Source organism: Telopea speciosissima, chromosome 1, assembly GCF_018873765.1.
Source record: "Telopea speciosissima isolate NSW1024214 ecotype Mountain lineage chromosome 1, Tspe_v1, whole genome shotgun sequence".
NCBI lineage: Eukaryota > Viridiplantae > Streptophyta > Magnoliopsida > Proteales > Proteaceae > Telopea > Telopea speciosissima.
Genome location: NC_057916.1, coordinates 16,000,615 through 16,144,151, shown reverse-complemented (window position 1 = coordinate 16,144,151; position 143,537 = coordinate 16,000,615). Strand labels below are relative to the sequence as shown.

Sequence of the window (143,537 nt, the reverse complement as noted above, 5' to 3'; positions counted from 1 at the left end):
TAGAAGAGCACAAGGTGCGACTATAATTAAACTATTTGTCAAGTAGAAGAGCATAAGGTGCGACTATAATTATATTTCCTTTCCTCTCTCTCATAAGGAACATGTAAAGTATCTAGGAGTAAATATATAAAAAAAGGGCATACCCAGTGCACGAGACTCCTGCCACTGGGGGGTCTGAGGAGGGTCATAATGTACGCAGTCTTACCCCTGCTTTCGCAAAGAGACTGTTTCCAGACTCGAACCCGTGACCACTTGATCACAATAGAACAACCTTACCATTGCACCAAGGCCCGCCCTCGTCTAGGAGTATGTATAATACTGTTATATTTCCACCTCAGCTTAGTCTCTTCAATAGGCCTTAAGAGAACATGAATCACCTGCCCTGAATAGTCTGGAAAACGCTCCCTTAATTGCTCAATCCCTTGACACCCTGATTTTTATAGGGAACAGCCATCAACATTGAATTTAATGCTCTTCCCAAGAGTAACCGAAGGAAGTCGGATGATCTTCTAGTTGGAGGGGGGATAATTGTACTCATTGCCAACTCTTCGTGTAATAGAACCAACAAGTATCTCCTGAATTCATCGTTAATGATTTCTCAACATGGACTCCAAACTTTGGTAGCATCAGTAGTTTCCTAAATGATGTCTGTCTTGAGAAACTCTGTTGCTTTGTTCTGCCTAGATGCACAAGATTTCATCAACCAACATATATCTCCAAGGGAATTTTCCGTCTCACGAGTAAGGGGCTAACTACCAACTTCAAAGTAACTCTTAGAGTAGGACACATCCAACTCATGATGAAGTGTACAAGGAAGTAGCACCAGACTACCATTGCAGATAAGCAATAATTGGACACTTGATAATAGGTTTCCATATACCATGCACATTGGAACAATCATGAGGGAGAAGATTCAAACATTCCGTCCCTATATAGAATATAGAACTTGTTCATCTTTTTGTGATTGATCACCCAGGCAAGAGCATTGCATTTTGAGCTCCAGGTTTTCAAAAAACCTTATGAGAGAAAGTTCCTAATTTCCTAACAGAAGGTTTGATCGAGAAGAAAATAATATAACTATGGATAAAGCTGATTACTGGGTAAGATTTTAGAGCCACTTTGCCCGGTTCATTTTGGTAGTATATTTAGGCTCCAAACCCAATTATCCAGTTCTTGACTTCATGTTAGAGATGGATATCTTGTAGGAAATCTAACAGAGAGAGAGAGAGAGAGAGAGAGGAATCTGGCACTGTTGCACATGTCCTCCCAAATTTAATCCTGCCCCACCGTTGCAGGTCAGTCTTGGTGCCAAGGGAAGCCTAAAGATCCAGAACCTGTCACTCAACTACATGTGATGCCAAGTGGGTTTGGTCATGGCATATTGGCCCAAAACATCGTAGCTCAATGTGCCTGATCAATATTGATGTCAGATGAGAGGTTGTGAGCATTAGATGTGCATATGAGTTTGATATGTTTATGTTTTGTGAATATTGTGAAATAAAATAATATGAATAACAAAGCAGACTGTAGATGTGAGTAGCAAAGAGGAGAACAAGATGTAGAAGGATATGGCAGTGATGATGAAGTGAAAATATGAATGATGACATAGGAAAGGTGCACAATAGTTGATGCTTTAACTAGAGAAGTGATGGGTGGAGACTTCTTGTATGTGGGGCCTCGTAGTATGGAATGAGTTGAGAAGTTGGGAAACCGTCTGCTTCAATGATCTGTGTTCTATTATGTAGATTTCACATTCTTTGCGAAAGCAGGGGTAAGGCTGCGTACATTATGACCCTCCCCAGACCCCATAGTGGCGGTAGCCTCGTGCACTGGGTACACCCTTTTTTTTGGTATAGCTCTTACACGTTGAGCGATTTTTTGTTCATGGTATAATATGTGAGTATGATCTTTTTAAGAAATGAATATAGCTTTAGTTGTTTTTTCTTTTTCCTTTTGTGGGTGAAAACAACAACAACAAAAAAAAAAAAAAAAGAGGGCCACACACTAAGAATTGCTTTTAGAGATGATGGGAACTCCAACCACCAAATTTTGTTCAATTTATATTCTTAAGTTGAGTTATATACCTTCCTTTTATAACCTTAGAGAATCATACTTGAAATTTAAGTCAAGCATCTTATGACAAGGTGCACCCAACATAACCTACTAGAGCTGACCCAAGTTGACCTTAAACAGACCCGAACGGTCTTGACTAAACCGAAACCTTGACATGCACAAAAACAGAAAATCAAAGAATTGCAACAAATGTAGATAAGCTTATATTAATCATGACCTACTAGACCTGACCCAAGTTAACTTGAACTTGACTCAAATACTCTGAATTGAACTAAACCAAAAACTATACACAGAGAAAGACAGAAAATTAAAGAATTGCAATTAGTCTAAGTAAAACTAAACTAATTAAAATCATGCAAGTATGGCTTCCACACCTCATAATTAGGTAGGCCTAGATGAGACAGATAATGTTATGGGGCTGATAAACTTCATCTGTGCTTCCTGAAGGTATCAAATTTCTTCCCCATGGTAGTTCTAGCACCTTACTGCGAGAGCAGCTATGCTGCACATATGTGCACCCTGTACGTACGCTCAGCACTTGACACATGTCCCACCTGTAGAAAACTATGCAGAAAACGAATGGAAATTGCAAACAACAATCGCACAGTCGCACACGAAGGTTCTGCATTATTCGAATTCATATCTTTAATCATTTAATCTACTACATTGGAAAAGATAAAACTCGGTCACAACAATCTTTTATTTGGACTCAACTGGCTCCTTCTCTAGGAATCTGGAGATTGATGCTTGATGGGAAGTGACACTAATAGTATGCTTTCCATAATATGAACCTATCACTCCAATAATTCCTAGTACTATGAATTCCTTGGAGGATGAGTTAGTTAACCATCGAGTGGTTAGGATTATTATGTACCATAAAGGACAACATTTTGGAGCATGGCACATGGAGGAATTTATTGTATTTATGCCTCACCAACTCCCCAGAACATTTGGTATTTATTTCCCAGTGGCCACAGTTGTCCTACATCTCATTTTTAATCTAAAAATATGTACCCTCTACGTCACACATAAATGAAAAGTAACCTTTATTGCCTCTTTTTATTACCTGTATCTTTGTTCATATGTATTTTAAATATATAATATTATAAAATATTTGACACAGACATTGGGAGTGATGACCTTGAACTATATCAAGTGCTGATGTTACCAATCAATACCCTTAGATAAGTTGTGCTCCGATTTTGTTTTATGTTAAACTTCATGAGCTATCCTAGTGGTATGGTGCACTAACTCTAGGATCGTTATTGTATTTTCTGTTGTAAAATTGTTTGTTTTTTTAACCACTGAATGCTTTATTTTTCCACGTGCCAGTATCTGTTTGGTCTGAAACATAATACATGAATAGAGGACAGTGAGGCCCAGTTGTATACTTAATTTGGCTATAATGTAAGCTTACTTATAGCAGCTATGTCTATTTTTCCGTCCAGCCTTGGGCCTCGGCGAAACTGGCAGTTGTTCCAACTCTGGTCCTTATAAATTTCATAAAATTTGTTTTATTATTGTAATAAATATGAAAGAATAGACATTTCAAATGATCAGCTAATCTTCTTTAGTTAATCTGTTTGGTGAGATTCACATTAGCAGTGGATCTAATCAATTTATCCTGAATTCCTGAGACATTGGCAAGAGGGTTCCTGTTTAATACAAGGCCCGACAACTACCATGCTTCCCTTCATAACCGTGCTTTTCAGATCCATTGCAGCCCCTCCTCCCCCCCCTACCTTGTACTTTAGTTCTTTCATCAATTAATGCATCATCCTTCGCACACAAAACTGAAACAGGATAAAAGTGGGTAATCTCTGTTTTATAGGCCTCCCTTGATCAATATTTTATAAGCAAATGTTGTTTTTAAAGTATTTTGAGAAACTAAGTTGGTTCCATGATATTTGTAACCAATATTTCTTGTTTGTTCGATCCACTCTCCCCGTTTCAACTGTATCAAAGAATCCTCTCTTAAGTATCTATTAGTTTTGTTAGCAGGTGACTATCTCCCAGATCTTCTGAAAATAAGTTAGGTTCATCCGCCACATTTTGTGCACAAGTTCAAATAGATAGTTATTTTTACAGCTGGTAAATTGTATTAATATGAAAGTGCAAGACATGGATCGGGGACATAATTATTTTAATGAAGTAATGAAATATGAATAGTGACTTAGGGCATAAAACTGCCATTTGTGGTAGTTTCATTGCTTGAATTGTGTAATCAAATTTTATTTTCATGCATGCAAGTCCTTATACATTGTTATTGTTGGAATATGTAATCCAGAATACCGTGGGGGTATTTTGATCCTTTTGGAGTTAGTTTATTTATTATGTTATTAGTTTATGTCGGCTATGTGGGTTTTAGTCCCACATCACCTGGTTTAGTCTATTTGTAATTTTCCCTCTATTATAAATAGAGGGCTTACCTATCAATTAATAAATTCAAGTATTTACAATTTCCATCTTCTCTTCTATCCTCTCTTCTCTAGAGTTACTGGTTACAGGTCCTAGGTTTTCTACATGGTATCAAAGCTAGGTAACCAGTGATTGATTCTCTCCAAGATTGCCGGTTTGAAAGTCGTTTCAAGGTTCTCCGATTTATGGAGAAACCCTAGTTCATAAAATAAAATAAAAAAGAGAACTAGGGTTTCATTTCGGTTTCATATTGGTTTCTTCTTCTGGTTGTTTTAGCACCGTAGGCTATCATTCTTGGTCTACATCTGTTGCTACTGCTATCGACATGCTATTAGGGAATATTGTCGATTGAACCAGGTTATTGAACTAGTTTTTTTTGGAGCTTCGAATCTGCTATCGATTTCTGCTGCTGCTGCTATGTTCGGATTCTCCATGGGTAATGCAAACTGCTGCTCGAGTTTATTTCTGAATCGAAGATTGGAGTTATCTCTTCGATTTGCTGATTGCTACCTCAAGTGGATGCTTTTGCCGCTGTCGATTCTTCGAATCCACCTCCTTTCCGCCTCTGACTGCCGCTGCTATGGTTTTGGTATTAACTGGATCGAAGGATTGGTCGATGGCTGCATCGATTCTGCCCAGATTTTTGAATCAGTTCTGTCCAGCAACTGGGAGATTGTAGAATGGAGTTTCTACTGGTTCTTCCTTTTTGAAGATCGATCAAGTCTCTTCTTCTTCTGGAAATCACAGCTTGGTTCTTTTGAATGGCCATGAATTTGCTGCTGAAATTCCAGGTTACTTGGTATTTCCTTTGATTTTACTGATAGGGCTCTGGTTCACGCTGGAGAGTTCTGGAATTGATTCTGCTTCTCTGAAGTGTTTATTCTGATTTCTGGAACCTGGTATCGTGTTTGATTCTGCTTCTGTTTGCTATTGATACATTCTTTGGTGATTGGTGTTTCGATTAATGGATTGAAGAAGATGGAGAAAATTTATATACTGCTGTTTTTCGTTCCATGCTTTCTGCCTCTGGTCCATGATTCAATTTCCACAAGATTATAGTTCTTTTTTGGTTGAAGGTTGAAAAACTCTGAAGGTTTTGATTTCTGGTTTTACGGAAGGAAAGAGATGAATTTCTTTCGTAAGTTCCTCTTTTTCCTTTCTTAGTTTCATTCTTTTGTCAGGTTTCACGTGGGTTGAGAGTTACTTTGTTTTATTCTTTGAGTTTTCCCATATTGCCCCCACTCCCTTTCCTTTATTATGCTATGTCCCACCTTTTATTTATCTTCCAACTTTTACAATCGTACCTTAATTTTTTTTTATTTCCTTTCATGTCCCATTACTTCTTTATTTACCATTTATCCCTTACAAAATTCTGGTTATTTACGGAACTGCCATTACCTTTTTAATACATTCTCCTATTTGACTGCCCAATTGACCCTTAAAAATTCTGGTTTATTCCTAATTTGCCCTTTGGCTTGGATTGTATTTAAAAGTGGATTTCCACCAAATTACAGTCATGCCATCCTTTTTTCCAACAACGTTCCCTTTCAATAATTCTTATTCCCTTCATATCCCATACCTTTGGCATATACTCATTACCACTTTGGACGATAATGGTATTCTCTAATTTGTCATTTCTTCATTTTTCATTACCCTTAGTACCTCTTGGAAAATTCTGGAATATTATGTTTTTTGCCCTATCTCTTACATCATCTCTGTTATGTCCACGTGTACTACACGTGAGGGGGGATTATGTACAATACACCTGCAGACATTGCAGAACGCAGAACATGCAGGAACATTGGTGCAAAACATAGAAGATCAGTTTTCTCCACCATTGCTATTGGGTATCCTTTGTTATTGGGTTGAGTTTGCCGTAAGGGGGAGATTGAAGTATTGAAGAGTATTGAAGATATTTGGTTGTTGCCTAATTGAGGATTTTCAGTTGGGTTGATACAGTATTTTTTCCGCTACCTGATTCAGTTTGTTTTCGCTGCTTGCTGCTCTAGTTATTTAACTTCAAGATTTTATGTCATTATGACAATCTGAGATTCATCACTGGATAGCTATTGAAGATCGCTGAAAACTGCCTTTTTTGGAAGACATTCCAGTCCCGGTTTGCTGATCATGTCTGTCCAAGTTTTGAAGATCTATTTTTTCAAGTTCTTGAAGGTTTATTTGGGAGCTGCATTCATATGTCAAGCTGGATTCTGCTGCAACTTGGTTTTTTCCCATTTTGTTCAAGTTGGGCATTAATACCTTGTATGCGCCAACTTGAGGGGGAGTATTAGCGTTATTAGGAGTTCTTTTTTCTTTAGTTCAAGCTGGATCTTCTTTCTTCTCTTATTTGTACAATCCAGCTTGAGGGGGAGTGTTGGAATATGTAATCCAGAATACCGTGGGGGTATTTTGATCCTTTTGGAGTTAGTTTATTTATTATGTTATTAGTTTATGTCGGCTATGTGGGTTTTAGTCCCACATCACCTGGTTTAGTCTATTTGTAATTTTCCCTCTATTATAAATAGAGGGCTTACCTATCAATTAATAAATTCAAGTATTTACAATTTCCATCTTCTCTTCTATCCTCTCTTCTCTAGAGTTACTGGTTACAGGTCCTAGGTTTTCTACAGTTATATTACTGGTTAAATGCTGGTGTAGATATAGTATTTTTGGAGTGGCAGAAAGGAAATATTCTTTTACTTAAAAGTCCAATATTTTATTGATGATGTCCAAATAACTGAAATCCAAAGTTTACATGCTCGTGGGTTTCGTTTTACAACTCTAGTTAGCTCCACCGATGCTGTGTTTTTTTTCTCCCTGTTAAAGGCCATAATATTGATCCTTATTTCAACTATTCTTATTTAACCTTTAATATCATTCGTGCCATTAGCAATACTGTATTTCCTGTACAGGTTCGTCGTGTGCAGAGTTTCGTGGAGATGCTCGATATTCTAAAGGCACGAAATTCCAACCCTTTCAGCAGTAGCAGCAATGCTATGTCTGTGACAACCAAATGGGAGACATTTGATTCTGGTGTGGGAAGCTTGAGTGCTCCATCCCCAATGCCGCCCTCTACAAAAATAACTAATGATTGGGAACAGTTTGACTAATCGAATCGCTCTGGTTATCCTGGTTTGTACAATTCCTATTCTATGGCACATGGTACACATTTTAGATTGTTTTGAGGCTCCCTTGATTGTCCAATCCTTCTTTAGTAGGGAGAGAGGAGAGGTCTTGATAATGTAGAGAAAATACACTTTCTTCTGGAGAGAGATTGATATTTGTAGATATGTTTTTCAGATATATTCCCTTAGACATGCTTGTTGACTTCTTGTATCCTTATTTTCTTTGGTTTTTTCCTATCTCAAGTTTTATTGCTTTGAAGAATGTAGTTCGTTCTAGACATCCTAAGGTTGAACCCACAATTTCGGTGTTAGAACCACATGGGGTGGTATTCTTCCACAAGATTTTGGCAATCAGTCCAGATGTCTATGATTTTGCGGCTTACAGTCTTCAGAAATGCCCCCTTGCTTCTGCCTCACCCTACGCTACCAAAGTTTATGGAGGTAGATACAATGGTGATATGCTTCTTTCCTAAGCATGGTTATTTCCTTATTTCTACCATGTTTAGTAAGTTAATATTAGTCCCGATATTACTTACTACCCTTCTATATTTTTTGGTTTTCTAAAAAGGGAAGTTCTGTGTTTTACAACATAGTTTTCATGCATTATTTCATACATATGGTTATTATTTTGAGTTATAGTTCTTAGGCGTTTGTTTTATTTCTCCTTTAATCCATATAGTTTATTTTAAGTTTTATTTTGATTACCTTAAATTGTTTCTTTATAGTATGTTTTGTGTTTTTCATCTTTCTATTTCTTTATTGGGAAGCAGTTTTCTGTCCGGGAGTGTGGCCTACGCCAGCACTCCCATGTGTCTATCTTTCTCTTCCTTAAAACAAGGGGACACAGATGTCTTCACACATGAGGAGGAGAGAGATAGACTCATGGGAGTGCTGGCATACTCCCGGACACAGATCTTTTTCCCTTCTTTATTTTATGTTTCATGTATATTTAACCTTTAATGTTGAATCTCCTAACTTTAGTCTATGTTTACCAAAAAAATGTCCTTTTTAATCTTTTTTCTTTTTCATAAAGGTTTATTGTTTGTTTTTACTTGATGGTATCTATTATTTATAAAAACATCAATTAAACGAGAAGACTGATTTTCAACCAGACGAGCTGAGATGCCAAACACCTTTTCTTATGATTTAAAATTATATTTGGAGTTATATTGATGGATCCTAGACCTTATCTAGGTGGCAACTTTCCAGTCATACCACCCATTGTTGTCGATTGGTGAAGCGAGTAAACGCGTTGTTCTCACAAATGCATAGAGATTTGGAGGAACACCAAAGCAGTTACTGTAAATATTAGTCATCTTGCTCAAGGGAAAGGCTACATCTAGTATCAGATTAATAAGTCAAACAACACACCTTAAATTTTTATTTTTTTTTTCTTCAAGTGCATAAATCCTTGGACCAGAAATAATAGGATTGATTTTCATAATAATAACAAAATGGCTAATTACACCCTATTTTCAGTCAACAAGTGGGGTAATAAAAGATTGGACCCAAAAGACAACTAGACTAGAAGAACCGGTCTAAAAAATGACCGGTTCACTTTTGACGTGGTCAGGATAGTTATATGTGAGTGCATGGATTAAGGCCAAGACAGTTATGATTGGCCTGTCATATTCTAGCATCAACGGTTATAATCGGTCACTTGGGCAGTTACAAGTACCACAAAGAGAACATGGAGAATTGGCTGTTTATGTAAACTACTTGGAGTGGGATACCAAATATAAATAGAAGAATGGAGAAGAAGAAGAGACCTTGAATTACTTATCTTTTATTTTTATTTTCTAGTAATTAGGATTAGAAGTAAGATTAATTTACCTTTAGGATCACTGTGTAGTAGTACTATTCACCAGAGATCACTCGAATGTTCTTAATTGTTTGAGTAGATACTCTATTAGCATTAATTCCAGCTTCTGTCATTTGTGTGTTAATCTTCCTCAAGTATTCTCGGCATTACAGTTCATGTTTGTCAAAAACCCTTGGAGCAATCGAGGCAGGAGTGTGACCTGTATTCTCTTGGTAGAAGTCAGACCAACATTTCTATCAATCACATCTCTTGAGTCTTTGCTGGCTCTGGCACATCTGCGCATTAAATTACACGTGTGACCGAAATTTTTCCAAACACTATTTGGCACGACTTTTCCATCAATTACAAGTCTTTGCTTTATCGGGCACGCTCATGCATCCAATCGCACGTGTGTAACTGAATTTGTCGCCAACGATGACATATATCAAAAAAAATTACGGAAATTAACTAATAAAAAATAAATTAAATTAAATTAAATTAAATATCAGACAACAAGGTAATCAGTTAATTCAATAAAAACACTGCAATGATGGTAAATTATGCCACATGTAACATTGGATAAGGCTGTGTGTGTGTGTGCATCCAATCGCACGTGTGTAACTGAATTTGTCGCCAACGATGACATATATCAAAAAAAATTACGGAAATTAACTAATAAAAAATAAATTAAATTAAATTAAATTAAATATTAAACAACAAGGTAATCAGTTAATTCAATAAAAACACTGCAATGGTGGTAAATTATGCCACATGTAACATTGGATAAGGCTTTGTGTGTGTGTGTGTGTGTGTGTGGGCTCATGCATCCAATCGCACGTGTGTAACTGAATTTGTCGCCAACGATGACTTATATCAAAAAAAATTACGGAAATTAACTAATAAAAAATAAAATAAAATAAAATAAATTAAATATCAGACAACAAGGTAATCAGTTAATTCAATAAAAACACTGCAATGATGGTAAATTATGCCACATGTATGTGTGTGTGTGTGTGTGTGTGTGTGTGTGTGGATAGAAATAGAAGATCCGGATCCTTATTTTGCATGCCCAGCGTTTCCTTTTCCATAAAAAAACTGTTTAAGTGATCCTCATCAGCAGAAAAACTTTTCATTCAAATAGTAATTTAGTGGTCCACGTATACCACGAAGAACCCCAAGCGATGACAACGATCTCACTCTCTCGTGATTCGTGATTACCGCACTAATAAACAAAAGTAAAGATAAAAGGGCAAATTTAACGGACACCCCCTAAAAGTATCTAATATCTCAGAAACTTATCATACTTGGTCAGAATTTCACATACACCCCCTATTCTTATGAATTTGTATCAATTTAGTCTACTCCGTTAGTCTCTGCAGTTAAGTGTCTGTTAATTCTTTTTAAATGGCGAAATTACCCTTACCACAATGAAATCCCTATAATACCCTTAATGATGAATTAATGATGTTAATAGTTAGTTTTTAGGAAAAGACAATTTTACCCTTGTTTTTATTCAATACTTTTTTTTTATTCCTTTTTTCTCCCCTTCTTCTTCTCCTTCTTCTTCTCCTTTTGTTGTTTCTTCCGCCGCCGCCACCACCACCCCCTCCACCAGGTTTTTTATGTGTTGTGGCTTCCAGTTCCAGTGCATAAAAAATAACGGAATGGATACATTCGCAATTTTTATTTTTTTTCCCCGGTGCATAAAAAATATCCTACCCATCTTCCCCAAACCTCTGCAATTTTTCTTTTTTTTTCAAACCCTAAACAATTTTTAGAGGAAGAACAGAAAAATCCTCCATTATCCCAAATCTGTGGTCATGATCATCATCATCCAGTCCAAGGAAATCAAAAGGACTAATCCCATCAAGCTCTCGTACCAAACCGCCTTCACAATGAGGGCAAACTGCATCTCGCCGTCGACGTTGCACAGGCTGCCTGCTCGACAATTTCCCCTCTCACTGAGACAGGCCGCCGTCGAAGTTGCACATCTGTGACACCAATGTGTGTTCCCACTGCTCGACATTTTCCCCTCTCACTCCAGTTGGATCTCTCAAACAAAACCCCTAATCAGATGCTCCAGTTCCTTACTTTTCTTGCAAATCCTCTCAAAAGCTACCAATACAACAAAAAAACAACAATAATTAAACTAAATCATTTTATATAAAAACCATCCTCTCTTGGGTTTGGCTCCACAGGCTTGGGTTGCTGCCGGGGTGGTTGTGGCCATTTGTTGTCGCTGCTGCTGCTGTGGTTGCACAGAGAAAGACCCAGACGGGTTAGGGTTAGGGTTTTTTTATAAAAGCCATTGCCGCCTTTTTCAAATTTCCATTCTGATTTTTAGTTTTCTCGAGTGCATCAATTGCTTGAGTCAAAGATGAGTCTGTTTGCCTCCAATTTTATAGATAAAATGAGATAAATGGACAATTCACCTTGCGAATTAAGAGAAATTTAATTTTGTTGTCATGCCTCTGGTTTCCGTGGAAGTTAATGATATATACACACTGTATATACACGATAATCCTCAAATTCTTCTAGCAATTTGGAGCTGTAACCAAAACAAGTTATTAAGCTACAAGTGCAATTCAAGTAACCCACAGATCAAGAGAAATTTCAGTATTTGCAATTAATTAGGCTGAAATCTCTATTATGTTTTATCATTTCCCCCTACAAAATGACTTGCAGAAGTCTCTTGAATCAGATTCAAACTTCGATTTACTAATCTTTTTGAGAGCTGTATAGTTTCAAACTGTCAATAATTGCCCTTAATTTGACATTCCTGCTGCTCCTTGATTCTCTGTTGTCCCCTGTGGAAACAAGTAGTTATGCCACCCAGAGAAATATTATTAGCTTCAACAGAATTTCTAACCAGAAGGTGGGCAGGAAACCCCATCGACGACTGTTGGAGATGTGACCCAAACTGGGCAGCCAACCGACCACGCTTAGCCGATTGTGGGATCGGATTTGGAGCTGGGGCACGGAGTGGAAAGGGCGGTCAGATCTATGTAGTCACAGATTCGTCGGAGGAAGAGGCGAAACCAGGGATGGTTGCCACTTCCCTTCATCTCGGCCGGAGCAGGTGATGGTGCCCGGAGCCGCAGCCATAGTGGGAAGAAGATGAAATGACAGTTTTGTCCTTTTATTTAAATAACTAAGGGGTAAAATGGATATTTAGAGAAGAAGATGAAATAACAGTTTTGTCCTTTTATTTAAATAACTAAGGGGTAAAATGGATATTTCACCTTTGGGTATTAAATGCGCTTAACGTTTGGGGTGTCTGTGACATTTTGACCAAGTATGGTAAATTTTTGAGATATTGGATACTTTTAGGAGGTGTCCGTGAAATTTTCCCAAGATAAAATCTCGTTACTGATTGGAAACATCAAGTTAATGCTGTGACATTTCTAAGAAACCCCCAACAGTGGGCCCCACAATATTTAAAACCGCACCCACTCGTCTGTCCTAGGAAGTGCACTCCACGGCATAAAGATTCAAACTCAACGGCCAAGATGGCATCATGTCTTTATTTTGGAATTCTGTGACTGAAAGTCTGAAACGGACAATTACGACTTACGAGTTGAGTCGAGTCGAGTCTCACAAACGTGAGAAGACCCAACCTCATACGTCTCTCCCAAATAGCCTCTTCTGAAGAAAAAAGCATTTTCCAAAAAACTCAAAGCGAAGCAGAGAGAGAGAGAGACTTTCTCGGCACGGAGCACCCATGGCTTCCTGCCTGACCGACGCGACACGAGAGCTGTCGTGCCGAGACAGTCGAGCAGCAACGCAGCTAAAGCTCATCTCCATGGTTGTAATCTTCTTCACCAGCATCATCGGAATCTCTTCACCGGTCTTGCTCGCTCGTCTCTTCCAAGGCAAACCCATCTACGAGAAAGCACTTCTAGTCATCAAATGCTTCGCTGCAGGCGTAATTCTATCTACCTCCCTCGTCCACGTTCTCCCTGACGCCTTCGCTGCCCTTTCCGATTGCCAAGTGGCAACCCATCATCCCTGGAAGGATTTTCCCTTCTCCGGCCTCGTTACTTTGATCGGAGCTCTGCTAGCTCTGCTCGTCGACGTCACTGCGACATCTCATGTCCATGGAAACAAACCGAGTAATTACACGCCGATTGGAACACAGGAAGAGACTTCGATTGATTCTTCTTTGGAGAAGAAAACGAAGGTTAAAGTAGAACCACAAATCGAACTTGGAGTGATGCCGGTGAGTTGCCATGATGGTGGTAATAAGGAGCAGGAGGAATTGGCGAAGTTGAAGCAGAAATTGGTTTCGCAGGTGCTGGAAATTGGGATTATATTTCACTCTGTGATTATTGGGGTCACCATGGGGATGTCTCAGAATCAGTGCACCATCAGACCTCTTGTTGCTGCGCTGGCGTTCCACCAGATCTTCGAAGGGATGGGTCTCGGCGGTTGCATAGCTCAGGTATCGGATAAACGTTACAATTTCTCTGATTTGGTACTTCAGTAGTGTAGTCTTCTTTCCCTGCTCTGGTAGTTTAGCTTAGTTAGGGTTAAGCTAAACCTAACCCCGTAAGTCTTAACCCCTAACTATTGACCGACAATACCTATGAAAATCATCGAAACTCTGTTGGGCTGTCTTTTGTTTTTTGTGTGGCTTGGATTAATCAAAAGGACAGGAACGTGGCCCACCATTTTTGACCTAATTGGAGAACACCATGGCTTAGCATTTGCCTTATGTCCAATTTCGGGTACATCCATCATAAATCACCATTTATTAGAATGGGGAGCATTCTCTGTGGGAGAGTGTGGTCCTTGCGTATGCATGTGGGTCAAAGATAATAGGAGCGGAAGTATCATTGGAGCAGAATTTTCGCCTTGCATAGGGGGTGGGGCAATCATTTCACACCCATTGTATTTTATCGTAGCCCATACATTCCACAGAATTTTTCCCGTCTATATCATTCCCTAAACATCCAATTGTTTGAATTTCCCCAGCCTTTCATGCGGTTCAAGTAGATGTGCTAAGTGCCAACCAAGTAGAAATCATGGTTGGCCCAATTAGGAATTTTTGCCTAAATATAATATTGAACATTCAAAAACAATTTTTAAAAAAAATGCCACAATATTGGATAAATAATTTCAAAATATAATTTAACAAAATTGAATTATAAAAAAAACCTAGATTTTCTAAAATGTTTTGACTTTTCCATCATCTATTAATTCACGAATAAAATTTTCCTCCACCCATAGAGGATGGTTCACCCACCATCTTAGGGTTTTGATATGTTCCAAAATACCCTCCTGATACCCATTCTTGCCCCTCGGTGAATGGAGGGATTCCATTCACCATGGGTGGAGGGAAACTTGGTCCTAAAATCACTGTAGATAAAAACCTACAACTACCAAGGGGGGAAGGAGGAGAGGGCCGGAAGGGTGCTTTTTTTTTGCCCAATATGCAAACAGGAGAATAGATCCCTTGACCTCTTGGGGGGCATGCATTCCAATTGAGAAGCCACCAACCAATCACCCAAGCAGTTGTTAGTTGTTTGTACTTCTGTGTTAGGTAAGTGACATAGCGAAATCATCCCTTTCTCACATTTAATTTATCTTATATTAGTCAGATACTATAGTAATAGATGCAATTGTTTGCTTAAATAAGTCTCACTTTCTAGTTTCTTTTTAACATAGCAATGCTAACAAAGAAAAAACAATGGCCATGTCAAAAATTGCAGGCAGGTTTTGGTTTGGGCACAACGTCTTATATGTGCTTCCTGTTTTCAGTGACAACTCCAATGGGGATAGTTATGGGAATGGTAGTATTATCTGTGACCGGTTACAATGACAATAGCCCCAGTGCCCTAATACTTGAAGGGTTATTGGGTTCCCTCTCTTCAGGTGTTTTGATATACATGGCTCTTGTTGATCTTATAGCAGCTGATTTCTTCCATAACAAGATGATGAGTTCAGAACCATGGATAACAAAAGTGAGTTACATTGCCTTAGTGCTAGGATCTGCTTCCATGTCTGTCCTTGCTATTTGGGCTTGAAATCCCTTAATTTAATTTGTATGATTCTACTTTTACATATATGAAGCAAAGCTTATACATCTCTTGTCCATTGTTTTTTTGCTCTTTGGTCATCATGGACCGATAAGATTGCTTTACTAAAAGTTCTGGAATTTCCATAAACTCGATCTCCAGTAGGAGGTTACTCTTCTTGGAATTTTATGAATCATACGGTTGGTGATATGGCCAATGGCCTCATCCACATCTCCAAAGAATTGGTCAAAAGTAGGCCTGTAAACAGATTGGATGTGATCAGATTCGGAAATTTTCTGGCCGAATACAGATACATCTAAACAGTTTCGGATGGATTCGAAAGTCGATGGAATTCGGATTTACGACCATCCGTTTACATCTCTACCTTGTGTAACCCGGACCTTCCTCCCCCTAGCATATACAATTCAATCTCAATCCATATCTCTTAGTTCAGTGATTCTATTTTACCCTCAAGTTCATTATTTGCTTGATAGTCGTCGTTCTTTCCAACAACGGCTCCTTGGACTCCTACGTTGGGAGTTAAAAATACTAATAGAAAAAAACTTAAATGGAACCCAAAAGCAGATTGACTCTTTCCCATCTCTCTCCCTCTTTCACAAGATAGATCTCTTGGGTGATACTTTGTAAAGTCTCTCTGCCGCTGTAGTTAGATTGAGTGAATAAGAAATGCTTGAGTTGGAAGTTGGCTGCACACTCTATCTTAGAGATCGAAGCCAACCTCAGAATGAAATCGAAGCTCCATCTCACCATCCCTGTCTGTACAACAAAGCATCACCTTGCACACTCCATCACTGCCCTCAAAGACGCGAGAGAGAGAGAGAGAGAGAGAGAGAGAGAGAGAGAGAGAGCAACTGAAAAACAAAACAAGAATACCGTCTCCCTTCTGCTACTCAGCTAGCTCCTCCAATCGCAATCCCACAACAGTTGTAGTATTATTAGGAATGCATGGTGACAAATTCTAAGACTGTAATGCATATGGCCCAAACTAACCCAACTCTTGCAGCGCTTGGAAAACAAGTGGACTCACTGGCACATCAGCATCGGCTCTGCCCTAACACCATCCATAATGTGTTTAAGGGAAAACGTAAACAAAAGCCCAAGAATCAGAACAATATACCTACTGGAACATGCTATGGGTGTGAAAAATTCGATTATCTTAAGGCTGACTGCCCTAATGCACAGAAAAAGAATATCAATGGAAACCCAACACCACCGGCAAACCACTAGTTTAGCTTAGAGAATTCATTAGCACCGTAGAGTACAATCTTAGTAATGAACAATTTGAGGGATGGTAGATCGATTCTGGCACACCACGTCACATCGTAAGAACCATAGTGGGATAGCAAGAGTTGAAGTCTCTTCCACCTAGTGACCATGGGTAACTACTAGTACAGTGAAGTGTGAGGTATTGCAGATTATGTCCTTGACCTTAATTGGGAGGGACAGTTGTCATCTAAAGGATGTTCTCTTGCTCTCAACATGCATTTTAATCTAATATTTATTGCAACCCTTGTCAAGAAGGGCCAGCTCCCAAATCTGCTCTAATATGGTAATTCCTCACTTTATCCCTCCTAGTATTTTCGTACATCCATCTCAAGATCCTTATCTCTGCTACACTTAATTTATCTATATGATGCTTCTTAATTGCCCAACACTCTGTCTCATATATCATAGTTATTCGTACGACTCTCATATAAATTTTTTTTCAAAGCTTTAGAGAAATATGTAGATTACACAATACTCTGAACGCAACTCTCCACTTCGATCATCCATTCCTCTTTAATTCCTTTTAAATTTCTATGGCAATCAAACAAAAGGATTTTTTTCTTTTCTTTTCTTTTTTATTATTTTATTTTATTTTCTACTATGAGGAAGAGATAGATGTCGAATCACATGGCCGACGTTCAACTCATAGGGACTAGATAGGGAACTCGTCACCTTAGGTGCGTCTAGCGGCTCCACAAGCCTAAACTCGTGTGGATGTCTCCCCAACGTTGGATGAGGCTCTCCTCTCCACATGTGATCCACGAGACCATCCCATCTCATCCTATTAGCACACATTCCATCAATTCCAAGATTTAAGACAAGAAGTAGAATCAAGATCTTGATCTTGAATCATATTACTCGCGAGTCTTTCTTGTTTGTACCGATTCTTTAAGGATCTTGGGATAAAGATTAACACTTGACTCATTGTACTAATTGTTGTTGGTGAAGCTTGATTTGGTCTAGAAAGTACGGTTGAAATCTTCGGAGGGCCGTTTTGATCTTAAAACGATCTTGGAATGCCGAAAAATGGCAGGGCTCCATTGTTGGGCTCGTTGAGATCTTCGAAATGAGTATTTTTTAGCCATGTGTTATGTTTTGGGTTGACTCTGGTTTTTTGGCATTTTTTTGGACTAGGGGCATTTGTGTATTTTCTTGAGTTAGGGCTTCCCTATATAATGTTTTTATCTCTTTGAGATAGGGTTATGAGGGTTTGTAACATTTTCAGAGAAAATAGTGAAACCTGTTCTATTGTTCAGCCGTGGACGTAGCTTCCATCTTGGAGGTGAACCATGTAAATCTCTGCGTTGTGTATTGTGTGTGTTCTCTCTATTTTCGTTTTTCTTTTGCAAATACCATTCTGGGCATTATTTTCTTAACACTCATGACTCGGCTTATTATTTGATCAGCATGGAGATCAATGGAAGCACACACAAAGGCTTCAACATGAATGAAACTTATAAGAGTGATAATTTCTTGTGCTCCGGTGCTTTGGTGCAAGCAAGAGCCTGGGGACCGAGTAACGTTCTTTTTTTCTACTTTATTTTCTATTTAAATTTTATTTTTATTTTTTCTATCCATTCTTAATCAACAAACACGACTTAAATCTCAACGAGGAGAAGTGGCCTCAGCTACCAAACAGGAGGTGGGTGAGTTGCAGATTGAATGAAAGGACGTACAAGACTCTCAGTCCACCCAACGCGGCACGCGAGTCGTCTCTGGTTATATTATTTATTGTGATTAGATATCTACTTAAAATCCGGAGTTTGAAACTCAGGAACCCATTATTTATTAAAATGTTGAGTTGTATATATCAATGCTATGGGTGTTACCATAATAATGATGATAATAGTAAAGGAAGTGCAAATCAAGTAGCACTGTCTCTCTCTCTCTCTCTCACCCTGACTGACTGACGGCACTGGACTACAGAGAGAGAGAGAGAGAGAGATGGATGATACTGAAACCCCAAGATCGATGGATCGATTCGGTCGTTGCAGCAGCCGTGTCTTTGCTGAACTTCAAAAGGGAGTAGATAAACGCTTTACTACAGAGAGACTATAGTGGCACCCTGGCACGGATGGGCACCTACACACAGAAGACAGAACGGGAAACCAGAGATTGCGCCCAAAAGTCTCCAAGACCTGAGGAGCTCTTCACCCACTTCTTATTCTTCTTCTCGTTTTTATTAGCTATGCTTCACCAGTAATAGGAGCCACGTACACGGTTAATAGCTAAACACCTGTTGGGTTGGACTTAATTGGGAAATAAATTAAATAAACGTAGAAGAAGAACAGGGGCAAAACAGGAAGACGAAGATGATTTTTCTTTCAGTTAAAACCTTGGATAGTGAGTGAGTGGCCTATCCCCCTAGAGCCAGAAGTGAAAATAAAAAAGACAGTTTCTAGATTTGACTTATACGCTAAACCTACGTGGGAGAAATGATTAGTTTTAAAGAGAGGACATCCATACCATGGTGCCATCGAGTTTTTTAACTGTCGGATTGGAATATGTTTGTTTGAGATCCTATTCAACCGTATAGAACCCACAAACATTGGATTAATTGAAATGTGAGGTGGGGTTGGGTGGAAGTGTAGTGGAGTGGGATGGAAGTGGAAGGGAATTCACAACTTTGGATGAAAGAAAGACTGAATGAGAAGGGAAGGTGGGAATTGAATGGCGTCCACAAGTGCTACTACTACTAGCTACAGTACAGTATATATATGTATGTAATGTAGAAGTTATTTTGCTAGTGATTTGAAGGTGTGGACAGGTGAAGCAGCAGCAGGTATTCTTTAATTATTCTTTATTTCTTTTTTCAGTGGAGAAGCAAGCAATATATATATATATATATATATAAATAGAATGATATCAGATCAGAGTATCAAATGCTTCACCAAACCTTCTTTCCCTTCCCCTTAAAACGCGTAAACCGGGAGTCATCGATCAGAGCAGAGTAGCAGACATACATATGCACTTGCCCCCCCCCACCTCCACCTCTCTCTCTTTTGGTCTTGACTAGTAACATATGGCCGGGTTGGCCCACTCAAGGTTGTCAATAGGGAATCCAAATTTTGCTGGTTGAACCTAATTAACCAATACGGAGTTGTTATTCACACCGTTGGATTAGAATATTAGTTGGGTATCATTATACTTAGGGAAGAATTAAGGTGATGAATCTTATACATACATACATGATACATACAAGCATGGAAATCAATTCATTCTAACATTCTCTTTCTTCCCAAGGGAACAGAGCCCACGAGTCCGACCCCAAACTCTGAGAAGCAAACAGCTGATGACGAGACGTTTTGAGCAAACATTTTCTTCACTTTTCAGTCTTTCTCCACAAAACAACACACACACACACAAACACAGTGAAAAACCTAAAACCTAAAACCTAAAACCTAGGGAAATTGTCTCCATCTCATCTTGTGTACGATAAAGCCGGCAAAGATTTAGACCAGTACTGCATTTTGAAATAAATCCACTCCCATATTTAGAGTACACCCACCTACTTCAAATCTCTTCCCCCTTCCTCCAATTAATATCGGGAAAAAAAAATCCACGAGAAGAAGGGGGGATTCTTACTGTTTTTGAATAAGCAATCGATCGAAGGAACCAACCTCTATCCAGAAATCAGAATTGAGTTTGTAGTCATCTCCATCATTTCCGATCCATTTTCTTCCTTTTTCTTCTGAAGCTTCAATTTAATTGGGTCTTAGTTTGGAATTTGGATTAGGGTTTCTTCAATCTCTTAAACTTCAGCAGAGTTGAAACCTCTCCCTTCTTAGGCTGCCTTGGAGCCGCTACGACTCTCATCATCTTCTCCTGTACATCTGTGTATTCCTTGGAATCTTTGATTTTTAGGGTAATGGTTTCTTCTATTTTCTATTTTAGGCGTTTTAGGCTTTTAACCTTATAGGTATGGGTGTTGCTTATGGTATTGTGAAGAGTGGTGTTGGTGTTGCATCCATGGGTGTGATGCGACCTGGAGCTCGTCATGAAATCGATCGTTGCAGTTATGGTTGGACTTTGTTCTCATTCATATAAACAAATTGATATAATATTATCCAAATTTTTTTTTATTTATGGTCATTTTTGGAAATTTTTTAATTTTTATTTAAAAATTTTTAATATTAGTTTGAGTGATATTGACCGATACTAAAAACGATCCAGTGAAAGCCTAAGTGTTGGTCATTTTTTACCGATTCATGACAATTTCGATCGACCTAGATCAATATCGACTAACCTGGATCATTATCGGGTTAGGGTTAGAATCGGTCCTGACCAATCTCGAGATTATGAACCATGAACTGCACAAAATAGAGAATGGATCATCTGCACAAAATACATATGTAGAACTTCTTCATTCTCAAGTTTCGCCAATAAATTTTTTTTTATGAAAGTATAATCACACAAACCACACACTAATCCCAAACGCCAATAAATTCTTGTTTCCCTAATTTTGTTTTCAAGCATCAGCTACTTAGTGTGCGTGAAGTTTGGATTGCCACCAAATTTCATAAGTTGAACTCCGAAGCCATATGGAAGATAGAGAATCCAAAAGGGTGAACTGGTTTTCTGGTTAGGGATCGATCAGGCTCTTTGTGTAATATTTGATATTGTGAGTTTTAATTCCATTATGCTTGGTGAAGCGATGGTAATGTGACGTGATATGTTGGAAGCAATCTCATAGAGTTTTGAGTGGATTATGGTGGAGACGGACTTTAAAGATCAATGTATAATGAGGTAGCACGCTCAATATAGGAGGTACAAGGTATCCTTAATGGATAATGGGTTTTCTAGTTAATCGAGTCTAATGTGTGGATATCTTAACAACTGAATCAATTATGAAAGTGATATCAATTATTCTATTTGACAGGATTGATCCCTATTCCCAGTCTATATAATGCTAATAATACCTAATAATTGTTAACCCTAATAATTATATAGATAAGAGAGCAAACAAGATCAACAAGGGAGAGCGACAATGATTTTGGAGAATCTTTCGTCAAATGATATGGATCCGAGTATGTTTAAAATTGAATCTTATATTATTATTCATGTCATGTTCAATGATTCGGCATATTGATCTTGTGAAATGTGTTTCTAACACTTGTCACAAGAATGTACACCAATAACCCTTTATTCATGCACCTAGCCTCTTGTTGACAATTCCCTAATTAGGAAGTTATTGTCGGTGACAAATATAAAATTTAGGGCCAAATTCCATCCAATGGTTGACAGAACATTGTAATCCAACATCTATGGTTGACAGTCATTGTCTATGAACACTGATGAACTAGGTTGATTGACGAGTCGTGATTCAGGGGAACTCGCTACTGACTCGGTAATAAGGGTTGGACCGTTGCAGCACTAGGCTACGGGTAGGGATGTAAATGGATAACCGAAATCCGAATCCGAATTCGCATCCGTATTCGTTTAGGGGCATCCGTATTCGTTTAGAGATATTCAAAAAATAATCCGAATACTCCGATTAAAATCCGTCCGAAAAAAAATCAGAATACTTAATAATAAAAAATTAAGTAAATAATGATTTTTAGGGTTTTTGAAGATTAAACAAGTTCTAGAATATGATGAAAAGAGAATCATGATCTAAGAGATATGGATTGAGAGAGAATTGTATCCGCTAGGGGGAGGAAGGTCCGGGTTACACAAGGCAGATATATAAACGGATGGTCGAAAATCCGAATCCGATCCGCATCCGAATCCGTTTAGAGGTATCCGTATTCGGCCAGGGAATATCCGGTTCCGATCACATCCGATCCGTATCCGATCCGAATCCGATCCGTTTACATCCCTAGCTACGGGGTGGGGGCTGTCTGTTGGTAATGGGACCCATGCATACAAAAATGATTCAAACAGGACAAATATTCAAGTAGGCTCACTGGATATAGATAGATAGATAGGTGGAGTACAGAGCAAGACCAGTCAGATGTGTGTGTGTGTGGAAGAGAGAGAAAGAAAGACCTTTTCGTTCCCGCTAATAATCCCTCCATCTCCTTCCTTCCTTCCTTCTTCAATTTCCGCTCCTACCCCTATACCTATATCATATAGGCTTGCGTACACAGGACGTGAGACACTCGAAATCCTGCTACACGGATTCGGATTCACCTGAATTTGCTTCTTTCTTTCTACTTCCTTCTCTCTCTCTCTCTCTCGATCCTGAAAAGTTCTATTTATAACATGACTGGAAACCCTAATACTTCACTTGTCTCTTCTTCTTCTTCTTCTTCTTCTTCTAAACTTGTAGGAGATCTAAGAACGGAGGGAAAGCTTAATTATTTGGCACTCAATGTCTATGTCGGGGTTTCCTAGCGAGACCAACTCGGCATGTGACGTTTTTCTTTCTACATCTGTAATGGCGGCCAACACTAATAATAGCAAGGGAAAGAAGGAGGTTGGGAACGAGAAGAGGAGGAGGAAGAACAGGGCGGTGAAGCTGTCGACAGATCCACAGAGCGTTGCGGCTAGGGAGAGGAGACATCGTATCAGTGATCGTTTCAAGATCTTGCAGAGTTTGGTTCCTGGTGGAACAAAGATGGACACTGTTTCCATGTTGGAAGAGGCCATCCACTACGTGAAGTTCCTTAAGACCCAGATTTGGCTTCACCAAGCCATGATGAGTACCACCACCATGGCTGAAGATATTCTCTCTCCTCCATCTCCTCCTCCTCCTCCTCCTCCTCCTTGTCCCTACTTCCTCGCTTCTTCTCTTCCTTCTCATCACTCCGTATGCTCGTCGGCACCCATAACGGCGGAGCCAGAGCAACCGGCCGTAACCCTGTCTCCATCTCTGCCACTCTATTTCTTTGAAGCTGATGAAAATCATGAAACCATGTTCACTTATTAGAACCTTGGACCCTTCCTCCCTTGTATTTATCTCTACCTCTTTCTTTCTTTGTTACTGTGATGATCTCTCTCTGTTTTTTTTTGGTACAAACCCCTCTCTGTTAGTGTAGTGTTTTTATTTTTGTCTGTAAATCATTGTGAAATCTCATGTTAGCAGTAATGTGCATTCATATCTGAATTCTAGAATGATTACTTTATTACTTACTATATATTTCATAGGTCCCGTAGCTCAGTTGGTTAGAGCGTTGGTCTTATGAGCCGAAGGTCGCGGGTTCGAGCCCCGCCGGGACCACCTTTTTATTAATTTGTAGTTTTTATATCTAAATGTTCGTTCCTGAACGACCTGGCCCGGCTAAGGGATGGATGTGGTAATTATAGGTCTATGTATGGTCAGGCTTAACATGATTTGCTTGGCCTTGGAAAGTTAAGCCATTGATGAACATAATATCCAAAGTCTAAAACCCCAATTGTTTTAGTCCTAATTGGATTAATTGGTTTTAATTGGTTTTGTTCGGTCTGTTTGGTTTCAAACCGAAATACACATCATCTCTTATGCCCAGACTAATCAATCCTCACAATATCAGTTGGGTTTCGATCTAGATTGTAATTGAATTTGAGTATGAAATCCAATCTAAATCATCTAATTGAATATCCAATGGTCAAAATTGTCACACCACTTTATCATGTGGGTACAACAAGATATGCTCATCCATATATATTATTATTATTATTTTTTTTTTTGGGTGAAGTCTGCCTTCATTATTTGATACTTTGATTTTTGGAAAAAAATGAAAATGTCATGGTTAAATTACATTTTCAAATTTGATGGTTTACCTCAAATATGGGTTATCATATATTTTGAGCATTTGCACGTAAAAAAGAAGTTTTTTAAATGGGAAAAGGCTGAGCACACCATTAGGGTGCTGAGTATGTGTTTTCCTCTCTCCTTCCTTTTTGGAAATGATTCCATTGCCCTCTTGTGTTCTCCTTCCTTTTTGGAAATGATTCCATTGTCCTCTTGTGTTCAGCCCTGTGATTTTTTATGCTGTTAGCTTATTGAAAAGCTAACAGCATGCCTAACCCTCTCCCTTTCTAAATAATTTTTAAACAAGTGTTGAAATATAAAAAAGTCAATTTAGTATATAGATAATGTTAATTCATATGAGAGAATATTTTCAACCAACGAATTGAAACATATAAAGGAAATCGCTATTGGTAGTTATATATTTCTAAATAATGTTTTAAATATTATTTAAAGAAATTAAAAATTCTTGAAACAATGGGTTGGGAACCTTATCCTTGTTGATCCTAGATGGCCACTGAGAGGGGATGAATCAGTAGTGTCTGAAAACTCGAATCCAACTCGCTCATTTTCACAACTCATTCGTTGGTGTGAGTAGAACTCAAGCACATACACATACTGTCACACATTCACATACACATACTGTCACACATTCACATACACATATATGGCTATCATCAGCTAGGGCTATATTGCCAACCACACATCACAAATCCCATCCTCCACAAACCATCCTGCAGCAAATAATATGGCAATGCAAATACCAAAACACACGTTACAAGATGGAGACACGTGGTTCAGCAGTGTGTCTACATCCTTGATGCAAATGATCGCTTGTTCTGCAACCCAAATCCAGCTTTGGTACAGTGCACAATACAATTATTTGACCGCACCCACTCTCAAAAGAACCAACCCCTAGTTTATGTGGCACCCACCGGCCACCACAAAGGAGCTACAACCCTTGTTTATGCAGCAACAACTGCAAGCAAACAACGACCCCTTGCTTTGTTCATATTTAAACCATATAAATATGGATTTGAGAGACACAATTCCAACAAGTAAAACTATATACTGATAGCAGAATAAGGAGATCAGAAGTCTACCCACGCAGATCACTCTCCCCTCCCTATTTTTTCTCTCTGAGAAAGCTCCCTATGCAAAAGCTTTCTCCTATTGTATAATTGTGATTAGGGTTTTGAATTCTAGCCTGGTCAGTCCCTCCTACACAAGAGTTGATTGCGTGTAACTACTTCACCCCTGTGACTTCATCAACGTTGATTTTCTCAGGAGGATATTGCACTTGATGTTGATTAACACTAATGGTATGTTTGATTGCAAAGAAAAGAAAAGAAAAAACATAATGAGACAAAAATCATGATAATGCAAAGGTTGATTTATGTGTCTATTCCCTCTCCTCAAGTTCTTTTTTTGTTTTTTTTAATTTTTTGTTTTGTTTTCTTGGCATCCAAACATAGCCTAAGCCTCTCCTATGGATGTTTAATGGAATATTTTGCTACATGAGGTATGATCAATGAATAAAAATTTTAAAAGTAATATATTTCTCAATGAGTGTTAAGGAGAAGGTACTCTGGTTATGCCTCATTTCTATTAACTTTTAATGTCCATTTCAAGTTTGCAATACCATGTTTGTTCATCAAACCACTAGAGGCCATTCATTCAATCTGCGCACTCTACACCTCACATAGAACAGAGTGCAGTTCCCCTGTCTCAGGCTTAAGAAAATAGATTTCTTTTGCATAGTTTCCCATATTTAAAAAAATAATAAATAAAGGACACCTCTGTGTAGTAAAATTCTGTGCTATTTTATAACCAATAGGCGAACTGGCAGTAGACCAGCCTAAATCAATGCATTGTTGCTCCATGACTCATTGGGGTCAGGGTTCACAAACTAACAAGGATAAGCAATTCAAGTTTTTCACTGAAATCCAACTCCCTTTTCTAGTTTAAAGTCTTAACAGATAAATTCATTGGTCATACAGCTTATAAATTATGAAGCCAACTGTACTTTCTAATAAAAAGTTATAACGATGGTATGATATTGAAGTAGTGAAAACTATGACTTACAACAGGCAAGCAAATACATTCACATCAAGTCCAAACTACATTACATTCACAACCATTAGATGTTTCTAATGGATTCATGCCTTCCATCCAACTTGATGAAAAATGCTCAGAACCATGTTAAAACTAACTGAAGTTGGACATTCTTAGGGTTCTCATGTTTTAAGCCATCCCTACTGCGAAGAGTATGTGACCCTAAAACGCTCTTGCAGGTAGTCCCCACTGCGTATGGGAGGAAACCTGCAACACAGCAGAAACTAACTCAGTTCTAAATAGAAATGCTATGCTTACAAAGAGAAGAATTAAACATCTTTTTCTTGGATCAGAAGAGGCACTATCTATCCAGAAAACATGATAATTGAGGAATGTATGTCAGGGTGACCAACATCATTTGTGCTGAATATGGATTTGGTATCTAGATTATGAATGGTTTCCATTTTATTGCAATGCACACTGGAGGATCTCCAACACTAAATCTACTAACCAAATAGGCAGATTCTAAGGATCCAAAAGATCTTATGAAGTATATATAATAAAAAATCATAGTGATGCTATATATTAATTCAGTTTATAAAAACATAGTGATGCTATACATCAATTCAGATAATCTAACTGGCTCAAAGCTTCTAAGTACAAGAAACTACTATGTGATATAATCAAATGGTGAACCTCAGCAGTATGTGCACCATAGTTGTCACGGCGTCACGGCGATCCAAGTCAGTGGAGGGGTGTCACGTCGTTATATCGACATGGCGAGCATGTCGACCATGTTTCATTTTTTATTTTCTCTATTTTTAATGTTTTAATAGATGTATACTCAAGTCATGTTTTATTTTTTCTCTATTGTTTCTCAAGTTTTAAGAAGAAAAATCAGAAATCGAAGAAGAAATCGAAGGGGGAAAGAAGAAATCGAAGAAGAAATCGAAGAAGAAATCGAAGACAGAAAGAAGAAATCGAAGAGGGATGCCATGGCGTAGGTCGCCATGCAACCTTCTCCAGCGCCAGGACGCCATGGCGACCCCATGACAACTATGGTGTGCACCACATATACAGCACGGCTAGGTCATGTATAGACATACCTAGGTGGGAATTTCTCACTGCAACAACTTTCCAAGCATTCTATCATGCAATCACTGTTTGGATCTAAGAAGAAGGCAACCTGCAATATTGCACTCCAAAAGGTCAAGGGGTCAAAACTCTTTCTTTGATGAAAGAAAACTATCATACAAATTGTAAAGATAATGAGAAATCATTCATTCAATTGCATGTCACTTCAAAGAAAAATTGTAACGATGTTGACAGCCGAACCTACTATCATTAACAGAGAATTGATATTATAGAGAGGCATTTGATGATGTGACTTGACTACGACTTACTGATCCAGACTGGATCATTAATTTTGTGTCAATTCACCAAACTGTAAGATAGCTTTGATTACCTGAAGCCCTCACTTTAGCCAAAGTACTTGTATCAGACATGACATAGCATGGGTGTGGATATTTGGTGTGTCCTCTCTCGGGAAATTTCGGGAAGGAGTACGCACCCATTACATTTAATTTAACACGTCATAGATTTTATGAAAGTATCTTACAGTTTGGGAAATTTCGGGAAGGAGTACGCACCCATTACATTTAATCAAGTTCATGACATTTAATTTAACACGTCATAGATTTTAGTACGCAATTACATTTAGAGCATTTAATGTCTTGTTGCAAGTTCATTGAATTTATATTTTGTTGCTAAATGATTTTATTTTTTTTTGTTGTAAGTAATTAATAAATCTAGACAATTAACTTCCTTTTGTCCTTAAAATTTTGATAAAATAGTTACACTTCACGTTTCCATACTTCCAAGGATTAAACAACCAGACAGATCTGACTCCAAATCACATGCATGCATCTGAAATAGCACCCAAATGAATGGAAGATAGTAAAACACTGTCGAAGACCATGCACATTCAACTCATAAGGGAGTGGAACCAACATTCTCTATAAGTTGTCCTACATGAAAAGCCAATCTGGTAAGGTTTGTTCTAACCATCCAATTAACAGAGCCTGAACCTGGAACATGGAACAGTTAACATAATTTTTCTGCCCACAAAAACTAATCACATTCAATAACCACCTGACATCGTTAAGGAATGGATTTTAGTACTGGAAATCTCACAGATCAAGTTCACGAAACCTTGGACCAGAACTTTGAAGCAATGATAAATTTTGAAATAAAAAAACAAAGAAAAAGGGTAAAACAGGGATGCAGTGATTACAGAATAGCGTTCTTGTCCAGCTGGTATGACTCTGTGCAACGTCGAACTGCAAATGAGAGGAGCAGGGGAAAGAAATATCAAAACAATATCTTCAATGAGGACTTTCAATTTATTGGTGACAAAGTTGTCAGGCAAACAATAAACCTCACCCTACAAAGAACATGAGCTAAAACACCGAATACGAGAAAGCAAATGCCTTTGTGTAACAGAATTGAGTGATTACCGGAACAAACAGTTAGTCCACCTCTCCATCATATCGCCGATGTTAACAATGAAAGCCCTGCGAGTTTAAATTTTGTGAATGAAACTTCCACTTCAACAGATGCAACACAACTAGGTTGTAAAAGTGAACAGTCTTTATAAATTATGGTAGTTCTGATGTGACCACAGGTTCTAAAATCCTAATTCCAGGTCACTATAGGCCCGCTCGAATGCTAAACGGTTCAATATGTAATAGTAATGGAAATTCATAAATAATCTAAAGTGTACAGGGGGGGAGTGGCAGAACCATAAATAACCAAAATCTTAAGGTAACTTGGTACTTAAATGGAGGAAAGGATAAAAAGGGAATTAGAATTAAAGGAAGAGGACAGACTTGGAACTAAAATAATTAAAGGATATGAATTGAATTAACACAAATGGAAGGGGTAATAATGGGAAGAGGGGGTATATGGTGACACTTAAAATATTGTCACCATCTTGAACCTTTCACCTACAATAGGAGCACCAGAAAATCAGCAGTAACCCTCCTTGTGTGTGATCGATGGAACTCATACAATAAGGGCTCAATCCGATTGAAAATTTGGGATGAAACTCCAAACTCCCAATCCTATTGAATGCAAGTTATGGATATCCAAATCAGTAAGTGATTAAGCAGTATTCAAGATCTGAAACTGGACTTGGTGTTAGGGACTGGTTCTGATTGATCGATGGTTTGATTCTCTCAACTCCAGCAGTCTTTTGGCTTAGGGCTTGGTAGATGGAATCGCCCAGAGGTAAGCATCAACCTCTTACAGTCATAGAGAGATAGGGCAAGGGGTGAGGGAGATTGATATCCAAATAAGAGCCAGAGAAGGAACAGCTGAACGAGGAAGACAGGAGAGAAGAGAGGAGGCCATTCGACCACCAGCTACACCATAGTAACAGTAAACTCCAATTCCAAATCTCATTCAACTCCGCATAGCAGTGAGGTTACAACCATATATATAAAAGAGATACTCCCATAAAATAGAAACAACTCTTAACTAGGAAACTTAAAACAAAATAAGAAATGCCAAATATCTCCTACATATAATGAACTCTTACCAAAGTAAAATGCAATTACAAAGATATCCCCAAATCACTAAATTAACCCCTACCAACCCTTGGTGGTCCAAAAATCAAGGTTTGGCTGGTTCTGTCTCCACTTGGGTTTCCAGATCCGGTTGTGCCGGTCTAGCCACCGTAATGCAACTGCATCAAGTTCTAAATTCTTCAAGAACTGAGGCAGTATGGTAGATATTCTCATAAATGATGCCAAAAGAAAATTATGGCTTTTAGATTAGTGAAAATGGGTACAAAGACCAAAGGGTGAATAAAAAGAGTTAAAGTCATTGATTTATCATAGAACTGTGTGACTTGGAACAATGTGGCCATTTTGCAACAGAAAGTGCACTGCATGCCATACTATTGAAAAAGGTATCCATGTAGAATCCACATAGCATGTAAATGCATCTACGAACAAAATGATCCAATCGAGAAAAATGTTCAGAAAGTTTGTACTGTCTATATAGTTGCATTTCCAAATGCTTCTTTTCTTGGAGCTTCAAATTGTACATAGAGTGGTGTTTATGGTAAATTTGGAGAAGAGAATGTACTTTGTTCGAAGCTTTCTAGAGCAGGGACCTTGGTTTTATTATTATTTTTTTTGGCGTAGTATGTTGAGGCATTTCACTTCAGGCAAATCTCCTATTCTATCAATAAATTCTTCTATTAATCAAAGAAAATTTTGAGCCTCAAAAGTGAGCCTACAATTTAAAGACCAGGATCGGAGACTGAATCGAAGACCGCCAATCCTGATCAGGATTGTCCAATCCAGCCTGATCCCAGAACAATTTCCACAAGTACTGGCTGGTATCAGCCCGTATTGGCAATCCAGATTGGCTGATCAAGCTGATCTGATCCAATTGTGAACCTTGAAACATGCAACATGATGATTGTTACAATCTATGGAACATATTATATGTTTAAATTTAATCGATTAAAAGTTGCAACCCCTAGAAGTTTACTCTGTTTCCAATTTCTGGATTGTTTTAGGTTGCATGATCACTCACAAGAAAAAGAAAGTTCATTAGCTGCAGCATTTAATCTAAAAGAAGTTAAAATTTTCTACTTTTTGAGATTCATAGAGCAGCAAGAAGCTTTTAGAAACTAGTCATTTCAGAGCTCACCCATTGACATGCTGCACATCCTCCCAGACTTGAGGCTGCCTATATTTCTCTCTACATATCTGTTAGAGAAGAATGGAAGATTTTTAGATAAAATCAAGTAGCAAACATTTAAAAAATTGCTATATAATAAAATAAAATATAAAAAAAGATAACCGCTTCCGCTCTTAAGGTCACAAAGTATCCTCATCAAACCTGCCTGAAGTCCACGGACCCCATCAGTTGCAAGAAGAGTAATCATTCCATAATCTGAATGAGCGGAAGCACCATATGTTTCCTCATTGGAAACAGCTAGTTCGCCTGAAATCAAGATAAAAAGATGCAAAACAATCATTCACAAATAAACAGTTTCCTGGAACACCTAACATTTCTTAACCACATTTTTACTTTTTCACACAGAAAAAAAAAACAATACAAAAAAATAAAACTATCAAGGAGAAACAAACAAAAGAACAAGAAGGTTCAAAAAAACAATGTCCTTACGTCAAAGCTGAAGCAGAACCAATAGTCAGAAGAGAGCCCAAACCCCCAGCCCCACATTCTATTTTGAAAAATCCAGTAGAGAAAATGTAAACAATAAAGAGGTCACGAGTTCAACTCTCCTTACTCCTTAGGCCTACTTATCAAAACAAAACAAAACAAAACAAAACAAAAATAAATTCTAATCCTGTCATTCTTCTGATGCAGCAACGCTTGTGTGGGTTGGCTCGAACCCGATTGGAGGCCCAGACAGAGAACCAGGTCCAAGTTGGGTTTTGGGTCTAGTAGAATATCTAGGCTTTAATTTGAGAATAATATTGTGATCTTTTTATTTTGGGGAGATAGCCAGGTAGTTGTTTCACTTTCCTATTTTCTTTTAGTTTCTGTTATGTGCATAGCTTGCATGGGCTTGGGGAGGGGGCGTATGTGGCAATAAGGGTATAATATCTATTGTATTATTGTGAGTTGTATTATGTAAAACGTCTTATGTGGGTTAGGGTTAGTTACATGTGGTTATTAGTAGTGGGGTGAGTTAAAGGGGAGAAGTTGTAGGAATGATTAGTGGGTAGTTATGGATAACTACTTGTACGTGTATTTAATGCGAACGAAAAGTTGGAGAAGATATAACTTGAAGACAAAAATGATTCCTATCAATTCTCGTATGAGAAGGAGGTCCCGGCTTCCTCAATTAAGCCAAAGACGTCATAGCTTCGTCTGTAAAGCTTTTTATCTCTTTTTCCCCTATTTTATCTCCTTTCTTTTCTACCCTATTTTCTCTCCTTCTAATCCTATATTCCTATCTTCTATCCCTACTGTGCATGTATCAATTTCCTAGATTGAGCTAGTTTTCCATTTTCTGTTGGAGTCTTTCTCATTTATATGGATGCAACCATCACATTTAGTAGTTGATTGAATATGGAATATTGAGTATAATAGAGTATGCCTCTGTAGCCTGTGTTTGTGTGCCGTCCCATCTCTCTCTTCCCTGCAATTCAAAACCTCCTATCGCAGGAGTGTTCTTCTTCCCATCTTCCTTCCCTATTTCTTCCATTATTCGATTCAATCAAGTTCGTCGCCGGAAAGTTCGTATCTTCTTTCCTATCCTCTGGTTTCTCCTCCTTATATCTTTTCTTTTGTCACTTGTTTTTACTTGGAACACCTCTGTTTTTTCTTGCATTTCTGCTGCATACAACATCGTTGAGTTGGGACACATTTGTTAGAAATCACTGGACATTAACCCATTTGCCCTAGGATTCTGGGCATCGGTTCATTCCTATAGAGCAATTCATTCCATGGAATCTCGTCCCTTACAGTATCAGAGAAGGAGATTTCACAGAAAAATGTAGGTTTCAGAAAAAAACTTGATCGTTGTGTTTAAATCATGGTTTTTAATCCTAGTTTTTGCTATAAATCAATAGATTTAGGTAAAACTAAGTTAGTTGATACATCAAACCTGAACATTTACAAGGATTTGTACTCAAATCGATGAAAGCCTCTTATCTTGTTATATGTTGTTCTCCATTTCAGCGTTTATGCATGATACATGCTATATATTGCTTATTTATATTGATTTTTGCTCTAAAAATGTATTTCCATGTGTATCTTGACCATTTCCACGCGTATCTATAGCGTACGACACGTATCTCCGATATGATACGTCTCTTAAAATTTCCTTCCCCTTTGTTTGCCAATTATGCCCTTGCCTTTGTAAAATTATTTCTATCATATCTCTTGGTCCCTTTTCTTTCAAGATTAATTACCTATTAGCCCCACCTCCTATTTGCCTTACCAGATAGGGTCCTCATTGTGCTGTGAAATTACGAAATTGCCCTTATCCTTGATCAATTGAGCTCCATTGCTGGGGGTGGGCCCATGGTGATCTCAAAGTAGGGTTTTGAATCCCAGGATTGCATCATATCCATGAGGGAAAACATTCACCAAGAATCACTACATTGTGCATGCTAGGCGTAACATTTCATTTTCTTGTATAATTTGAAGCCTGCTGAAGATACTAATGCATCCATTTGGGCTATGACCATTAAGACTTGATCATTTAAAAGCCCTCTTTGCAAAGGAAACCTATCATACATAGTCAAAACACGGAGCTCAAACAAACAGCCATTTGCAAACAATAAAAAACAAACCAAGGAATCAAAAACCATAATCAAACCTGGATAGTGTAACAGACGAACAAATGGCATTGGTGCATCCAATGCCCCTAGTTTCTCAAAGAAGTTCTCTTCCAAGTTCAAAGCCAAAGCAATCAAAGAGACCAGGCTTTTCCCAGCATTCCTGACAAAAAAAAAAACAGCATTGATATGATGTGTGCTTAAATAAAGAGGCCGGTTTTGCCATTATAAATTATGACAACATTTGGCATGCCAAGAAAAAGATTATTCCCTTGCCAAGCAGCAAGTTTGGCCTTGCAGCCCCAGGCCAAATGGTTACAAGAGAAATTTTCAACCCTACTGGTTAGCTAAGAAAAAACAAGCATACTGAAAATATTACTAGAATAGAAATGCAATACAAGGAGGCTGATGGAGCTGGTGTTGAAGGAAATTGACCTCTGGCTAATCCAGACAGAACCCCACAATTTGGATGGTCTGGATGTGCTACATCACTACATCAGTCCTCACTAGGATTCAAGTATCAGGACTGCAACGGGCAGATAGGCCCGATGAAGATTGGGATCAGCCTGCACCGATACAGCCAATCCCACCAATATAAAAAGTCTCTTAAACATACGAGAGCAGAGGTCAAAAATATTATAAAGATGCTGCAGTGATTATTATGAAGATGATGAAGTTAAAAAAGGGTATCAACAAGAAATATAGAATAATTGTGACAATATAGGCATACTAGAACCGAAAATCTGTAGGGCACTAGAGAGATTTCTGGCAATTCATTCTCACTCATAAAACATACAGTATTCAACTGAATGAAAAAGCGAGCCATCAGAACTTACAGGACTGTCTGATAATAAGATTCCATTGTGAGTTTCCACGATGGCAGAGCTTCTACAATTTCCTAGGCAATAACAGCATTGAGAATTCTGCTCAAGAAAACTTCTGTTTACAAAAAGATGTTCTCACAGGCACAGAAGGAAATGTAGTAATAGAGAATTTATTAGGTAAAGGATGTCAGATGAGATGGAGAAATCAGTGGACATCTATTCTTGTTAATCCACTACTAGCAATCAAAGTAAACAATTTAAAATCTCAATAATCGTCAAAATAATTAAGACGGAAACATAAAATACCTTCTGAAGGCCATTGATTCAGATTAGTTAGAGTTGTAGTGCCTTCTATAGGACCAATATGGAAAGACTCTTTTAGATCACCTGTTTTCAGCCATTAAGGATGATTAGGTCTGGTGTCACTTTCACAAGCCATTCAGCTGAATTAGTAAATAAAGCAAGGGAACTACTGGTTGCCTGGGTGGGCCAATTGGATGGGAGAGAGAGAAAGCACAGTTTATAAACCATGTCATTTTTCTTTTGAGGAAAAACTGAAGGCAATTTTAATGGGAAAGAGTGCCACATTAACTATTCTATTCTGCAGCATGATAAATATCCAAGAAAAGCAACCAAAAGTAGGCATAGATGCAGTGGAAATGGTAGTATGGAAGGGCTCTGTTGCCCAGCTACCATAGTTCGAGTAAGGCCGGTCAAATTTATAGATCAAACAGGTTAACCTAATATTGTACAATCAATACACCATATACTACAAAATCTTACATCAAAATTACAGCTTAAACTAGATGCATAGTAATGTAAGCCTAGATAGGAACTATTCAACCCTAGCTATGATCACAGGCACAACTCAAGTACAGGTACTGGTTCAGACTTGTAACAGTGTATAAACTAAATCCAAATAGTAAATAAACAAGGTCATAACAGTCCTTTAAAATCTCCCATAACATCCAAAATACATATAGATTAAACCTCACAAAAGATACATGTGAGCAGCCAAACAACCTTATCGCAGGCTCAAAACTGTGGGCAAAACTTAGAAATAAACTTGATATAAAATATCACATCTCCAGCCAAGAGTTTAGGAAGACATTACCATCGATTGGAAGGAACAATAGGGTGAATCAGCCTTCCAAAGATCAGCTTCAATGGATGGCTATAGACTGAGATATGACAGGATAACAGAAAATAGAAAGTAAGTTCAAAATAAACTTAGTGTACATCTTCAGATTCAGCCGATATAACTGCTCCAAACTTGGGTTGATTGTAGACCACAATAAGGGGATGCTGTGCTCCAAATATCTCCCAATTCCGTGGCTGGTTATAGAGATATGGTGGTTTGCAGTTGCAGAAGAAAATAGAAACAAAGCCCAGCCGCAGGTGTGATTTGACTCTCAGATCCGCAACTTTGATAGCAGCACTTGGGGACTTCTAGATGATCTTAGAAGCACTTATGGGAATTGGGTGACCTCAGTTATGCACAGGAAATAAACTCAGAGTAGGGAACAGAAATCGATGGAGAAAATAGAAGAAGGGGGATGGGGATAGAATGGCTATCTCAGCCAGGGCCTCTCACCCTTTCCCAGCCTCTCTCAGGACAATGGGTTTGCAAAAGCAAGCCTCTATTCATCATTCAAATCGTGCGGGACTCCCTTGGAGTCTATTACATTATATAGGACTTGGTTTCCAAAAATAAAACTTCAAAAACTTGCTGCCTAAGTAACTCTAACTTAGCTGTTTATTAGACAACTATTACAAAGACACAAATAGAAAAAAAACAAAAATAGAAAACAAATCTCCCTATTGCTATTACATGAAATAGAAAGACCGAAATTAGAAACTACTTAAGATTCTATTGGAATGAAATAAAATCTACTTTCTAAAACTAAAAATAGAAACTAAACTATGGCAGCATCTAATATTGCACTCCAGCTGTCCCTATTGGCCCACAGCACTGTTCATGTGAACAGTAACTCGTGGTACTGTTCATTTGAACAGTAACTTTTCTTAACTTTTATTTTTGACATTTTCTTCTTCATGCTTTGATCTACATCACATATCCATAATGATTGCACAAGCAACGGTTGGAGCAACATAAATGGTGAACTATTGAGCAAGACCAACATGCTTTCAATTTGAGAATTCTATTAAGTAATAAGAAGAGGTCGAGCCTTGGCGCAACAGTTAAGTTGCACTATTGCAACCTGTTAGTTGCTGGTTCAAAACTTGGAAATAGCCTCTCCTGCGAAGAAAGGGATAACGCTGCGTACATTTGCCCCTCCTAGACCCTGTATAGCGGGAGCCTCGTGCCCTAGGTTGCTCTTTATTAAGTAATACGAAGACAAGAAAATCTTGTCATGTGGTTTTCAACCAATTCAGTGTCGCAATGTGCTAGAACATCATAATTTTGATCAGAAAAAGGTTTGCACAATGCAGACATAGTTGAAAGTTATAAACAAAGGAAAGGGTTTTCTACATGGGCCATGGAGATAGATTCTCTCTTTTATGCAACATGGCAGTTCAGTTGGGACCCAAATTTTGTGCATGCATTGTCCACATCACCATCTACCCCTGTCAAGTCTTCAGCCCAACAGAACACGTCATTTGATACATATGGGTTTGAAAGTAGTCAAAAAAAACTTCTTGAAAATTTTGGACCAGTAACCATGGGGAAGAGTCCAAAACATGGTGCAATGTACGGTTAAGATGGACCACAAAACTTGACCAATGGCTGATTTATCCAACAATTAGAACAGACAAATCAGCCTCCATATGGCAGAAACCTCGACCCTGGTGAGCGGTTGTCTCCACAACCCAAGAAGAAAATTTCTCCCCATAAAGAGAGAACAAAAATGGTGGGTGCAGTTTCATTGCAGGACTGTCAACCCAAAAGAAACAAAGAGAAACAAACCCTTTTTTTTATGGTTTCTCAGTTTTCTATTTTGATCCAACTAGTTATCAGGGACCTTAGTTGGTTTCTTCGTTGATTGGAAGCTAATCTGCCTAAGAGAAGCATAGAGCTTCTAGGTGAATTCTAGTTTTGTAGTCCTAGTGAAAGTGGACAGATACCAGCACAATACCAATATACTAGCATATTTTCACATAAGTACAATCCGTGCTCTCTCTCCTGAGTAAAATTATGCATATGTTGTCAGTCATGGTCGTTTTAGACTCCTTGCTTCATGCTCCCCCAAAATCGTGAGACTCCACTTCCCAATCCATCTCTTCCGCTCTCTTCTCCTTTTTTCTTTTTTTTTGGGTGGGTGGGGGGGGGGGGGGGGGTTCCCATTTTTTCTGTTTGATTATCTTTCTATACTCAAGAGCCTAATTCACACAATTCATCCCACATGCTTACCACAAATTTTGACCTTGGAGACTAGTTAAGAACCACTCAAACTAGCACTGTATTCAATTGACACCTTTGCCACCAAAGTTTATGTCTTTCATTTTATCATTCTCACTAAATCCACTGCATGACTCAATAATGGGTCCAATTCACACCATTGAGCTGATGGATATCACTTCCTCATCTGATGTTTTATCTCCAGCACATTGACCATTGATCCTATCACCTATATAGTTCTGATACTGTGCAGACCATGAAGAGACTAGGAGAACCATATCAAATTAGCATACATTAAAAAGCCCAGGAATGGTGTACAGGTAACCAAGAGTGTGAATATTGTTATAAGAGAACAAACCTCTGGAATTCAACGAAGTATCCAGTTTCTCAGCATAAAAGGGGGAGTAACCTCTGTTTTCCTTTCGCGCCAGTTTCATCTTCTGTTCCAGGGGAAGTGAGAATAACATTTTACTCTCTTCAAACACTCTCTTAAGAAACTCTTCTTCAACCCCATGATTCGCAAGGTAAAAGAAACCAAAGTCTACGCATGCCTGAAAATACCCATTTCAATTTCGGTATCAACTTAGAAAGAAAATTCAGAATATATAAAACAACGATATTAATAGAGCCTTAAAAACTGCTAGAGACCAAAAAAGTAATCAAAATATAAACAAAGATCTCCATCTAGAGCAGAGCAAGATAATCACTCCTATCACAACTACTTTATTAAAAAAAACTCTCTGCTAAACAAATAGAACGTCGAAAATAGGGGGGGAAACGAGAATAAAAAGTGTAGGGCGCGAAGATCGAACTCTGCGGATAGTTGTAGCAGTCGATAAGCGATCCGTTGATGATAAGTCGATGATCGGAAGCTTGAGAGTTTCCCCCATTTCCTTTAGTGTCTACTGTGGCTCTCGTCTCAGCAGCGAGCAAAGCAAGACTCTCCTTGGGTTAAATTAATCGGTTTCACATTTTTAATTAGAAAAATTTCACAAACTTTCTTTTTCTTCTTTTTCTTTTGTGAATCAAAGACTTCCCTATATAGTTTACCAAAACAAAAAAGACTTCCCTATATTTGTCCCAAGTCCCATCTCTCTTGTTTAAAGTTTCCTTTTTATTCCAAATCACAACATTTTATCTCTCTTTCCCTCGTGTTAATTTTAATATTTTAAAGGGTAAAGTACACGTATCCCCTATGGTAAAGTACACGTATCCCTTATAAAGCACCCAATATTAGTCGTACCCCCTAAGCTTCTGATTAGTCCACGACTCCACATACCATCCCTCAATATTCCACATACCACCCCTGTTTTACCCTTTAATGCCATTTAAGTTCACACCAGGTATTAAATGCTAAAAGATGACCAAATTACCCTTTTTTCTATTTTTTCAAAATTTGAAAAGACCTAATTGCCTTGATCTATTTGCTAAAATTTGAAAAGACCAAAATGCCCTCATCTTCCCCAAATCATCATCTTCTTTTACATACCCACCACCACCACCACCACCACCCACCATTAACACCATCACCATCCCACCGTGAAGCCCTACTTCGCAGATCGTTCGCATCGACAATTTTATTCGAAAGCTGAAAATCGGCAGAAAGGTTTATCTTCGTCGTCTGGTTACGATCGATCAATAGAAGATGATCGTGAGGTTTCCAGATCGTTGAGAAAGCGTTTTGATCATGATTCTGATGGTTTTGAAAGGAGGAAGAGCTTCGACCGTTATCGGGATTGCGGTGATAGGGATATTTCACTTTCTTCACCTCGGACTTCTTATAGTGGTGAGAGGATACATCGGTCGGAGAGCTTTTGTGGCTCTAGGCGGGAGTTCCCCAAGGGTTTTGCAAGCCACAACCTTGTTGTCATGAGATTTCACCAGCAACCCAGCTGGGCACATTGCGTTAAGGTCACTAATACAACCCGCACGGCTACATTTCCCTTTTCCCTCTAAATGGGATGATGGAGACGGCAAGGTTGTAGCCATCAACAAGGCTTACATCATAGAAATCCTCTTCTCCAAGTGTTATCTCTGCAAGGGTTGCAGGGGGTACTCCTCCTAGGCCATTGCAGTAGAGAGAACCACCACAGTCACCGGTGGCACAGCTACCTCTGGCGGAGGCGTCGAAGGAACATTCATGGCGACCCCAAATGCGGCCCGACCAACCTGCAGGGACTCGGAGGGAGTAGGCTTGCTTGGGATTTAGCTTAAATCCACCTCTTGCAAGAATGGGTTTCCCTGCACCGGGTTGGATTCCTGGTCATACTGGGTGTGTACATTTGTTGTAGAGAGCTATTGTGGTTGCTGAGACCTCCACTGCATATTAAAACAGAGCAAACAAACACTTCCATTAGCAACATTTGCAGATAAAATGTATGTGTTTGTGTTAATGTGTTTAGAGAGGTTAGAGAAGCGTACCTGAAATGTAGGCAAAGAAGGCAGTAACACAGAACAGAGCAAGGAGAGGGCTCGGGTTCTCCCCCATTGTAATTATGTGCTGAGACTTGCAGAGTTAGAGATAGGGAGAGTTTTGTCCTGCTTTGATATCTGACTCTTCTCAAGTGTACCAAATGGGTGTGGAGGAGTTTGTTTATAAAGAGGAAAAGAGGGAAGGTGGGTCTATAATGGAGTTCTTGGGAGTGAGAAAAGATTAAAAACTTGAGTAAAAGAAGATAAACCTTTCCGCCCATTTTCCGTTTTCGAATAAAATTGCCGATGCGAATGATTTGCGAAGTGGGGCTTCACCGTGGGATGGTGATGGTGTTAATGGTGGGTGGTGGCGGTAGCGGTGGTGGTGGTGGGTATGTAAAAAAAGACAGTGATTTGGAGAAGATGACGGCATTTTGGTGTTTTCAAATTTTAGAAAATAGGTCAAGGCAATTAAGTTTTTTCAAATTTTAGAAAAGATAGAAGAAAGGGTAGTTTGGTCATTTTTTAACATTTAATACCTGGTGTGGACTTAAATGGCATTAGGGGGATAAAGCAGGGGCTGGTTCGTGGAATATTGAGGGGTGGTACGTGGACTTATCAGAAGCTTGGGGGGTACGAGGAATATTGGGTGCATTATAGGGGGTACGTGTACTTTACCCTATTTTAAATTATCAACCTTCGCTGCTACATAATTTCTTGGGACCACTCGCCTGAGGCTCACTAGGGCCTAGAAGCTTCCGGTTCGTGGGTGGTGCGGGGTCATGTACGAGCCCAGGGGAGATTTAGTCGGCCTAAAGTCGGATACCCCTCTTGTCTCCAAAAAAAAAAAATTATATATATATATATATATATATATATATATATTTAAATTATTCCAAGTGTTGCCGGTGTTGGGATGTGTATCTAAGTTCTCCCAACTGTTGGATAATGATTGAGATAAGTTTAACGCCTTAGTAGTTGGAGAAGATCTGTATCCCTCTCTACCCTCCTCCTCTCTCACAGCTCCCTTCGATATAAGTGGCTATGGAAGTGAATAAAAAGGACCATGTGGTCAACTCAAGCAACCATGAACCAAGAGATCGATTGAGAGAAATAGAAAAATAATGAGCGGCTTGCGTCGAAGTTTTCGATTGATCTATATAAATTTGAGCCATCGAACAAAGTCCCTCTCATTAAATTCGTTGTCATTCAAGTCTTTAGTAATTAGTGTCTCAAAGCTCTCTCTCTCTCTCTCTCTCTCTCTCTCTCTCTCTCTCTCTCTCTCTTTTGTATTATTTTTCTTCTCCTAGTTGATCTCCTCCTGTTGGATCTATAAAATTCAAAATGAATGTCAAATATCGACTCCACTTTTCATCAAAATTCAAATTTTCGTTTCCCTTGTTTTGGAGTTGCACTTATTTTGTTGTAAAAGAACCTAAGGATGTTTGATCGCACATTAGTTAGTTACAAGAATGTGAGTTTATATATAAATAATTCATGTGTCTTTAAGGGACATAGGGTTCCTTAGAGAGAAATATCTCTCCTCTCATATGTGGGGGTTGGCCTAGGTCGTGGCTGGGGTCTTTGTTAATTTGAATTTCATGTACAACACCAAAGCACCTATAGGAATTCAAATACGTACTTGTACATATATAGGGATGCCTGTATACAAATACATTTCTATATAGATTGAAGAATCAATTGGATTTTTTTGCAACCCAACAGAATGTTCTACTGTATCCCCCATTAGAAGACCGCAAAAGGACTACAAAATAAAGCACGAACAATAGTACCCTCTGCAGAATTGCACAAAGAACAAACTGGAGTGGAAGGCAACTTTCTAACAAATAGAACCTGCTTGACAACCAAAGAATTATACACCTTCATAAAATAATTTGATCTTAAGAATTAAACTAAACTCTAGAGCTTTGTAGAATTCAGAGTGGCATAATATGTTAATCTTACTGAAAACTTACCATTCTTAGAAGGTCCCATAGCTAATTATCCATCTTCACAGAAGTGCAGTGAGGGAGTTGAAAAATGGCATGTGATTCTGAATTCCAAAAGAGATCTTTGATGAGAGACGCATTCCATTGATTAAAAGTAAAGATTAAGATCAGAAACACTTTGAATGCAAGGATTAGTTTGAGGGTTGAGAGTTTCCCCTTTGAAAGGTTGGAAGACAATAGTCATTATAAATTGTTGGGAGAGGGTTGGACACACTGTTGGCTTTGCGCCCAACGGAGGGGGTGAGAAGGGGAAGGCAAGGGGTTTTTTTCCATAGGGGTGGGAGACTCAGGCTGGGCATAATGTCCGCATGCCCAACCTTTACCCTTCTTTTTTTTTTGGGTAAAGAACCTTTACCCTAATTAAATTGATATAGGAGTATCATCACCAAGTCTTCACCTAAATCCTTTTAATAAAATGTAGGGTTGTAAACAGATCGGATTCGGCTCAGATAGTGCTATATCTACATCTGCATCCGATTAGCTATTAGACGGATTCAGATAGTGCTAAACGGATACGGATCGGATATTTTATCCGTTTACATGTAAATATAGCTTTTCGGATAGCTATAGCCTATCTGTGTCCGCATCCATTTAACTTTCGAATAGTGCTAAATGGATACAGACATGGATGCAGAAACGAATTTTGGCTATTCATCTAGACCCCTATTAAAATGATACTCCCTTTCAATAAACTCTTCCAAGCCTAGGACCCAATTTGTTTTTGAGGGACATCAATAAAAGAGTATTGGGGAAATATTTCCATTCCACAAAAAAGTCCCTAAATCTCATAACCCCCAACTTTTTTGCTTTGACAGAGCTGATCCCATTTTACCTAAAATATTCCCTTCCAATATTACCCTTCCACCAAAATTGTCTCAAAAACTTATTTAACTCTAAACAAACACTAATAGAGAGCATAATAATGGATGTAGCATATGGAAGGATTTGTTTTAGATCCTTTCTACAATGTGTAAAAATAATGACATAGTCATTGCACTAAATTCGTGAGGTTAAAAAAATTTGGTGTGATTAGCATCTCCAATGTTTATAAAACCATTAATCTTTCCTTAAAATCCCTCTAGTGCTGCAATTGTAAAGCTTTTAGGCTAATGTCTCACGTGCATCGGTTCAAATCATGTTCCCATTTTCTATATTAGGAGAAAGTTTTCCTTCATTGAGTGGTGAACGAAAAACAACCCATCCTACGATTCACAAACCTATAGGGTTTTTGTGTAAATCTCAAAAATACCCTTGTGATATCCTTTCGCACCCATTCTTCAGCCCGTGGCGAATGAAATCTCATTTATTGTTGCTGAAGGAAAACTCGGTCTTTTTCTATATGTAATGAATATTTAACATAAGCTTTGGAATGGCCTCCGTGGGATGGGTAGGCCGGGCTGAGTCCAAACGAGCCTAGGCAAGGGTTAGAATAGTTATACAAGGGGTGTCAATGGGCTGGGTTTTTTTTTTATTACCCTAGCCCAACCCTAAGCTCTATTAACTTAGCCTAGGCCCAGCCCAACCCTAGACCGGACTAGGATATCTCACCCCAAGCCCAACCCTGTCGGGCTTAACCCAACCCAACCCAACCCGGACTTATTAACCTTGTTTGGGCTGGGGTAGGCTGAGCCAGGCCAGGTTGGCCCTGGTTGACTCTTTAAGATGGCTTCAATTCTTTAAAAAAGGAAAATGACATTAGTTTTGTATTGAGTGACAAAGAATGTGTTGAGTGACGTATATCGATGATTAAAAAACAAAGTATGTGAGGACGAGTGAGTAATGTAGATAATATATATTTATAATTTACTTATATACATATTACATAGGGTTGGGTTGGGCTGGGCCGGGCCAGGCTCAACCCGAGATTAAGCCCAAGCTCTGCCCGAGACTAAGCCCAGGCTCGGCCTGACCCTACCTCAGGCCTGAAAATCTCAGCCCAAGCCAATTATATGGGCTGAGAAGCTCAGCACTGGCCCTGTCCGGGCCCAGGGTGGGCTCAGGTTGGCTGGGCCAAATTGACACCCCTAACTTTTACCAATCTTAGGCATAGGGCAAGCTTGGGCTGAGCTTAGGTTAAGGGTGTCAAACAGGACGGTTCTATGTAATTGGGACAGTTCCTTATCAGTCCGATCCCAAGTAGGTGAATCCCACACTGTCTCGTTTACTAAATGGTCTCAAAACTAGGATCCAATCTTGTCGAATAATGGAACAGTTCGGTTCGGATTCCTTAATTGTTTAAGTTCTAAAAAATCTCAAAGAGTCAAATATGTACAAAATTCCTAAGTATGCAAACAAATTTTCCAAACATATAAATAATTGAATATATTTCTAAACATAAAATAATCAAACATCTTTTTTTTATTATCATAAAATAGTCAAACATCAATTCTTAAGAATACACACTCAACTAAGTCCAAAATAATTTGATAATGCTTAGATTTTCTTTGTAATTACAATATAACTCTTATATAAGTTATAAATATTAAGTATTAACTAATCCTTAATATGTAGTCTAGGCATGTTAAACAAGTCCTAGCGGTTCTAGTTCTACCTGGTTCCTTTTGGGTTTTCGGTTCTAAACCTGTTAAGAAACCTGTCCCAGAGCCATCCTGTCCCATTTAATAATCGGTCTCAAAACCATCCCATTTAATAATGAAACGGGTCAGTTCCAAGTTTTAGCGGGATGATTCTAGTACGGTTCTTGGTTCCATACCCAAATTGACACCCTTAGGTTAGGTGACCTTGTGCCCAACCCCATCAGAGTTGTACCCTAATCACCTAATCATGGTTTTAGATATCGTTTTTAGTTTGGTATCGAAACGAATATCGTGACCAATATCATTCTATATCGGCGTATCAGATGATTTTGCCTTCAAAGATGTCAATCCATACCCTTTGGACTATAGGTATTTCTAAGATATTCATACACATGTCAATGATCTGTATTGAATCAGTATCGGTTAGTATCAATGTCGGCCGATACGGATTATCAGATGATTTTGCCTTCAAAGATGTCAATCCATACCGTTTGGACTATAGGTGTTTCTAAGATATTCATACACATGTCAATGATCTGTATTGAATCAGTATCGGTTAGTATCAATGTCAGCCGATACTAATCCGTATCGGCCGGATACAAACCAATAACATGAACCCAATACCTCCAAGACCAGCCTTTTTTTTTTGGGGTGAAAAAGAATCTTATTGCACATAAGAAACTAGACAATTCCCACTAATTCCCAGACCAGCTTGAACATCATCAGAAATTGGGATCTTTATTGCCCCCAGTACTGGGGGCGTCTTGTGCGCATCATGCGGCGCAGCACGATCCATGTGTGCACGGTGGAGCCCACTGTGCACACATGGATTGTGCTACGCCAAACGATGCGCACTGGACCGCCCCCAGTACTGGGGGCGATAATTTTCCCAGAAATTGGCTTTACACATTAAAGAAACTTAACAATTCCCACATTAACATAACAGTCCCAGTATTTACTATTTGACACCAACTTATAAGTAGGTGGTGATTGATTTTATCAAAAATGAAAAAGTGGGTGGTGAATGGACGATCATGATAAAAGATTGCGCCGTTCACTGTAGACTAGGAGACAAAGACACCCCTGGGCTGGGCAGTGGGCCCGCATACATTCGGATATGACGAAATTAATTGTACAACAATCGTTGACACTTTGATAATTCTCATTCACGACCCCACCAATTTAGATATTTCTAAACAAACCCTCACCCCAAGACCCGAGGCCTGAGCTTCAATGAACACCATCCAAATCTCAAGAGAAGGATATGTGCTAGATTTTCCTCAAAATCTCTAGCAGCGGCAAACAAACCTCAAGAGAAGGATATGTGTGAATTGGTTTGGTTCATAATTGGACTCAATTGTAACGAATCGAAATCGAAATCGAAACAAGTATTAAAAATGATGTTGTTTTTAATATTTATTTTCGGGTGATGTAGAGACTATTCTTCGATCGGTTGACTTTTCGAAGGAATTTTATAAATTGATTAAGAGGAATACTAATTTCTGTATCTACTATCGATTGTAACCTTCTTGTTTTTAGTACTTTGATTGATACAGGACTTGCATCGTTTTAGTTAGGGGCTTCCCATTTCTTTCTTTAAACATAGTTTAAAAAGGTTCTAGGTGATTTCCTATTTTTTTGTATATTTATTTATTTATTTTAATATAATTTACTTATCCATAAAAAAAAATGATATTATTTTAATTAATCTACCGATTCTATATCGAGTCCAAACTATTACAAACTTTCCTACAAAACCCAAATAGAAACCAAACCAACACATAATATTGTGATTAATTTGGATTTTATTTGTCAATTTTGGTTTGGGTTAGCATTTGACTCCCTCGAGTAAAAGCATCTCAATTAACATTGAGCAAGAAACTCCTCTTCATATGGTGGTAAATATCAATTGTAATAGAACACTGATTTAAGTCCAAGGGAGAGGTTACTTGTTCAACTCTTTCCCACCCCACCTACTCACCCACCCAAATCGGATGCTTGCCATCTTGTTATTTCCCTCCCCTTGCCCCCATCGCAACTGCACCCGCACCCACATCCCTGTCGGCAAGTGACCCATCCAAATGGTGACAACCTTAGTTAGTAAGTTCGGGAACGGCAATTGAACGGGAACGGATACGTACGGCAATTAAACGGACTAGACGGTAATAATACTTTTTAAAAATTCGGCTTCATAAAACGCATACGGTAATAATACGATACGCGTTTAATACGTGTATAATACGGCATAGACGGCAATAATACTTTTAAAAAAACGGGCATATATTCATTATATAACATGCATTCACCACCTAATAAACAAAATTAATTAATCCTTGTAGATAAGAGTGTGCGTCCTGCACCTAGACAAATGAGAATAGGGAAAAAAATAGGGAAACTTACTGTTTACCAAATTAATTAATCCTTGTAGATAAGAGTGAAACAGAGGATAGGTGAAAGTGGATTGTGGTGAGAAACTGAAAATAAAAAAGGTTTCCCGTTTCTATTTTCCATGGAGATGCAGTTGGAACTTGTGATTTTTCGTTTGATTAGCAAACAATACGAAATAGAGAAAGGGATACTAACCACAGTGGAAGAAGTTCTTCCGAAGAACAACAGTGGAAGAAGAAATAAACAAGGAGAAACGTCGCCGCTGCCGTCGCTGCTGCCGCCGCCGCCTCTGCCGCTGCCGCCGCCGCCGCTGCCGCTCGCTGCCGCCGCCGCTGCCATCGGGCCGCTGCCGCTGCCGCCGCCGCCGCCGCCCGCCGCTGTCGCTTGTTGCCGTCAAGCTTTGACAATAGCAAAAGTTGAACGGAGATGGAGGGGCTGCCGCTCTTGAGTCTTGCCTTCTAGGGTTGGACTTTGGAGTGAAAACGCAAATCACAAAAGAAGGGAAAGTGAAATCGTGAAAAAATTCTAATCTTTGGGGGGTTTTTTTTTTTTTTTTTTTTTTTTTTTTAAAACATTAGAGTAAAACTTAAAAAGTATAAAACGTATAATACCCGAATTATACGAGTATAATACGCGATCGGTTAAAAAATGCGTTTTTTTATAAAAATACGGGAAAGTGCGGGGACGGGAGTATTATTCGTTCAAAAATTCGGGTACGCGTATAATACGTGTATTATACGCGTACTTACTAACTAAGGTGACAACCAAAAACAAAAAAGGAAAATCAAAATCATTAATCAAATCCTGACCATCCAGTCAATAGAGGACACTTGATTAGCCAATCAGGTAATAGAAAATAACACCAACCCTTCCATGTTGGTTACTTTATCATTTGTAGTAGCCTATTATTATTGGTGCTCGCCATATAATAAACAAAGCTTGTGGGACTCTTGAAACCGCAAAGAGCGAGTGAGTGAGAGAGAACGAGAGAGAGGGTACTGGGTATGCGTACTTATCTGAATCACAGCGCCTTAGGAGCATATCTGGCACGGGCGGCCATGACTAATTGACCATGGCAACAATGCGCCTCTCAACCACAAGCACCTCTTCTACCACCACCGCCCCATGACCATGCGCCCCACTGCCATTCTTACTACCTTTGGTTTCTATGGCCGCTCAAGCTCAGCCCTTCCACTGGCACTACCCCGAGCTCGACGACAAGAACTTCCAAGTCCACGGCCGAACCCTCCTCTTCACAGTCATCATCTTTTCTCTTTTCCTCCTCTTCACCCTCCTCTGCATCTACGCCCGATGGATCTGCCGCTATCACCAACGCTCCGCCACCACCAACGCCGCTGCCTTTTCCCCCTCCACCCCTCATCCGGCGGCGCCACCGGTTCGATCCGTGGGCCTCGACCCGGCCACTATCAATAGCTTGCCTATTTTCTTGCACCGCTCCTCTACTTCTCCGGCGGACGAAACCCAGTGCTCTATATGTATCACTACATTCGAAGATCAAGAGAAAGTTAAGGTGTTGCCTCAATGTCGCCATGCTTTTCATCCCGAGTGCGTCGACAAGTGGCTCAGTACTCAGTCGAGTTGTCCACTCTGTCGAGCGTCTCTCCGAGCCGACTTCATCCCTGACTCAGTTATCCCATGAATTATCAGTGTACCCATCAAGAAAAGCAAAGCAACAAACGAAGATGGAGATCGTCTCACTTGAGGGGCTCCTGCCCGCCTGAGACGCTAACAAGACCTTTTCTTTGTTCGTCTGTGAAGTTGTTTGTACGTCCTAATCATTTTCAATTTGTATATATCTCTCTCTCCTTTTTATGTCTGTGTCTGTGAATTTGTTTATACATCTCCATCATTTTCTATTGCCCAATTGATCGCAAAGTATATCAGTAAATGTTTCTCCCTCTTTCTTTCTTGTCCTGTTTAATTCCTCTATCAAGTTGTTCATACCTCTTAATCATTTTCAATTGGTATCAAAATATATGTTCTGTGTCTCAGTTTTGCGTCTTCCTCTCTCTAAGTTGTAAGGCCGTAAAGCGTAATGAATCAGTGGAGACAGTAATGTTTATTGTTGTAAGGCCATCGCTACGCCCTAGAGGATGAAGCATCTGACGTGGGTCTGTAGAGTTGTGGTGAGGTTTGATATTCATACTAATCTGTTTCTCCTTTGACCATCCAAAATACCCTTTTTATGTCATCCTAGCTACTTCTCTATCATGGCTTCTGGGTAAAACGTGAAACTATGTTTATCTTGTGAATGTGTTTCTGATTCTCGACTTTGATTAATTCCCACTTGTGTTGAGGTAGTCTCTGTTGTTCAATGGCTGAAGATTTCAAATTAAAGAACTTTGTTGCTTAAATTTTGATCTTTAATTTAGTGGTGCAGAGTATTGTTACGCTCTTGTTTGATGGAATCACTGAAAGAAAAATTTATATGGCTAAGCCAAGAAAATCCATTTCATGAATGATAAAAACAAGCTTCGTATTCTTTGACGAATAAATCACAGAAAACCAAGCACGTAGAAATATAATGACAAAATTTATGCTTCAGTAACGATGTCTAATGGGTGCTCTTTTCTCTGTTTATATACAGAATATTCAAGGCTTGGGAAATTTGTGAACTTGACAATTTCAACCTAAGAAGAAGAGGTGGTAGAATAAATGATTGGAGACGAACTATGGCAAGAGCAATTGGGATTATGTACAATCTTCTTCCTGCTACTGTCTAATTTGGAACAGAAGACACAAAATTTCCCCCATCTTTCTTCATCTTTGTTTCCTTCCTCTTCATCATCGGATTCTCCACTTATCTCTGGAAGCTCTTCTTCCATATTTTCCTCCGTCTCATCCCCTCCATCATCACAGGTGGTATAGAGCAAACTTGCAGAGGGGATTATCATGAAAACAAATCTTTCCACTTGTTCGTCATACCATTTCCTTCCCTTCTTCCAAAACATCAGTGGTGCAACAACCATTGCAGCTCCTCCACCAAAACCCACTCCACTAAATATGAACTTCCAATCAAATTCATCAGATTGTGAACCCATGTTTCCAGATCTGGATGTTGGCGGTGAAACATTGCCTGTGCATTTCTTGACAAAGGGGCTCCACATAAGCCTTCATTCCCTTCAAAGGATGTTTCTGTAAATGTCTGAAATTGAGATCCCTTTGGTATCATCCCCGAAAAGTTGTTCCACGAGAGGTTCAGGACCGAAAGGAATGTTAGATTTGTCAGCTGCTGAGGGATCTCTCCTATTAACTTGTTGCTTGAGAGGTCTAATGACTCGAGCTGTTTCAGGTTCCCCAGGGATGATGGTATTCGACCAGTTAGAGCATTGTGTGACAAATTAAGAAAATAGAGAGCAGTGAGGTTTCCTATCACATTTGGAATCTCCCCTTGGAATCCATTGTTTGACAAGTCAATGGAGGTATAGACGGTTAGGATCTTTGTCAACTCCATTTCTTGTCCTTTGATTGTAACTGTCACTGTATCCTGGTAGTACACTTGACTGTATTTTAAGAACCTGACTCTCAATGTCTCATGCTTAATTTCCGACTGTTTTACATCCTCGTCAACCATCATTGCTTTCCATGTCATAAAGGATTCAGTGGGAAAATTACCAGTGAAGTTATTGGAAGAGAGGTCAACAATTTGCAGCTTTGGGAAAGTATAATTTGTGCCTCCACCTTCAATGGGTCCGCTGAATCTATTGGAGCGCAGAACAAGGACCCGTAAGTCAGTACAGCTTCCCAAGCAGAATGGAAATGGGCCATTTATTTGGTTGTTCCCAAGATTGAGAACCTCTAACTTTATGCATTCAGTCAGGGCTGAAGGCAATGGTCCTTCTAATCTGTTCCCACTAAGATCCAGTGTCCTTAGAGTGCACCCAACTGGAAATTCCTGAGGAATATGACCAACAAAGTTGTTATGCCGTAGGTTCAGTACCGTCAGTGTAGCGCTCATGTCAGCCAAACATGAGGGGATTGTGCCGTTCAAGCTGTTATTAGATAGATCAAGAACTCGAAGATAACCAGCATTACATATTGATTGAGGGATTTCCCCGGTGAGATTATTGCTTGAGAGAGAAAAGAAGATGGTGAAGACAAGGGAAGGAGTGATAGTAGATGGGATGATGGATTGAAAGCTGTTGTTTGAGAAATCCAAATATGTGAGGGTTGATGACAGAACTGGGATTGGTCCTTGGAGCAAGTTGGAGTGAAGGTCAAGAACAGACAATGCACTATTACTCAGATCCGGCAAAGGTCGTTCCAGACTGTCGAGGAAGTTAAAAGAAAGGTTCAAATAAGTAAGAGACCCATCACCAATTTTCCAAACCCAAGTGGGTATTTTCCCTTGAATTTGATTATTGGACAGGTCTAGATTACTCATTATTGATTGGTTTCGACTTAAGAAATCAGGGAAGCCTCGCAGCTTGCAGGATGCCAATATCAGTTTGCGGATCTGGGGGAATGATGAGTCAGAATTACGAACAGCAATGTTGACCAGCAAGTTATTGTAGGAAAGATCAAGACTAGTAAGGTTCTGTAGTTTCTGAAACATCTCAAGCTCTATAGTGCCATTGAAATTGTTGGAAGAAAGCGCAAGGACACTTAGATTCTGGAGTTCAAATATTGATAATGGTATTGGTCCCTCCAGATTATTGCTACTCAAATCAAGGGTATCCAACGGTGCTGAAGACATATTGTGTATCTCCATGATTTGGCCAGCAAATTGGTTTTGGTTTAGTTGTAACTTTTTGAGTGTTGGCAGGGTGAATAGAGACCATGGTATCGTTCCGTTGAGTGAATTGTTCCTTAAGTCAAGATTCACAAGGTTTGCAAACCTCTCCCAAGGAGAGTCCGTAATTGGACCTGTTAAATAATTATGGGCAAGGTTTACCAGGGTTAGAGTTTCAGGCAATGGAGGTATGAGACCAGTGAAGCTGTTAAGCGACAAATCCAAAGAATCAAGCTGCTTGAGTTCTATAATTGATGATGGAATTGATCCATTGAAACTGCAACTCTTAAGCTCTAATTTGGACAGAAGACTAAGATGGCTTATAGATTCTGGTAACGAACCTGAGAAGCTAGTGGTAGAGAGTACCAGGGTCTGAAGAGATCCTCCCTTGGGAGGAAATTCCGGTAGAAAACCATGCAGACGCGGGTTCAGCGATACATCGAGGGTTCGAAGGGTCCTTAGCTGAAGAATTCTGTCCGGGAATGTCCCGTGTAACCCACAAGAACTGAGATGCAAGGAAGTTAAGTTTCTGAAATCCCCCAAGAATATTGGTACTTCAGATATATTGTTCTGGCTGAGACGAATCTGTGAGAGGAAACTTAGTTTTGCAAGTGAAGAATCCAGCGGCCCTAAAAGATAACAGTTGGACAAGCTCAACACTTGCAGATTAGGAAGTGCAGAGGATAAGGCCTGACACCATTGACTGCCATACGCTGATATATTCACTCCATCAAGACGGAGAGTCCTCAATCCTGATAGGTTCCGAACAAGAGTTCTGAGATCCGGCTTTTCGAGTCTCAACAAAGTGAGTCCAAACGAAGTAGCGGAGAGATCAAGAGAAACTAACCTCGTCAGACGTGAGATCTCAATGGGAACTTGGCCTGCAAAACCCGCGTTGGACAGGTTGAGGTTGGTCAAATTGACGAATTTGCCAAACCCAAATGGAATCGTAGAATTGAAGTAGTTGTTAGCCAAATTCAAGCTCTGGAGATGTCGAAGTTTAAAGAGACTGCTGCTTGAATTGTTAATTCCTCCGGATATATATTCGCTGCTGAGGTCGAGAACGTTAACATGACCAGAATCTTTGTCGCAGCTGACGCCCCTCCATCTACAGCAATCAGTGCTTGTATTCCAAGTCGCAAGCTTTGAAGCAACGGAACGGAGCCGCGGATAGAAAGAGAGACTTTGATTCAGCTTGAGCAACAGAGATCTCTGATCCTCAAGACATTGGCCACAAACCAGAACTTCATCAATGGAGAAAAGAACAGAAACAGAGTAGAGGAGGAGGAGGAGCCATGAAAACAGTGGAAATCTCATCGGATGTGATCGGGAGACACACACCCATGAGAATGAGAAAGTGGGAGCTGGAAGGTCTTAATTAAGTGGCTTCACGAGGGTGAAGAAAGAAAGACTGTTAACTTGACTTTTGCCACTCCCTAAGGAGCCGGCTCGGCGTGGAACGCTTACGGTTAACACAGACGACTGAACAACGACAGAGACTGAGAGAGAGAGAGTGATTGGTTTTGGATGGTTTTAATTGGGGGACGCGTTTTAGTGTCGGCCATTGTTAAATCCAAATCAAAGAAAAGACTATTCTTGAGTTTTGAATCTTCAAACAACGACTTTGTCCTTTTGAAGCTCAAGGTTTCTGGTTTTCTCTTGATTTTGTTTGGCAGCAAAGATGGATTCACAGATTGACGACGCCAATATAGGGAATACATGTAAAAACAAACCATGGAAAGATTTGAAGAAAAGTCTAAAACTGAGAAGGGAAGCAAATGCGCGACTTGGTGAGTCTCTATCTGGGAGTAAAGTCAAGAAGCCGTATTAAAAACTCTCAAAAAATGTGGATATTACTCCACCTCAAATAAAGCACTGTCACATGAAACAAATTGATTCATGGTAGATTAGGTTATTTTGTGACAATTAGTGAACCTCTCTTTTTGTTTTTTAGTTAAGACATTAGTAAAGTTCTGACATAAAGCTTCTAGTGATGTTTTTCACTTTTTCATCGCGTGCAGCTGTGTCTACGTCGTGTTACGCAATCAATTAATTTTTCTTTTTTTTTTTTATTTTTTTATTTTGTTTTTATAGTCAAAACATGGGGTCTTAAGTCTTCTAATAATTAAAGGAAAAGAAAATAAGCATGAGGCCGGTAGATTAAAAATATCTAAATTCAAAGTAAAAGAATACCAAAAAAACAAAAAGACAAAAGTCAATAATTTATGGGGTCCCACTCAATTGTGACACTTGTGAGTAAGGTTCAAAATTCAAGTATCGGTCTCGGAATCGGTCATGGTCAAAATCTTTTTGGATCGAGATTGGATCGATCTAAATCGATAAAAAAACCCTCCAAAATCAGTTTTTCATGGATCGGATCAAGTATCGGACAGAGTTGGTGGATGTTGTGATTTTGGGATCGGATCGGATTAGTCAAAATCGATTGGTATCGATCAATATAATATAAAAAACTAAAAAAATAATTTTAAAATTTTAAAAAAATAAGTAAAATATTCAATTGGATCGGTAAAGGATCAGATCGACTGATCCAATCAAACCTTATTATATCGGTCAAATCTTGGCATTGGCTTTGATCGATATTGATTGGATTCAATCCGATCAATATCGGCCGATCCGATCCGATATCTCAAACCATGGTTGTGAGTGAAGATGACCTACAGATGATCTATACGGCTCTCTGCCAAAACGGGTCTCCCACTCCTTTTCTAGCTGATAAAAACAAACCCATAGGCTACTAGAAGAATGGGGGTGGTAAGCGGATTTGGGTTCCCTTCTAGCGTGACACAGCGTGTAGCGCATCATTCAACGGTCTACAACGCATGTGCACACAGTTCAACACATATGCTGTAGACCGTCAAATGTGCGTTACACGCTATATCACGCTACAGAAGAGCGTAATTAAGCGGGTTCCAATCATTTCATTTCATTTAATTGAACTGTACATAAGACATTGTGAGGGTCTGAGTCCAACACGTCGCTCAGAAATTAATGATCCAACTCAGTGACGTTGAAGGGACTTACAATTGACTTGTATAATACCAACTGCTCTCCATGGAAATCTTAAAAGAATTGGCAGAACTAGCTAGAGATTCTCCTATCAATTCCATCAAATAAAAAATTTGAGATTTTTATGTCATTTTGGATTGAAATTTATGTAAATCTGAATAAAAAATTTGAGATTTTTATGTCATTTTGGATTGAAATTTACGTAAATCTGATTGTATTCATTGCAGGTCATGCAGATGCACGTTCGTACATGAAAACTTTTACCTATTATTTTCTTCAATCACATACTTGTCTTTTCCCTCTTGCTTCTGAATAAATGACAGAATATGCTAAATTTATCCTTTTCACCATTGTTCAGCTATTGTAGAAAATGTATTATTTATCCTTTTCTCCATTGCTCAGGTACTATAGAAAATGTGTTGTTAGGTGTGAACACGTTTTTTGGCTTCTATTGCAAAAAAATTTATTATTATTAGATATTATTGTAATCTATCCTCTTGGGAAGAGTTTCTAGGTCAGTGGCCGCCGGCTAGATATTTGGATCTGCATAAATCTAGGAAGGTCAGATTATGACTAACAACATTAAAAATATGAAATGAAATAATAAAATTGTCCTTCTAAAAAAAACAAAATGCAACTCATCTTCCCCAAAGTTGCAGGTATCCTTTTAAGGAGCACCATGGAAATCTACGAACTTGAGATGAAATGGAAGCCTGAAATCGCACACAAACCATTTTTGGGATTCAAATATAATCAAGGCAGCAGAAAAGAAAGAACTACAGAAAAAGATGCACAAAATAAAATTCGATTACTCAATGATAACCATAACAACAATTCCAAATAGAAGCAACAAACGCCTCACAGATCTAACAGACAAACTCATCTTGGGAATATATAAATCTAGGTTCCACTTTCTTTATCGGAATTTTTCAAGCGGCTCTTGGGATCTTCAGGTTCACAAAAAACAGAACCCTCATCTTTGCCAATTTCCCCAAAACTTGAAACCCTAAATCCATTTCCCATTATTGGATATGGCAAACCTCTGATTAGAATCATGAACCTTCTTCAACAACATATGCACTAGCACGAGCTGCCAAAACAGCAAGGAAGGTCTGTCCATCAGGCCGTTCAAGAATGCAATAAGTGGGTGGTGGTGGAGGTTGCGGCAATGGTGGGTGGTGGTGGTGTAAAAGACGAAGAAGAAGAGGAGGAGGAAGAAGAAGAGTGGCGTCGCTGAGGTTCATTATTACTGTTTTTTCATTTCATCTCAAGTTTGTAGATTTCCATGGTGTTCCCTACAAGGATACTGCAACTCATCTTCCCCAATCGATCCGGGGAAAATGAGTTGCAGGTTTTTATTTTTTTGCATGGGTAATCTTGTCAGTTCACGTCACATTTTTAAACATTGTTAGTCATAAACTAACGAAATGGGTGTATGTGTTAATGTTTATGAACCTACCTTAGGGGGGTTAGGGGGGTTACATAGAATTATCCAAAATTGAGGGATATAATTATACTTTCGTTAAACCTCTCCTTAATTTTTTTAGGACAAAAGGGCCCTTCACGCATAATCTCTTTTAAACAAGACCTGAATTTGCCATATGATTGATTCAATATGGTCCAAATTTTACAAATAGATAGATCACTAGGTTTTTTGTTCATATGTCAAGTTTCAATCTAATTGAAAATACTTCAAATTAAAAGATTCAGAAAAGGGAGAGTGCGCATTTCTACTTGGAGTATAATAGACATACATGAATATGCATGACAATACACATGGATTATATGGTTGCATTTGAGTTGAAAATTTAACATATGACCTACCGAGAGTATCCTTGTCTATCTAGAAATTTAAAATTGCCGAATCGTCCTACCACATAGTATCCTATGGAGAGATGCCTCTCTACACTAGACCATATAAAGGCAAAATTACTTATTTGTTATGTTAGCTATTGGACGATTAGGAAAAATATTTAGTGAAATATATAAAAGGGAAATTGGATGATAATGATTTCCCTACACTTTAGGGAGATATAAGATAAGTAATGGAAAAGGGAAGCTTTGACATGTGTGATGTAAAAGCTAGTTCCATTTAGATTCTAGAACTATCATATTACCAAATATATTTAGGGTAAATTACACGTCATCCCTTGATTTTTGAAAAAACTCAAATCACCCGTTTTACAGTTATAGTGTTAGTCTGTTGATAATTATTGGTGTGAAAAGACTATTTTAACCTTGTATTAAAACATTAGAATTTTTAAATTTATAATACTACCCTTCCTTCATCTTCAACATTGGTCAAGGGTAGTTTAGGGATTTAAAATTATTTAACTAGTTGACATCATCACTTAACAACATAAAACTAATAGTAGGGACTAATTTGTCATATTGGGGTCTAAATCAGGGGTGATTTAAGTTTTTTCAAAAACCAAGGGATGATTTGAGTTTTTTCAAAAACCAAGGGGTGATCTAAGTTTCGTTTGAAAATCAAGGGGTCATGTGTAATTTACCCATATATTTATAAAACCATTATCTATTCTCAAAATTACAATTGTCACATGGTATTTTTTACAGTCGCACAATATATTCGTAGAAAAATGCTATGGAGGATTCTACATGTGAATATCATTATATTTTGGGTAAATTACAGTGTCCCCTTGAGGTTTGTATAAATTACAGCATGACCTCCTGTGTTTCCAAATTATACAGCTACACCCCCTCAGCTGACGGTAAGGGGATGGTGTTAACTTATATATTTGATATACCAACTTTGCCCTCGTCTAATATGTTGTTTAAACTTAGTGGAAATTTCATCTTTGCCCTAATGTAAGATTATAACCCAAACCCTTTTACTGTTTTCTTCCCCAAATGTGAAGTTGCCTCCATTGGCCTGCAAATCCATCGTTGACCTGCAAATCCAAATGTGAAGTTGCCTCCATCCCCATTGGTGAACTACAATTCCATCGTACAGGTATACATCTATTTCTCTCTCTCATCTATTCTCCCTCTATACTTGCTCTCTCCGATTTTTTTTCGTTTCTCTCAGTCATTTGCTATTAACCCTAAAAAATTTTGTTCCAAAACAAGCAGGTCAGAACTCAGAACTAGAGAAATAAACTTCTCCTCTCGATCATCTCTAGCTATCTAGTTAGTTAATAATTTTCTTCTAGCTAGCTCTAATAAATTAAGGGGTTTAATTGATTTGAGGTTGCAGGGCTGCAAGGTGTGGAAAGAGTTGCAGACTGAGATGGATTAACTACCTAAGACCAGAGCTGAAAAGGGGTTCATTTTCTGAACACGAAGAAAGAACCATCACTGATGTTCATAGAATTCTAGGCAACAGGTTTGTTTGTGTGATCAAATTCTTTAAAATCCCAACCCATCATATTTCTCAGCATTTCCGATTTCTCATCAGATAAAGTTCCTTAATTTATTTATTTTTCACAGATGGGCCCAGATAGCTAAGCATCTACCAGGAAGAATAGATAATGAGGTGAAGAATTTCTGGAACTCATGCATTAAGAAAAAGCTGATTGCACAAGGATTGGATCCAAAAACTCACAATCTCGTCCCTTCTCACCAGTTTACCAGCAATAAAAATAACAATGCATGCAATAATCTTCATATCTACCAAGAACCCACTTCAATTTTCTTAGTAAATTCACAAATGAGAGATATCACATTGCCACCACCACCACCTCCTCCTCCTCATCCATCTTTTGCATATACTGCTTCTACTCAAATTCATACTCCATTTCATGAAACCATGAAAATTATTAATCCCTCCTATGAATACCAAAATCCCAATCTTGCTTGGAATGTTAAAGGCCAAAACTTGCAGGTTTCTTTTGATTTTGCTAGTCGATCTTCTATTGATCAGAGCATACCCATCTCCTCATCTCCAATAATTCCATCTGGGTTTGGGTTTTTAGATGAGAATCTCATGTGGGGTGCTTGTGGTGTTGAACCCTTTGAGCCTCCAAGGCAGGAAGAGATGCAACCATTACAGCAAGAAAAGAGAGCCCAGGAGACATATGAAGCTGAGTTCGATGAAACCAATGAAGTGAAGGGTGGTGGTGGTGGTCATCAGGATATGCAGATTGGTATATGAAGCTGAGTTCGATGAAACCAATTATTAATCCCTTAAAACTCCAGATCTGACCATCAGAACTTGATCAGAGTGTGTGGAGTTACTCCTACCTACTAGAGTGACCTTCGTCGCAGGTTGTCGTCGTAGGTTGCAAATCTCAATGATGGCTTTCCAACGTCGCAGTTCTCAGAGATGGATTCACGTCGCTACGGTGGTCGCACACTTCTCAAATCGTGTAGCAGGGATGGGATGGCGATGAACCCTCCCTGTATACATTGCCCTCTTCTGAAGTTGCAGAGAACCAAAACGGGGAGGGAAGCTCCTTAGTTCTAGTAACAGGGCAGGGAAGGGTGTGGGAAGCTCAAATGACTATTAGGGGTAAATTAATCATTTTAGGTCATGAATTACCATCTCCGTACAACATAACGGGAATGATATAACGGAATGGGGCCGACTATAACAAATCATCAAAACTAAGGGGGTGTAGTTGTATAATTTGGAAACACAAGGGGTTATGTTATGATTTATGCAAACCTCAGGGGATGACACTGTAATTTTCCCTTATAGTTTATGTCGCATGAAGTAAGAGGAACAAAAGCCATTTTATATGGTGTTATTTTTTTGGGTTGAGGGGGCGGGTTTAAAAGCCATTTACCTAGGAACATTGTTCTTATAAAACTAGAGGGAACACTTGACTTTCAAGTTACCAAAAATTCTTAAAAGGTCAATATGTACATTTCACATTTGAAATAAAACACACATAAATTAACATACACATATGAAAGCAAAAATAAATTAACATATAGGGAAAAAGAACGCTGCTCCACAGCACCCTTCCTACAACCTCTCACATGAGACGGTGAAATAACCACCCGCCCCTCCTTTTGGATGCCCAAATGTGTGCTCCCATTGGCCCCTATGCTGATGCGAGGGCCACAAAACCTAGTAGCAATCTACTTCCCAAACATATAAATATAAGGGAAAATGTTTTTTTGTTTGGGAGCATTGCCTAAGCTAGCTTTGCATTGTGTCTATCTCTCTCCTCCCCTCCCCATAAATGACCTCTCTACCCTATAATTATGGGAAAATCTTACTTCAACACTCCCAGACAAGAAACATGCTCTCATTTTTCTTTTTTGCCCTTTTAATATAACACACAACTTTTTTTTTTATGATGGTAAATCATGTCATTTCAAATGGACAATGACAACTATTGAAAATGATATAATGATAATTCACTTTCAGCTTATTTTGAAAACAGCATTTTACTCTAGATTTAAAAGACTTTTGAAAATAAGACAAGAGATAATCAAAAGAAGGTTACAATTTCTAACTTCACCCTGTTGGTGACTATAAGATGCATCCTATAATTATAATCAATTTCAATTACAATTTACAACTTTTTTAGGTCCCTTTTTCTTGGCACATATCATGTTGTTACAAATATACATGGAAACGAAGACTTAGTAAATAATATTATAACCAATTTATAGCCAATTTCACTTAAATTTACAATAGGCAAAGCTAGTCCTTACATGTCATATACATTGTTATTATAAAGATGGGAGACGGGAGAATGGGCAGGCCGGGGATCACCACACTGCCAGTGTGAATGGAATCTCTCATGCCAACTCAATGGGTGCACTTAGTTCGAATACTGTAACCATGTCAAAGAGAAGAGAAGTGTCATAGAGGAGAGAATGTGAGAGGGATGGTATGATCATTGTTTTTCTTCTTACATGTCAAGTTTGAAAAGGATATTGTCAAGTGACAAAATAAAATTTGAAAATATAGAAACTATTAAGATGAATAGACATACAAGGGGCGAGAATCCCGAGATATGACTAGGTTAATCCAAACTTAGACATATCTATTCAATGGTTAAAATCATCGTATCATCCTACCACGTGACTTAAAATAATGTCCCATAACGATTAGCTTATCATTGTTAGACCATGTATGTGAAATTATCCCATTATATATATCTATACCTAATGGGATCTTTATCACCTCCAGTTGGCTGCCCGGCCCAGTTCCCCAGTTCCTCTAACAAAGAGGGGCTGAAATGACCTCTCTACCCATGCCCAAACACTCTGCCCGGGTGGGGTCCACCATCCCCCTATTAGAGGAACTGGGGAACTGGGCTGGTCAGCAAACTGGAGGTGATAATTTTCCATATCTAATGTGTTTTTTTTTTTTTTTTTTGGTCATGTAAATGGGTGATCTAGAAATTCTGACTATGAGATATTTTTAAGATATAATGTGGATTGGATACATGTCAAATTTGAGACTGATATTCAAGAGTTCGGCACGTGTTTATGTACCATAACATTCTCGTACACCTTGAGCCGGCCTCGATATTCAATGTATCTTCTTCCCATATGTGGAGTTTGGATCAGGTCCCAAAATGGGGACGTGTGGGGTTAAATCTGGACCTTCCATGGAGTGTGGCCCTACACACCAGAGGTGGGTCCCACATCCCATGGAAGACCCACTGGGTTTATATTTCTGCTATACTTTGCAACTTTGGTTGTATTATATTTCCTCTGTCAGTGAAATTATCTCCACTGTTTCAACTCCTCATTTGTCTTCGGAGGGAGTGGGGGTTGGGATACTCTGATAAGTATGATCCTTTGAGAGATTTAAGTGTAGGACAAGCGATGGGTTGATGTCTTGTATTCTTTGGACTGCGATGTGAGCTGCCTCTAAAGGGTCATTAAAAGCCCGTAAAGCTTGATATACATGGGGCAATTCGGAAAATTTGTATTTCTTTGTTTCTCTATAAATTGTTGCAATGGGATTAAATTAGGGTTAATGATAATTCTTTGTAAACATAAAAAGACATGAGAATGAGAGAGAGAGGACATTACTTTAGAGGCGGCACTGAGTGGCCAAACAGGGGATGCTACAGAAGATCCGGATGCTTCCGGGTTTCCTCAGTGTTCACACAAGCGGTTTGGATTCGATTCTGAGAATGTAAAAATGTTGAAACAGGTCTAGATCGAAGACCAGAACATTACTAAAATTAAGTAAGATATGGAAAGCATGGTAAGGATCCTACTTTTCATTAGCGGGTCAACATCCATTTCCTTCCTCGATCTGAAAAGAAGAAAAACGCCAGAGACATTCCCGCTCCCCCTCCAAATCCCACAAACAATCCGCTCAGTACGAATTGCCAATCATACCCAAACAACAATTGGCCTTTTATTTTTGATGTTGCTCCTGGTAATATTGCTGGTAATATTGGTGGTAGTCTTGCTGGTGCTAATGCTGCTTCATTGCCTGCGCAGTTTCTTGGCAAAGGGGATCCACATAAGCCTTCATTCCCTTCAAAGGATGTTTCTGTAAATGTCGGAAATTGAGATCCCTTTGGTATCATCCCCGAAAAGTTGTTCCACTAGAGGTTCAGGACCGAAAGGAATGTTAGATTTGTCAGCTGCTGAGGGATCTCTCCTATTAACTTGTTGCTTGAGAGGTCTAATGACTCGAGCTGTTTCAGGTTCCCCAGGGATGATGGTATTCGACCAGTTAGAGCATTGTGTGACAAATTAAGAAAATAGAGAGCAGTGAGGTTTCCTATCACATTTGGAATCTCCCCTTGGAATCCATTGTTTGACAAGTCAATGGAGGTATAGACGGTTAGGATCTTTGTCAACTCCATTTCTTGTCCATTGATTGTAACTGTCACTGTATCCTGGTAGTACACTTGACTGTATTTTAAGAACCTGACTCTCAATGTCTCATGCTTAATTTCCGACTGTTTTACATCCTCGTCAACCATCATTGCTTTCCATGTCACAAAGGATTCAGTGGGAAGATTACCAGTGAAGTTATTGGAAGAGAGGTCAACAATTTGCAGTTTTGGGAAAGTATAATTTGTGCCTCCACCTTCAATGGGTCCGCTGAATCTATTGGAGCGCAGAACAAGGACCCGTAAGTCAGTACAGCTTCCCAAGCAGAATGGAAATGGGCCATTTATTTGGTTGTTCCCAAGATTGAGAACCTCTAACTTTATGCATTCAGTCAGGGCTGAAGGCAATGGTCCTTCTAATCTGTTCCCACTAAGATCCAGTGTCCTTAGAGTGCACCCAACTGGAAATTCCTGAGGAATATGACCAACAAAGTTGTTATGCCGTAGGTTCAGTACCGTCAGTGTAGCGCTCATGTCAGCCAAACATGAGGGGATTGTGCCGTTCAAGCTGTTATTAGATAGATCAAGAACTTGAAGATAACCAGCATTACATATTGATTGAGGGATTGTGCCACTGAAATTGTTTGAAGAAAGCGTAAGGACACTAAGATCCTGGAGTTCAAATATTGATAATGGTATTGGTCCCTCCAGATTATTGCTACTCAAATCAAGGGTATCCAACGGTGCTGAAGACATATTGTGTATCTCCATGATTTGGCCAGCAAATTGGTTTTGGTTTAGTTGTAACTTTTTGACTGTTGGCAGGGTGAATAGAGACGATGGTATCGTTCCATTGAGTGAATTGTTCCTTAAGTCAAGATTCACAAGGTTTGCAAACCTCTCCCAATGAGAGTCCGTAATTGGACCTGTTAAATAATTATGGGCAAGGTTTACCTGGGTTAGAGTTTCAGGCAATGGAGGTATGAGACCAGTGAAGCTGTTAAGCGACAAATCCAAAGAATCAAGCTGCTTGAGTTCTATAATTGATGATGGAATTGATCCATTGAAGCTGCAACTCTTAAGCTTTAATTTGGACAGAAGGCTAAGATGGCTTATAGATTCTGGTAACGAATCTGAGAAGCTAGTGGTAGAGAGTACCAAGGTCTGAAGAGATCCTCCCTTGGGAGGAAATTCCGGTAGAAAACCATGCAGACGCGGGTTCAGCGATACATCGAGGGTTCGAAGGGTCCTTAGCTGAAGAATTCTTTCCGGGAATGTCCCGTGTAACCCACAAGAACTGAGATGCAAGGAAGTCAAGTTTCTGAAATCCCCCAAGAATATTGGTACTTCAGATATATTGTTCTGGCTGAGACGAATCTGTGAGAGGAAACTTAGTTTTGCAAGTGAAGAATCCAGCGGCCCTAAAAGATAACAGTTGGACAAGCTCAACACTTGCAGATTAGGAAGTACAGAGGATAAGGCCTGACACCATTGACTGCCATTCGCTGATATATTCACTCCATCAAGACGGAGAGTCCTCAATCCTGATAGGTTCCGAACAAGAGTTCTGAGATCCGGCTTTTCGAGTCTCAACAAACTGAGTCCAAACGAAGTAGCGGAGAGATCAAGAGAAACTAACCTCGTCAGACGTGAGATCTCAATGGGAACTTGGCCTGTAAAACCCGCGTTGGACAGGTTGAGGTTGGTCAAATTGACGAATTTGCCAAGCCCAGATGGAATCGTAGAATAGAAGTAGTTGTCAGCCAAATTCAAGCTCTGGAGATATCGAAGATTAAAGAGACTGCTGCTTGAATTTTCAATTCCACCGGATATATATTCGCTACTGAGGTCGAGACCGTTAACATGACCAGAATCTTCGTCGCAGGCTACGCCCTTCCAATTACAGCAATCAGTGCTTGTGTTCCAAGACGCAAGCTTTGACGCAACGGAACGGGGTCTCGGATAGAAAGAGAGACTTCGATTCAGTTGGAGCAACAGAGATCTCTGATCCTCGAGACATTGGCCACAAACCAGATCAACTTCATCAATGGAGAATAGAACAGAAACAGAGTAGAGGAGGAGGAGTAGGAGCCATGAAATTTGTGGAGATCTCATTGAAGAAGACGATTGTGGAAGACAGATGAGAATAGTGGAAGAGACGATCTCCTGTCTTATAGGCAAGAGATTGTGAGGCCATTGTCTTCATCATAAAAAATCTATCAGTACTGCCAAAGACTTCCAAGTCTTTCCAGTCTAGAATGTCGACACAAGATGGCGAACCCCAAGAAAATGATAGAAGCAGAAAGGTCATCAGATGAAACGACCTCTGGTTAGTCTTTAGTTCACATTTTTTTTGTATCTCGCTTTGTGCGCTTTCTTCTTTGTATCTTCAGTTGCTCGATCATTTCACCCAAAATAATTGAATTGAGCATTGTTTGAGAAGTCCATGGTAGTGAAGATTGTTAGGATAGAAGGCTTGATCTATGGTAAATTCTAGCTACGGACCATCACACACACACACACACACATAGCTCCGTATCTCTAACCTCAAGTCCCCAAATAGATGATTTCCAAGAATATCAGAAGCATCTTCGATTGTAGATTTCCAGGTAGAGTCATTTCAATCCATTCTCATTGTGTCGCATAGTTCCCGGACTTGGCTCTTGTGCAGCTGTGGCGGGAGCTGCACTGTGCAGCTCGAAAACCCACCCCAAATACAGGGGGAGGTGGTCATTTTACATGTGGGGCCCAGATAGGACCCACCTGTGAAATGACTACCTTATCCCTGTATTTGTTGTCGTTTAGCGGTGCTGCACAGGTGCAGCTCCCGCCATGGTTGGATAAGATCTCTTTCCATAGTTCCCCGAATTTTTATCTCCTACAATTCTAACACCCTCCAATTCCCCTTCAATCCCTCGCATGGGAGCTGAAATGACCACTTACCCACTGCCTGGACACACTTCCCAAGTCAGTGGGTAAGTGGTCATTTCACTCCCATGTGAGGGATTGTAGGGAATTGGAGGGTGTCAGAATTGTAGGTGATAATGATCCTAATTCCCCCCCCCTCTTTGTCTAATCTGAATGACTTTTGATAAGTAGTCATGGAAGACCCGCTACTATGACACATTAATGTATGTCCACGGCCAGTAAATAGACTAATTGACACCCTCCAATCCCTCACATGGGAGCTGAAATGACCACTTACCCACTGCCTGGACAAGTGTCAGAATTGAAGGAGATAAAAATTGCTAATTAACTCATTCAATGCTTTTGCACGATTCCGCTTAACCACAAAAAAGAATCGCAGAGTCGACTGTGGTGGGTTCCTACTCTGGCATGAAGTGACAATGAGAATTGTGAAACCCATTAAGAGGGTGGAGATGGTAGAGCCTGAAATAAAAGTCTCTGTGGTCGAGTATGACCTAACCCGATGGATCGACCCAACTTGAAAGAGTATAAGTGTATTTATATGCTTTATTGTTTGTAAGCAAGTGAAACAAATGAGATTGAGAAACTTTGAGTTACGGATTTCTGGGTGAGAGTTCTTGAGAGATCTCCACTATACTTTTCTCCCATTATATAATGAATCATCTTCAGCTTCGCCCATGTATGTACTACATCACATTGGTGTGTGAACCACGTTAAATCTCTGGGGTCATCTTTGCTCTATTCTGTTTCTTCATGTTTTGTGGTGTTTGTGTTAACATGTCAGTATTCAAGCAACTCGATCATTCAGCATCCTCCTTGTCTTCAATTTGCAAATTCGTTACTACAATTAATGGAGAAAATATAGCAGTACCTCCAGGCTCCATTGAAGTGATAACCTGCTCCATTGAATGAAAATTTTTTAAGGTCTCATAGGTAATGAAAGCTTCTTACAACTAACATATGAGAAATTGAAAATTTTTAAAAAGAACTTGGAAGTGAATTAATCTAAGGCAATCATCTAAAGCAATAAAAGAAACTAGAAATGTCAACAATTTTGGATTACTTTTTACCTTTCACTTTCAAATTAGGAAAATGTTACCATTTGAACAGCAGTTTAAATGCTCTTGGATGAACAAAATAAGGCCATTACAAATCAATGGTAGCTGTGAATCCAGTGAATTGCATTCATTCCCTGTGTCTTACATCTTCCAGTCAATAAATGTAAGATTAAATGAATAGAGAATTGCTATGGTATTGCCTCTTTTAGGCTTCGTGGTCATCGGGTAGTTATGTTACAAAAGGAGACAACTTGGAATAAACTCAGTCCATAAGTTTGTATCTTTTCTCTTGGACACCAGTAACTCCCATTTTAATCTCGATTATGGTGTGAAGCGGCACCTGAAAATTGGAAGCTGCTTTTGTCAGAATGTCAAACAGAATATGTTCATGTCTCCAAGGATACACATTAAATCCAAAGCACACCATTGAGATTGTCAGCTGTTCTCTCTAATAATAATATAAAGAAAGTCGTACCCACCATAAAACATAAAAATAAAAAGACGTACCCAGTGCACAAGGCTCCCGCCACTGCGGGGTCTGGAGAGGGTCATAACGTACGCAGCCTTGCCCCTGCTTTCGCAGTGCCCATATTTTTAATCTTGCAACCCTCCCAGAGTCGTATACAAGAACCGATCAAACCTTCCCTCTTCCCCAACAGGCTCCCGCCATTGCGGGGTCTGGGGAGGGTCATAACGTATGCAGCCTTGCCCCTGCTTTCGCAGTGCCCATATTTCTTTGCAACCCTCCCAGAGTCGTATACAGGAAATGATCAAACCTTCCCCCTTCCCCAACAAAAAAACAAAGCAGGTTTTGGAGGCCACCATTTGAAAGGTCCATGAGTGATACCCTCCAGGACAAATATCAGGCACGTCAGATAGCAGAAATGTTCCTTGCCCCCCCCCCCCCCCCCACTTTTTTTGGATGATGACCCAGGAGATCTGTCTAACCAACCCAAAGGGTATCTATGCTTGCTGCGGAGCACAAGCTAAGAAAACCACAGTTCAATGAATTCTTCTTTCTTAAGTTACAATTTGCCAGCCTAATAAAAGAACGAAAGCAAATCATCTGTAACTTCTTTAGATATCATGGATTACCTCAATGTGCGGAATTTCTTTCAACGGCCGGTCAGCAAAGTATGCATATAATGCTCTCAAAACAGCCTACAATAGATGAGAAGAATGGTTATACAATGCTCTCATATCACAAAAAAAATATATATTTTTTCTTGGGGGTGAGGTGAGGGGGGGGGGGGGAGGGGAGGGGAGGACTTCAATGCTACAAAAATATAACCTGGTGAGAAATCACTACAACAGGTGCACGTTGTCGTTCAAGCTCAATAATTACAGGCTCTAACCTGCATAAGTATTGTATGACAAAACATAATGACAAAGTGAAAGGGAAAAGTAGAACTAGAAGACAAGAGACTTCTTACTTGTCACAATTACATACCTTTGGATAACATCAAGGTAAGATTCCCCACGAGGATACCGATACCTCAGCTTGTCCTTCTTACGTGACCTGCAAGTAGTCCAAGAGCATCGTTATCCCAAATGGAGGAAAAATGAAAAAAAAAAAATATTCTAACTATATTTCTAGCTAAAAAGTGCAATGACATTCTAAATAAAAAGATAGAATTACTCCATGGAACTTTCTCATGATAAATAGCAACATACTCGTACTCCTCTGGCATATTTTTCTTTATCTCTTCATATGTCATTCCATCACATACTCCAGCATTAATCTCCTCAAGTGCACGCCATTGGATCTACCCAAAAGAAATTGCAGAAAATGAAATTAGCAATTTATAGATAGACAACCAACCACAACTTTCACAAAATGTATTGATGAAGAGATTGAACCGAAGTATGATTTTTTTGTAATTAAGAATTGACCTTGGGGAATCCAACAATTGGACTTGCAGTCAAGATTGTTCTTTGCAGTGTGCTAGTCCATATCTAAACCATAAGAAGAATGAAATGATTATAAGCAGGTTAACATGAAGACATAATAGTAGCAAAACTAAAAGGACAAAAATGTATCATCTTCATCCACAAACTCTAAATAGAACTGGATACCAGAAAATAATTAAATATAATAGTGGAGAAACTCACAGAAGCAGCCCTTTCAGATTTGAGTCGCTTTTCCACAAAGTTGGCCAGTTTTTTTGCATAAATTTCTCCGGCTTCACTGTTCAATCACATTGCTTTATTATACATTGATATAATTCAGTGGAGGAAACAAAGCCTTAGCATGATAAATAAAGTGAATTCGGAAATGAAAAAGGATGGAAGTGAATGATTTAACTTGTGCATGAGAACTAGGAGCACAGTAAAGAGACAGAGAAGATGTGACAAAAGGATGTGAACTAAGCAGCCATTGGAACCCAGATAACTAAGAAGAATCTTCTACCATCTGATATTAGTGGTGTTTGAATGAATGTAGCCTTCCATCATGCAAGTGAATAAAGAAAAATAGACATTTCAATCATCACATTAAGCTGATTTTGGTGCAAGCAATCTCTAAGATGGAGCACAATCAATGGTAGCTCCACATCCACATTAGTTGTAACCAAGGTTTAAAGTATCAATATTGGTCGGTGATTTTAAGAGACGTATCGTATCGTGTTGCATTGGAGATACGAATCGAACACTACAGATACGCATGGAAATGGTCAAGATACACATGAAAAAACAATATAAATAAGCAATATATAACAAGTATCATGCATAAACACTAAAAGGGAGAATAATATATGTAAAGAACCTTGAAACTGAACGCTTGAGTGATCAATATGGATCACCAAGCTCTTTATTTATATTCAAAGAGTTACAATCAATCAAACTGAAATTAGGAAACCTACCTTTGCCGATTCTAATTAGGAACACCTAATAAGAATCGGCTAAGGGAAGGAAATATAAAAAGAGGACAAAAATACCCCTATCGTGTATGACAGTATTTTAACACGCCCCCTCAAGTTGGAGCATAAATATCAAACATGCCCAACTTGACTAGAATAGGATGAAAAACCTTTCCACTTAATCCCTTAGTGAACACATCAGCTAACTAGTCAGCAGACATCACAAAAGGAACACAGACCAGCCCTTCTTCCAACTTCTCTTTGATAAAGTGCCTATCAACCTCCACATGCTTGGTACGATCATGTTGAACAGGATTGTGAGCAATACTAATGGCAGCCTTCTTGTTGCAATACAACATCATGGGAAGATGGACAAGAGCACCAAGATCTTGCAATAAACCTTTGAGCCATAACAATTCACAAATACCCTGTGTCATAGCACGAAATTCTGCTTCGGCACTGGACCTTGCCATTATGTTCTGCTTTTTATTACGCCATGTAACAAGGTTTCCACCAACAAATGAACAATAGCCAGAGATGGACTTCCTATCAGAGGATCCAACCCAATCAGCATCAGTATAAGCTTCAACACGAAGATGGCCATTCAGAGACAAAAGGATTCCTTTTCCCGGGGCTGACTTCAAATACCGGAGAATTCGAAGAACAACATCCATGTGAGAAAAATGAGGATCATGCATGAACTGACTTACCATACTCACAGCGACTGCCATATCTAGTCATGTATGAGATAGATAAATAAGCTTGCCGATCAATCTCTGATAACGACCTTTGTCAACAGGTTCACCCTCCTTTTCTTTAAGCCGTGTAGTAGCTTCCATAGGTGTATCAGAAGGATGACAACCTAGCATTCCGGTCTCTGTCAACAAATCTAGGATGTACTTCCTTTTGAGAAATAAAAATGCCCTTAGAAGATTGAGCAACTTCTATCCCTAGAAAGTACTTTAGGTTTCCTAAATCTTTTATTTCAAATTCTTGGCCAAGGAAAGTCTTCAACTTGTTGATTTCATTATTATCATTCCCGGTAACCACAATGTCATCCACATAGACTATGAGAATAGTTATTTTTTCATCATTCCTTTTTGTAAACAGGGTATGATCAGCATTACTCTGCTTATAACCCACAGAAACCATAGCCTTGTGAAACTGTCCAAACCATGTACGGGGTGACTGCTTCAGCCCGTATAAAACACGCTTCAATTTACATACTTTGCCGCTGGTTTTATCAAATGAGAAATCCAGTGGAATATCCATATACACTTCCTCTTCAAGCTCTCCGTGGAGGAAGGCATTTTTCACATCTAACTGCTGCAATTCCCATCCCAGATTTACTGCACAAGATAGTAATACTCTGATAGTGTTCAGCTTTGCAACCAGTGGAAAGGTCTCCTGGTAGTCGATCCCATAAGTCTGAGTAAATCCCTTTGCCACCAATCGTGCTTTGTATCGATCCACAGTACCATCTACCTTCTGTTTCACCAATAATACCCACTTATATCCAACTGGTTTCTTTCCTGGAGGAAGAACCACAAGCTCCCATGTATCATTCTTTTATAAGGCTTTTATTTCTTCCATCATTGTTGCCTTCCACTTTCCATCTGTAAAAGCTTTCTGCCAATTTTGGGGAATATGAACAGAAGAAAGAGAAGAGACAAACGTACGAAAGGATGGAGAAAGGGAATCATAAGAGACTACATGAGAAATAGGATGCTACGTACCAGCCCGAATACCTTTGTGATGAGCAATAGGTAAGTCAGGAGAAGAAGGCGAGGAGATGTTACCTGGAGAATGATATGGTTCCAGAGCCGGCAACTGGATTGGTACTGGTGCTGTAGTGGATGGAAGCTGCTTGTTTTTGGAACATCCTCACTGGTAGGTTTGATGTTAGAGTCATTAATTCTCTTCTGAAATTCCCTAATGGTTTGTTGGACTGGAGTCAACTCCCCCTGAATGGGATTTTCAGCATCTAAATTCTCCCCCTGTGGAAAATCCTCTTTGTCTTCATGAGGGAGGGGAGGAGCATGATGGTCAAGAGGGGTGGGGTTAATATTCGGCTGGTGTTGAACAGGAAGGTCAACTAACACATCTTCACTAAAATTCTCCCCTTGAAGAGGTGTAGATGTATAATAGGAGAGAGCTTCATGAAAGATAACATCCATACTGACCAAGGTACGACTGGTGGGGAGATGGTAACATTTAACCGTTTTGGGATGGAGAATATCCTAAGTAAATACAGCGAATGCCACGGGGTTCAAGTTTGCTTGGGGTTCGGGTATCCTTAGCATAACAGACACAACCAAAAACTTAGAGGGAACAACAAAGGAGGAAGAGCCCTGTAATAAAGTAGCAGGGGTTTGGGAGTCAAGGACTAAGGTAGGCAGCCTATTAATGAGATAGGCTGCAGTAAGGACAACATCTCCCCAATATTGGGAAGGAACAGAATGGGCAAACATAATAGCCCAAGCCACCTTAAGGAGGTGGCGGTTTTTCCTTTCAGCCATACCATTTTGGGTTGGGGTATCGACACAACTAGTCTGATGGAGTGTTCCATGGGCAGCAAGGTAGTGTTGGAACCGACCATCCATATATTCTTTGCCATTGTCACTCCTCAATATCTTGAGAGTGGCACTGTATTGGGTCTGAACCATTTTATGAAAATTTTGAAAATAAGCGAAGACATCACTTTTGTTATGCATTAAATAGACCCATGTACTCTTAGAATAACAATCAAAGAAACAAACAAACCAACGATGGCCAGAGAGGGAAGGTTTTTTTTACCTAGTATAATAATATCCATTTCATGGGAAATGCTACAGAACACATGCATATCTATGCCATGCAGTTGGCCCACCCCTGAATTGGTATGGGGCTACCACATAGCATGGATCCACGTTGTTGTCATATTACATGTGAATAGGGGTTGCACTTCCATTCATCTTAAACACAATAAAGTATTTGGAGTACAGTGGGGAGTAGGGAGTGCTAATTTTCATGCTTGAGGTTGGAGGTTCAACAAGTGGTGTCAAACATATATCCTTTGCAATTTCAAATTTGTAATATATGATAATGTTTTAGGAGTGAGAAACATAATCGATGGACCTGAACGATCCAAACTCCTGAATGTTGAGTCATCCATTTCATTGAAAAGTCCAACCCCCGCCCCCAGCTGATCCACTCAAATTAGATGTTGGGTCATTCGGGTCTACCATTTGATGGCTTAAATGACATCTCGGGAAGAATTTTAATATTTCCGAAAAATCAATAATGAAGGGTTTTAGGAAGATCACATAGGTATACCATCATTACAAGAATTTGAAGTCATACCTCAAAATATTATCGCCCCCAATTCTACCTCTGACATTATCCCGACTCTCTCCATGTCTAGTAAGCAATATTGGGCGGGGTGTGAGATGTGTATTTACCTGCAAACAAATCAACAACAGTTCATTTTGGCCTGAAAAGAGAGAAGGATTTTCAAGAATAAAAGTGGAACAGGACCCATAGAACACAGAAATTCCAGAAACAATTACTATATGTCTATATCAGCTAAAGTATATGGTCAATTTTATACCATAGTTATCAAGGCGGCAAAGCGACCATGGCGTTTTAGAGGATCCGAAATCAAGGCGACACCATCAAGGCAGCAAGGCACCCGCCTAGGCGACCAAGGAGCCTGGACGCAAATCAAGGCGACACCATCAAGGCAGCAAGGCACCCGCCTAGACGACCAAGGAGCCTAGATGCCTTGATAACTATGTTTTATGCTGCCAACTTAGTCTTAGTAATGGGATGTAACACAGTACTCATAGTACCCCAAGGTTGTGGTTATATCACCAGCAAAAGCAGGAAGGAGTTCCTCTGACCAACCAAGTACTTCATTCTATGAAAACCAGACAGCTATACTTCATTTCAAGCAGAACATGTAAAGCCGGCTATATCTTGCCAAATGTCAGTTTATCTTATCTGAAAGCAGAAGAAGATGTTCTGCTTTTTTGGATCTGGTTTGTTGGCTCTTTTTCTGAATAGCTTTAGTTTGATTTCTTTCAGCCATTTTCTGAATCGATTCTATATTATGAATGTTTTTATTTTATCATTTAGGAGTTATGTCTTATCAATATTATGCTAGGGCGTATCCTATAAGCGACACGTCGCGTCGGTGCCCGGATGCGGGGACAAGTAGGCAAGGGTTCTCGCACGGTAGACGAGTGTGGGTAAATAAGCTAGTCCAAAAGCGTAATATTAGATTAGCATCCTGGAACATTGGATCCTTAATGGGTAAGATCTAGAATTAATAGATGTAATGAAAAGAAGAAGGATTAATATAACCTATATTTAAGAGACTAGATGGAAGGGTAATAAAGCTAAGGGTAATTAGTATAGCATGTATTCTCGAGCATCATTGTCTGGGTTTAGGGCTTTGTCGATCTTTGCAAGTGAGGTGTTGGGGGTTCTTCCCCTGTTCTTGCAGTAGCTTCTTGGGGTTGTGCTGCTGCTCAGCCGACTCTTTCATTTCGGATTTCAGGATTTTCCTGAGCATCATCGTCTGGGTTTAGGGCTTTGTTGATTTTTGCAAGTGAGGCGTTGGGGGTTCTTCCCCTGTTCTTGCGGTAGCTTGGGGTTGTGCTGCTGCTAGCGTCAGTGTTGAAGGAGCTGGTGGATTTGCTGGTTCCTGCTGAAGCTGCTGGAGATCTGTTCAGCATCTTTCCCGTTGATCTGTTGCGCTCTGCCGGCTTACCTCTACTGTCAGGTCGAACTTCAAGCGCTAAGGACCGGTTTTAGCCTGTCTTTGCAGCCGTGTGACTTGCCTCACTCATATTTCCCTGGTGACCTCTCGTGACCTGGAGCAGTGTGAGTTGCAACTCCAAACCTCTCTTAGTTTTCCCTTGCACTCTTCACTCTTGTACCTCATGCTGTCTTTCTTGAGTACTGTTTCTGGCTTTGCTTTTTTAGATCCGGCTTTTTTGCTCTTTTTCTGAATAACTTTAGTTTGATTTGTGTTGGTGCTAAAAAATTTAATTCTCTGTTCCGAGGAACCTCGCTTCTCTTCTACATAGCTTGATTTTTATACCGTGCTTCCTTTGTTTTTATAGCTTGTCTGCATTCACTAGTAGTTTTCTGCTCTGCTTATCTCGTTTTCTTCTGTTCAGATCTGCTGGTTTCGTTGTCTGCCTCTTTTAGTAGTTTCTCTGTTTAGCTTTTGTCTTGTTTGTGCTGGTGCATAATAGCTTGTCCCTGCTGATACATCTCTTGGTTCAGTGTATTTGTTTTGATCTGTATCTTGTTTGCTTTCTGATTCTTGTCTCTTTGTCTTTGTAGCCTGTTTGTCTATCTTCTATAGTAGTTTTCTGTTTTTTACTTTATTGTGCTCTGTTTTCCTAGTGTTTGTAATGTTTCGACCTTGCTGATTTTTCATTTGGTTTGGTGTATCTTATTTCCATCTTTTGGGTTTTGTAATCATTCTGCTTTACCTGTGACTGCTCTATTTTTGCGACTCTTTGTGTGGCATCTGGCTTCGTGTTGGGTTTCTCTTTGCTTTTTCATGGACCTGGTTTTTGTCACTTTTGTTTTGAGCTAGACTTATTGTTTGGTCAGTCTTAGTTTGTTTTCTCTGTCGTTTCCTATTCCTACTATTAATTCTCTTGTGGATTACTGCCTCATCTATTTCCTGTTTCTGGTTTTTTTTTCCCCCAACCTTTTTAATCTGCAATACTTTACCTGGGACTGCTTCCTTTTTGTGACTCCAGTTATGTATTGATCTCCTCTGCCATATTTTTCTCTAGTTTGTCTTCTGTCTGCTAGTCGGCTCGGTATGGATTTTATTTTCTACTCATATGTAAGGACCTATACTTTTCATTATAGATTTCTTTCATTTTTGTTTTAATATAGCTATGTCTGAGATGTGCGCTTATAAACTTATTAGTTTGTTTGTTTTCTTTCTTTGCTATGGTTTGTTCTTTCTTTTATCATATTTTATACTATATTTATTTACTTATATAGTTTTGGTGCGTCAGGTAGGCAGCCGGCACTGTATTATTTTCAGCCAATCACCTTTTACATGGATCCTATTTATGAGTGTTTTCATTTTATTATTTAGGAGTTATGTCCTATCGACATTATGCTAGGGCATACCCTGTAAGTGACGTGCCGCGTCAGCGCCCAAATGCGGCGACAAGTAGGCAAGGGTTCTCGCATGGTGGATGAGTGCGGGTAAAGAAACTAGTCCAAAAGCGTAGGATTAGATTAGCCTCCTGGATCATTGGATCCTTAACGAATAAGAGTCTAGAATTAATAAATGTTATGAGAAGAAGGATTAATATAGCCTGTATTCAAGAGACTAGATGGAAGGATAATAAAGCTAAGGAGTTGGACGGCTTTAAACTTTCGTATATGATGGGAGATAAAAGTAATAGAAATGGAGTAGGCATAGTAGTGTATAGTCTTAAGAATGATGTGGTGGATGTTCAAAGATTTGGAGATAGGATCACATCCATCACGCTTGTGTTGGAGAAAAAGGTGGTCAATATAATTAGTGCTTAAGCACCCCAAGTAGTAAGTAATAATTTTGGGAACAAATGGATGGATTAGTGCAAGATTTTAGTCAAGGAGAAAAGATTATTATAGGGGGTGATCTGAATGGACATGTTGGGAGAGACCGTAGAGGCTATGAAGGTGTACATGGAGGCTATGGTTTGTAGAGAGAGGAATTAGGAGGGGATCTCAGTTTTGGATTTTGCTGTGGCTTATGATTTATCCATTGCAAACACTTGCTTTGAAAAGAGAAAGGAGCATCTACTTACCTACAAGAGTGGGCATCATAGTTGTAAAAACATTTACTTAAATGGTGTTAGGCATAAATAAGTGTTTGTCTTGGTTTCTGGCATACATAAGTGCCTGTCCTGGTTTTCCAGCCAGGTTTCCTTGAGTTTCGATGGGGATAAGTGACACTTATTGATGCAGCTCCAAGAAGGAAGAAGAAGAAGAAGAAACCCTAAACTTAGGGGTTAAATAGGGAGCCGTAGGCTAGGATTTCTATTTTTCCATACTTAGTTATTTTTCTGTTTTTAGATTGAACCGGCTTAAATTGGTTGCATCCAATTGGTTCAATTGGTCTAATTTAAGTGAAATGTTCCTATTGGCTAATAGGTTCTTATATCTTATTGGCTAGTATGGAATCTTCACTTAAGTTAATTGTTCTAAGTTAGATTCTTTTATTTTTAAGTTAGTAGGGGTAGTTAAGTCATTACACTGTTTTAAGTAATTAACTAGACTTAAACCTCTCCCTTCCACGTTTTTGTGAAGGAGAGGTATTTAATTTGTAGTAGGAATTGGTCTATGGCCTTATTATAAATATAAGAGATTGTGGGAGGCTCCCCTACAATTGAAATTTGAATTAAAAGACTGTTTTCTGTTGCTGGCCGACTGCTGCTGTTGTTCTGCTCCTTTGAGTGTTTGCATCCTTGTGGGTACATCAAGGTGGAAGGGTGGGTGGAATCCTGCGACTCCTTACGCCGTGACGGCTGGGAGGGTCTCTCTTCGAAGGTGATTTCATCCTTCATCCCTTAACTTGCTGCCGGTGGAATCCTATAGTAAGTTGAGATTTAAATTTCTGTTTTTTGTTTCCTTCCCTCCCCCATTCGATCCCTCTTGTTTTTCTATTTGAATTTCCAAAACCCTAGATCATCTAGGCATTATCCAGCCATCATCCTACCTCTGTTTTACACCAAAATCAGAGCACAGCCTTCCCATACCATCTCCCCCACTCGACCAGACTTGCTGCCCATTCTGTCCAGCCAAACCCTAAAATCCCTCTTATCCTTTAAACCCTAAAAAAACCCTAATTTTCTGCTGGGACATATTCAGCCATCAGAAAACCTCCCTGCTGCAGCCGAACCTTCCCCCTAGTCCCTCTAACACTCGACCATAAGCCCTGCCCCTGAATCCTACTGTAAACCCTAGTTTTGGCTATTTTCTTAATTTAAAAAACCCGAAACCCTAACCCTAAATCTGCAGAATTTTGAAACCTAACCAAATCCAGATATTTTTATATCATAATGACCCTCTAAACCTGCAGATTAAAACCCTATAAACCCCATTCCCAAATTCCCATCCTAAACCCTAATTTTGCCCTAAAACAGTCCCTAATCAGCCCTAAACAGCAGGCTTACCCTAAGCTTGGTTCTACTTGGTTCCTAGTGGGATTAATTCCTATTCTAGGACTACATTACTTATATAGGTATTCAGGTCAAAACTAGCGAAATATGGTTGAAATTTGGTCGAAACATGTCGAAACTGGTCGAGTTGGGTCGAAACATGGGACTTTTTAAAGTCAATGACCATCTCGTCTCGAGATATCTCGGTCAAAACTTGCAATTTCGACTGAGATTTAGTTCCATGATAATGACATAAGGCTGGTACAATGGAAATCTTCTGTTGCACAGCCCTTCTTCTTCCACCTTTTGATTTCTCTATGTTTCTCGTCTCTTTTCTTCTTCTTTGGTTCTGGTTCTCAAGTTCTTAAATTGTTACATGGTGTCAGAGCGATGAAGAAGAAGAAGAAGAAGAAAAACAAAAAAAAGGGTGTCCTGTGATTAATTACTGCTGGTGTGAAGTTCTACTGCTGTGCTGATAAAAAAAAAAAAATCTGCTTACCTGCATAGTGTTCTCTGGTTTTCTCTTCCCCAAAATTTTCAGCCTAACAGAAGTCCATCGAAAGAATTTTCTTCTTTGTGTGTGCTGCTACTGCTTATTTACTTAATCAACTGCTGCTGAAATCCCTTGTCATGGCTATATATTCTAATTTGCTGATTTTTCTGGTTGATTGATGCTCTCATTGACTGCTGGAGTTTTCAGTTTCTGGGTTGAGTCTTGCTAAGGATCTTTATTTCCATCAACCTCTATTGCTGCTGCTATCATCGATTCCTCTCTCCATGAGTTGCTGCTTGTTCAAGAGTGAAGTATTTCTCTATTTCTGCGAGGGTTTTCGATTGCTGCTATCCATTGCTTCGATTGTTGAAGATGTGGAGTCGATTTGCATATGAAGAACTCCAATCCCTTGGTTACCACCTCCTCCCTTCAACCCCATACTGATGTAGACGATTACAGCTGAGAATCATGGTTGAAGGCGATGGTAGTCCTACGATTTCGGCTGGAGTTAGAAGAAGACTCTGGTTTTTAAGGTACTTGGCCGTTGGCAACTCTGGTTCTCAAGAGAATATCACTGAATTTTTCAACTGGGTTATATCAACCAAGGAAGAAACGCCTGTTGGTTCTTTGCTATTTCAGTTTACTTTCCCATTATACCCCTCCCCTTTGAGGCAACTATTCCTTACAGTCGATTTTTTCTATTGTCTATTTTCTCTTTACCAAAAACACCCTTCTAATAGCACTTATTTCCGCATGTCCCTTTTTGTTATTTGCTTCCAAGTCCATCCCCAATCAATAAATTTAATTCCCCTTGTGTACTATCATTCAGTCTATCGTCCAATTCTCTATCTCCTTCTTCCTCATTCTTCTCTTTCTTCTTCTTTGGTTCTGGTTTCTCAAGTTCTTAAATTATTACATAAATGTTCATTATCCTCCTGCCCAATGTCTACTTATCCCCCAAAAATCTTAACTCAGTGGATAATGATTTTAGTAACAGGGTAAAGTAAGGTTAATGAATATTTGAGTCATATTAACTCAAGAGATAATTATTTAAGTAACTAGGTAAAGCAAGGACATTCCTGGACCATACTATTACAACTGCCTATGCCTTTTTTGTAGTTAAATGATACGTACCATCTATCACTAATGAACAAACAAAGACAATAAAATGTGAACAAGCAATTGACATACCAAGAAAAAGACAATTCTTCCTGGAAGATAGCCGCTAATATTGTTCACCTGAATCAACAGATAATATTCTCAGTATACCTCGGATCATAGATAATACGGGGAAAATTAATTAGATGGAATCTGTACTTGGAATACAATGAGTTATGCAAACATCCATATAATGATTTCACTCTAGAGCAATGAACATCACCCTACCCCACCCCCCCCCCCCAAAAAAAAAAAAGAAGAGAAGAAAATAAAATAAAAAGAAAAGCTTAGATATTAAATAGAATTCATGCCATAGAAACAGATGATAGTAGCGCAACAAAGCATATATATCCTGAAGACATTATCTTCTGTCCAAAAGTCAAAGCGCTTGATAGCTAATGACATAAAAGGAAAATATAAGTGAAAACTACTATGTTGAACTGAAAAAACAAACTCAACATGATGAAATCTATGTCAAGGCTGTTGGAGGGTCTAACCCAAAACCTTAAGGCACTAGGTGGAGATAGCTCCTCAAGTATATTAAAGCACCAAGGACAGAATAATGTAGGAGTTAGTTCAACTAAGAACCAACTCTACAGTCTACAGTAGGATTGATGTATGACAGTGTTACCAATTAAGTGATGGTTTTAGCAGTAGCAAATTGCAGGTCTCACTCATAGAAACCGACAGAAAGAAGAGTAAGGATAATTGGATTGAGCCTCTCACTCTCTTCCTTGGGCATCTCACCCTCTCATAGTATAGGCATCTCACCCCATCTGGATCTCACAGCCATTAACAAGGTTTCAAGCTGAACCCAAAACTCAATTTTTCATACACTCAACTTGGCTGTATTCAGACTTCTTTATTTAAATAGCAATTGGTTACAACCTATAACCAATATTCTAGAAACAAAATAAAATCTCAATAATAGAAGGCAACTAAATCCTATATTACACAACTGAATAAAATAGAAACAAGGATAAGATCTAAAACTAATCCTTAATAGTCCTCTATGTATTAGTCTTCAACTTGGTCTTTTAATCAATTGCCATCAGCTGGCATTAGACCCACATGAGACCTGGAAAGCAATCTCCTTAAGCTGGTCGAAATCTCCAAATAAATCTGGAAATACTCCCATCATGACACGCTGGGTTATAGCTAATGTTTCTCCCAAATATGCTGCTGGTCGAACTCTTTACTTGGGTAGGGTCGAACTCTTTACCTGGGCAGAATCGCTACCTCCCTATGTGGACTGGATATCTTCCCAAATCCGGAGTTAATCTCCTTCCCATTCAGCAAGCATGTTGGCCACAAATTCTGGAAAAATAATCCCACACGATTTGGCCATAGGGGACCTCCTAGAAGTTCACAATTTCAAACAACCAAATCTCCAACAAATAAGGAAGATTGATAGCTGTCCTTGGCTCCCACGACCTCTGTTAAAATCCCCTACAAATCAGCAAGTCAGTAACTAATAATTCTGGTGTTGAAATCCGTGAATACTAGCTTAGTGAGTGTGATTACATCCATTCTTTATTTATAATAAGAGAGGGAACATTCTGGAATAGGTTCAAAGACAATATTACCCCTATGACACTTTTTCCCTTGAACCCATATTACAACACTCCCCCTCAAGTTGGTGCATACATATCAAACATGCCCAACTTGCTAATAACAGAACAAAACAACTAACTACTAATTCCCTTAGTAAGAACATCGGCCAATTGTTCACTGGACTGAACAAATGGAATACAAATCGCTCCTCGCTCCAACTTTTCCTTGATAAAGTGCCGGTCAATATCAACATGTTTTGTACAATCATGTTGGACTGGGTTATGGGCAATACTAATTGCTAACTTGCTATCACAGTAGATATCAAACATGCCCAACTTGCTAATAACATAACAAAACAACTTACTACTAATTCCCTTAGTAAGAACATCGGCCAGTTGTTCACTGGACTGAACAAATGGAATACAAATCACTCCTTGCTCCAACTTTTCCTTGATAAAGTGCCGGTCAATCTCAACATGTTTTGTACGATCATGTTGGACTGGATTATGGGCAATATTGATTGCTAACTTGCTATCACAGTAGAGCCGCATAGGGAGATCAACAACCATACCAAGATCTTGAAGAAGCCCCTTAAGCCAGAGAAGTTCACAGATACCCTGCATCATTACCCTAAATTCAGCTTCAGCACTGGACCGAGCAACCACTGCTTGTTTCTTGCTCCTCCAGGTAGTTAAGTTTCCTCCAATAAAGGTACAATATCCAGATGTTGATCTTCTATCATCAGGACTGCCTACCCAATCTGCATTAGTGTAGGCTTCTACCTGAAGATGACTATGCGGCGAATACAAGATTCCTTTTCCAAGAGAAGATTTCAGGTACCTTAGAATTTTGTATGCTGCCTCTAAGTGAGAAGAGTGAGGGTCATGCATAAACCGACTCACAACACTCATTGTAAATGCAATGTCAGGTCGGGTATGGGAGAGATATACCAATCGACCAACTAATCTCAGATAACTACCCTTATCCACAGGGTCACCATCTTTACTCTTCAAGTGTGTGTTGGGCTCTAGAGGGGTATCGGTAGGTTTACACCCAAGCATCCTTGTATCATTCAAAAGGTCAAGAGTATATTTTCTCTGGGAAAGAGATACACCCTTGGCTGAATAGGCAACCTCTATTCCCAAGAAATATCATAAAAAAAAAAAAAAAGACCGTACCTAGTGCACAAAGCTCCCAAGAAATATCGTAATCGACCCAAATCTTTGACATCAAACTCTGTGCCCAGATAAGTCTTCAACTTCTGAATTTCTTGTGCATCACTTCCTGTGATCACTATGTCATCCACATAGACGATCAGAATTGTGATATGCTGTCCCACCCTTTTTACAAACAACGTGTGGTCAGCATTGCTTTCCTTATAACCATTAGCAATCATGGCTTTATGGAAACGACCAAACCAGGCCCTTGGTGATTGTTTTAGGCCATATAAGGCTTTCTTCAACTTGCACACTTTTCCCTGAGTAGCTAGAGTAGCAAAACCCAAAGGTATCTCCATATAAACATCTTCTTCCAATTCTTCATGCAAGAAGGCATTCTTGACATCGAGTTGTTGGAGATTCCAGCCTTGATTTACAGCACAAGAAATAATCACTCTTACTGTGTTCATCTTTGCCACAGGGGCAAAGGTCTCTTGGTAGTCGATTCCATGGGTTTGGGTGAACCCTTTCGCGACCAACCTTGCCTTGTATCTCTGTACTAACCCATCTGGCTTGTGCTTCACCATAAAGACCCATTTCCAAAGATTGTGGAATTACACCAGTTGAGGTAATCCACTTTGGCATTTCCCTATTTTTATTGTATTTCACATGTAGGCTAGGTGTTTGTAAAAAATGCCCATATGAGTGCTAGTTTTATATGTTGGGGCGATTTGCATCTATTGTATGTGCTTCGATGTAGGGCAATATTATAATTTCATCATTACTTGTATTTCGGGTGTCCAGTAAGGAGCTGGACATATAGGGGTTGTTCCCTTGCCTTTGTATATCAAGGGTTGAAGCAAGACAGGGAGATCCTGAGTCGTTGCAGCAGCTAAAACTCACCAGCGGGGCTGAAGCCCTTGCCCTTGTACTACAAGAGTTGCATCTCCTGGGCCGTCGCAGCAGTCAAAATTGTGTTGCATATTGAGTATAATACGAACCCTTGGTTAGGGTATTACCTCGTGGATGTAGGCATACTGCCAAACCACATATATACTGTGTATTGTGGATGTGATTGCTATATGTATATTGGAGTGTTTGTCTGCAGGATGGGTGTGCACACCGGTAGACCTTGCCACAGGAATTGTATATCTACTCATAGTTGAGAGGCAAGGTGTGTCACACAACTGTGTGTGGTTGTGATTGCCCGTCAGTGTCTACGGTTGACTGTGTTGGAAATGCCAGTAGTGGTCAGTGCCAACAAGTCAGCTCTGGGCAGCTTTGTGCATATCAGCTCTAGGAAGCAGTGTGTATGTTGTGTGGGAGTGCCAACTGCTGTATGTTGTGTGGGAGTGCCAACTGCTAGTGTTGGGAGTGTATTGCAATCTGTGTGAGCTTGTTGTCAGTACCGGAACATTGTTGCTAGTGACATTACACTTTGCGTAGTGGACAACAGGTTCTGGGGAGAGTGCCATCAGTGTCGGAAATATCAACGGGTGTGTTGAAATAGGCAGTCCTAGTTGGATTAGGATTAGTCCTACTAGTCCTAGCTGATTAGGATTAGTCCTAGTCATGTTAGGAGTAGTACTAGTCAGATTAAGTTCTTTTCTTTTATTTTATTTTTATTGTTTTGCCCTCAGCCGAGTCCTATTCTGGCATTCCTAGTTGTATTAGGAATTCCTAGTAGGACTAGGACTGAGGTGTTATTATTCCTATTTGTACTTTGATCAGATTTATTTCAAGTTAATATAAATAAAGGGGCTTGGGTGATCGATTCAATCACTCAAGCATTCAGTTCTAAGGGCTGTTAACATGGTATCAGAGCCAATTCTGATCTAAAGAGCAGCTTTCTCAGTTTTTTGTTTTTTATTTTTCACTTTCCCCTCCCCACGGTTTCTGGTTTTCTCTTCTCCACCACTCTCGGCTCCTCTCTCTCATTCAGGGCAGCAACTATGAGGTGATCTGATGAAGATTTAGATGCTGCCCTCAATCCTACCTCATTGAAGACTGAAGATTATTGGTATGACCTAATTCTGCCGGCAGATCTCCTCCATTCTTGAAGATCAAGTTCTTCCTACACTTGAAGATTGATCTTTCCTTTTTTTTTGGAGATTATTTTCTGCTATTATTGGTGCATACCTTCCCTATTTGAAGACTGCAGAATTGGATCAAGTATAATTCAGATCCAGACCTGCGGATTCTCCAAACACAGGTTTTTTACCTAATTTCTGATCAAATTAGGGTTTCTTATTGGCTCATCAGAAAGAGCTATTTTTTGGAGGACTTCTTCCCCACTACTGGAGGATCACTCGATCTATCTTTCAGCCTATTCAGACGGCTGAAATTGCTGCCACTTCAAAACCCATACTTCAGATCTGATTCAGTTTTTTGAAGATTCGTTTTTTTTCAATTTTGTGGATCGGTTTCTACCTGAACTATGGGTGATTCAGAGACAACTACTGCTACTTCTGGAGGGGATGGTCAGACTAGGAATGACTTCCTTCCCTATGCTGCTGCCATCAAGCTTGATGGTACGAATTATTTAATCTGGGCCAGATCACTATCCTTGACTGTGGCTGGTAGGGGATTCACTGGCCATCTCATTGGCACCACCAAACAACCAGCTGAAGAAGGTGCTGCCCGTACTAAATGGGCCGCCTATGATGCAATGGTAATGTCCTTTGTTCTGAACTCTATGACCACTGACCTCTCTAGTCAGTATCTTCTCCTTAACACTGCTACACAAATATGGACAGCTGTCAAGGGCACTTATGGTCGTTCAGGTAGTGGTGCTCAGGTTTATAAAATCAGGAAGACACTCCAAACCACTACTCAGAAGGAGATGACTGTCACCAAATACTATGCTGCCCTCAAGTGCTTATGGCAGCAATTGGATCACTATGCTCGATTCCAGCCTACTACTACTACTGATATTACTGCCTACCACACCTATGTAGACCAATTCCGTGTCTATGATTTTCTGGCTGGCCTCAATGATGACTATGACCCTATTCGGGTGCAAGTCCTTGGACGGGTTCCTTTCCCCACTTTAGGGGAGACTTTTTCTTATGTTCACAGTGAAGAGACACGAAGGGCTGCCATGATGATTACTCCTAAAGTTGAGAGATCAGCCTTACAGACTGCTGGTCCTACTCCTGTTGCTTCTTCTGATAGTGTTGCTGCTTCCACTACCACTACCAAAGAGCCCGTTAAGTGTGAGCATTGTCACAAACCATATCATACTAAGGCTCAGTGTTGGAAATTACATGGGAAGCCAGCTGATTTTGAGGCCAAACGTGGTCGTGCTAAGTCTAAAAACAAAGCCGATCATACTGAAAGTGTAGCTCCAACTCCCACTGCTGCCATTGGTTTCTCCCAGGAAGAACTCCAGGCTTTGCGTCGTATGTTGAACACATCAACTGCTTCTACTACATCTGCTGCCAATTCAGGTTCCTTCTTTGCCCGTACAGGTATTTCTTTTGCTGGTCATTGTGCATCAGTAGTATCCACTCCATGGATCATAGACTCCGGTGCTACTGATCACATGACAGGTTCTTCTAGCCTTTTTAATACATATTCTCCTGCCTCTGGTAAGGATAAAGTCAAATTTGCTGATGGGTCCCTCTCCTCCATCTCAGGGAAAGGATCCATGGTTGTTCTCCTTCCCTTACACTGTCATCTGTGTTGCATATTCCCAAATTTACAACTAACCTTCTTTCCATTAGCAGTATCACTAAATCCCTGAATTGTAAAGTGACTTTTTTTCCCACTCACTGTGTTTTTCAGGAACTGGACTCGGGGAAGATGATTGGATCGGGTAAAGTACATGGCGGATTGTACCTGCTTGATGGCGATCCTACTCAGGCTTTACCTTCGGCATCCTTCTCTTCTGATTTACATAAATGGCACTCTAGACTAGGCCATCCCCCCTTAGGTACTGTATCAAATTTATTTCCAGCATTAGTTAAAGACTGTAATAAGGAAGAATTTTTTTGTGAGCCTTGTGTCTTGGCTAAACAGACGCGTTCAACTTATCCTATTCTAATAAAAGATCCTCTTCCTTATTTCATATTGTTCATACTGATGTGTGGGGGCCTAGTAGGAAAACTTCCCTGACTGGCCATCGGTGGTATGTCACTTTCATTGACTGCTATTCTAGGTTCACTTGGGTATACCTTATGCACACACAAAATGAAGTTTTTTTATGTTTTCAACACTTTCATCAAATGATTAAGACCCAGTTTAATGCCACTCTACAAATTTTGAGGAGTGACAATGGGAAAGAGTATATGGAAGGTCAGTTCCAAAAATACCTTGCTGCACATGGAATCCTCCATCAGACCAGCTGTGTCGACACTCCAGCCCAAAATGGTGTGGCTGAGAGAAAAAACCGCCACCTCTTGGAGGTGGCTAGGGCCCTTATGTTTGCTCACAATGTCCCTTCCCTTTACTGGGGGGATGCTGTCCTTACTGCAGCCTATTAATTGTCGGGTTCTTCTTTCAAAAGCCCCTATTGAGCTATTACTTAGCTCTTTTTCCTTTATAGTCCCACCTAAGGTGTTTGGCTGCGTTTGTTATGCTAGGGATACAAGGTCTCCTGGTAAACTTGGACCCACGTAGCCTCCGCTGCATTTTCTTGGGTTACTCTACTACCCAGAAGGGGTACAAATGTTACTACCCTCCATCCCGCAGGACTTTTGTCAGCATGGATGTTGTCTTTCATGAAAATGTTCCATATTATGTGTCCCCACCTCTTCAGAGGGAGAGTGTTAGTGAAGATCTGCTGACTATTGACTCTCCACCTCCACTTCAGTCTGTTTATCATGAGTTTGAACCAGTTCGGCCTACCCCTAGTACGCCCCCTGAGTCAGGGGGAGAGGTTCCTATACAGGGGGAGCCCATTTCTATTCAGGGAGAGCATCGAACCCGGTCCAAACTCCTATCCAGAGGACTATTAGTGAATTTCAGAGGAGGATTGATGCCAGTAATGTAAAGCCCTATGCAAGGAAACATAAGCAGGTTCAATCAACTGTTGCTCCAATACCCATCCAATTGTCGAACCCGGATCCAGAACCTGCCTCTCCACCCGGTAATGATCCTGACTTACCTATTGCTCTTCGCAAAGGTGTCAGAACTTGCACTCAGCATCCCATATCTCATGTTGTTTCTTATGATTCCCTTTCCCCATCCTTTCGTGCTTTTGTTTCCTCTCTTTCTTCTGTTCGTATTCCTAACAATTGGCAGGAAGCTTTATCAGACGGAAAGTGGAAGGCAGCTATGATGGAAGAAATGGACGCCTTGAAGAAAAATAATACATGGGAGCTTATGGTTCTTCCACCTGGGAAGAAAACCGTTGGATGTAAATGGGTGTTTGTGGTGAAACAGAAGCTGGATGGCACTGTGGATAGGTATAAGGCACGACTCGTGGCCAAGGGTTCACTCAGACATACGGCATTGATTACCAAGAAACTTTTGCACCTGTTGCAAAGTTAAATACTGTTCGTGTGTTATTATCTTATGCAGTCAACCTTGGATGGGATTTGCAGCAGCTAGATGTAAAAAATGCCTTCCTAAATGGAACACTGGATGAGGAGGTGTATATGGACATTCCACTAGGGTTCTCTTGTGACAGAAACCAAGGAAAAGTATGTAGACTGAAGCGTGCACTTTATGGGCTGAAGCAGTCACCTCGAGCATGGTTTGGCCGGTTCCACAAGGCCATGATTTCTGTGGGCTATAAGCAAAGTAATGCTGATCACACACTCTTTATAAAGAGGATTGGTGAAAAACTTACTGTTCTTATAGTCTACGTTGATGATATAGTGGTTACTGGCAATGATGGTGATGAAATCAGACGATTGAAGACCTTCCTTGGACAAGAATTTGAGATTAAAGATCTAGGGAAACTACGATACTTTCTTGGGATTGAAGTAGCCAGATCTTCTAAAGGCATTTTTCTCTCCCAAAGGAAGTATGTCCTAGACTTATTGGCTGAGACCGGGTTGCTAGGCTGTCATCCTTCAGATACTCCTATGGACCCTATTGTTCGACTCAAGGAGAAAGAGGGTGAGCCTGTTGATAAAGGCCGGTACCAAAGACTTGTAGGGAAGCTGATTTATCTTTCACACACGCGTCCTAACATTGCTGTCGTCGTGAGTACTGTGAGCCAGTTTATGCATGATCCCTACTCTTCTCATATGGAGGTTGTTCTTCGTATCTTGCACTATTTGAAGCCAGCTCCTGGAAAAGGAATTCTTTTGTCTATGCATGGTCATCTACGGATAGAAGCATACACTGATGCTGATTGGGCTGGTTCTGCAGATCGGAAGTCTATTTCTGGGTATTGCTCCTTTGTAGGTGGAAATCTTGTCACATGGCGTAGCAAGAAGCAAAATGTAGTTGCTCGCTCTAGTGCCGAAGCTGAGTTTCGAGCTATGGCACAAGGTATTTGTGAGTTACTATAGCTTAAAGGTTTGCTACAAAATCTTGGTGTTCCTATTCGTCTTCCTATGATGCTGTACTGCGACAACAAGGCTGCCATCAGCATAGCACACAACCCAGTACAGCATGATCGTACCAAGCATGTTGAGGTGGATAGGCATTTCATCAAAGAGAAGTTAGAAGCTGGGCTGATTTGTATTCCCTTTGTGACATCTGCGGATCAACTTGCTAATATCTTCACCAAGGGATTGTCTGGAAAATTGTTTCATCCCAATCTAGTCAAGTTGGGCATGATCGACATCTTTGCTCCAACTTGAGGGGGAGTGTTGAAATAGGCTGCTTACCCGATTGGGGTAAGCAGTCCTAGTTGGATTAGGATTAGTCCTACTAGTCCTAGCTGATTAGGATTAGTCCTAGTCATGTGAGGAGTAGTACTAGTCAGATTAAGTTCTTTTCTTTTCTTTTATTTTTATTGTTTTGCCCTCAGCCGAGTCCTATTCTGGCATTCCTAGTTGTATTAGGAATTCCTAGAAGGACTAGGACTGAGGTGTTATTATTCCTATTTGTATTTTGATCAGATTTATTTCAAGTTAATATAAATAAAGGGGCTTGGGTGATCGATTCAATCACTCAAGCATTCAGTTCTAAGGGCTGTTAACAGGGTGAATTGGGAAGTGAACCTGTTGAGGAGAAGTTTTTACAGCCCACTGATTCCCCCCCCCCCCCCCCACCTCAGTGGTCATTCTTGATCAACACTTAATACCTAATGCAACCTGATATAAGTGGAATTTCAATTTTCATCAGTATGATAAGATTGAAACAATGTAATTACAACCAAAAAAGCATACCAATCAAAAACTAGTCTACCCGCTTCAATCCAATGCAAGACAAAAACATTAAAATCCAAGCCTATACCACAATCAAGAAACTAAATGCAAGAAATACATTACTGGTAAAAGCCATAGCACATGAAGATTGACCATGTCTGTATACAAATAAAGAGAGAAAATTTCCTTCGGTGTAGGGATATGCCAAACTTACTTGTATCTGACCACCTTGTCCACTAGCCATATCAATCATCTTGATGTATGACCCTTCTTCCACTGGTTCATAAACCTGGCAAAGACATACAGGTTAGATCTAGTGCACATGAAACCGAAACCACACAAGAAATGCAGCCAAGTCACCAAGAAACAGCATTACCAGGGGGGTCTAAGAAATGCCAGAAACCAGACACTGCATGACACAATCCGAAAACAGGGAAATGCCTAGAATAAGTCATTCTGAGATCAGCAACGGCAATGGGCAGTTAGCACATCTGAGAAATGCACCAAGCAAAAGCCGGGAGGTGTCTCATTTTATTGTCATACCCAATTATGTCTGTAACAATTGTCTGGTCATGAGAGAGGCTATCCTGACTCTTATCATTCTCCAAATCAGTTAGTCCTTTGCTCTTCCAACCCCAGGAGGGGATGCCGGGCATTGGACCTCAATTACATTCATAAAGCCAAGTGCTGCACACAATATCTAATCCTTAAACCAATTGTGTAACTAAATCCAATAATTCCAATGTTGTAATTGGAAGTTGAGCACTCTTCGTGATTTTTATTCCATGCCCCATATACCTTTTGAAACCTAGACACCTAAAGTCCATACACATACCAATGTATCACCGATAATTAGTGCGAGACAATCACCTTCTCATAATTTTCCAGTCGTGCTTTGAAGTCTCGCAGTCCAGCTTCAAAATCAGGCCTGCAAAGAAACAACAAATGCTTTGTTCACAACTCCATTAAAATAAGCATGTGATGCAAAACGTGCTTTATGTCCAAAGATGTTAACCAAGATAAGAATGGATTTATCCCAGAAGAGCAAAGGCTATGCACCACACTCACTCTTCAGCATAGTCAGGACTTTGTTGAATTTTAAGGCGTATATTTCTTTCAATGATGCGCTCATCGTTGCATATTGTCTCCAAAAATATAATCTGTATGGAACAACAGAAAATGTAATTAGTTCAAAGTTAGAACCATAAAAGCCTATTTGCTCTTTTTCCATGTTAATTTAAAAACTTCTAATGCTCATCTGTACGAGATCCTAAGGACTAGACTGAAAAAGATTCTGCATCTAATTACTGCAATTTTCATCTAGAAAGTTTAATCAACTTTTTTTTTGGGTGAATAAAGAATATAATTACTAAAGAAAAAGGAAAGGCCCCCAAAGGGGGAATACAAGAGCCCAAGGCTAGGAGAGCATTAGCTAACAGGAGCTAGAAGAGAGAGAAACATTAGAGAGACCCCAGGAGACAACAATGAGCCTGTTCCTTGGGGTGTCCTTACAAAAAGAGGGAGGGGCAGACAGCAGCTTTGAGGAAATTTCAAAGGAAATGGAATCCCATATCTGCTGAAAGGTACGCGATTTGGAGGTCCATTTCCTAATATTCCTCTCCATCCAAATGTGACTATTAGCAGCACAGAAAGCCATCTTTCCCACTGAATCACACACAGAAGTTCCTCCATAGGTCATGTCAACCCAAATCCATTCTCTAGAGAAACTGAGAATCCTTCTTTGGGCAGGCCAGCATTTGGAGAGGATGCCTTTCCATATGGCCTTGGAGACTGGACAATCAAAGAACAGATGAGCCAAGTCTTCCGAGTTGCTCCAACAAAGGCAGCAAGAACTGGACACCTGGATGTGCCACCTGTGAAGGAAGGCTTGAGTAGGAAGACATTCAGTGAAGACCCTCCAAGCAGTGAAGCAGTGCCTAGGGATGTGATGCCTGAACCACAGAAGCTTCCTCCAAATAGCCATCAGACCTTTCTGTCGGATAAGGTTCCAAGCTCCTTTAGAGGAGAATGCAGGAGCGTTGTTAGCATTCCAAGAGACACTATCTCCCCTAGAAGGCAACCTTCTGTTGATGGACTGAAGCTCACTCCAGATAAGAGATAACTGCGGAGAGGAGGTTGGGGGGGGAGCCCAATCATCAAGATGGATAATATCAGCCACCCGAGCCTTCCTATGAAGACCCGAAGCATAGATAACCCTTGGGGTGACAAGGTGGAGTAATATTCCTTTAGGGTGCCAGTTGTCCAGCCACAGAGAGGTGGAGAGTCCATCTCCTATGTGATTGTGGATGTGATTTTGAACAAGATGACGAGCTTCTAGGATCTTACGCCAAACCCAAGAAGCCTCAGAGGAGACAGTAACAGTCCAAATATAGTCTTGCCGGAGGAGTCTCGAGTAAACCCAGTCAACCCAAATGCTCTTTTTCTTAGAGGCTATCTTCCAAATGAGCTTGATAATACCAGCCCGGTTGGCTTCTTTGATCCTTCTGATACCCAGACCACCCTCCTTTTTTGGGAAGCAGACTGAAGCCCATTTGAGAGGGTGGAGAAACCTAGGCGTGTCAGAGCCTTTCCAGAGGTAAGCAGCTAACAAGGATTCCAGGGACTTGATGGATGCTTGCGGCAACCCATAGATACCGGACCAGTAGATGTAGGAAGCTTCTAGGACAGATCTGATGAGGACCAATCTACCAGCATAGGAAAGGAGCTTGGCTTTCCATAACTGAAGCCTTTTCCTGATGAGATCCAACATGGGAGTGCAGTGATGAGCAGAGAGCCTGGCTTGGATCAAAAGGAGACCCAGATACTTGACTGGCAGATAGCCTTCAAGGAATCCAGAGCTGTCTAGAAACTCCCTTTTGTCCAATTCTGGAATACCAGCAAAGAAGATGAGGGATTTGTTAGGATTGATGTGGAGCCCTGAAGTGGCATGGAATTGACGAAGACAAAGCAATATACACTCGAGCGAGGCTATGGAGGCTTTGGAGAAAATCATCAAGTCATCTGCAAAAGCAAGGTGGGTAAGCTTTAAAGCTTTGCACTTGGGCATAGGAGTAATGAGTGCTGATCGATCAGATGCAAATGTCTAGAGAGGACTTCCGAGCCAAGGTGAGCAGGTAAGGAGATAAAGGGCACCCCTGCCGAATGCCTACAGTAGCACCAAAGTAACCTGCCGGGCTGCCATTGAGGAGAACAGAGAACTTGGGAGAGGAGATGCAGTGACTAATCCAGTTGACAAAAGGCATAGGGAACCCCATCTTGAGCATAACTTGAGAAATGAAATCCCATCTGAGGGAGTCAAAAGCCTTATGAATGTCAATCTTCAAGAGAATAGAGGGCGAATGATTTTTCCAGTCAAACCCTCTCACTAAGTCATTGCAAAGGAGGATGTTGTCAGAGATGTTCTGCCTGGGATGAAAGCTGATTGGTTTTCACCGACCAGCGGATCAACAACACTCTTGAGTCTTCGGCTAAGATCTTTACAATAAACTTGTAGATGATATTGCGAGAGAGCAATGGGCCTATAGTCATTCATCAAGGATGCACCCTCCTTCTTCGGGATAAGACAAAGGAAAGTGTGATTGACCCCTTTAATCGGGGGTTAAAGAAGAAGTGACAATGGCTGCTATTAGGTCTTCCTTTATGATATCCCAGGCAGCAAGAAAGAAGCCCAGGCTGAAACCATCCGGCCCTGGAGCCCCCGAGACCTTGAGGGAGTGAATTGCATCTAAAATCTCCTCTTCTTTGGGGATAGAACTCGAGAACTTCCAAGTGGTGGCGGGAATAAATTTGTTTAGCGATTGACTTTGCAGAGGAACATGATCCGGAAGAGGAGCATTGAAAATGTCATGAAGTGTTTAACGACCAGCTCCTTTATATCCTTGACGATGGTAGCTATAGAGCCATCATGGGAAGTGAGTGGATGATGGAGTTAACATTGACATTTGCCTTGACAGACCGATGGAAGTAAGCATTGTTTGAGTCGCCTAAATCAAGCCATTTGATTCTTGATTTCTGCTTTAAGAAGCTCTCTTCCCTAGAGAGCAAAGTATTGAGCTCCACAGTGAGATCTTTTTCAGATTTAGCCGAGAGAAATATTCAGCATATCGGTTTGCATTGCACTGAACGATAGGAGCCTCTCCTTGCAATCAGCAACTTGAATGGAAATATCACCAAAGGTAGCCTTGTTCCAGCTCTGAAGGGACTCCTTTACATTGCGAAGCTTTCTAGCAAAAGCCACAAGAGGGGAAGAGAAGGCTAGAACAGGTTTTGCCCAGGCCACAGTAACAGTGGGCAAGAAGGAAGGATGAGAGGACCACATATCAAAATACTTGAAGGGTTTTGGGCCGAAAGAAGTGTAAGGCTGAATGGTAAGATTTATAGGAGTGTGATCAGAGATGTCGGGGTTCTCAAAGGTAGCCAAAGAGGAAGGGAAAGAAGAGAGCCAAGCTTCATTAGAGACAAGATCATCTGTTTAGAGACCCTATCTTTTGTCACAAGTTTCCTCTCTAAATGTTAACCTAATCAACATCCAATATGGCATGCTTTTTGACAAAAAGAGCCTCTATGCATTAAGGAAAAAATAATATAAGTCAGAAGATACAGAAATCAACATAATGAGTCCACCCACAATCTACTACAAGTCAAGAATTACCTAGAACCAACAAGGTGTTGGGAAAAAAAAGAAGAATGAGGGGTCATCTTGCTCCCCCATCCCTGTATGAATACACTGATTAACTTTTATTACTCGAGTTGGTATGCAATAGCTTCAGAAATGAAATAAAATACATAAATATATAAGTTGAAACCTTTTCAAACTTGGTGGTTTCTTGTTTATCGTTTGCTCTTCTTCTGTACCTTTCTCCTTCTTTAGCAAGTTTTTTTGCAAAACCAGTTCAACCAAACATTATGTGGTTCTTCTACCCAAAAAAATATATATATTATGTGATTCCAGTATTCCACTATATGTAGGGCAATGTCTCAGTTAGGTCATAAATTGTCATAACTGTTAAAATTTTACTTTTTAGTCAAAAGACTAATAACAATTACGGTAACAATAATAACAACGTCAATAAGAATAAATTTAAAAAATAAACTATTGCTATAAGAAAAACTCAAATATTGTCAAACAGGTCAAATATCTAAGATACATCTCAGGAAGACTCTAGGGCATGGAAGAAAAACTCAATTGAAACCACCCAGTTAACTCGGTTTCGCAGGTTTCCGAGACGAGTTGAAGGGGGACTTTATAAAATCCCTGGATTTGACCGGGTTTCGATGGTTTCGACCAGTTTCGACCATATTTCGGTAGTTTCGACACTTATGCCCATCGAAACTTGGGGAAACTTGGGTCGAAACTAGGATAGACAGGTATTTATGCCAGAAACTGTCAGAAACCAGGACAGACACTTAGTTATGTTTTATTTGTATTTCATTTACTTAAGATATTATTCATAAATAAGCAAATACCCCCCAATTTGAATTCAATAAAAATAGTTGAAAAATCAAATTCCAAAAGGAAAAAAAGTCAACCTCCCAATTCAAGAACAAAAACTAGATTTTCAACGGTAGGTACAATTTTCAACTTTTTAATGCTGAGGTTTTTCTTAAATCTAAAAATTCCATAACTCTTAATATGGTAAAACATTGCAAAAAACCAAAAGTGCGGTAAAATATTCATTTGTTTTGATGTTCAAAAAAATAGTTCCATTCAAAGCGATTTTGATAGCATTCGCGCACACCAAATTAAGTTTAACCGGTACATAACTCCTTCAATATATATCAGATTTAAGTAATCTTGGACTTGTTGGAAAGCTATCAAAACAAAGCTTCAAAACAAAGCTTTCTAACAAATCCAAGTTTGCTTAAATTTGATTTATATTGAAGGAGTTATATTCTGGTCAAACCTTATTCGATACCATGTCCAAGAACGATATACTACTTATCAAACTTGGATCAAAACCACAAGTAATATTTTTTATGTTCTCTATGTGAAACTAATACATGGATTGTGTTTAAAATGTCAAAAATAGGCAGCACAACAAGAATCAGGGGAAAAAAACAACTTCTGGGCCTCGAAACCAAGGTTCGAGTTAGCTTGGAGAAAGTCCCAGGTTTCGACCGAGATATGGTCGAAACCGAGATGAACTCGGTTTCTGGCTCGTCGATAGTCGAAACCCGAGTTTTAGAAACTTGCTCTAGGGTCAGCCTACCAAAACTGAACATGCAGTGGGTGAACCACCACAAAGTGATTCATACCAAGGAGATATTCATCAAAGAACAACCAAATCCATGGATGATCATAACAATCCACTCGAGTTTTTCCTGGACACATTGCATGCTGTTCAAAGAATATGACATAAGAGATAGCTATGATTATCCATGAATTTGATCATGTTGAATATCTCCTTAACTTCAATCCATAAATTTTAGTAAATATGCCCTCTAGACTGCTAATCCTCTTGGTAGACAATCGACATGGTCCACCTGACAGCCATCTTACATAACATCCTTGGAAATTTCAGAGCTGATAATGCTACCTTGCATTTCCCTTCAGCCATCTTCATTAGCATATTCCTCCGTGCCTTGCTACTGTTTGTGGCATCAAATATTCCAACCTAAAACCCAGTCAGAGCAAGTAAGAACAAAAGGATTACAATAATCATCACAAAGTTAAACATAATAGCACTTTACCTGGCCACCTTCCTGCATCCAGGATATCATATCTTCCATTGCCAAAGCTGCTACCTAGTGGCATTTGACATATTAAGACTATGTGCAAGGCAGAAAACATTAATCAGGCGTAAGTATTAAAACCTACAGCAATCACCTAAGACTCTTTAGTAAATCAAAAACTTAATAAGGAAAAAAGGAGACTCCAAGGAACAAGTGGATCGTTTTCAAAGGAAATATAAATCATCTGAGACATAATACAAAACTAATGTCATCTTCCTTGTTGGCAAGAGGCAATAGATTCTGAACTTTAGACTTTATTGGAAAATGAAACTTGGATCTTGTGCCTTCTCCTCCGAATACTCCTGTCATCGGGTGTCATTGGGTGTAGTCTGGAAATCTTTGGTTTGATGATTTTATTGATTGGTATAAAGTTTATTTGGTTGCTCAGGGAGATAAACAGAAATATGGCATTGATAACTCCGAGACCTTTGCTCCCGTTACTAAGATTGGGACCGTTCGAGTAGCATTAATCTTTCTATTGTTTGCCGATGGCCTACATTTCAGATGAATATTAAAAATGCTTTTCTTCATGCTCATTGGAAGAGATTGTTTATATCCAGCCTCCTCCTAGATTCCCACATCCTCCCTCTATGGTGTGTAGACTGGAGAAATCTTTGTATGGCTTGAAACATGCACGAGGGCTTGGTTTGAACGCTTTTGGGAGGTAATACTTCATGCTGGTTTTACTCAGTTATTCTGATTATTCACAATATAGTTGTCAAGGCATCGCCTAGGTGACGTCCAGGCACCTTAGTCGCCTAGGCAGACGCCTTGGTCCCCTTGTTGGTGTCGCAATGTGTCCAAGCCCCCTCCAACACCTTGGATCGCCTAGACGCGGTGACAACTATGATTCACAATTCATTGATTCTTTTCCAAAGGGTACAGCATTTCTTCTGTTATATGCGGATGATATTCTTATCACTGGAGATGATATTGAGGCAATTACTACCCTGAAATCTTTCCTGAGTTCAGCCTTCAAGATAAAGGATTTGGGTCCTGACATATTTTATGGGACTCGAGGTTCACTATTCTACGTTTGGTTATTTTGTTAACCAACACAAATATACTCAGGATCTGATCACACTGGCTGACTTCGCTAATGATAAGAAGGTACATACTCCTATAGAAGTTAATGTTAAATATTCCAAGGAAGCCGGAGCACCTCTTTCTGATCCTACTACCTATCACAAGCTTGTGGGTGGACTCATTTATCTTACTATGACCCATACTAATACTGCTTATGTTGTCCATATTGTGAGCCAATTTGTCTCCTCCCCTTGCAATCTGAATCTCACTGTTGTTTAACACTTTAGTCATTATTTGTGACGTACACAAACGACAAGGTTTATTCTTCTCTTCCTCTTCTTCACTTCAGTTATGCGCATATGCTGACGCTGATTGGGATGGTTGTCCGAACACTAGGAGTTCTACTACGGGCTGATTTGTATTTCTCAGTGACTCCCAAATTTCTTGAAAGTTTAAGCATGGTTTGATATTTCGGTCAAAACCACCGAAATCTTGCAGAGTTTTCAGTTTCAAACAAAGGTCAAAATGAAATGCAATGTGACTCACTGGGCTTAATTTCGGAGTTTCAATCAAATTTCAGAAATATTTCGTAAACAATACATAACAGTACTTATAAAAACACTGTTTCGGTGGAAATGGGTCATCAGTTTCGTTGGTTTCGACTCCACGAGGGAGAAAAGCTCAGAAAACCCCAGATTTGGTAAATTTTTGCCAAATCACCTACATTTCTTAGTGGAACAAGGTGTTGAGGACTACTACAACGCATCTACATCGACAATTTGCCGGAATTGAAAAAGATACCAATTTGGAGATGTAACATCTTTCCCCAAAATTATTTTTTTTTGTAAAAAATAGGATAAATATTTAGTGGTTGGCCTTCAATCTTTTATATGTTAGACACCATAGGCCGATCTACGACTTCACAGAGTTGGATTTTAAACTATTTATTTTAATTTTCTAGTTAAATTGATTTTTTGAAAAAAAATAGTGTTAATATACATTGGTTGTGGCTCTCAATTTCATTTATGTTAGACACCATTGGCCGATCTATGGATTCACGGTGTCACTTTTATTTTTCTGCCTAAAATTTATATTTTTTATTTTCAGAGGATTGGTTTCGTTGGCGGCAGCAATCTTCTAAAGATTGAGGAACGGTTTCGTAGGGGTATCAATAGTTGTACTCAACTACTTGAAGTGCATTATTAAATCGATTTTATTCATTCCTAATACGTATTTTAATTGTTTTAAATTTTATTGTTTTAATTGAATTTTGTGTATAATAGGCTATATTGGAGAAAGTATACAGCAGGCTAATGGCATACACTAGTAACCTAGGGCCCGAAACCAAACTACCATTTTGGGTGTATTTTTTTACAATCTAAAGGTTCAAATATGTTTGGAAATGGCTAATTAGGGTTTCCCAGTGGGCCAAAATATGGCCATTTGACCACCGAAATGGTCAAACGACTTGTGCAGACAAAATGATACAAATTTCGGTCGAAATCTCGAACTATGAGTGTAAGAAACAGCATACACCTTCTAAATCCTCTTTCAAGGTTGAATATCACACAATGACATCGGCTTGTTATGAAATCACTTGGCTTCATGGCTTATTTGGTGAATTAGCTATCTCTTTTTCTAAGCCTACACCTCACTATGCTGATGATACTACCACTATTCGCATCGCTTCAAATCCTATGCTTCATTAGCGCACAAAACATATTGAGGTTGATTGTCACTTCATTCACTAGAAGTATCTTAGTGGCCTGATTTCTCTTCCTACATAGCCTCCGCTCATTAAATTGTTGACATTTTACCAAACTTATGTCATCGGTTCAACATCAGTATCTTGTTGACAAACTTATGCTGTCCACCCAGCATCAGATTGAGGGCAAGTGTTTAGATGAAATGTTGTATTATATTTCTGTTGTATTGTACTCGAACATAGTTTTTCTTTTCTGCATGTACATAGTTGTTCAGGGTCTTTTGTACATGTACACTTATACAGTTATACTATTTAACTATTTATATATATTGAGCTTCTTTGAGGGTGAAGGGGATCAAGGAGATTATCCTCCAAAATTCAGTTTCAGGAAACTGAATTTTGTCTCTCCAAATCTGAGTTCTGATCTCAGATTTACAATGTTCAGGATGATCGATCCATTTTGTTTTACACTCATGTCTTGAGATGACATGCCCATTGCCACCTCTGTCAATGACAATAATAACAATATAATGGCAGGAAGAGTTGACATGTTAATTTTTTGTCAGACCCATCTGAATGGCTGTCTGAGGGCTCTAATGGGTGTTCGATCCAAAATCCAGGTGAGACAAACATTTTTTATCAGATTTATAAACATGTTGAGTCTGGATTTAGCAATTAGAGCAACTCAGCCTGGTTTATCTGGATTATAGATATTAAGATGCATTAAATAATGGGATTTTTTTTTATAATGTTAATGTATACATTGATGTTACCCTTTCCATACAGTTCGAGCTTTTAGGTGAAACGGTAGCAAACATGGTATCAGAGTAGGGAGGTCGAGTATTCGACTCCTGGGAAGTGCAAAAATCAGGTAAGGTCCGACACTTCTTCTCCCTTGGTACTGCGCATAGAAATGCCACGTGAGCCCACGTGCAAGGGCCATGGGATCTTGGCCTGCACGTGTGGGGGAGTATTAATGTATACATCAACGCTGCTCTTCCCTAATAGTTCAAGCTTTTAGGTGAAACGGTAGCAAACAGATAAGCCATTAAATAATCGGTCTGTTTTTTCATATTTCATAAGTAATAACTTATTTGGTCATAAGCTATTAACTTCTGAATTATAAGTTCAAATCCCTAAAGAAGTTTTCTAGCATTAATTAAACTTACCCCCTACTAACACTGTTAGAATTTGTTATTCAAAAAGGAGGAAAAACAAAATTGGAGTTGTAACTGGGTTGGCCAAAGACAGAAGATCTTGACCAAAACCTGTATTCAGGTCAGAAGACACTAATAGATACCACCTTATTTTGCAACCTATACCCAGATTTATCCTCATTTTTCAAGCACCATATAAAAGAGTTTAAAATTCTTACGCCCACTGATAGACAGAGACAAATAAATTACAGGATAATTTGATGCAAATTCACCTCATTGCGTGCCTCTATGCCTTCTGCATTGTCAGCTCGAAAAAAATCAGCAGACTGCACCAAGAGAAGTTTAAACTTTTGAGTCTCTCATTTACAAATGACCATGGCCATAAAAAGGAGAATACTCTTCCAATTGATCAAGAAAAAAAAATATGAGCTAGTCAAATGACAAAATGAAACAAAACCAAAAGGCAATATTAATTTTAAAAGGAAATTGGATTTTATTTTATGCATAGTCAGAATTTCCTACATAGAGCACTAGCTTTATCCTTCAGTCAAGACAGATTTGTCAATGTCCATCCTCCCCCCTTCCGAGTTTTAAAATCTATCCTCATAGGAAAGTTATCCCTATCCAGACCCTCTAATATACTCAGAGCCCATGCCATGGTATTTTCACAAAGCAAAACCCTATTAGGGGTATATGAAATTTCATTTAGTTTTATACATCAAAAACCGCTTTAAAGTATAGGTGAGCCCCTTTTTTCTCTGGAGGCGCAAGTTAGCGCCAACAGGCTCTGGAGGTGCAGTTTACTCTGGTTTCGTGGGGACTAGGTTATGGCGAGTCCTCCTCCTCGGGAGGATCGCCCCCCTGATCCTCGCCTAGGGAATGCTACGGGGGGTTTTGCCAGTGTCCTTTGCTTCTGTGGTTTCTCGATCGCTGGCCTTGCCACCTGTTGAAGTGGCGATCAAGAAACCTTCGTCGTTTTTCGGTGAACCTGCTGTTTTTTTCTCCAAGGAGGAGGTGGAGTTGTCTGAACGGGCCTTCTCTTCTGCTTTGATTGCCAAGTGCAGCTACGGCAGGCCTTCACTGTTCTCGATCAAGGAATATTTGCAGAAGACTCTTTTTCTTCAGAGGGAGGTTATCGTGTCGACTTTGGACCTGAGACATGTGCTTCTTCGTTTCACTGTCCAGGCAGACTATGTTAAGGTCTGGATGAAGGAACTGCTACATGTCCAGGGTTTTCTTTTACGTTTTATGAAGTGGACTTCGGATTTCGTATCGGGTTGGGAATCATCCTTTGCGCCTATTTGGGTTTCATTGCCGGGAGTGCCTGTTAATTTCTACCAAGGGAACTTCTTGGTTTCTGTTGCTGGTGCAATTGGAAGGTTTCTGAAAATTGATAGTGCAACGGCCAATTGCACACGCACAGTGGCAGCACATGTTTGTGTTGAAGTAGATCTGCAGGCTTCGCTTCCTTCGAAGGTTTGGATTGGGTGTGGGGTTGATGGGTTTTACCAGAAGATCGTGTACGAGCAGTTGCCCTTTTACTGTGATCTATGCTCAAAGCTAGGGCATTCAAAGGACCATTGTAGAAAATCAGTGAAGAAGAAGGGAGAAGTTTCCCTGTCTAAGCCTTGCGGCAAGGAGGCAGTTCAGGGGGTGGAGAAAGACTGCTCTGTGGCTGTTGGCGATGGAGGATTTACCCATAACAATGATGGAGTCGTTATCCCAAGGGGTGAAGGTTGCTCGCGAGGTGGTTCTGAGGCTCTTGGGGGTGCGCCCAGGCCGGGAGGTGCTGCGGTGGGTCATTCTTTTGGAAGGGATGGTCGCTGGAGGTCTGCTACCCAGAGGGCTGCTGTGCATAGAAGGTAGGTGGATGCTGGGAAAAAGCTTTGTGCTGCAGGTTATGATGGTGGCCCTGTCCCTGGCGATCGGGGCAGCGGTGCGGTTTGTCCTGTTAGAGGTCAAGATCAGGTGGAGGTTGCGGAGGCTGGTTTTGCGTTGGCCCCTATTTCCTTGGAGGAGGGTGAGCTCCCTCGCGATGGGAGTGGCGCTTTGGCAACTCAAGTAGTAGGCGCAGCCGGACAGTCGGGTGATGATGGACTAGGGATGCTAGCGCTTGATGCGCCTGGGCAGGTATGCCTTGAGGTGATTAGTGAGGCGAATTTTGAGAATGCTGACAATTGCGTCATGGTGGTGGCTAAGTCTCAGTCTGTGGGTGGCACTTCAACACCTTTTCTTTTAGGATAAGGCTAGGGAACTCTGTGTTAAAGATGACATGCAGGTGGCAGGAAAGAATGGTGTCCTCTTGGATCGTAGTGCTTTGCTGGAAAGTTTTAAAACTTTTAATGCTATACTCGAGAAGAGGCTCCATAAAACCTTTGAGAGGTTGGGTGATGAGGGTGGCACGAGAGAACCGGCAGTTCCAACTGTAGTGAAGTGGTTGCCTGCTCAGTATACAGCTTTTAGTGCTGCCAGGGTGTATAAAAGAAAGAAACTAAAGCGTGCACGTCCAGTTAAAGGGGCGATTCAGAGGCGATTTACGAGGTCAATGGGACCGGTGAATGCGATTTCCTTTGGTTCCAAATGAATTGTTTATTTTGGAATGCTAGGGGAATTGGGAACAAGCCTACTTCCAGGCGTTTGAAGGCGATGGTTAATTTGCACAAGGTTGACCTTGTAGCTATTGCAGAGCCAAAAGCGCTAATTTCTAAGGCGCGAGTGGTGTTGAAAAGGATTGGCTTGACTTTGGTGTTTACCACGGAGAGAATCTGGATTTTTTGGAGAGATAAGCTGCAGGTTAATATGGTGGAGGAGCATCGCCAGTTTGTCACGCTAGAATGCCTGGGTGCCAATGCAGTTAATTTACATATTACTTTTGTCCATGGACTTTGCTCGGTGGCGGAGAGGAGGGAGATGTGGGAGGCCTTAGATCATTTTTCCAAATCTACCTCACTTCTCTGGGCTGTGGGGGGTGATTTCAATGCTATTGTGTCCCCCTTGGAAAAAATACGTGGCAGGCATGCTTGCTCGGTGTTTATGGAGGATTTTGGTAGGTTTTTGAATAGTGCGGCTCTTATTGATGCGGGGTACGTTGGTAATATCTCCACATGGTCGAATAACCAGAGCGGCGCTGGAAGGGTCCTGGCCAGGTTGGATCGTTTTCTGGTGAATCCAGCCTGGTTCGCTGCTTTTCCTAGATGTGAGATAAATCATTTAAACAGAACCTGTTCAGATCATGCACCCCTTTGGCTTTCAGTTTCAAAGGTAGCCATTTTTTTTCAGCTTTCAAATTCCAGCAAATTTAGTTACTACACCCGAGCTTTCAAGGTTTTGCTAAGAGCAATTGGGAGATGCCTGTTTTAGGCTCGCCTCTCTTTGTGTTGTTTTTGAAGCTCAACGTCTCCGTAGTGCTCTCCGGAAGTGGAACAGGGAGGTTATTGGCAATATACACCAGAAGGTCAGGGATGCTAAAGACTCTGTTAGCAGGGCGGAGGTGGCCTTTGACCAGCTTGCAACCTCGGAGTCCAGGGAGACCCTTGGAGAGACCAAGAAATCTTTACAGGGGGTATTATTGCAAGAGGATATTTTCTGGAAGCTGAAGTCCAGAGTTACCTGGCTGAAGGAGGGGGATCAGAACACTAAATATTTCCACTCTATGGCTAATGTCCGAAGAATAAAGGGTGGCATTCACAAAATAAAGGATGTTGATGGTTCGTGGATAACTGACAGGGAAGGAGTGCAGGCTGCAACGATGAGACACTTCTCAGACATTTTCGCCACTCAAGGGTGTTCGATTGATGAGGAGGTGCTTATTCATATTCCCCAGGTAGTGACGGAGGACGATGATCGTTCTCTGCTGGTTCCACCTTCTTTGGAGGAGGTGAAGGTGGAGGTTTTTTCCTTATCGAGCGATAACGCACCGGGCCTTGATGGTTTTTCTGGGTACTTCTTTACGGCATGCTAGGAGTTTGTGGATAATGACATCTGGGCTGCTGTTAAAGATTTTTTTGAAGGGGGTTTTCTTCCAAGAAGCTTCACCTCGGCTAACCTGGTGCTTATACCATTAGCCTCTGTAATTTTGCCTATAAAATTATTGCCAAAACTATTGTTTCTAGTCTGGCTGTGTTGCTCCCCTCCTTGATAGCGGAAGAACAGGGTGCTTTTGTTCAGAGCAAGTGTATCCATGATAATATTTCTATTATTCAAGAGGTTGCTCAGGACTTGAACAGGAAGGCGCGAGGGGGGAATGTGATTCTCAAGCTGGAGATGGCGAAGGCTTACAACCGCTTGGAATGGAAGTCCCTCTATTTGGTCCTCTCAAAGTTTGGTTTTGCCAATGCTTGGATTAGTTTAATCAGAAAGACTATGGAGAACTGCTGGTTTTCTATAGTGATGGGATGCAGTGCTTCGGGTTTCTTCAAGTCTACCAGGGGATTGAGACAAGGGGATCCCTTATCGCCGGCTCTTTTTATTTTGGCAGAAGAAGTTCTTAGTAGGGACCTTAAGAATCTGTTTGTAGACAAGTGTGCTTCATTTTTCCAGCTTCCAAGAGGGTGTCCAAGCATCACTCATTCTTTGTTTGCAGATGACACCATTATCTTTACCAGGGGATTGAAGAGCTCTCTGACACAAATACTGGGCTTTATTGGCAAGTATGGGGGCTTCTCAGGGTAGTTGGTGAACAAACATAAAAGTTGCTTTGTGTTGGGTGACAAGGTCTCTGTGGCTAGGGCTCATATGATGGGTGCCCTCACCATGTTGGAAGACTTAAGATTTGTTTCTTTGAGGATCTAATTGGCAAAATAAGAAACAAGGTGGCAGGTTGGAAAGGAAAGTTGTTATCAGCTGGCGGACGTGTTACGCTCTTAAAACATGTACTTGCCTCAATACCCATCCATGTGCTTGCTTCTTTGGATCCGCCTAAGGCAGTCCTGGGTAGGATCTATGGAATTTTTGCAGACTTTCTGTGGGGAAGCTCGGAGTGGGGTAAGCGACGGCACTGAGTGAAATGGCAGAAGATCTGCAGGCCGCTTAACGAAGGGGGGTTGGGGATCAAGCTGCTGGAGGATTTCGGCCTCTCTCTAAGGCTAAAAGGGATTTGGAGGATCTTATCTGACCACTTGATGTGGAGTGGATTTTTCAGGGCCAAATTCTTTAAAAATAGTCATGTTGTTTTGGCAGGGCCGTGCGGGTCTGGATCGAAGTCTTGGAGAAACACTCTGTGGGGTATAAGGAGTTCTTGCTAGCTAAGTCTAGGTGGTTGATTGGCTCTGGCAATATTAGTTTCTGGCTAGATAACTAGGTAGGGGTTGGTCCACTGATTGATTATGTGGACAATGCCCTTTAGATTGACACAGTTCTACGTGTCAAGGATGTGCTGGATGAGGATGGCACGTGGAAGCAACACGTTCTGAATCAGATTGACTCGGCAGGGGTGAGGCATAGCATCATGAATGGTAATTTTGCCTAAGCAGATAAGGATGATGTGTTGGTGTCGACCGACCCCCTCTAGTGATGGATCCTTCACAACTAAATCAGCCTGGAGTGAAGTGCAGTACAGGTCGCCGGAGATTTCCTATGCTAGATGGATTTGGAACCAATCTCTGCCCACGAAGGTAGTTTTTTTACTTGGCAGCTCCTCAATGGAAAAATTCCCACGGATGAGTCTTTAATGTCTGCTGGTATTCCCCTGGCATCCAGATGCAACCGTTGTGGGAGCCCCAGGAAAACACAACAGATCATTGTTTGATTGCAGGAGGCATTGCAACAAAGGTTTGGAACTATTTTTCACGTGTTTTTGATATTCCTGAGGTTCGGCCACAGGACATCAGCAGTTGTATCCTTCTTTGGCATGAATCGGCGAGTTGTAACAGTCTCAGTGCCTACGTTACAGGTCTTTTACCTTCTTTGATTGTTTGGGAGCTTTCGAAAGAAAGAAACAATAGAAGGCATGGGGAAAGCATGCGTTCTGCAGGTTCTATTATTGAGAGGTTAAAAGTTTGGGTGAGAGATATTCCGTATCCTCCCAAGATTAGGCGTTCGGTTTCACTCAGAGATGGTTAAATCCTGCAGTGCTTCGGCTTATCGGCTCCCCCATCGGCTGTAAGTGTCCTCTCCCTGTTTATTGGTGTCTGCCTTTCATTTCGGTGAAGCTTAATGTAGATGGAGCTTGTAGAGGCAACTAGGTGTTGGAGGGGGTGGAGGGGTCATTAGGGACAAAGAAGGTGTGGTGTGGTGTTGGCAGCCTTCTCAAACTTCTATGGTGAATGCACAAATTCGATGGTAGAATTAAGGGCCTTGAGAGACGGCTTGAAGTTGTGCCATGATCTAGGTCTTGCTGATTTTGTGGTAAATTCGGACTCTGCTTCCACGGTAAGGATGATTAACCTTAAGAGGTGTTGGTATTGGTTCCAGGAAGTTATGGCTTTACTCTGTTCTACTCGGTCTTTGGTATCCTTTGCTTTTAGAGAAAGTAACAGAGCAGCAGATTGGATGGCCAACCTAGCTTTTCATACAGGCTGATCCATCACTTTTCACTATGGCAGCCAGCCACCAGGGGATTTGCAGCGCATTCTTCGGAAAGACAGGGCTGGTTTGCCTGTCCTGAGGAAGTAGTTTCCTGGTTTTTTACTCGGCTGAACGAGTTTGGGCCCGGGTTTGCATGTCTTTTGAGTCTTTTGCTCCTATGGGTTGGGGTAAGGTGGTATGTCCCCCCCCCCCTTGTATTCTTTATTCGTTTTTTGATATTAATAAAATTCTAGGGGCTGCCCCGGGTACCAGGTAATATTTGGATTAAAAAAAAAATGCTTTAAAGTCCCACATTATTTTAACAGGAATAGGAAAACTCAATTTCTTATGAGATGTCCTCAAAGAAATATAGGAAGAAAGTGAAATGTCACAATGAAAGTTACCCAAATATGAATCAGATATTTCCCAAAGGTTCAGATACTTTGGCATACCTGATTTATTCCATGCTTGAGGCGACGATACTGTTACAACCAAGATTTGAATCTCATCATTATGGTTAACAAAAGCAATAAGGAGAACAAAGAATTATTGCATAGAGGGAAAATCACCTTCCCAACATTAAAGTGTTTAGTATCATGACCCAACCAGCGGAGATATCTTGTAAGTTTTGCAGCAGTAAAGGTCTTGCCTCGGGCTGGTAATCCAACCTAAAACATTAGCAACTTCTTAGGAGCAATATTTAGCAAAGAACCACCATGGCCCAGTTCCCACAACGTTTAGCTCAGTGATTTATAAAAAATACACCATGAAAGATGAGGAGAAATCAAATTCCCACTTAGACCATAGTATTCCTTGTAGAAATATCCAGAGCCAACTAATGGAATATGAACGGTTTCATGTTAGCTGTTTCTAAAACCCATTCAAGTAACTCTGCTAGGGACTTAACACCATACATTCCAGTCCGACCAAATTAACACCAAAATAAAGGGGAAAAATTCAGCAAGAATAACCATTCACAAATGGTAAAATACCAGAACAATTGCCAGATGTCTATCCTCCTTAGGTCCAAGCATCTGATCAGCAATAGCTCCAGCTGCAACAGCTCCAGCAGCTGCTGGCATTGCATTCTGACCATTAGAAGAAAGGAGATAACATTAGAACATCACCAAATTGACAATTAAACTTCCTCATGAAATATTAGCTGGGGGAAAGGAGAAAAATTTTGCAGTCTTGTACAAACCTTGGTTTCGGAATCCAGGTTCAGATTCATAGTGAAAGTAGCTTGACTAGCTGATTTAACTAGTCTTGGAGATCCCACACCCCTATCCACAAAGAGGCCCCTGTGACCCTCCTGCTTTTGCATGGGTGAAAACGTTCCTACTGACTTTGACTCAACCATACCAGACGAAGAATAAAATTTGGAAGGATCTGGAACAATGACTTCCATTTCCTAAGCAAGATCAAATAGTAATATCAGTGGATCCATAATGCACGAAATCAACTCATTAAACATGGCAGCAGAAGACACAAAGTGCACCTATTTCACTAGCAATGGAGAAAAGAATAGCATAATAATATGCTTCATCAAATTTGATGAAAAAAAATCAGGGACATCAATCCAGCACCTTTGTCTTGGAAAGAGACAAGAAAGGAAAGGGAAAATATGGAAATGAGAGAAACAAAGCCCATCAACCCGTCAATCTATTACCAGATTCGATATCTTTCATGAGGATCACCATTTGAATAGCAATGCCATTTATAGATGCACCATAAGACTATATACTTAAGATTTTTGTCGTAATTAATTTTTGTAGGTTCATCATTTTACTTTAAATGAAGATCTAGCCAACTCTTTAAATAGTACTGTTTTTTCATAAATACGGTAAACATATCTCTGATATAGCATACAAATTAGCTTCACCATTTTACTAGATCTGCGCATAAATATGGTAAATATATCTCTGACATAGCATACTAATTAGCAGGAAGGGTTACCAGGATAAACCTTTTTAGTAGCAGGTTGATCAACTGAAACACTACCAGCCCTATTTGAGTGTGAAACACTGCTTGAGCCATCACTGTTAGAAAAGATCCCAGAACGAGTCAGTGATCTTGGAGTCTCTGTCATGTTAGCTGCATAAACCAGGCCTGAGGTTGCAGAAGTCACTGGAGCTGGAACAACATAATGTTCCAGATCAAGCTCTAAACTTGCTGTGGAACCATTCTGCATACAAAATGGAAGAAATAAGTAAAAGTTCTTAGTTAAGTTCAATAAGAAGCAGAAATTTTACAAGCACCTACAAAAACAAAGAGGAAGTATTTCTGTTCCCCGGGAAAAGTAAAGGAATCTATTCAACAAAAAGAAAAAAATTTACAGAGATGTGCCTCCAGCATAGAAGAGCCCAATTCACAGCAAAAAGAAATTCATGCCATATTTTATCGCTTTATCCACTGATTTTGAAGTATGTCTATTCTTCCAACTGGAAATTAACTCCATAATTGTCCTGAAAAACCATCTTCCACAAGCTGATGAGGGCCAAATATGTATAGCAGAGCTATATATAAGAGCGGTACCCAGTCAACTGGTTAATGGTGAAGGGATACCCACAAACAACTCTCCAACAGAAAAAGAAACTGGCAATACTTTATCTCTTCTCAACTTAAACAAGATAGCCTTGAGAAAGATACACAATGACAATAGAGCAATGGCTTCCCATCTGTTCGATATTTGATAATGCCTTTCAGGTTCAACAAGTGTAGTTCATCAACTTCTAGGTATTATCTGCAGATCAGGATAGGGTTGACTACACTATCTTCCTCACTAGAATACCACCCCCACCCTCACCCCCACCCCCCCCCACACACACACAATGATTACTAAGCTTTCTGCTTTTGAAGGACAAATCCATTTTGTGACCAGAACAGCAAGGAGCATTCATAGATAACACAGTAGTAAAATGATGGCCACGTGGAGGCACTCTCAATGGATATGGTTAGCACTTGGCAGAAAACAGATGTATTGCATGGCTGACTGCAGTTGAGAATATATTAACAATTGGTAATATTAACATTAATGACGTGATGGACAGAGAGTTAGCAGCAAGCAACTTCAACCATTTAAACAATGCTCTTCAACGGGTCTTTTGATCCTAAAATGTTCTCAATTATGGAACTTAATCAATAAGGTCAACATCATTCCCTTTCCTTTGTCATAGTGATAATCCACGATTCCTTTGGTTGATAGCTGATAACGTCTAGGTTTTGTAACTTAAACTCTGTGTTTACTCGTATCAAATAAGAGTTTTGAGTCTATGTGTAACCAAAATGATTCCTCTGTTCACAACCTGCTTGTAATATAATTGAGTTCAACTTCACTTTATTCATGAATGAATGGCACATATGAGCAAGTAATGCGACAAGAGAACTAATCCAGACCAGAAAAACTCAAATACATAATTACTAATGAACAAATAGAATCCTAGTTCTACACTTCTACTACCTCAACACCTGTCTCTGGTGCTGCATTGATGCTAATATCTGGAATTCCACGAACAGTGGAAGGCTGAAGATTCTCCTGATAAGCTCTCCAACTAGCCGCAAGATCGAAAGGAGAAACCCTGTCAGCTTTGATAAAGACCCGATATTCGAGCACCTCATCCCCATTGAGCCTGAACAGAGCCTCCCTGGCATCTCCTTGCAAGGTACCCCCGGCTAGGAGACGGTGTGGGCCCTCCTCAACAATACAAGGCGCATTACTGTACTTTGGCTTCAAAAGAAACTTGAAATCCAGAGTCTCTACAGTCATACATGATACATACTATAGGATTAATTAAAACTATAAGACAGACAGAGAGAGATAAAAAAAGGAAAGACGAATAGCTTACCATGGTTTGGAGGAACAACGAAACTTAATTCCCACATTGAGGTCGACTCTCGCTCCATTGAGAGCTGGAAATTTACAAGAGAAATTGAATTTAGGGATAAGCTTCTGAATTCGGAGAGAGAAAATTGAAGTAATGAATTCGAAACAGAATTAAGTGAGAGAAATTGGATACAGGTTTAGAAGAATCCCAAGAACCAACGAGAGGGACTGAACCGTAAACATGAGGGATAAGATCATTCTTGAGTTTGTAATTCTCCATTTTCAAGGAGACGTAGAGCTGTCCACCAGCATGGTCCAGATTGTCTTCTCGCTCTTCGCTGCCATGAAAGCTACCGGGGTTCTTTGAAGCTCCTGTCCCCATTAGTCAATCCGTCTCTTGAAAACTCTGCTTCAAAATTTCAGTTGCCTTAGGCTTCTTTAAGGTCTTATCTTCTTCATCATCTCCGCCTGTTTTTAATTCGATTTTCTCTTTTTTGTGGACAAAGAAAGACGACGACTGAAGATTAAATATTTAAGGACTGAGAAAGCACGGAAGGAAGAGAGAGGGAGATAGCGAAGAAGATAACGCTGTTTGCTGGCTGAGGTAGCTAAAATCTGATGGGGTAGATAATACGCGACGCGGGGCCCCGCAGGGGTGCGGCCAACGCTGGGATATCAATATATATGGAGTAAAGAGGTGGTCCCAGTATGAAAAGGGATCCTCACCGTGTGTTGAGTATATTTTGTTTCTTTCGTTATATATTGAGCCACGTCTGCATGATATATGATGAATGATGCACATTGCACGCACTAAAACATATGACTGCTTCGGCCTGCATTTCGGCACTCGGCAAGGCGATAGCCTGACTCACAGTCTCACACTGTGCCACTATAGCATAGTTGGGAGGAGTGGGGACTTGCGGGGCCCGTTCATAGATTTTTCATTTTACACGTTTTTTTTTTTCTACTAGAAAAATCAAAACAGAACGTAATTAAACAAAAGGGAAGTTACATTATTTTTTATATCATTTGCCATTGAAATAAAAGCCCTATACTTCTTAATAATATTTACATGGCCGTTTGAAAATGTTTTTTATAAGTCATCAAATCACGTCCTCACAGTCCGTCTAGATCTCCAAGCTCTTGTTAGTCATTTCTTACAGTGAGTCTTAAACATGATAGAAGATCTTTTATTTCTGTCTCCTGAGATGTTCCTTTGAAATCAAAATCCATACAAATAAAAATAAAGGATTGATTTAAAATTGCAATACAAGCTCATCTTGCTTATCAGATTTGACTAAGAAGCTGCCATCACAAATTAAAGCTAGGACCTTGGATCGCTTGGCTTCTAGGTAGACCTTCATGGATAGTTTTAAGGGTGGGGTTTAGGGTTGAGGTTGTAATGGGTTGTATGGAAGTAGCTTGAGATCTATAATCCAATGCTTAATGTTGGTCATGTGATTATAGGGGTTGGGTAGGGAGTGTAGGAATTGGCATTGGTTTCTGGTTATCCAAATAAACTAGCATGTAATGGAGAAAATAGAGAGAAACAACTTTTTATCTAATGAGAGATTTTCATTTAAAAAAAAGAAGGTTAGTTAAGAGGTTTATTATAGAATAATCTTGGAGGTATTCAACTTTGTCAACAGTCAATGTTGTGAGGAAGAAGATTAAAAGTTGCATATACTGTGTGCTCAAAAAATAGTTAGTTTGTTATATGCTATATTGTGTATTTGATCGGATTTGACATATCCAATCAGTCTGATAAGAAAATAATAAAGTAATCCGACTCTACTCATTGAGATGCAATGACCAAAATAATGAAATAGTTAAAAAAAAAACTAATTATTTAAAATTGTCTTTTTCAAGTGGAAATAATTGAGATTCTTAGATGCCCCAATACTGTTTTTTTGATGTGATATAGACGATTTTAAATCTACTTCTAAACGGATGTGTTAATATTCGGAAGTGCAACTATTTTGTGGGTAGCAAGAAACAATGTTGTGTTGTGTTGCACACACATGAAACATAGTACATCGCTTGTAATATGATAGCTAGTCGTAGAGTCTTAATGAATTTTATGATGGATCATGTAAATAGACTAAGGGAAATGTTTTTACAATAATGAAGTGGCAATAAGCTTGATATATAATAGCGCAAATAGTTCAAAGGGAAAACATGTAAGAATATTACAATACAACTACATATGAGAAATAGTAAAAAAAATGTGAAATTAAAGTTACCTATACACCTATGATTGATAGGGAAATTGTTCCCCTGACAAAGGGAGTTCATGCGGAATTCTACATCAAGCATGTAAAGATCATGGACTTGGAATAGTTTTAAATGTGTAATATAAATACATCACGGCGATTGTTCTTAAAATTTAAGAACGTGGATGTAAATGCATCGTGATAGTTGTTCTTGGAATTTGTTAACGTGACTGTGAATACATCATAACTATAAATGCATCATGATGGTTGTTCATGGAAATATGAGAATATGACAACATAAATGCATCATGATGGTTGTTCTTGGATATGAAAATGTGAAATGTAAATGTGGATAATATGACCAAGTGGGAGATGTTGGTGAGGTGGTCATTTGGCCTTATCCGTTTTAACAAGGAATTAAGAAGTAATAAAGGGCTGAATGGCGTTTCCTAATTGTGGAATATAGCCATTAGGAAATAAAGAAAACGGTTATATATCCAATGGTTGTATAACCACTATATACATAATCTATAAATATAATATTTTTGGAATCAGCAAAGGCAACTAATATGGAGCCGTCTACAAACAAATTTGGTAGATCCAATACTTGGAAACTCTCTAGAGGAGATTGAATAGACCATCTATATTATCGGACACCCAACCTTCATTTTCCCAAATGGTCCACCTTTGAGAGTTGATGAACCATGCCATGTGGAAGTATCATGTGACTATTCCAACGATCGAATATCTATGAAATGGTTCAGATTAGCTATGTCTCAAATTTAAGGCTATTTTTTGGACACCCATTACTGGCATGCATCCTCTCTATAGTCAGTGTGTGTCAAAACAAAGGTTTTGCTACTTGGCCAACACTATTTAGCTACAACATGACATGTGGAAAGTCGACCTTGAGGTGTACCCACCCATTAAATTCTAGCCCCTTTTTATTTGCCACATGGCAAAATCATGGGTATTGTTTGATTAGGAATCTCTAAACATTACCTTCTAGGTATTAGAAGATATCCTAATTCGTATTCACTATTTGACTATCTCGATAAATATTCAAATAAAAATGAATAAGAATGTAAATAAAATTTTGATTTTTGACCATCCATTTATATCTCTAGGAATTGCTAGTGTATTTTTTTTTTTGGGGAGTGGGGGGAATTCATAAATGATCGTATACTATCTAACACTACTAAGAGATACAATATAATGCTATGGAGGCTACAAGAAATGAGGGAGAGAGCACGAAGTAAGAGGAGGTGTTTTAATGTCCTTGTTAAAGGTAGAATAATCGGTCCCATGACCTCTTAAGACCCTACACTCTTCTGGTAGTTGAGGTACTAACCTTGCTAGAAGTTTTCATACTCAGTTGTGTTCAAGAGAGGAATTCCTCTACTTATGGGTGTCAAACCCTAGCTCGAAGTGAAATGTTCCTTATTGGATTGGCTTCGGATTGGGGTATTGCACAATTGAAACCAAACTGAACCGAAACCAAAACCAAATGAAAACTTGGATCGAAACTGAAACCAAATCTATAAGAGCCTGAAACTCATTTTAAAAGCATATTTTTTGCCATAATTTAATACATATACATATATCAAATTGAATCCAAACTATATTAAAATTGAAACCAAACCAGTAACAAACTGATAAAATTGCCCAACTTACTAAAGGGACATATCCAACCATTACACAGCTTATGAGTGCTAACAAGAATCTGACATATGGCATTTACTACATTACCAAGAAAAAGAGCTTTGGGAACATTTATATTCATGAGACTTTGTTTGTTAATATCGCACCCATGCATCTAAATTACATCCATTTTCGATATTCTATGAAAAAATAAGAAATTTTTCCACCCTTTTTTGGTCGCCCCATTCTATGCCGCCAAACAAACACGCCCTTACCTATTTGACCTGTGGTAGTCATGATATTTTAACTTGGCCCAGATTTAAGCTTTGAACCCAGCTCCCATGGGCCCAAAGCGAGTAGCCGAGGCCTCACATCCAAATCAGCCGGGCCATTAAACGTTTTGGTTCCGAGTGTCAAACTAGGGTTTGATATAAATCACCGAGAAGCGCCAAATTTATCTACAACTCTTTTTCAGGCTTTGCAGCCGCTTCTGTAGATCGATCAGGATTCTGAAGGAAGGCAGCGGAAGGGTTTTCTCAGCAGTGTCACCATGAGAGCTAAGGTAGGTGTTTCGCCGTTAAGATCTTTTTAATGATAATTCTCTCTTTTGGCATTTAAAATCTTGTATTCTGCCACTGCTTTTGTTCAATTCTTACTCTGATATGACTGTCGATTGGATTCTCATTTAGTTTGTTTATGGTATTTGGGGTTGTGCAGTGGAAGAAGAAGCGCATGAGGAGATTGAAGAGAAAGCGCCGAAAGATGAGGCAGAGATCCAAGTAACTCAAGGTCTGCTCATGGCGGTTTACCTCTTCGGAGTCCCTTTTTTTCCCGTTTTTTATCTTTCTGTTGATTTCTCCCTTCTATCTTAACTGGAGAGGATAGAGATCTTGGCTACTCTATTTGTATTAGCATTTTGTGGATTAAGTTTCGTGCAGACCCTATTACCTGAGAATGCAATTTTTGGTTCACTTATTCATCATTTCAACTTTGTTTACTGTGCGTCACTGCTAAATTTGCAATTTTGCGATTCGATCAACTAATTGATTGTTTCTAGGACTTGGATACACTTAATTAGACACTTAAATCCTGCATTGCTTAATCTAGTTCTTCGTCTGGTCTAGAGTATATTCTTTGTTTCCGGGGATGCTGCCTGGAAACCACGAGGATGAGATTTATCTGTTGACCGAAAGAGCAGGTTCAACTGTTCGAATAATCATGGTTATCACTTTTCCCCCTGGATTAGTATACAAAACACAAGCTATTGATTGAAAACTTAAATCAGGTACATGAAACAAAGAAATATTTGGAGTTTCGTGTTCTGGGACTTTTGTGATATCTGTTAATGGGAGAACAAATATAGTTTTTGCCAAAGAAAAGAATGCAAATCATATTTTTTATCCCGTTTCCTAGCTTTTGTTATTCTTAGTTTTCAGATCCTTCACGAGGTAAATTCAAAGTTCACTGCACAATTTACTTCAAATGCTCAATCATTTGTAGAAGTCCGTATAGCTTGCAAAACTCAAAATATTATTTATTTGATTTTATCTCCCATTATAATTGTGTTTGGTTTGCAAGAAAGGAGTAGTATTGTCAATAGTCCTTTTCAAAGCACTTTCTTTTCTTTTGGGAAAATCTTGAGGCTACAATGTCAAGATAGTCATCTTCATACGTGTACATTGATTCTTTGTAGGTGCATAAAGTTTCGACTTGGGTTTTGGTTGATCTTAGTGGCTCTTGTGATGCCAAAAATTAGAAACATGATCAGAGGTAGATGGATATGTAGGCTAAACTTCAAGATATGCCCTTCTGCCCTCTGCTATGATGTGGTGTATATGGTTGGTGTGTAATAATGTTTTTGAAGGCTACATGGAACCTACCAATGGAGTGGATTCACATGTGGTGTATCTGTGTCTGTGTTTGTTGCTGCGATTATCATGTGTGAATGATGGAACTTTAAAAAGAATGACTTGAACCTTTGGAAACCAATGTAAACTTTTTCCAATTAAACATTAAAGAAGCCTATACAACAAGCTTATGGGAGAAGGTTCCTAAAATTTTAGCTTAAAGATTTTTATTCTGTATAGGTATTTTTATGTTAAATATAGTTACTCAGGCTTGCATCATTATCAGATTGAATTGCTTATTGATTGGATCAGGTCAAGGTACATCAAATTCTGCTTTTGTTAATGATAAGATCCATTAACAGCCTTAGGTGGCATCAAACACTAGGAATTTGGCGAGCTTTTTGGATGTTGAATTGTAAAGTGTTCATGGATTGAATGTAGTTAGTCCCCTGGGGTATAATCAGTGTTGAGATTGAATTTAGTTGGCTCCCTATGTGGAAGTGTATAGTGGGGTTGGTATACAGCTTTGTTGTTGTTGTTGACCTTCAATAGTATAGTAAGGTGGTTGTGTTTTTTGGCTGTCCTTAGTAAATCCCCACAGTAATAATTCCCCACAGTAATAAAATTATAAACAAAATAAAACCCAATCTACTTCTTGAAATCTACTAGAAATTTACTTTTTCTGTCCAAGGCCAAATTAGAACCAACTCAAGATCAAATCGAGGACAAAACAGAACCAAGGCAGAGTCAAATCGAGGCCAAATCAAGGGAGCTGATCACCCTATGTCTTCTTTTTCATTGTACCTGCTGCATCATCGTATTTCATATATGTTGGGTTATATACTGATAAACTGCAATATCAGAAGCACATCAGCCAACAGTTGAGGTGGATGATATTTCTAGGACTCGAATTGATGTCTAGAACAGAGCTGATGGGGTAGGCATATAATTGAGGGTTATCTCACCATGCATGAAGGGTGATATCTTGTAAGGACTCCATCCCCACTACCCAAAAAAAAAAGAGGACTCCATCTCTAAGATAACTTGTTTGCTATATATGTATATATTTTATAATTTTTGATGAAATAACTTGGTTGCCATATTAACTTATTATAACTTATTAAGCGAACTTGATGGAACTGATTTTTATGCTTTCAATAGGTGTATTCTTGTTCTTGGCTTTGATTGTGGCATCTACACAGTATTAGAATAGTGTACCTTGGAAATTACTAGGGTGCTTTTGTGTTTTATTTTTTTGGTTTATCATTATGGGAAAAAGAGTGCTAATCAGTCGTGTGGTTCCTGCATCTAGACACGGGACCACAACTGAAATTGCCTTGCAGCCCCCAATGAACTAAAAAATCGTATTCAGTTAATTGCTCCTGCATGCTCACTTACCCCTGCCTCTGCTGGAGGCCTTACATGATCAGTTAGCATTCGCTTGCCCCGTCTTTATGTATCATTTTCCCCTTCTTTTTTTTCAGAACAAAATACGATTATTCTCGACGGAATGGTATTTTTGTTGGGGGGGGGGTTGTTGGGGTTGGGGTTAGTTGTTCATTGTTATGTTTTGTAGAGGTCCCACAAAAATTTGTCATTCAATGGAATCAGATTTTTATGCAGGGGTGCCTAATATTTTCTCGGAGGCAAAAGCTTTATCAGGACATAATTGTTCATGTGATTTGCATTTACTGTTTGATCTATAATTAATTAGGGACGGCGTATAGGGGCTTGAGGAGAGAGGGTGTGGGGCTCTTGCTTTTTGTGTGAGGGGCCCGCAAGAATTCGAAAACCAAATATGTACAGACCTATGTTACCCTTAATTTTGTGGAACCCCTTATGCTGTGTTGGGTTTTTTTTTTTCCTTTTTGTGTGGTGATAGTTGGGTTTGTTTTGAAATCTAGTTGATCTATAGCTTCTGTAACCCGTAATCCGCCCCCTATTTTTTTTCATATTCATATTCTTGTTCTTTTAGATAACAAGACAGACCGGGACGAGTTTTACGAGAGCCGTTTTAATTTTCTTTCTGAAATAAAGTGATTAGATCTTATATGATTGCGTCCCATGAATAGCTTCTGTTTAATGAGATAAATGTAAGATTTGTTCACCCGATAGTTTTACAGGCCTAAAATTAACTGAGTGTACTAAGATCTATTGAAATACCATCTGTGCCTGTGCCTGATTTTTAGTATTTGGAACAAAAATACAGTGAATGGTTTTGCAAGTAAAGTGTGCATCTGAAATCTTCTCTGGAACTACTGATTAATAATTCAGAGATTCTAATTTACAGATACAATCCATACCGGGAATCTTGTGTTACTTTTAGCTATCCTACTTTCTGATAGATTGCTGTTGTTTGTCAAAACCTGTGGCCACCTTCCTTAGTTCTTCAAATGTGCGCATCGTCTCCCCATCAAAGCCCCCGGCAAACTGTAATATTAGATGGTTAGTAGCGAGACTCCAAGTGAAAGAGTTAAAGAAGAATTAGATATTAACTGACCTGATGCACTCGGAAGGCAAATCGAACTGCTTGGAGCATAATGTCCTCTTTTGGGCACTCCGTGGTTTGTAGTTCATGTACAACCCGTTTCATGTGTTCCTTGGCTAGTTTCATCGAGCTAAATTTCAGCTTTGAACAAAAAAAAGAAGATAGAACTGTTCAAAATCAATAGTGAGCTTTGAACCAAAAACAAGAAAATAAAACTGTTCAAAATCAAATATTCCCAAAAGCGAAACGATTGTCACCTGCTGTGACTTCCCTCGTCAACTCAATGAGTAGAAAAGGTGTCTGAGTCTCTGCGGGTATTTCCATGGTAAATACTTACACCACAAGATAACTTTAAGCTTCTTTGTTATGACCGGGTGAGTTGGCTAGCTCGCCTACTCATTCAGTTCCAGTCATTATAAAACAGTAAAAGTTTTCTTCTTTGCTATTCTTTAATGGGAGAGAATGGAGACATTGGTTACCAGTAGATTGGTGTAGAGTCACAGGAAGGCAAGGGATAAAGATGAGAATATGAAGATACTTTTACCGTCTAAGTTGGTGCAAGGGTCAATTAATTTAAAGGGAAAAGGAACGCACCCGGTTGTGTATCTGGGGATGAAATCATCGGCACGTCCCTGCCTTTCCATGGGGGGCGGGCGGTCATTTCGTCTGTCTTTGGTACAGGTACACCAAGTGGTGTTCTTTCTCCTATAATTTTATTATTGGCAGAGATGTGTTGATTTCATGGCAATTAACCAATTTAGCAGGCTTTCAAGTCGGTAATACACTTCGTCATTGCAGCAATCTGCATTCCATAAGTTTGTTTCACATATGTTGGCCATGCAGGAGGCATTGTGGCGTTCAACCATCCATAAATGGTGGATTTAAACAACAGCCAAAAAAAAAAAAAAAAAAACCCAATCATAAATACGTTTTATGAGAAGATTTTAGAAAGTGATTCAATTGAATGCGAAGATGTTTCACTGTTTCCCCCTATCCTCAGTTTCTAAATTGGGATCATCTCTTAGATGGGTTGGTCTCAAACATCAAAGCATCCTCGATTATATAATTCCTATTTGTTCTTTCTAGTCAGATCCAGTAGTTCTTGAAACATACCTGACCGATCATGCCAGTGTCCAGTGTCCACTCCCAAGGGATCTGGAACTCTCTGTATCTTTTACACGCACTGTCCCTCATCTTCTCTGCATTGTGAACACTCTGTTCCAACCTGTGAATATGAGACTATTTTTAAGCATCTCTTTGTTTTGAGTGAGGGCTCAAGAGGTTTTGATTGATCAAAAAGGGGATATACTTACCGGTCTTGCAACGATTGTATCCTTTTCAGAGCTAAGCTAACGCTGTGCTTATGGTTGTCCTGGAAAGACCAGACTTCAGATTGAAGCTTCTTCAGATCTCTGTAACTAAATGCCGCTTCTCTCATTGTATCTGCTTTTCTCTCTGGCCACTCAGTAAAATGTTTGAGTACAGCCCTTTCATCTACTAGGTAAGATAGTTCCTCGTCCAGCCATCTCACAAAGGCCTCCACATCTGATATCTCCTTGAATTTAGCATTCTCAACCTCCCTTGCCAAGAATCTAATAAACTCCCCGTGTGTTTCTACATCTGATTTTATCTGTCATGAATGTGGTTATAATTATGGTTAGAACAATTTGATTATTGAAAGGAGGAAAGAAAACAATCAAATTATTAGCTACTTACAGCTAAGAGATATGTGGAACGATTTTCGATTTCTCCGATCATCTCTCGTGCATTTGCAGCTCCTGGAAATCCTGGAAGGTTGGTTTTCTGATCCGTTCTTGAGTACTTTCTGGTAAGTGAGCGGTAGAATTCCATGACCTCTGGCACTCTGCGGATTTTTGTAGTATGAGGAGTCCCATTTAAAGACTTCGATGGTAGTGGTGGTGGAGGCGGTGGAACTGGTGGTGCTTTATGTCCATTTATTACTTCTGTTGAAGGTACAGTAAGTGAACTGGGCCTTGGAGGTGGCTTTGGTACCCTTGGCTGTCGCTCTGTTGTAGCTGAAGATAGTTCTGGGGATTCTCCTGAGTTAGTATGGGAAGTTGGTTTCTGCAGCTGTTGTGTTGATGCATTTGTGTAGAAGCTGCTAGTGCCATCTGGGTTCTGTAGCTTCTTCAAGACAGAAAATTTACCATCAGAACTCTGGGCTTTGAAGGATTTGAGCTGTGTTCTCAGGTGGAGTATCTCTTGCTGCAGTTGCTCGTTTTCTTTTTCCAGTGAACGATTCCTATCTAGTGAAGCTTCAAGTTGTTTCTCAAGAAGGGAAAGCCGTGGGTCGTCATCTCGCCCCATCTGCAATTTGATTTCCTTGTTACTAATCTCTACAGTTTATTGGGGGGTTGGGGGGAAAGGGAGAAGGGAGAAGGGAGAAGGGAGAGGTGATAGTAGAACTGCAAAGGTCTTTTTCTCACCTTCCCTCTCCAAATCTCTTTTAATTTCTTTGTTTGGGGGTGTTGCTTGTGAATTAAGGCATGGTCACGTAGGACTCATGCTTGATGCTTTACCGTATAAATGTACCCCTTGGATTGTATTTAATGGTGGTTTACTGGTGTGAGTTGCTCATGGTGATAACATCTTTTGGAATTGATTCTTGAGGTTTGAGAATTTGAGACTTTGGGATTGTTGATCACATGCATCAAAGACTTTGAATAAAGGATTTGGAATTGAACCGCTTCCCCCTTTCAAAAAACGTAGAATACAATTCTTGGTTGTAGAGCCTTTGGTCTATTTTGAGAGAGTCTTCAGGTTTTGCAAAGGATTATATGTTTAAAATTATACTGGGGACTATGGTTTATCAACACCGTTGAGATTTGAAGTTGTGGGTGAAAGAAAAGCTGCAGGTGGGGTAGATGTGTGTTAGTAAAGCCAAGGTAGGTATCATTAAATTGATCATATTCTAGGTTTAACTTACCTACATCACTTTTTTATTCACCAAGTCTTGCCTTTAATGATGGAATTGTGTCCTTCAGAAATCAGAAGTTCAGAGGGGGGAAAGAATTTTTAATTCATTGAGGTGTTTTCAAATGTCCCACTATTTATCAAGTCCCAAGGATTTTTTTTATTTTTATTTTTGGTAGAATCATGGCCTAAGGATGAGTTAGCCCCATTGTGTAGGTTCTATATGGACCAGGACTGTTGAGTCTCTAACTTGAGATACGATGAAGTCGATTGGCCAATAACCTAAATTGGCTTTGATAAATCCTTCGACAACGCCCCCCCCCCCCCCCAAAAAAAAAAAAAAAAGAGCTTTGATCAATCTAGTTCAAGGTATACATACCAAGAATTGGACATGGGCTCGACCTAAAACTTAGACTTTGGAGAAGCAAAGGATTTACTTAGATCTAAGTTTTTTGGGGCAATAGGGAAAAAGAAGTTGTTAGGCTGCGTGGCGCTTGTGAAATGAAAAATTCCATTCTGTTGGATGCTCCAATGCGCTCTCATTGATCCTCGCACTGGTGTAGGGCCACGTAGCTTGACAGTAATCCCCTTTCCTTTTATGGAAAGTGGTTCTCTGTCCAGGAGCATGGCCTATGCCAGCATTCCCTGTGTCTATCACTCTCCTTCCCCAAATAAGGGCAAAGATGTCTTTTCATAGGAGAGAGAGATAGACTCATGGGAACGCTAGCGTAGACCACGCTTTGAGACAAAGGTTTTTTTTTTTTTAAAATTCAAAACATTTGTAGATCTTGCTACAAGACATAATTAAGTGCCATTATGTTTCAACTATTTTACTATTAAAAGAAGGAAAAATTTGTAAAAAATGAGAATCCAAGTGCATTCATGATTGATTCTAAAGAAGGATTCATAGATCGGATGATTATTAGAGTAAGGGTCAGTCGATTTGATTCTGCTGATTCCAATCCGATTTCTGAAACCATGATCCTATTAATGTATCGTTTGGGTATTGGCATGAAGCATCAGAGTTAAAGAAAGCCCCTCCCCCTCCCCCCTCCTTTCACATGGAGGTGGTGGGACTTGCCATTCTTACACATGTTTGTGCCTTCTCTTTGTATGTGTGATTGATTGATTGATTAACACATTAACCAATTCTTGATGGTTGGGTAACATGTTCATATCAGAGAACAGTATCATTCGGGTGGAGGGAAAACAAGTGAGACCAAACTTCTAATTGGTAAATGGTGATACCATTTGGCATTTCAAGCATGTGTTAGAAATTAACAATGCAACAAAATAACAATAGTAAGAGAAAAATGAAAAGGAATCATACATATGCACACATAACAGAACGATTTAATATGATTCACCTAAGATAGGCTATATTCATGATCGAGCGGATCCAGATCCTCTACTGTCGAGCTGCCCAGCAGGACCGTACTGCCCAGACAAGGTGAGGCGCGCAATGACCACCTTACCCCCATTCGGACAAGGCACTTGGGCAGGGGTAAGGCGGTCAATGCACGCCTCACCGTGTCTAGGCAGCACAGTCCTACCGGGCAGCTTGGCAGTAGAGGATCCAAATTGTGATCGAGCGATAAATCAAAGTTTCCACTATTCAGATGAAGAAAATAGAAACCCTCACACAAATCTCCTTGTGGGATCATATCCTATATATAGAGTTTTAAAAAAATCAGGTTGGGGATGGAAGAGCAGGATCACCAATGGTGAGAAAAACTGAACAAGACTTCTTGGATTTAACTGAGATCAGGCTTTATCAATAACAACATGGAAAATGTTTATGCTAAATTTATAATTATAATGATATTGCCCCCAGTATCTCCATCTCCTCCCATATTTTTAGATATTGGGTAAAAAGCAAATAGAAAAAGGATTGATTGCACCTTGTTAACTACCTATGTATGAAGGTCATGTGTAGTTGGTAATGTATAATTTAATGTTATTTGATTATGCTAGCACAAGTATTTTGTGCTACAAATGACTTGATTTGGACTGATGGTGAGTTGATTAAGCATTCAAACACTACAAACTTTCATTTGAAGTAAAATGATTCACAAAATTTTCTCTGTAGTCTATAGTGTGAATGTACTCAAACCATTGTACAGGAATTCCAAAAGAATTCATCCTCTACTTTTCCTTCGTTGCAGAAAGAAATAAATGGAATTTGCTAAAAAGAAAAAGAAAAAAATTACATGAACAAAAGGATATATCTTGCCAGGGCATCCCCACCCCCCAACCCTCCCAAGAGGGAGAGAGAGAGAGAGAGAGAGAGAGAGAGAGAGAGAGATGGAAAGTACTAATGGGAAAACTGGAAAGATAAAGCAGAGTGTTATGTCCGACCTGAATGGGTGGGTAGCTTCTTCCTTTTCAGTTGATACTATTAGCATAAATAACTGGGGGAGAAAAGGGTAGGTTCATTAAGATCTTATTTATAATTTTTATGTTGAAATCTGCAAAATTTCAGATAAAATATTTTCTTGCGGGTCTTGGTACAATGGTAAAAATTGCTCAATTGTGATCAAGTGGTCACGGTTTCGAGTGAGGAAACCGCCTCTCTGCGAAAGTAGGGGTAAGGCGGCGTATATTATGATCTCCCCAGACTCTGTAGTGGCGGGAGCTTCGTGCACTAGTTACGCCTTTTTTTTTTGTTATAACTTATAAGAAGTCATTGCTCAACACTAGGAGGAGAAACGCAGAGAGAATTTTGTGGGTGAATTTTTAGTTTCTCTTTAGGAACTCGAGATGTAATCTAAAAGGATATTACAGTTGGAAACTTGGACAGTTACCAGTAGACCTGAGGTGTAACATTAGTATTTTGATTTTAATTACCATGCAAGAAAGAAGCTTATTAAAGGGACTCCTATTCCTAGGCGGTGTCAGGTTGAAGTGTTGAACCACGCTAGTAGAAGTCCTAATTAAAAAGAACAAAAAGTAATAGCATAAAGAGACAGAACCAAAGACTTTGTGATCTTTGAGATCTCCAAAGTCTTATTCTTCTACGCCCAGGAAAAGGAAAGAAAATCCATGCTACAATAGGATTAGGTTTGGCTGGTTTTTTTAAAATCCTAACCCAACCTTGGATCCCCTTAGCTTAGCCCAGGCTCACCCTGGCCCTGATTCAGGGCTTAAAAACCTCAATCCAGGTCCAACTTTGCCGGACTCCTAGCTCAGTCCTGCCCAGATATTGGTCTTGATTGATCTTGATCTTGTTTTGCCATTCAAGGCCGTCTGACTTTGATTGGCCCTAATCCGGGCTGACCTTAATACTTTCAAGAATTATCCTAATTCATTGTTAGAATTTATCCTTATCTCAAGTCAATTCACCCGACTATTAAAAGAAAGAAAGATACACAAATCTATTTGCCTCATGCCAAAGCATACTTAACACATGTTTAAGCACATAATTATTCATAAGTAGAACATCCAAGTGGAATTTACAATATGATGTAAAACAGGGCCGGGCTCAGTCTGACCACCTCAACTTTGACCCAGCCTGACCCTAGACTGGACTGAAAATTCCAAACCTAGTCCCTCCTCAAGGTTGAAAAACCCAGCCCAAGAGGCCAACATAAAAGTTCTTAAACACCAGCTTCTCTGGATATCCAACATCTTTGTTACCTTCTTAGCAGGGTAGGGCACCATGGGGTTCCATACTAGTTTTGAAGAGATGTAGACAACACAGATCTCTACTCTTGATCTTAGCCAGAAGACCGAGAAAGATATAACAGAGCTACACAGCTAGATAGCCAAAAAGGCCGAGAAAGACATAACAAAACTACAGAGTTAGACCATGGAAATAGAAGTACCAGGACCACCAAATTAGTATGGTTGGTGAGTGTGAAGTTTTCTTAATTATGTGCATTACAATAAGAAACTGAAGTAGTAGTAGTAATAAGACAAGACATGTGACCTGAATCACTCTATATCTGACTTTGGGAGTTGAGGCCTACTTGTGGGCAAAATTAGACACCCACCTACTTGAGAATCCTTTATGAATTATATGTAAGGCTGTAGAGACATTGACACCCACAGAGGTATGCCTTAAGAAGAAGGGAAGCTTGTCCTTCAAATTGGTCAAAGCTCTACCATTACTATCCTGTCTCCCTAAAGTAGTGCTTATGAAATGTTAATTGAACCTGGGATCCTCTGCTACACCCAATCACGTGGCTGGAGAAAGCATCAAGTGGATAATTTGCAAGTTTTATTCTGCTAATGAATAATCCTATAAATAGGGTAAAATGTTGGTCGGTGACCACAGGATTTTCAAAGACAGCAGGAAAACATGTTCCATTAATTTCAGTAGGAAGACAATTATTTGAATTTCACAAGGAGTCTTAATTGTTAGTTGAAATGGGTCGGGTCCAAGAGCCCACTTGGAGGGTGAGTCCCTACTCCCTAGTTGTCAAGGTCAGCAGGACAAGGAAATGCCACAATAAATTGGATAGTTAATGTGGGTCATCTAAGCCCTTAGGTTCGTAGAGTCCAAATTGGGTTTTCCGTACTCCTCTCTTTCAATCTTTTGTTATTGAAGGTTTGTAGTTCAATTGTTCAATTGTTAATGGATGATTACGCTATTCCTAGTGTGGTAATAGGGAAAAAGAATACTAATCGGTTGTGTGGTTCTTACGCCTAAATATAGGGCCACTTGAAATTAAAATTCTCAAAGGTTTTATTAAATGGTTTGCTTTGGAAGTGCAGGCGGCAGGAATGGGGTATGGATGATGTATTTGTGTTATTTGCAATAAGGACTTAGAGGTTGGATAGATTCCTGTTACCAAAAGGAGGAGATAATAATGGATTTACTGCTCTAGATTTTGCTATAGTTGAATTCATTCTTAGGCCTTAAAAGAGAGCACTTTCTCGCATTTTTAATGCCCTTTATAAGAACTTAAGAAGCCTATTTGAGAGCTTGTACTTGCTGTTTTATTTTCCAAGAATATATTCAATTAAGAGAAAGAACGAGAATAGTAATAGTAAGAATTTTCTTATCGCATTCGAAAGGATCTCATCTCATAATTATCCATGGTCCATACCAAGTACAAAATAAAGGGGTGGGCTTACACAAAGGCCAATGGCAGACTTGTCAATTGGCATTTGCTGCCACACGCTGGAAGGTCAAGCTAGGTGACTTGACCTTAGTTAGTAAGTACGCGTATAATATGCGTACCCAAACGTTTAGATGAAAAATACTTTCGTCCCCGTACTTTCCTGTATTTTTATAAAAAAATGTGTTTTTTAAACGGCCGAGTATTATACTCATATAATTCGGATATTATACGGTATTATACTTTTTAAGTTTTTAACCCTAATGTTAAAAATAAAATAAAAAAAAAAAAAAAAAAAAAACGATTTGCGATTCACTTTCCCTTTCTCCATAGTCCATTATGCGATTTGCGTCGGGCCCTAGCAGGCAACCGCTGCCCCCAAAATCTCCAATCATCCTCCCCATCTCTGTTCAACAGCCACCGACGATCGTCAAAGCTTCGACGGCGACGGCAACGGCAACGGTGACAGCAACGGCGACGCTTCTCCTTTGTGGTTAGTATCCCTTTCTTTCTTTTTTCTTCCACTGTTGTTCTTCCTCACCGTCTCCGTTCAACATCCATCATCATCTTATTCTTCCTCCCACACTGGGTAAGTTTGACAGTAGATGTCAAGTAAAACCTGCAAACCCATATACTGAAATAGCTGAAATGTTCTTCCTCCCAAACTGGATCGAATCTATTGCAGTTTTTCTTTACCCAATGGCTAATATATGCTCTGTTTGTTTGTAATGGCCCTTTACTGCAGTTTTTCTTTACCTAATGGCTAATATATGCTCTGTTTGTTTGTATATATGAGAATGTTGAAATATATTTCACTAAATCAAGTGTGAAGACCTAACCGATTTCTCTTCCATTTTGTTTCTAAACAAATCTAAGTAGAATTTATGTAATATACAATGATTGACCTCCTTCCTGTAGGAAGAAAAAGAAAAAGGGAATAAGAGGGTTAGCAAATACAAAGGTAATAGACTATTTTATTGATATTTTATGGTTTAGAGACTATTTTATTGATATTTTGGTATGTTAAATGATAATATTAGAGATGTAATATAGGATATTATATTATTGTGTTTATTTTAGTTCATAAAATCATGATATTATTTTGTTTATTAGGTGGTAAATGCATGTTACATAATGAATATATGCCATTTTTTTAAAAGTATTATTGCCATCTTTGCCGTATTATATCCGTATTAAACATATACCATATTATTACCGTATGCGTTTTATGAAGCCGGATTTTTGAAAAATATTATTACCGTCTAATCCGTTTAATTGCCGTACGTATCCGTTCCCGTTCAATTGCCGTTTCCGAACTTACTAACTAAGGACTTTGACCAACCAAGGAACCATTACACATGAAACATCTTAGACACTATGAAGCTAACAAGTGAGGATAGATTTACCAATAAAAGAACTTGTTCACTTTTGAACGTAAGGGAGGAATCACAAAAAACAAACATACAGAAAAGCAATGCCTCAACAGTTAGTACATCATTAATCTCTTCAAACTTCACAGTAAAAATCCTCTGCTGTATTGCAGGGTGTGCGGTGCACATCCTGCGACACATGTGTACCATATGTACCACATGACTTCTGTTGTGCCGCAGAAAATACACCGCACACCTTGCAGTACGACATTCTTAATGATATTGACATTGTTCTCCCTAACACACATGTCACCTCTCACACTGCCTCCTATATCTCTCTCTCATCTCCAACAATTTTCTTGTGAGAATTTTCTAAGCCTCCTAAGTTTTTTTTTTTTTTTTCATGGCAGCAAAAGAAACTTGCGTTATGTTCAAGACGAAATAAAAAGTACAAAAACTGAATCTTCCATCCGCAATGACCATGCCAAATGGCGAGAAGTTTTGAAAGCCAAGAAAACCATACAAAATTTGTACGATTTTCTTTTTTTCTATTCTCTTTCTTTTCATTCTAAAACCAACCTTGGGTAATTACTTAGTATTTAGAACCAATGAGTGACTCAAATAAAAAAATCCTAATTGGTTCACTCAATAAAATCCTTCTTGGATTAGGGTTCAAGCCCTAGTCTACGAGGATCGATTCCGTTGTCTTAGTTCTCTCCTAATCGTTAAAGGTGAAAACTCGCCAATTGCAAAGGGACGCATATTCAAGCGCCATATTCCTGGATCCGACTCCTCTACTTCCGCCTGCCCGGTGCTGTTGTGCACCCCCACACACAAACGCAACGGAAAGTTCCGCCTTACCCCCCACTTGGGCAAGGCACTCGAGCAGGGATAAAACGATACATTCCTCTTTGCTTGTGTATAGGGTACACACGGCAGTAGGGGCAGGCGGAAGTAAAGGAGTCCGATTGCGAAGCAAAGATGTAACACTAAACCATAGCTTTGCACGCACACATGCACAATCTGGGAGTAACATAACTTCAGATTCAAAACAAACGGTCAGCAGAGGGTTGAACATGCTGTCAGTAAGCCTGCGACATACACCAATCATAGGGTTGATCACAAGAAACCAAGGCAAGAGGGTCTTTTCCGACGGGGGGAAGAGAGAGAATGAGAGAGAATGACACATGCTGGGCACCCTAGCCATGTGCTCAGCCTTTTCCCCAAACAAATATACAAAATTTGATACTAAGACTCCGCAGCATAAGCAAAACAAAGATGAAAAGCAATGGACAAGGAAAACCTTAATCCTGTTCTGGAGGAATTAACAGAAGAAAGCTTCTACACTCAGCTACTAGAAAGGACCCATCTGAACCTACTGAGGATTTGGTGGCCGGCTATTTGCTGCAGCCACCCTTGATCCCCATTCAAGTAGCTCTTTGCTTGTATCATCCTTGTGAACAATAACCTCTATGAAGCACAATGTGTCTTTTTTCGGCCCCCTCACTGTTTTGATTGCTTCCACAAGCTCATCTTCGTATCTTACCTGCATTTGTAACACCAAAATTCATCAAAAATTTGTTTCAGTAAGTGTTCAGCTACCTCTTGATGATATCAACAAGCTAACCAAAGACCTCAGAGCTTAATACCCACCTTAGTCGTCCAGCATTTCCCTTCGCCGTTATCTATTGCATCCACCAATGAAGTATAATTCCAGTTCTTAATCACATTGTATGGCCCATCATGAATCTCAACCTCTATAGTGTAACCACCATTGTTAATTAGGAAGATGATGCTGTTCTGCCCACAACGCAGCATCGTTGACACATCTTGTGCTGTCACCTGCATATGAAAACACATTAATTAGAAGTTCTGATTCTACATTGCTAAGAAAATCACAGAGAGAATGGAGAAAAGGTAAGGATCAATCACCTGAAAGCTTCCATCTCCAATGCAGGCAATGACTCGCTTATCCTTTGCAGCCTGTGCATATCCTAGTGTTGCTCCAACTGACCACCCAATTGATCCATATTGCATTTGGAATTCAAACCTGAAACAGCCCATCTATTTCAGTTTGTTTCACAGATACAGTTGCAGAGCATCGAGATTCAGACAGATACAGAACCATAGCATCGAATATAAAAGCTTGATTTTCTTTTCTTGCTTACCCGCAACCTCTTGGAAGTTTCAGCTTCTGGCAGTTAAACCATGAATCCCCTGTCTCGGCGATCACAGCAGTGTCAACCGACAGCATTGCTTGTATGTGCTTGAACAGGACATTAACCCTCAGAGGTTCCTGGGGTTCACATTGGGGAGGAAGACCTTCAGGGATATATATACGGTGGTAATTCTCGTAAGCAGTCGTGTTGCATTTGAGCTTCTTCGCAAGAGCCCGCAAGAAGTCCTTCATCATAATACACCCAAATGCAGGTCCATTGCCGATCACCACCCGTTCAGGCTGCACCATGATCATATTCTCCTTCTTCAGTAAAAGTGAATAGCCAACTGAGCTGTAATCGTTAAAAATGGGTCCGGCGAAGATGTAGGCATCAGCAGATACAACTATCTCTGCACAGAAAGGAGAGCTCACAGCTCCCCAGTATGTGCCGATGAACCTGGGGTGGTCTTCTGGCGCCAAACCTTTTGCCGACGGCATCACTGCCACGGCATAGCCAGATGCATCTGCAAGCTCTACAAAGGCATCGCTGGCCTTTGCCACACGGAGTTTCGGCCCAGCCACCATGACTGGCTTCACGGCCTTATTCAAGAACTTTGCGGCGGCCTCCACAGCTGCTTCTAGACCCATCTGATTGGACAATCTGAATCAAGCAAATCGATCAAAACCCCAAAAAATAAATTAACGAATAGATGATTATTACTCGAGACAATTAAGTTATTTAGAGATCACCACCAAAAGGACCAAGAAATTACTTGGGCGACAGGCAGAAGGGGACAGGTTGTCGACTGAAGCTAGGATGAGGAATCGCCGGTAAGTTACAGCTGATGCTAATATAAACAGGTTTGCTTTCTTTCAAAGCCGTCGAGATGGCCGTATCGATCAATTCATGTGCGTCTTCCAAGTTATTCACCACCGCCTAAGATTACATCAGCAGAGAGTAGAGACCATTACCCCAAATTTTGCCAATTTGATTAAACAAAAAGAGAACCCAGATAAAGAATCGAATCAAACAAGTAAGAATAACATCGAATGAGGGATACCTGAAAGCAGGTAACAGTCTGGAAGCACCGAAGCTCTTGGCTGAAATCGGGCAATCCGATGGTGTGGTGAAGGATTCTATTGGTACCATAATCATTTGAATTGGGCCCACCGACGATGCAAATGACCGGGAGATTCTCACTGTAGGCACCGGCGATGGCGTTGATAACGCTGAGACCACCGACGGTGAAAGTTACGACACAGGCACCGACACCACGGCGGCGAGCAAAGCCATCGGCGGCGTACCCAGCGTTGAGTTCGTTACAGGTGCCAATGAGGTTAAGCCCAGGCTCTGCGATGAGGCGGTCAAGCAGGGTAAGGTTGAAGTCGCCGGGGACAGAGAAGACGTCTGTGGCACCAATCTGGACGAGTCGACGAGCGAGGTGGCGACCCAAGGTAGCCTCGGAGGGAACAACCGGAGCGACCGAATTTAGGACGGCGGACACGGCGTAGGAAGGGATGCTGCCCACGCCGTTGCTGGTGAGTTTGCATAAATCGATGTTAGCAACTTTGATTTCCATTGACGGTGATCAATCAACGATCAATGATCAAAAAAATCAAACTAAAAACCAGCAGAAGGGTAGAACAGAAGAAGAAGAAGATGGGTACTAAAATTTTTGGATATTCTGGAGACAGATCAGGAGGTTTTAAGAGGTTTTTGGGTTTTCTTTCAGGAGTTTTATGTTTGAGAAAAACCAAGGTTAAGGCAGAAACCCAGGGGCGGTTTCCATTTTCGGGCTTTCGAGAGAGGGAGAGAGAGATGCTGTCTGTTTCTAGCGCTCTCCATTGTAGTAGTCCACGACTACGACTGTTGAGTTTGCTTGGAGGTTTGACACGTAATCAAATAGTCTTTATTCTTTTTTTTTCCCGGTAATAAAATAGTATTTAGTCAAAATTAAAAGAAAACAATATTGAGTGGTGGCACCGCTTGAGCGCTACCAAGTGGGTGCTTGCAGTGATGTGGAGGATATGCCAAGCAGAAGGAGAAAGAGGATGAGGATAAAACATGCTGTGACGGTGAGCAGGTTGAATGGCTTTGTACATTCAACGGTTGAGAGATTGAAGATCCCTAAACCAACGTATGAGATTGAAATAGGTGAGTTTAATTTCGCATTGCTTAGGCACTGCTACTTTTTGCCCAACACTTTTTGAGGACCTCATATGTTTACTTGGGCGTGTGTGGTACGCTGCTTCAACGCTTAGACATAAGGGCCTGTGGAATGATCATCGTAATCTTGGGAATTTCTGCCTTTCTATGGCGGCATGGTGATCATTCCACGTGCCCCTGTGTATGAGAAAAGTCTATTAACTAGGGTTGCAACAAGGTCGGGTTGGGCTGAGCTATATAGAACCCAAGCCCAACCTTGACTCCCCTTAGCTAGGCCCAGGCCCGACCCAACCCTGACTCAGGGTCTGAAAAAATCCAATCCTGACCCGCCCTCAGGGTCAGACCAGACTGACCCTGACTGACCCTAATCATGGGGAGGGAGAAGGAAATACATGGACTAGAATCGGTCACGGAGAAAATTATCAAGTTTACATAAAATAACACTATAATAAAATATATTATATTACTTAACATCTTTATATATAATATATATTTAAAGTTTGTAATATATATTTTATAGTACAACTTAAACCAGGGCCGGGCCGGGTTGGGTCAGGCCAGGCTTAGCCTGAGGCCTCAACCTTGGCCCGACTCGACCCTAACTCAGGGCTAAAAATTTCTAGCACTGAGCCACTGACCCGTTCTCAGGGCCAAATATCTCAGCCCAGACCCTGTTCGAGCTCAAGGCGAGCCAAGACAGGTTCGGGCTGACAGGACCAAACTTACACCCGTAGTATTAACCATGTGGTCATAATGCATTCCTATGAATTAATTATTTAAAATCCAAGATAATGGGATCATTAGTGAGATGTATGCTAGATTTACTAAAATTGTGAATGAGTTAGCTTCCTTGTGAATAGCCTATAAACTTTTTTTTTTGATAAAGGGAATAGCCTATAAACCATGTGATCAATCTAGCACACAAGATTCTTAGGTCTTTGACTAAAACATTGTAGACCAAGGTTACAGCCATCCAAGATACTAAAGATATCCAAAACATTTCAATGGATGAGCTGACTGTTTCTCTAATAATCACCCTTGAGATGGTGTTGAAACAGAATGAGAATCCGCCAATGTTTAGAAACCTCTCTCTTAAGAGTTCTTCATTAATTAGAAGATGATGATTCTAAAGACCTTGATGATGCCGAATGTCATTTGGTCTGAGAATGAATAGATCTAGTAATTCTATGGGATTGAGGATCTTCAAACCGATGATGAGATGGAAAATAAAAATCTATATTTGGAAAAGTTGGCCAATGTATATGAAGAATTGTGTAAGAAATATGAGAAAATCACTGAGAAAAATCGAGGTCTAAAAAGGACCATATATAGTATGTACATTGGATTATTGGAGTATGAGAATGAGTCTCTCAAGAAGGGCTAAGAGTCTTTGATTTTGAAGGTGGAAGATTTAAAATCTTCTCTTGAGAAGTTTGAAAAAGGGATTAAGATCCTAAATGATTTAGTAAATCAACAAAAATCTGCCTCCGGCCAGTTCCTTTGGATTTGGCTAAAAATAAAAAAGCCAAAGACATATTTGAAGAAGTCTCATGCTAAGCCGTATACTATTTGTAGGGGTGTCAATCGATCAGGTTGGGCCGGTTTCAGTCATGCCTAATCAGGCTTCTCCACTTTAGGACCTTGTACCGTGACCGGCCCATTTAAGTAAGCGGGCCTAATATGCTAAGCATGGTCCCGTTTATAAATGGGATCCTTAATCATGCTAAACATGCCTTCGATCAGGGCTTAAACGGGCTAATGACACATGTATCTTTAAACGGGCTATGAACGGGCTTTAAATGTATCGAGCTGAGCAAAATGAACTGACTATAAACATGCTGTAAACATGCTGTAAACATGCTGTAAACATGTCAGGCTGGGTCAGGCTATTAGTCGATTGGTCTCGGTCGGATGACCATCGGGCTGGACCCTTGCACCGAAAACGACCCAATTGTTATTTGGGTCGGGCTCAAGCCCGATACATTTATTAAACGGGCCGGGTTGGTCTTAGGTTTTTCCAGTCATGCCAGTTATGGATGTAGCAAAAAGGAAATATTAGAGTTCAATGTTCCGCAAAATGTAAAATTTTATTTTATATGTTGATTTTTTTCTCATAAAAAAACAAACATTGGAACAATTTTCAACATGTAAAATTTTACATGTCAATTTTTATGCCGAAACAAACAGCCATAAGAACTAACTGGCAATGACCCAAGGAAAGATGGGTACCAAAAAGCCAAGTTGATGCAAGTTTCACTAGTGCTCAAAAAGGAAAATGTCTAAAACAGAGTAGGAAGCCTAAAAGGAACCATGCGTAGTAAAGGATTAATACTAAGTTTAGCCACAATGGTATAAGGTATGTTAGGCCAACTCCCATTTAATATATGATAATGGATATGTCAATATGATGACTCAATAATTGATTTATGTGTCTATATCTCTTCTCAAATTCAATTTTCCTTTTGGCTTCCAAATATAGCCTAGAGAATAAAGATAGATAGAAAGGGGCTAGCTTTAGCATATTCATCCCTCTCCCATATATAAATTATAAAAAATAAAAAAAAAGAATATATATTTTATCCAACAAGTAATAATGTAGTATGATATATTTAGGTTCTTGCTAAAGTTTTTTCCCTTTTAATATTTTCCATGATAGTCGTCTATCGAACAATTTTTATCCTCTCAATTACACTGCCCGTACTTGACATCAAGTACATCTAATAGGAGAACACTTCTTCATGTGTAGAAAGAAGAGGGTTTGAAAGAAGAAGTCCATGTCAGAACTAACAGGACACAAAGGAGTGAACCCACAACCCCCCCACCTCTTCTTATTTTGTTATCAAAGAGGAGTGGGTAATATTTTGAAGAGAACTTTTCTCCGCTATGTGCGTGAACCTTCTCCGCTACTTGCGTGAACTTGCTCCCAGGTTACGCCACGGCGAGTTTTGAGGATAGCTTCCTCCGCGACTTTGTAGATCCCTTGGTGTGTCATCTTCTCATCGCAGTTCTCGTATTTACTTACTTTTCTTTAGAGATGTTCGGGGCTCTTGTGTTCTTGTTTGAATACCTGCTCTGAACAGAGAGTGTGTTTTCCTTGTGAGTGATCCTTAGCATTTCTGCTGAGCGGCTTCCCCCCCTTTGCCGTGCGGCAAGTGCTCTCACCTTGCTCATTTCCCCCTCCTCCTCCCCCCCTCCATTCTCTCTGGAGTCTTGGTGCTACTGCTTGCTCTCAGTATGTCGGCCACAGGGAGTTTCTCGACTCACAGCCCTCGAGCTCTGGCTAGGGTAGGAGCTTCGTCTGAGTACCAGAGATCTCAGACTTCACCGTCGCGCTCCCCAACTGAGACAGAGCTCCCATCCAACGAGTCCGACGATGTGTCAGATGATGATGTGATTTTAGATGCCGCAGATGAAGTCCGAGTCCAGAAGATTTGGGAGAATACCCTAGCAGGATATATTCTTGAGGGACGTCCGTTCTGTAAGCAGGCGGTTACGGATGGCCTCTTGGCAGCCTGGAACCCCAGATATAAAGTGGACATCTCTCTACTGGCTGAGCAGAAATTTCTATTCCACTTCCACCACATAATGGATAAGAACAACGTCATTGACGAAGGTCCGTGGACAGTGGCGGGGAACTTGTTGCTACTGGAACCCTGGAACTCAGCGCAGCAATGGGAGTTTAACTAGTGTGCCTTCTGGGTTCAGTTACATGCTATACCGGTGGAGTTTCTGGAGCCTACTATCATCACCAAGACAGTACGGAAGTTAAGAGAGGCCTCGAAGATCATGGTGATTGACGGGGTACAGTTTGGCAGCCGGATCCGCTACGTCAGAGCCAGGGTTAAACTAAACATCATTAATCCGTTGAGAGCCTCCATCAATATCAAAAGGTCACAAGGTCCCCATCTCACTATTTCGATCAGGTATGAAAGACTATCCTTATTCTGTGAATTTTGCTGCTTACTAGGACATGACACCAAGCGATGTACTACTATGTTCGACCAGGATGAGGAACATCGAAGAGCTCACGGCTGTGGACTGTTAAGCCAGTGTCCTGAACTACCACAAAGGAAAGGTCACATAGAATTGAGAGGCAGTCCACCTGATGATAGGCTTCTAAGGACGGCTGAGATAATGTTCTGTAACACAAAGGAGAATGATAGGCAAGGTGAGGCTAATGCTCAGTCTGAGACAGGCCGGACGAAGGAAGCTGCCGGAGAAGAGGAAGATGCAGGACATAGTGCCACCTCTAGCCACTCCCCATTGCAAGCCATGCGTCTGCTTCCCACTGTACACTAGCAGGCTGGGACGGATGGCAGAAGCATAGATGATGGGCCGATAGGATCCCTGCCACCTGGTACAATGGTTCCCTCCCTCTCTGGTGATCACGAAGATACTACCCTATCTCAGGCCAATCTCTATGCTCATTTACCTACTCACACCCCTGGACCACACCCCTCTCCTTCCTCCCCAGACCCCAACACCTCACCATCTGCCATTACCCAAATACCCTTGCCCACACCCATTCAAGAATTTTTGTCGCTAAGTCCTGAGCACTTGCCAGTTGTAATCTCCCTCCTACAACACATGACAGGTTTTTCTATAGCTGGTAATTATCTAGGGCAGCGCCATAACTTCCATGCTAGTAACCATGTCACTATTAGGGAACCCATCCAGATGCCAACACCCACTATACCCCTGGGCCCACCGGGTCAGTTCTCCTTGGCGAGTACTAAGGACAAGTCCCTAAACCAGTTCCCTATACCAATGGCTCACCCCTACCATTCAGCCCTGACCAGATCCCTCCACCATCACCCCACCAAGCGCCTATCTCCCACACTCTTGCGCTCAGTCCTACAGCCTGTGCCACCGCTCACCTTCACCACCCAACAACCCATCACTTGGTCCTTCCTATACAGTTTCCAGTACCTCAGGCTGAACAAACCACCCGTCTCACCAGAGGGCAACACCTACCTCATCCGTCTCATCATTGCAACCTGTTAAACATTGCTGAATCATCCAGGGGTAGTAGTAAGGCGAAGCGAGGCCATGTTGGGAAGCGCCCACATGAGCAATCTGAGCTCAATGATACTGTGCATTTTTTAGAGTCTGGATCCTTGGAGACTGGCGGGAAATAGTCTCCATGGGGGCCATGATTATAGTTAGTTGGAACTGTCGAGGCGTGGGAAGCCCTCGTGCAGTTCGGTCCCTCAAGCTTCTCGTTAAAATAGAAAAGCCAGAGGTGCTCTTTCTGATGGAAACCAAATGTCGTGAAGATAAGATTGATCGGCTGAAGAGAACACTCAATTTTGATCACTATTATATGGTCAGTACGAAAGGAAATTCTGGTGGACTGGCTCTTTTGTGGCACTCCAATACTCAAATTCAAGTGCAGCTTTCTAGTACTAGAATTTTAGATTGTGTTCTTATTTCAAATCAAGGAAAGTTTTGGCTGACTTGTGTCTGTGGAGATCCCGTTACCAATAAGAGACAACGAGTTTGGGATGAACTAATTCGGATCGAAAACTCTAGGACTGAATCGTGGCTGTGTGTAGGAGACTTCAACTCCTTCCTGGGATGGCATGAGAAGAGCAGAGGCAATCATACAGGTAGTAAGGATAGTGAAGACTTCAGGGATATGGTCTCTCAGTGTGGCTTTATGAACCTAGGGACTAAAGGACCAAAGTATACTTGGAGTAATAAGAGATGTGGGACTACCAACATCAGGATCAAGCTCGATAGGGCCTTGGCTAATGTAGCCTGGCGTACAAAGTTCTCCAACACTGCAGTCTTTGTTCACCCAGTCGTGAACTCTGATCATAACCCCCTGGCAATTGACACTTGTGGAGGAGTGGCTCGTGGTCGTTGACCCTTTCGTTTTGAAGCCTCATGGTTGAGGCACCCTGGTTGTAAGAAGGTCATCGATACCACTTGGAACTTACCAATCATGCATTCACAGCAACATCCCATACTCCAGAAGTCGCAGAACTGCAGGGAGGCGCTACAATAATGGAATCGAGATACCTTTGGGCACATACAGACGGACATTAAGAAGCTTATTGCTCAGCTCGAGTGCATCCAGAGGCAGCCTGTTACCCAACATTGCCAGCTTGAGGAGAACGAGGTGGCACACCAGCTGGAGGAAGAGTTGGCTCGTGAAGAAACTCTGTGGCACCAGAAGAGTAGAGTGGAATGGCTACAAAAAGGGGATATGAACACTGGTTATTTTCATGCCACCACGATGGATCGTCAGCAACGTAACCGGATATTCAGGATTAAATCTCCCTCCGATGAATGGTCTAATTCGGTGACTGAGACTTCAGCCATCCGTCTTACTCATTTCAGTAAGGCAGTCACCTCCCAGGGCATTCAGGGGGATGCGCTCAATCGAGCTCTGGAAACGGTCCAGCCTATTGTTACTGATGACATGAATGAGCTTCTAAGTGCCACACCTACAGTCGAAGAGGTTCAGGCTATTTCTGCTATGGGGTCTCTGAAATCCCCAGGCCCGGATGGCTTTTTGCCTATTTTTTATCAGAAGATGTGGGATATTACTAATGGTGACCTATTTGAGTTAGTCTCGGACTTCTTTAATACTGGAAATCTTCCTCTGGATATCAACAGGACCTACGTGTGCCTTATACCCAAGGTTCCTAATCCGGAGTTGGCAGAGCATTATCGGCCCATTAGTCTCAGCATGGTAGTGACTAGGGTCATCTCCAAGATCTTTGCAACCAGGATTAAAGATGTGCTTCAAGGTACCATTTCCCCTTTTCAATCGGCTTTCGTACTTGACCGGCTTATTTCTGATAATATATATATTGCCCATGAGATTTTTCACTATGTTAATCACCAAAAGATAGCAAAAAAAAAATTCATGGCCCTAAAACTGGATATGTGTAAAGCATATGACCGTTTAGAATGGGACTTTATTAGGGCTACCTTCCTCAAGATGGGATTTTGTACTCGGTGGGTTACATTAGTGATGAAATGCATTTCCACTGTTTCATATATTCTTCTTGTTAATGGGGTCGAGGCGGGTTCCTTCTCCCCTTCTAGGGGTATTAGACAAGGAGACTCCCTCTCTCCCTCTATTTTTATATTGTGTTCTCAGGTCCTCAGTGCCGTCATAGAGAAAGCAGGGGAGCAGAATCTCATCAAAGGCATTTCGGTCTGGGGAAGAGCTCCACCTATATCCCACTTGTTATTTGCTGATGATTGTCTTCTATTCTCTGAAATCAAAGTGCAGGAGATCATGCAGCTCAAGGAGTGCCTTATGTTGTATTGTGATGCTAGTGGCCAGAAGATAAATCTTCATAAGTCTTCTATTATGTTCAGCCCCAACACCCCCCACCGAACTAAAAGATGGTTGTCCAGGACTTTGGGAGTGAAATATGGTCATGGGCCTACGAAGTATCTGGGCCTTCCACTAGATTTTGGGATTAAGAAGGCTGACCTGTTTAAGGAAATTGGGGATCGGGTTGCAACGAAGGTCCAAGGGTGGAAGCACACATTATTGTCCTCAGCTGGTAGAGAGGTCCTTATTAAGTTTGTGGCTGGTTTGATGGCCACTTTCGCTGGCTCCCACTTCTCCCTTCCAGCGTCGCACCATAACTCCATCAGAAAAGTGATGTCTAACTTCTACTGGGGCCAGCGTAAGGAAGAGAAGAAGATCCACTGGGTAACGTGGACTAGAATGTGTAAGTCTAAGGAGAGAGGGGGGCTGGGGTTTAAGGAACCTATTCTTCATAGTCAAGCCCTTCTCTCCAAGGTGGCGTGGAGACTATGGTCTAACCCAGATTCTCTGTGGGCTAAGTTTATAAAGGCTATTTATTTCCCAAATGTTTCTTTCCTAGAAGCAAATGAGGGTAATAAGCCCTCGTGGGCCTGGAGAAGTCTCATGGTGGGCCAAAGAGTTTTAAGGAGTGGTCTCTGTTGGCAAGTGGGCAATGGTGATCAAATTCAAATTTGGAATATTTCTAAATTCAGTCAGCCAAGCCACATCTGTGCCCCATCTCGAAGGTTTCTGAGCTAATTGATGAAAGTACTCACATGTGGCGGTTGGACACTCTACACCAACTCTTCTCTGCTAGGGAAATTGAGGCAATAATCCAGATCAAATTGCCTTATTCCACTGTGGATGATAGATTGAAATGGGGTGGGAATAAAAAAGGAGTTTTCTCAGTTTCTTCAGCCTACCATTTACTATGTAACTAGAGAGAAGCGAGACAGATGGATGATCCAGCCAGGACAAGCCACACTTGGCAACATATCACCACAGCCACGTGGAAAAGAATTTGGAACTGTAAATCTTTGCCTAAAATCAGGACCTTTTTGTGGAAAGTCTGCGCGAACAGAGTTGCCTCAGGGGAAAACTTACTCAAGAGGAAGCTGTCCAGGGACCCTAGCTATAAACAATGTGGGTGCCCCATTGAAATCGTAGATCATATTATACTGGACTGCCAATTTGCTCTAGCGGTTTGGTTCGGGAGTGACCTATCCTCCGTTGTATCTGATGGTGATCCTCCGCGACTATCGGCCCTCCTACATGTTTGGGATCAATTGTAGTTCCCCTCTAAGAAAGTGAGCAATGAGGTGTTATCGATGGTGTCATTTCTCGTTTGGCACCTGTGGTTAGCGCGCAATAATCTTGTCTTTCAAAAAGTGCAAGACTCCCCGGAGGATGTTATTCAAAAAGCCCAGAGAATGTTCCAAGAGTTCGTAGCAATCGGTGCTCTTGGTAGAGCGCCTATTACTACTCCAAAGGAACTACGATAGAAGCCCCCACCGGTGGATGTCCTGAAGTTGAACTGCGATGCAGTAGTGGAGCCCAATTCAGGCAGAGCGGGCCTTGGAGTGATCATTCGTGATGCTGATGGAAAGCCTATCGTAGCGATCTCTAGTCCTGATATAGTCAACAAGGTTTTTACTGGAGAAAGCCTGGCTCTGTTTGCAGGCTTACAAGCTGCTTTGGAGTTAGGTATTACCAGGTTGATTATTGAGTCAGATAATGCCCAGCTTGTGGACGTTCCAAACAATGCTACCTCTCTACCACCATTAGTAGCAGTTAACATCACTGAGGACATCAGAGCTCTTCTGCTACTTTTTGTTTCTTCATCCACTCAGTGGATCTCTAGGGAAGCGAACTGTGTCACTGATAACCTAGCTAGGAAGGCACTACCTTTGGTAAGCAAGGTGGTTTGGCCTATTTCCGATGCTTGGCTCCTGGATTTGTGTAACCAGGACGTCAATGTAACTGCTTGCCCTGTTTCCCAATAAAATTTCTCTTTACCAAAAATAAAAAAGTACATCTAATAGAAGGAGGTGGACCCCATGTGGACCCCACCTCGGGCAGTGTGTTCGGGCAGGGGTAGGATAGTCACTTCTGCCTCCTCTGTTAGATGTACTTGACATCCAGTACGGACAGTGTAATTGAGAGGATAAAGATCCTCTATCGACGGCTCTCAAAACTCTTTAAGAAAAGAAGTTTAGAACACTTGAGATATCTATCATGATCTTGTAGGCCCACTCCTTAACCCCTCAACCTAAAATCTGGAAATCTATAACCACTGCACTTAGTATAGAAATCCTCCTTAATTTGCATGCCAAATCTCTTTAATTACGGTTCTATTTCAATGTTTATCATGAACCTATGTAGGATAGAAGATCCAAGAAACAGAAAGCAAAAAAGGAAATAATTTTTAAAGGGACCCAAAAAAGAGCAAAAGGGTTTGGGAAGATTTGACTGGTCCAATATCAAACAGACTCTCCAACCAAACCAAACTAAACTCTCTATTCTCTAACTTCTAAGAATTTTCTGATTCGGGTTCGGGTTCAATCCCAGTGTCTAGTCCACCATGAGTCCGTAATCCGTCAATGTAATTCCTGACCTCTTTCGCAATCATACGGTGCATTAGTGTCATCAAACACATCTCTTTCATCTCCGCCGCACATCTCTCTTTCTTTATTTCTTCCTCCCCTCCTCCAATTTGGGAAACACGATCCGTCCCATCACCCTTCTTTACCCTAACCGCCACCTCCTCCTCCACCCTAACGTGCGCCGTGTGTGTCGGCAAAGACGACGACTCACTCTCCCCCGGCGGGAACAACGTCAACAACGTTTCAGGCTCCCTTAGTCTCTCAATATTGCTGTTGCCATTATCATAGGAATAATAATTGTTCTGAGGCGAAACCCGGAGACGCAACCGCTTCCTTGTGGGCTCAAAATCCGATTCGGGCTCGGATGACGTGGATGACGACTCGGAAGCGAACCGGCGGCGAAGGGTGGAGTTCCAATGGTTCTTGATCGCATTATCAGTCCGACCGGGAAGGAGACGGGCAATGGTAGCCCATTTGTTGCCGTGTGTGGCGTGGGCTTGAAGGATGATGGCGTCTTCCGCCTGTGTGAAGGGACGGTGTTGAACCAAAGGGCTCAGCTGGTTGCACCACCTCAACCTGCACGACTTCCCCGATCTACCCGGTATGCTTGAGCTTATGAGGGACCAGTTCCGTGGCCCATGTTGCTCTACCAGCTTCGTTAGCTTCGCGTCTTCGTCAGGGCTCCACGACCCTTTGATCCGATCACCTCTTTCGTTCGCACCTGCCATCGATCTTCTTGTCTTGGCAGAGATAAAATCCAGAGACGAAAACAAGAACTGAAACCGCTGAATCTGATATCCACTGCAGAAAGTAATTAAAATATGACTTTATACGAAAGGAGCTCAACCGTTCGGTGCAGGGGGAGGGGGAAGTTGGCGTGAACCGTAAACCGCTCACCAGAAAAACCACTCCTGTAAACCGTGTGTGCTCATGTGACTCTGCATATATATCTTCTTTCTCTTCTCTCTCTGTTTTGACTTCTAAACTTTAATCCATTGCCTACCCATGCACGGGACGTGAAAGGCGAGATGAGAGAGAGAGAGAGAGAGAGAGAGAGTTGAGAGGAGAGAAAACTTCTAAAGTTGTAACCGATTTTATAACGGCAGTTTGAAACTATGTTAAATCTGTAAAAGCGGGAAAAGATTCATATACTCCCACGACTATTGTATTTTCAGTAAGAGCTTTATGGTCTCACATTATCAGATTCATCGAACGGCCATAAATGTATTGTTTAAGGTCTCAAATAAATTCAAACCACCTTGGGCCTATCATAAACCAACAACTGCCTAGCTTAGTTGTAACTGTTTTTTATGTTCGTCCGTCAAGTGTGAAAACCGCTATGAACAGTAAAAGAGT

The 143,537-nt window shown here is 40.2% G+C and overlaps 7 protein-coding genes, 1 long non-coding RNA gene, 1 other non-coding gene and 2 pseudogenes across 19 annotated transcripts; 4 read left to right on the top strand and 7 right to left on the bottom strand.

The window, feature by feature from the left end:
- LOC122666387 overlaps positions 1-7,738 on the top strand; it is a 10,867-nt pseudogene extending 3,129 nt beyond the window's left edge.
- A 5,368-nt stretch (positions 7,739-13,106) lies between these two features.
- LOC122666322 (zinc transporter 6, chloroplastic-like) lies at positions 13,107-15,512 on the top strand. The gene is made up of 2 exons (XM_043862523.1): positions 13,107-13,858; positions 15,129-15,512. Exons 1-2 carry the CDS (start codon positions 13,139-13,141, stop codon positions 15,441-15,443), a joined length of 1,035 nt encoding a protein of 344 aa, XP_043718458.1. The 5' UTR covers positions 13,107-13,138; the 3' UTR covers positions 15,444-15,512.
- An 8,297-nt stretch (positions 15,513-23,809) lies between these two features.
- On the top strand, positions 23,810-23,883 carry TRNAI-UAU. The gene has a single exon. It is a non-coding gene; the product is annotated as a tRNA-Ile (tRNA).
- A 2,521-nt stretch (positions 23,884-26,404) lies between these two features.
- Positions 26,405-38,855, bottom strand: LOC122666332 (probable iron/ascorbate oxidoreductase DDB_G0283291). Of its 6 annotated transcripts, XR_006333544.1 has the most exons (12): positions 38,774-38,855; positions 38,320-38,512; positions 34,907-34,987; positions 34,613-34,664; positions 33,818-33,939; positions 31,367-31,467; positions 31,171-31,229; positions 28,965-29,021; positions 28,742-28,787; positions 28,365-28,565; positions 27,555-27,634; positions 26,693-26,715 (listed from the first exon to the last, which is right to left on the bottom strand). XR_006333544.1 is itself a non-coding variant. In XM_043862535.1 (11 exons), the coding sequence occupies exons 1-11, from the start codon at positions 38,849-38,851 to the stop codon at positions 26,649-26,651; spliced, it is 936 nt and encodes a 311-aa protein (XP_043718470.1). In that variant the 5' UTR covers positions 38,852-38,855; the 3' UTR covers positions 26,405-26,648. The 6 variants fall into 6 exon arrangements, 5 of the variants coding, with proteins under 5 accessions (XP_043718470.1, XP_043718478.1, XP_043718479.1 ...); XM_043862535.1 differs by lacking the exon at positions 28,365-28,565 and having other exon boundaries at positions 26,405-26,715; XM_043862541.1 differs by lacking the exons at positions 26,693-26,715; positions 28,365-28,565 and adding an exon at positions 27,056-27,166 and having other exon boundaries at positions 27,523-27,634.
- An 853-nt stretch (positions 38,856-39,708) lies between these two features.
- On the bottom strand, positions 39,709-40,464 carry LOC122645502 (annotated as a pseudogene).
- A 9,358-nt stretch (positions 40,465-49,822) lies between these two features.
- LOC122671517 (receptor-like protein 7) lies at positions 49,823-65,013 on the bottom strand. Its single transcript, XM_043868779.1, has 2 exons — positions 64,900-65,013; positions 49,823-53,347 (listed from the first exon to the last, which is right to left on the bottom strand). Exons 1-2 carry the CDS (start codon positions 64,924-64,926, stop codon positions 50,279-50,281), a joined length of 3,096 nt encoding a protein of 1,031 aa, XP_043724714.1. The 5' UTR covers positions 64,927-65,013; the 3' UTR covers positions 49,823-50,278.
- A 1,778-nt stretch (positions 65,014-66,791) lies between these two features.
- Positions 66,792-110,860, bottom strand: LOC122665227 (6-phosphofructo-2-kinase/fructose-2,6-bisphosphatase-like). Of its 4 annotated transcripts, none has more exons than XM_043861321.1 (23): positions 110,615-110,858; positions 110,444-110,507; positions 110,059-110,354; positions 108,565-108,783; positions 107,800-108,009; positions 107,591-107,686; positions 107,168-107,266; positions 107,051-107,080; positions 100,367-100,420; positions 96,165-96,218; positions 96,011-96,088; positions 90,522-90,613; positions 90,324-90,381; positions 89,668-89,742; positions 79,508-79,555; positions 72,998-73,095; positions 68,910-68,985; positions 68,691-68,753; positions 68,472-68,563; positions 68,248-68,316; positions 68,089-68,152; positions 67,893-67,958; positions 66,792-67,137 (listed from the first exon to the last, which is right to left on the bottom strand). In XM_043861321.1, the coding sequence occupies exons 1-23, from the start codon at positions 110,801-110,803 to the stop codon at positions 67,060-67,062; spliced, it is 2,268 nt and encodes a 755-aa protein (XP_043717256.1). In that variant the 5' UTR covers positions 110,804-110,858; the 3' UTR covers positions 66,792-67,059. The 4 variants fall into 4 exon arrangements, 3 of the variants coding, with proteins under 3 accessions (XP_043717256.1, XP_043717264.1, XP_043717271.1); XM_043861329.1 differs by having other exon boundaries at positions 68,478-68,563; XM_043861336.1 differs by having other exon boundaries at positions 110,728-110,852.
- A 3,708-nt stretch (positions 110,861-114,568) lies between these two features.
- LOC122641147 lies at positions 114,569-115,254 on the top strand. The gene is made up of 2 exons (XR_006329817.1): positions 114,569-114,837; positions 114,993-115,254. It is a non-coding gene; the product is annotated as an uncharacterized LOC122641147 (long non-coding RNA).
- Positions 115,255-118,313: 3,059 nt separating this feature from the next.
- LOC122664011 (protein CHUP1, chloroplastic) lies at positions 118,314-143,231 on the bottom strand. Of its 3 annotated transcripts, XM_043859698.1 has the most exons (6): positions 143,214-143,231; positions 120,327-120,978; positions 119,924-120,240; positions 119,724-119,835; positions 118,623-118,751; positions 118,314-118,552 (listed from the first exon to the last, which is right to left on the bottom strand). In XM_043859698.1, the coding sequence occupies exons 2-6, from the start codon at positions 120,936-120,938 to the stop codon at positions 118,454-118,456; spliced, it is 1,269 nt and encodes a 422-aa protein (XP_043715633.1). In that variant the 5' UTR covers positions 120,939-120,978; positions 143,214-143,231; the 3' UTR covers positions 118,314-118,453. The 3 variants fall into 3 exon arrangements, 2 of the variants coding, with proteins under 2 accessions (XP_043715633.1, XP_043715625.1); XR_006333266.1 differs by lacking the exon at positions 143,214-143,231 and having other exon boundaries at positions 118,623-118,740; positions 120,327-121,137; XM_043859690.1 differs by lacking the exon at positions 143,214-143,231 and having other exon boundaries at positions 120,327-121,132.
- On the bottom strand, positions 129,309-131,727 carry LOC122664003 (pyruvate decarboxylase 1-like). Its single transcript, XM_043859677.1, has 6 exons — positions 131,197-131,727; positions 130,909-131,072; positions 130,146-130,796; positions 129,910-130,027; positions 129,631-129,819; positions 129,309-129,523 (listed from the first exon to the last, which is right to left on the bottom strand). The coding sequence occupies exons 1-6, from the start codon at positions 131,713-131,715 to the stop codon at positions 129,353-129,355; spliced, it is 1,812 nt and encodes a 603-aa protein (XP_043715612.1). The 5' UTR covers positions 131,716-131,727; the 3' UTR covers positions 129,309-129,352.
- Positions 142,086-142,928, bottom strand: LOC122664027 (transcription factor MYB77-like). Its single transcript, XM_043859712.1, has one exon. It carries the CDS (start codon positions 142,907-142,909, stop codon positions 142,109-142,111), a length of 801 nt encoding a protein of 266 aa, XP_043715647.1. The 5' UTR covers positions 142,910-142,928; the 3' UTR covers positions 142,086-142,108.
- Positions 143,232-143,537: the final 306 nt, after the last annotated feature.

What these genes read in the sequence shown, in the direction of transcription:
- LOC122666322 (XM_043862523.1), top strand. Translation starts at nt 13,139, where the DNA reads ATGGCTTCCTGCCTGACCGACGCGACACGAGAGCTGTCGTGCCGAGAC. An exon ending in TCGGCGGTTGCATAGCTCAG is followed by an intron (nt 13,859 to 15,128) that starts GTATCGGATAAA and finishes CAAAAATTGCAG; the next exon opens with GCAGGTTTTGGTTTGGGCAC.
- LOC122666332 (XM_043862535.1), bottom strand. Translation starts at nt 38,851, where the DNA reads ATGGGGGAAACTCTCAAGCTTCCGATCATCGACTTATCATCAACGGAT. An exon ending in TACTTCGTTGAATTCCAGAG is followed by an intron (nt 34,988 to 38,319) that starts GTTTGTTCTCTT and finishes GGCTGAAAACAG; the next exon opens with GTGATCTAAAAGAGTCTTTC. An exon ending in GATGTGCAGCATGTCAATGG is followed by an intron (nt 29,022 to 31,170) that starts GTGAGCTCTGAA and finishes TTAAACTCGCAG; the next exon opens with GGCTTTCATTGTTAACATCG.
- LOC122671517 (XM_043868779.1), bottom strand. Translation starts at nt 64,926, where the DNA reads ATGAGATCTCCACAAATTTCATGGCTC. An exon ending in CTCCACAAATTTCATGGCTC is followed by an intron (nt 53,348 to 64,899) that starts CTACTCCTCCTC and finishes TCATGGCTCCTC; the next exon opens with CTCCTCCTCTACTCTGTTTC.
- LOC122665227 (XM_043861321.1), bottom strand. Translation starts at nt 110,803, where the DNA reads ATGGGGACAGGAGCTTCAAAGAACCCCGGTAGCTTTCATGGCAGCGAA. An exon ending in TCAAGCATGGAATAAATCAG is followed by an intron (nt 100,421 to 107,050) that starts GTATGCCAAAGT and finishes CTCTTGGTGCAG; the next exon opens with TCTGCTGATTTTTTTCGAGC. An exon ending in TGGCTGAAGGGAAATGCAAG is followed by an intron (nt 90,614 to 96,010) that starts GTAGCATTATCA and finishes TGTTCCATACAG; the next exon opens with ATTATATTTTTGGAGACAAT.
- LOC122664011 (XM_043859698.1), bottom strand. Translation starts at nt 120,938, where the DNA reads ATGGGGCGAGATGACGACCCACGGCTTTCCCTTCTTGAGAAACAACTT. An exon ending in ATACAATCGTTGCAAGACCG is followed by an intron (nt 119,836 to 119,923) that starts GTAAGTATATCC and finishes TCATATTCACAG; the next exon opens with GTTGGAACAGAGTGTTCACA. An exon ending in TTGCCTTCCGAGTGCATCAG is followed by an intron (nt 118,553 to 118,622) that starts GTCAGTTAATAT and finishes CTAATATTACAG; the next exon opens with TTTGCCGGGGGCTTTGATGG.
- LOC122664003 (XM_043859677.1), bottom strand. Translation starts at nt 131,715, where the DNA reads ATGGAAATCAAAGTTGCTAACATCGATTTATGCAAACTCACCAGCAAC. An exon ending in TTGGAGATGGAAGCTTTCAG is followed by an intron (nt 129,820 to 129,909) that starts GTGATTGATCCT and finishes TTTCATATGCAG; the next exon opens with GTGACAGCACAAGATGTGTC. An exon ending in GGAAATGCTGGACGACTAAG is followed by an intron (nt 129,524 to 129,630) that starts GTGGGTATTAAG and finishes TTACAAATGCAG; the next exon opens with GTAAGATACGAAGATGAGCT.
- LOC122664027 (XM_043859712.1), bottom strand. Translation starts at nt 142,909, where the DNA reads ATGGCAGGTGCGAACGAAAGAGGTGATCGGATCAAAGGGTCGTGGAGC.